This window comes from Marmota monax, unplaced genomic scaffold, assembly GCF_021218885.2.
Source record: "Marmota monax isolate L192 unplaced genomic scaffold, Marmota_monax_Labrador192_F-V1.1 WCK01_AAM20220418_F8-fsc00010, whole genome shotgun sequence".
Classification (NCBI taxonomy): Eukaryota; Metazoa; Chordata; class Mammalia; order Rodentia; family Sciuridae; genus Marmota; species Marmota monax.
The window spans coordinates 18,298,552-18,424,889 of NW_026692321.1; the positions used below are offsets into that span (position 1 = coordinate 18,298,552).

Consider the following 126,338-nt stretch of genomic DNA (forward strand, 5'->3'; position numbering starts at 1 on the left):
CTACCCATTTCTCCAAAACTACTTTGTAGTTTTTCTCTGACTCCTTTGTAGTCAAAGGCAAGAAAGAGTCTTACTCTGCCACTCTCTGGAACCTTGCCAGCATTCCCAGTGTCTACTTTAAGTGTCTACACTTAAAAAAGAGAACTTGAACACAAACCTTACTTTCCAGAAGAGACCCTGCCTTCTCAGACACATAGTTCCTTCTAGCCCCAAAGGGAACCCAACTCAATCACTGAATCCCTTTCACAGGCTTATAAGACACACATCCATACCAAGTGTCATGAGGACTTAGAGACAAAAAGTGCCCACCGGAGGGATACCCTGCTCTCTGGCAGGCCACGGGAAAGATACCTAGGAACCCTGTTTTCATTTCCTGGTGCCCTCGAAAGCCTCCCCTGGTGATGATCCTAGGGATAAGGAGTGCAGGGCATAGCTCCCCATCCACGTTGACCCAGTTCTCCCAGGCCGAGGACTGTGCTGAGACTGCAGGCAAGAGAGGAAGCCCAAGATAGAGGAAGGACAGGGTGTTGGTTCCTTCACTTGTTGAGACCAGGGTTGTGTAGCAAGACGAGTCCCAGCGTGCTCAGCATTTCTCCTTCCTGGCTTGGGTTTCACCTCAGCCCTAGTTCAGTGGCAACCCCGTGGGCTCAGAGGGGTGAGGGATTCAAGAGGAGGAAGCTTGTACAATCCCTCATTCATGAGGGGAAGGCCAGACGTGGGGTGGAGTCTCACAGCAGTCCTCTGACAAAGGCTGAGTCAGTTATATTGCCCCATGTCTGCATATGGCTTCTCCTACCCTATTCACCCTGCCTTCTAATCACACCAAAGTTCTTATCATTCCTGATGTGACAGGCGGGGCTGCTGTGCGCAGCTTCATGGACTGTGCACTGCACCATTCAGGAGGGGCCGTTCCCATAGACGAAGGAGCAAATAGCAACTCCAAGACTCATGCTCAGTTGCACCAGGCTTCCCTGAGCCAAGCCCTTTATGACTTCCTTCCTCCTCTGCCCTTGGTAGCCTTCTCTCCCACCATCTCTTTACTTGGTAGTTAACACTCAGCTTTCAAAACTTCTTCAAATGTAATGTTGGTGAATGTGACAGTTTGGATGTGAAATGTCCCCCAAAGGCTCATGTGTTGAAGAGTTTGGTCCTCAACCTGTGGCACTACTGGGAGATGGTGAAACCTTTAAAAGGTGGAGTCTAAACCCAGTGTGTTGGCACACACTTGTAATCCAGTGGCTTGGGAGGCTGACGCAGGAGGATTGCAAGTTCAAGGTCAGCCTCAGCAACTAAGGGAAGTCCTAAGTAATTTAGTGAGAATTTGTCTTAAAAAAAAAAATTCTTTTAAACCTGGGATGTGGCTCAGTGGTTAAGCACCCTGTGTCCAATCTCTAGTACCAAAAAATAAAAAGGTAGAGTCTAGTGGAATGGAAGGAAGTTAGATCATTGAGGGGGCATGACCTTGAAGGGGATATTTCTCTCTGTGTCTTTGCTTCTCAGCCACCATGAGGTGAATAGGTCTTCAATGCAACTCACTCCTGCCCTGATGTACTGTGCTGCCACAGGTCCAAAATATAGGGTCAAGCAATCACCAACTGAATGCCCTGAAAGTGTAAGCCAAAATAAATATTTACTCCTTATGAGTTGATTATCTCAGGTATTTTGTCACAGTGACAAAAAGCTGTTTAACACTGTGAATACAGACATGACAACTGAATATTTCTGGAAATGTTCAAAGCCATTTAGAAGAAACACAATATACACTGGAGTCTCAAACTTGCATACTGTCAGTTCATTTAGCCTAGTAATTTGATTATGCCTGTGGGTGTTCTAAAAAGCAGTGTAAGTAAAATTCATTAGAAAGGCTAAAATGAAAAAGACAATACCAAGTGCAGACATGGACGTAGAGCAACTGGAACCCTTATACATCATTGGTGGGAGTATAAATTTTGTAAACCTACTTTGGAAACTGTTTGGTAATATCTAAGAAGAGATACCTGGCCTATGATCAGGAAGTTCCTAAAAATACATACATATGTACACAAAAACATGTGCAAAAATGTTCATAGCAGCATTATTCATAATAGTTCCAAATTAGAAACAACTCAAATGCCTACCCATCATAGAACAGATGAGTAATGTTATATATTCATAAAATGGAATGTTTGACAGCAATATAAATGAATTAATTATTCCTTCACACAACACACAAAAACGGACACGAAAGAATACATACCACATGTTCAAAAAACAAGTGCACTATGCCTGTTAGAAATTAGAATGTATTAGAAATTAGAATGATGGTTGCCCTGAAATGATGGGTGGTGATTGCAAAGGAATGTGATATTTCCAGGTGCTGGTAGTGTTCAATTTTTATGAATGTGGAGGTAATCACATAGATGTGTTTTGTGAAAGTTTATTTTGAGCTGTACACTTAGGATCTGTGCACTTCTATGAATGAAAAGAATAGTCCAGACACAGTGGTGGTCACTTGTAGTCCCAGGTACTTAGAAAGCTGAGGCAAGAGGATTGCTTGAGCTCAGGAGTTTGGGGCCAGCCTGTGCAATAAACAGGAGGGAAAAGAAAAAAAAAAAAAAGAACAGAGAGAGACAGTCAGACAGACAGACAGTGATGGGGTTCTAGTCTAGTAGTAGAGCACGCAATCAGTATGTAAAAGGCCCTGGGTTGGATCTCCAGCACCAAAAACAAAAAGAAATAAGGAAAGAGAGGCAGGAAGGCAGGCAATGTCTGCACCACTGGGTTCAATCCCTGCCAGTACTGGGGAAAAAAGAAAAGAAAAAAAAAAAAAGATTTACTTACTCTAAAGCTTCAGTAATCAAGAAAATGTGCAGGAGGAAAAGAGGAAGTATGGAAAATTAAAACGGTGCAAACTATGTTATACTGATTTGTGGATACATCAAAATGAGCCCCACTATTTTGTGTGACTATAATGCATTAATAAAAGGAAAAAAAGGAGTGTGGTATTGATGTTTTTGGGTTTTGTTTTGTTTTTTTGTTTTTTTTTTGAACCAGAGATTGAACTACTCAGGGGCACTCAACCACTGAGTCACATCCCCAACCCAATTTTGAATGTTCTTTAGAAACAGGGTCTCACTGAGTTGCTTAGTTCTTTGCCATTCTGAAGCTGGCTTTGAACTTGTGATCCTCCTGCCTCAACTTCCAGAGCCCAGGGATTAATGAATATATGGATCATAGTTCAGCAAATTTTTTCTTTAAAGGGCCGAATAACATTTTAGGTTTTGTAGCAATAAAATCTCTGTTATAGCTACTTAGTTCTGCCATTATAAAGTGAGAGTAACTACAGATAATACAAAAATGGAGGAGCCTGGTTGTATTCTAATAAAATTTTGTTTACAGAAATAGGTGATATTTGCTGTCTCCTTATATAGGTTAAGGGTACAGAATGGCCTATAGAAATGTATATATTCTGGGTGGGGGGGCGGGCGGGTGCTGGGGTTGTGGCTCAGCTGTAGAACTCTCGCTTAGCACAAGCAAGGTCCTGGGTGCAATCCTCAGTGCCACATAAAAGTAAATAAAGGTATTGTGTCCAACTACAACTAAAAAATAAATATTAAAAAAAGAAATGTATACATTCTCACTCATTCATAAGATTAACAGATTTTGTTTTATTTTATTTGGTATCGGGGTTGAACCTGGGGTACTTATCCACTGAGCCGCATCCATAGTTGTTTTAATATTTAATTTTATTTTTTAAAAGTATTTATTTTTTTTAGTTTTAGGTGGACACAATCTCTTCATTTTTATGTGGTGCTGAGGATCAAACCCAGTGCCTCATGCATGCTACGCAAGCACTCTACCACTAAGCCACAACCCCAGCACTATATATATATATATATATATATATATATATATATACATACACACACACACATATATATATTTAATATTTTTTTAGTTGTAGATGGACATAGATCTTTATTTTATTTATTTATTTTTTTGTATGTGGTGCTGAGGATTTAACCCAGTGCCTCACACATGCGAAGCAAGTGCTCGACTACTGAGCCACAGCCCCAACCCAGCACTTTATATTTTATTTTGAGACACAGTCTCACTAAGTTAGTTGCTTAGGGCCTCAATATGTGTCTGAGGCTGACTTTGAACTTGTGATCCTCCTGAGTCAGTCTGCTTAGTCACTGTGATTACAGGTGTGCACCTCCACAATCAGCTAGATTAACTGATTTTTGAGAAAAGTGCCAGTATAATTTAGTAAAGAAAGAATGGTCTTTTTAATTTATGGTGCTATTAACAGTAGGGCATTTGGATGAAAAGAAAAATGAACCTTGATTCATCTTCACATCATAAGCAAAAGTTAACTAAACAAAGATCATAGGTGTTGGGGATGTAGTTCAGTAGTACATCATCTTTTTATTTTTTTTAATATTTATTTTTTAATTCTAGGTAGACACAGTGTCTTTATTCTACTGTATGTGGTATTGAGGATAGAACTTAGTGCCTCAAGCAAGCTAGGCATACGCTCTACCTCTGAGCCACAACCTCAGCCCTACATCATCTGTTTAGCATGTACAAGGCTCTGGATTTGATCCTCAGTGATGAAAAAAAAAAAAAACAACAACACTAAAACCATTAAACGTTTAGAATATATGGGATGAAATTTTGTAATGGGTTAGACAATAATTAGAACACCAAAACCATAAACTTCAAAAGAAAAAATTTTGATGGATTTTATATAGATTAAAAAACATTTACTCTTCACAAGACATGTTAAATAAAATTAGACAAGCCATGGACTGTGAAAAATATTATAACACATAGACAACCAATGATTCGAATGCAGAATATGTTAAGAAATCTTATAACGCAATTATAAGAAAATAAATAGTGCAAAATAAAATGGGCAAAATATTTGAGCAGATATTTTGCAAAAGAGGATTATGGAGACCAATAAGCCTTCAAAAAGATACTTGACATCATTTGTCATTAGGGAAATATAGATTAAAACCAAAAATCCCAGTGAGGAATGGGGATATAGCTCAGTGGTAGAGAACTTCATGAGTGAGCATGAAGCCTGGGTTCAATTCCCAGTGCCCACTACAACAACAACACTACCTACCTACCAGAAAGATGAAAAGCCAGGCATAGTGGCATATGACATAATCCCAGTGACTCAGCAGGCTGACTCAGGATTGTAAATTCAAAGGCAACCTCAGCAATTTAACCATTGAACCCTTATGACTGAGCTACCCTTTCTCAAAATAAAAAATCAAAAGGGCTGGCAATGTAGCTCAATGGTAGAAATCCTTGAGTTCAAGTCCCAATACCAACAACAAACAAACAATAACAACAAAATCCAAACTCCAGAAACAACCTAAAGTGTCTATCAACTGATGAATGGATCAACAATTTGAGTTAGGTCCATTCAGTAGAATTGTATTCAGCAATGAAATGAAAAGGGACAGATCACTGATACAGGCACAGTATGGAGAAAGCTAAATGCATTATGCTGCCAGGCATGGTGGCAGATGTCTGTAATCCCAGCAACTCAGGAGGCTGAAGCAGGAGGATTGCAAGTTAGAGGCCAACCTTGGTAACTGAGTAAGAATGAGACCCTATCTCAAAAAAAAAAAAAGGTGAGGAGGGCTGAGGATGTAGCTCAGTTATAAGGGTTCAATTGCCAGTTCAGCAACAAATAAAATAAAAAGCATTATGCTAAAAGGAAGAAACCAGAAGGAAAATACTACAGAAGTATGGTTCCACTTACATGAAATTCTGAAAAAGGCGGAGTGGTAGAAAGCAGGTGGGGAGTTGCCAGGTGCTAGAAATTGCAGAGGAATGATTAACCAAGGGCCATGAGGGAACTTTCGGGGTAATGGAAATATTTTATATCATGATTGTGGTGGTGGTTGTATTCCTGTATATATTTGCCAAAAACTTGTTAACTGGGCTGGGGTTGTGGCTCAGAGGTAGAGTGCTTGCCTAGCACACGTGAGGCACTGGGTTCGATTCTCAGCACTACATAAAAATTAAAAAAATAAAGATATTGTGTTCATCTATAACTAAAAAATAAATATTAAAAAAAAACTTGTTAGCTTAAAGTTGATAGTCCCCCCCCTTTTGGTGGTACTGGAGATTAAACCCAGGGACACTATACCACTAAGCTATTTTCTGCCCTTTTTAAAATTTTTTGAGACTGGAACTTGATAAATTGCTAAGGCTGGCCTCATAGTTGTGTCCTCCTGCTTCAGCCTTCCAAGTTGCTGGGACTACAGATACACACTTATACAGTTTATTATATAAAAATATGCCTAAAAATAAGTGACCAAAATTTTTTTTAAAAACTCACTTTACACCTGTAGGTTAACTGCATAGCTCTTTTCTGACTCCAGCAGGCATACATTTATAATCCCTTCTTAGTATTCTATGTTTTATATAGACAAAATATACTCTAAACAAAACATAGTATTTTTTTTGTATAGACAAAACATGTTTTTTTTTTTTTATTCATTGTTTAATGTGTTATACTAGCTGAGACTTGGAAGCATAAGAATTTGCCTTTTAGAACTTCTCTTCTTGGAACCCAAGAGGAAACGGAAGTTGTGTGACTTGTTAAAGTATCAAAAAGAGTGGGAGCTGAGAGTATATATAGCTCAGTGGTGGAGCACATGCCTGGCACGTGCAAGGTCTCAGATTCCATCTTTGCAACAATAACAAAAAAAAAAAAAGAGGGGAGAAGAGTTCAGTCCAGAAGAGGACATGCAGCCCACTGCATCTGTTTGTGGCTCACAGGCAGATCTACTACAGGAACCAAGTATTTCAAAACCACTACAAATACCAGTATGTCATGTTACCCAGAGAACCTCCCAAACAAGTATCTCAAACCCGCCTGATGTCTGAAGAGGAGTGGAGGAGTCTTGGTGTCCAACCGAGTCTAGGCTGAGTTTATTGTATGACTCCCGAGCCAAAAACTTATATTCCTCTCTTTAGACAACCTCTTCCAAAAAGTCAACAAAAATGAAGTATGGCTGGGGATTGTCAACTAAATCTTTTTCAGTTTTAATGTATACATGTATACAGGGTAGTATTGAGTGAATACTTGAAAAATGTACAAGTCATTCATGGACACCTCTGCATAAGCCACATTATAGCAACAAGCCTGTTAATTGAAACTGCAAGTAATTATTGTAAGGTATTTAAAATTTCTCCTAGACATTTTTTAATATCTTTATTTTTTTATGTGGTGCTGAGGATCGAACCCAGTACCTCACACATGAGAGGCAAGCACTCTATTGCTGAGCTATAATCCCAGCCCCTCTCCTAGACATTTTTTTCTCTTAATTTAGTGCCTGTTTGACTTTACCTGTTACTTTTGCTAACATTTATTTATTGCATTTCTAAATAAAAACAGGAGGGCTAGAGGTATAACTCAGTGGTAGCACTTGCCTAGCATATGTGAGTTCCTGGATCTGATCCCCATCGATCTTGGCCTAGAGAGACTGCTGGGTCCTAGCATAAGAAAACCACATTCACACTCTTGCTCTCCCACACATAACCTAGAGGCCACTGTGAGCCCACCACAATGTCACCCTAACCCCAGTCTCCTACTGAATTACATCAGGCTTAGAGATGGGGAGGGATGAGTGTTAGAAGTTGACCTTTGAGCCAGGAGCAGTGGCACACACCTGTAATACCAGCGGTTTGGGAGGTTGAGGCAGCAAGATAGCAAACTCAGAGCCAGTCTCAGCAACTTAGCAAGGTCCTAAGCAACTTAATGACACCCTGTATCACACTGGGGGGGAAAAGGGGGGGAGGGCTGGGGATATGACTCGGTGCAAAGTACCCCTAGGTTCAATTCCTTTTTTTAAAATTTATTATTTATTTCTTACATACATGACAATAGTGGAATGCATTACATTCATAATTATCCATTCACAGCACAATTTTTCGTAACTCTGTATATAAAGTATGTTCATGCCAAATTATGCCATTATACATGAGCTCTCTCTCTCTTTCTTTTTTTTATTCATAGAGGGACACAATACCTTTATTTTACTTATTTACTTTTATATGGTGCGAGGATAGAACCCAGTGCCTCACACATGCCAAGTGAGCACTCTATAACTGAGCTACAACTGCAGTCCTGCCTAGGTTCAATCCTCCCCACCACCCCCCAAACAAAAACAAAAACAAAAACAAAAAACAAACTTCAGTTCAGACATCCTCTTCTCAAGGAAACTTTTCATGACTGCCCCTCTCTTCAATATGACCTAGGGATCTCTCTGATGTACATTCACACAAGCACTCTGCACATACTCTTTTAGCCCATGAAATGAGCACAGAAATGGGTAATGTGTGTTCCTCTTCCAGCCTGTGAATTAGGGGACAAGGTCCATCATATCATTTCTGAATTCCAGGCTCTAAAACAATGCTTGGCTCACATTAGAACTTCAGGAAGTTTCTGTGGAATGAATGAACAGATAAGATTATCGAGTCTTGGATGCAGTCCTGGGAAACAAGATCCAGGTCCAGAGCCTGGCGCCGTGAGGCACACGTCTATAAACCTAGGCACTTGGGAGGCTGAGGCAGGAGGATTGCAAGTTTGCAACTTGGCAAGACTGTCTCAAAATAAAATTTAAGAGAAAGGCTAGGATACATACAGCTCAGCATTACAGTATCCTTGGGTTCAATTCCTAGTACTGCCCATCCCTTGCCAAAAAAAGTCCTGGTCCAGGGTCTAGACAGGCAGTCACAAGGGAGGTGAGTTGTGGGGGGGATCTTAGTTCTGGTTACTGAGGCACACAGCTTCTCAAGGATCAGGACAGACCAGAGTGAAATTCAATGGTGAATCCACAGAGATTGGGCTACAGCTTCTTAAGTCTTCCCAGTTAGGATGAGACCAGGAGGGTCCCACAACCTCACATACAGCTTGAATTCAGTAACCCCAGGTGTAGGCTAACGTGGTTTGAATTTATTTACTGATTTGTTCACTTTTTTACGTGTAACCCCCTGACCAGTGTGTGTACTGTGAGGATAGGGATCTTATCTATGTCATAAGCATTCTGACCAATGCCTGGCGTAGACAGCACTCAGTAAATATTTGTTGAATAAACTCACTCAAACTGAACCCACCAGGGAAAACCCAGATGCAGCATTATTCATTCATTCTGTAAAATATAATTGACAATAGGCCCAAAGAAACGCCAATCAGCACATTCTTTGCTCTGTGGGAAGTCCTACTTCGGAAGACTAACGCAGATTCAAGTGTCGCTTGGTAAATACACAGTCAGGCCAAGGGGATTTGGAAGATCTTAAGAGACTGAGACTGAGCTGTGGCACCCAGATGAGTCATGCTTTCCCATGACGTCCCTTGGCAAACAGGAGCCTGCCTTGTCCAGTGCTGGCATCTCTTCTCTATCACTAGGGGAGAAACACTGATGGTCTGTCCTCTCCCACTTGCCTTCCCCGTGCTCTTATCAGTCACGATGCTTCAGACCTTTTGGTTTGACTTCACATTACAGTGTCCAGTATTGCACAGTGTCCCTCATTGGTTACATTTTCCACCGTGGCTTCTCAATGAGATTTGGGTCAGAATCTCACAAAGCCTGCTAAAGATAACCCATGCTAGACCATAGAGAAAGACCTTCCACTAAGTTGTAAAGTCCCTCAGTTTCCCTGTCTCTAGGAAATGAAATAATAACACCTTTTCCTTCTAACCCACAGGGCCAGGGCTGTTAAGCAAAATAAACCCAAGAAATTGAACATGAATGGCTTAAAAGTTGAGAGCTAGGGGTATGGCTCACTGTTAGAACACATGCTTAGCATGCTTGAAGCAGGCCCTGGGCTCTATCCCACAAAAAAGTTGTGATTTATCTCATAAAGTTCTATGCTAGATTTGCCACTAGTGAACTATGTGACATTAAGTCATTTTGTCAGATATGTGTCATGTTTTTAATAAACACCCAAGAAATATTTACTATTGATATGGTTCAATTGCTATGGGATTGCCGTGGGATGAACTGAGACACCTCTCCACTTTCCCAGGGAGCATGCCTGAGGAAAAATAGTTGATTTTTAGGGAAATATTGTGATTTTTGTTTTATTGAATGCAATATGAAAATGTGGGGGTCATAGCTGAATAGTTTGGCAGCACAGAGTTTCAGAGGTTGTTTAGTGGAAGAGATAAAGAGAGAGGAGATAGCAATGTGGTGACAAAGAGAAAACTGAGAGAGAAAGAACTGGTCTAACAAGTCAAATGGGAAGGATCTAATTAAGTTTTGCTCTGTGGGGTGTAATGTAATCCTCTTTTCCATTTCCCAGAAGACTTGAGTAAAATCTCATTAGTCACAAAAATACTTTTGAATTTGAACTTGAATGTATGAACTTGAGGATGTAAACAAAGTGCTCAGTCTGGCCTGGAGGTGTGTAGGGAATGAGAGCAAAGACCAACCATCTTCTGGTTATATTATCAATTAAAACTGAGGAGGTGAATTAAGTAAGGTTTATGGGCTCTTCCATCCCTAGAGAGAGAGAGAGAGAGAGAGAGAGAGAGAATTTTTTTAATATTTATTTTTTAGTTTTCGGTGGACACAAAATCTTTATTTTTTTATTTTATTTATTTATTTATTTATTTATTTATTTTAATGATTTTTTTTTTTAATATTTGGCGGCACAACATCTTTGTTTGTATGTGGTGCTGAGGATCTAACCCAGCGCCCCGCACATGCCAGGCGAGTGCGATACCTCTTGAGCCACATTCCCAACCCCATCATCATTTTCTATAGCAAGTTTTAATTACCCACAGAAAAATCACCCTTCCTAACTTGCAATGTTAATGACAACAGCAGTTAGGGTATGCTCAGATAATGTAAACTCACATTAATATTATTTTAAGTTAAACATGTTTACAAAAAATAATGTTTTGGGCTGGGCATGATGGTGCACACCTGTAATCCCAGCAACTCAGGAGGTTGAGGCAGGAGGATTGCAAGTTAGAGGCCAGCCCCAGCAATATAGTAAGACACTCAACAACTTAGCAAGACCCTGACCCTGTTTTTTTAAAAAAAGTAATGGGGATATAGCTCAGTGACAAAGTATCCCTGTTTAAACCATGATACTAGAAAAGACAAAAACCAAAGAAAGTAAAAACATGACCCATAGAATAGGATAAAATATTTACAAATCATGGACCGAATAAGAACTTGTATCCAGAATACATAAACAACTCTTATAAATTAAGAAAAACCCCAATCCAATTTAAAAACTGAGCAATAGATTTGAATATATATTTATCCAAAGAAGATGTACAAATGGCCGTAGCTCATGAAAGATGATCAGCATCATTAATCATTCAGAAAATGAAAATTAAAACCATAATGAGGTAGTCAGAGGGTGGTGCCTCATGCCTGTAATCCCAGTGACTTAGGAGACTGAGGCAGGAGGATCACAAGTTTGAGGCCAGCTTCAGTAACTTTGTCAAGCCCTCAACAACTTAGTGAGACCCTGTTTCAAAATAAAAAAAATAAAATGTGCTAGAAATGTGGCTCAGTGGTAAAGCACCCCTGGATTAAATCCCCAATATCAAAACCAAACCAAGGGGCCAGGGTTGTGGCTCAGTGATAGAGTGCTTGCCTAGCATGTGTGAGGCACTGGGTTTGATTCTTAGCACCGCATAAAAATAAATGAATAAAATAAAGGTCCATCAACAATTAAAAAAAAAAAGTAACTGTGAACTGCCTTCAGGACCATTTAAAAAAAACTCACAATGAACTAATTAGAATGAATTTCGGAAATTAAAAAAAAAATGAGATAATATTCCCCACCACCAGGTTCAGGCACTTTGGAAAATGATTTGGTGGTTCCTCAAAAAGTTAAAACATGAAGCTATTATGTGCTCCAGTAATTCCATTCCTGAGTATCTATTCAAGAGAACTGAAACATAGGTCCACTCAAAGACTTGCATATAATGGCCATACATAATCTTTTTTTCTTTTCTTTCTTTCTTTTTTTGCTCTACCACTGAGTTACATCCCAAGTCTTTTATTTATTTATTTATTTATTTAAATTTTGAGACAGGATCTTGTTAATTACCCAGGCTGACCTTGAACTCTCCTGCAAGACCTTAAGTAACTTAGTAAGAAACTGTTTCAAAATAGAAAACAGAAAGAACAGGGGATGTAGCTTAGTGGTACTTCCCCAGTCCTCTGTTCAACCCCCTAGAATTGAAACAAACAAAAAAGCTGTTATAAAAATTTTACAGGGTATGGTGATGCATACCTGTAATTCCAGTTACTTGAGAGGCTGAGGCAGAATGATCACAAGTTTAAAGACAACCTAGACAATTTAGCAAGATTTTGTCTCAAAATAAAATTTAAAGGGCTGGGGGTTTAGTTCAGCAGTAGAATATTTGCCCAGCATGTACAAAGACCTGGGATAAATCCCCAATACCATAAGAAAAAAAACTTGTGTACACAATATGATCCCACAAAATATTCCTACACAAAATAGAACATTTTAGATTCTGCTTTCTATTGCTTAACCAAAAACACACATAGTATTAGGAATTTTTTTTGCAAGTAACAGAAATCCAGATTGAAGTGGTTTAAGCAGAGAATAGAATGTATTGCCTCACATTGCCAAAACTTACAGGGATTGTTGGTTTTAGGTAGAGCTAAATCTAGAGGCTCAAATGATGTAATTTAAGCATGCCTTTCTTCCTGTTCCTCAGACTTGATTTATTCTGTGTCAACTTCATTCTCAGGTCTACTCTCCCCAAGTGGGGGCAAGATGGCCAGCATTGTCTAGCAGGATGTAATCCTGCCAATTTGGAAGCTAAAAACAAAGTCTTTCCCAATAAAAATCCAAGATTAGACTTTGATTCCCTGACCTGAGTCATGTGTCCAGAGGGGTGTGATACTCTTATTGACATTATAGTAGGGTACAAACCATACTGAGTGTTGATGTTATAATGTAAAATTGGGTTATTTAAAACGTGTGAAGCTTGTATGGTGGCACATGCCTATGATGAGGCCAGCCTTGGCATCTTAGTAAGACCCTGCCTCAAAATGAAAACATAAAAAATAAAAAGGGCTGAAGGTATAGCTCAGGATTAGAGCCTTCCTGGATTCAATCCCCAGTACAGGGGGCTGGGAGGAATAAACCAAACCAAACCAAACCAAAAGATAATGTGAGCTTACGGTGTTTTGAAAAAGAAACATGGATACTTGGAACTAATATTGATTCACTTAGAAAAAATAGTTCAAAACTTTCTACTAGGGCTGGGGGTGTAGAATAGTAGTAGAATGCTTGCCTAGCATGTACAAGGCCATGGGTTTGATTCCCAGCACCAAAATTTTAAAAAAAGTAAAATAAAAAAAGTCTTAACTTGCTGGGTGAGGTAGTACACACCTGTAATCCCAGCTCCTTGGAAGACTGAGGCAGGAGGATCTCAGTTTTGAGGACAACCTGGGCAACTTAGTGAGACACTGTGTCAAAACAAAAAATAAAAAGAGCTAGTTTCAGTCCCCAGTAACACACACACACACACACACAAATAGGACCAGGAGTAGAGTATCTCAGAGGTAGACAGCTTCCCTAGCATGAGATCCTAGTTACAATCTTAAGCACTGCCCCAAAACTAATAAATAATAAAATAGATTGCAAAAGTGGCAGAACAGGATAATAATGCTTGGGATTTTTCATTTAATTTTTGCAAGGCACTACACAAGTCTTTCATGACATTCTTGTAAAGATTGAATAATTGAGTTGGGTGGAGTCATAGTTCATTGACCAGCCATTTCCAAGGACTGACTGACAATGGATCAACTTACTAAATGCTGGTGAGCCACAGAGATCTGCTCTTAATCCTGACTTGGTTGACTTGCTTATTAACTACTTAATACAGACAGAGAAACCATGTTTACTAGATTGAGGGAAGGTATGGGACCAAAAACAGGTGATATGTTGCCAAGGGAACAGACCCAAATTAAAATTAAGTAGGGGTTGGGCTGGGGTTGTGGCTCAGCGGTAGAGCGCTCGCCTAGCACATGTGAGGCCCTGGGTTCGATCCTCAGCACCACATAAAAACAAATAAACAAAATAAAAGTATTGTGTACAATTAAAAAATAAATATATTTAAAAAAAAATTAAGTAGGGTCGTATGGTGTGGTCTGTGCCTGTAGATGACCCAAAACCAACTAGACCATGTGGGAATCAATGGGAAAATGATTGCCAAGAATCACAGGAGAGAGGGGTGGTGCTTGGTCTTGGGCCTGAAAGCATGAAGCAAGAGCCCATCCCAAGGCAAGGTGAAGGACACTGCTGTTTATCTTGCACCCACAAAACGCTTCATATACAATACTTTGTTTGACCCTTACGACAATCCTGCAATGTAGGTTTTGTATTCCTATTTTACAAAAGACAAAAATCTGAGGCTCTGAAAGTGAGTTTCCAGTCACACACACCAGGCTAGCCTGGAATAGTGAGGGAGGAAGCAGTGCCAGGAAGGAGGCTGACCTTGGTGACTTAGCAATGAGCTCAGCGCCTGTGTCCTCCAGCCTCAGTGCCAGGCTTGGCCCCACCAGCACTAGGAGAGTGTGCCATGTCAGGACTTACTAGACCCAGGAAAGGGGTGATGTGAGGACCCAGAGAGTTTATCCTCACAGGTGCAGAGCAAGAATTTGGTCTCCATGTTGCTCTAGCCCTGGGTCTTCTGGGATTGGGTGGCATCCTGCTCTACAGGAGTGTTTGCGGGGGGTGTCTTTATATTTAATTCTGTCTTTCTCCTAAAGCAAATCCTAGAGATGTCTGGGCATCTTCTCTGGAGAAGAAAGACTTAGGCAGATAATAGGAGATGCTGGTGCCTGGCTCATCCTTCCCATACAGGGACAGATTCCAGGGCCTGTCCATGTCTGTAAGGGCTTGGCAGTGATATTTTAGCTCCCTTCAGAGATAAAGTTTCGGGCATGAGGTCGCTGCTCTGGATGACAAGTGGGACACAATGGTGAGAGGCAGGGAGCAAGAAACTGTCCACTGAGGAGGATGCTGGGACAGGGCAGGGTGGGGCTAGCCCAACTGGTTTATCCCGGCCAGGAAAGGACAAGCCAGATCTGGCTCCCAGGGAAGGCTAGAAAGGGAGGGGTGTGGTGCTGACTCAGGGCCTGCCTGAGTCAGGTGACAAGGCAAGGACAGCTGTTGCCTGGGTGTTTTTAGAAAAGTTTTGAGTGACAACAGCTCTCATGGGCTGCTTCTGCACCTCCTCAGAAGCAGGCGGGGGGCGGTGGGGGGGGGGGAAGGAGGGAATATTCTTTATGACAAGCTCTGGGTGAGAGGGCTTCCATCTAGTTATGTTGTGTTGATCCTTTGAATGATGAATTTGGAAAACAAAAGCAGAAATTAGTTGAGTCTTACAAATTCCTTTTAAATTCTCTGAAAGTCCCTTATCTTCTTTTGCTTAGATCTTTTTAGGTGCCATGTCAGGAATCTAGTGCAGAAGTGAAGAGAGCAGGCACTCAACTTAGGAGAGCCTGGCCTCAAAACCTAACTTTATCACTTATTACTTATATGATTTTTTTAAGACTTTCAATTATGGAAAAGTTTTAATATATACAAATTATACCTGTTAGTATGGTGAACTTCCATAAATTCAGATGCAGCTTGAATAATTATTAACTTGTGGTTACTCTTGTTTAATCTATACTTGTTTTCCTTCACCCTTATTATTATTATTATTGTTATTATTTTGAGACAGGGTTTTGCTATGTTTCAAAGGCTGGCCTTGAATTTGAGATCCTCCTGCTTCAGCCTCTAGGTGTGTGCCACTATGGCTGGCTTTTCTTTCTTTCATTTTATAAAAATTGGGTCTTGCTATGTTGCCCGTGCTGGCCTCGACCTCCTAGGCTCAAGCAATTTTCTTGCTTTAGGTTCCCAAGTAGCGGGGACCACAGCACCCAGCTTGGCTAGTGCTTCTGATTGACAGAGCTCAGAGGTGGGGTGAGGATGGGGAGTGGTGCTGAGAAGTAATGAGGGAGAAGAGCTCTATATACTGAAAACTCATGGTGGAGAGTTTCCTAGTGAGAGAAAGTGGGTTCGATGCCAAATAGCTAAAGTCCTGACAAATGTCTAATACAGAAGTAAATGAGTGTGAATATGGGTGAGGATGGAGGAATGGCACTGGTAGGAATAAGGCAAAGAAAGGGTGTCCCTATTTGTCCACTGGGCAGGTTTGCCCTGTGGACACCAGTGCCCTAAAAAGTAGGACAAAAAATAGTGGAACCCTGAATGCATAAGTATGGTCAAGGACCTGGCTTCCTCTTGTGGGTATTTAGCACAAGAGAGATGTCTACTTTCAGATATTATTTTGGCAGTGTCTAACTCAATATGTAATATGAGGGCTTTGATACCCTGGGCTTCTACCCTTTCTGACTCCAGGAAAGAGGTGGGGCAGCCTGCAAATAACTGGGTGCTTATTGCAAAGACTTGGAACCAGACAGGGCAGGGCAAGACCTTCCAGCTGCCAGCTGCCAGTCAGTACCAAGCTTTAGGAACAGAAGCCCATAAAGTCTGGCCTACCTTGATTAAATCCGTCACATTAAAAAATTTTCATAGCTATTATTATGCTATGTAGCGATTAAGGGTAAAAAAAAATATGCCTCCATAAATATCCTAAATTCCCTGAAGTGTGCCTCATAGCCCTGTTTTGTGTTGTCCCATCCAGGGGGTTTACTATGCAAAGTTTCATGTTCAAAGAGAACTACTATGTTTATGTATTAATTGGTGTTCTCCATTCTTTGGCATGAACTGAGTAGTTATTACTTTAATAGATAGCCAAATATTAGAAAACATAATTATCCTTTTATTCAGATGATTCTTTTATTTTCCTTTATACATTAAAAAAGAGATTATGGGTTGGAGATGTAGCACAGTGGTAGAGAGCTTGCCTATCATGTGCAAGACCCTAGGTTTGATCCCTACTACTGAAAAAAAATAAGAGTTGAGAAAAAAATATACATTTACATCTACTTACAATGAATATAATGTATATATGTAGTCCCCCGAATCCTTAAGATTCCTACCTGATGCACAATCACTTTTAGAAGAGGCATAAAGTTGCAAAAATGGATTTAGAAGTTCTTTCCTTATAGGATGTTCCCATGGAATAATATAATGTTTTCCATGTCTCAAAACAAGTGATTTTTAACTGGATGCTAAAAATCATGTCGTGGGGGGCTGGGGATGTGGCTCAAGTGGTAGCGCGCTTGCCTGGCATGCTTGAGGCACTGGGTTCGATTCTCAGCACCATGTAAAAAAAAAATAAAGATATTGTGTCCACCTAAAAAACTAAAAAATAAAATCTTAAAAAAAAATCATGTGGTGGGGCTGCAGTTGTGGCTCAGAGGAAGAGTGCTTGCCTAGCCTGCGTGAGGCACTGGGTTGGATCCTCAGCACCACATAAAAATAAAATAAAGATATTGTGTCCACCTTAAATTAAAAAATAAATATTTTTAAAAAATCATGTGGTGCATACCTGTAACCCCAGTGACTCCGGAGGCAGAGGCAGGAGGATTACAAATTCAAGGCTAGCCTAGCAACTTATCAGAGCCCTAGAAAGTTAGTGAGACTCTGTCTCAAAATAAAAAAAACAACAACCTGGGGATGTGGCTCAGGGATTAAATGCCCCTGGGTTCAATCCCTGGTACCGAAACAAAATAAAACAACAACTCCCAAAACAACAGAAAACCAAATGATTTTGAAAAAACTTGTGCTCCTCTAGATTAGCATTTTTCAAACCAATGATCCCCCAATAGATTTTTTTTTTTTTAAAGTTCTTGTGGTGATGATAACAATGTTTCTGAAAATTAACTGAAAGCCAAGCACCATGTCTCATTTAATCCTCACACAACCCTATGGTCATTTCTATTTTGTTCCCACTTCACAGAAAAAAAACACCTTTAGGAGGTTAGGCAATTTATCCAAGGTTTTCTTTCAATAAAATGAAGCGAATGGAACTTAGGTCTGGCAGACTCAAGGCCCATGTTTTTAGCCTTTGTGCTATACCAGTTGCTCCCTCTGACACAGGTGGAAGAGTTGGCATTCCTTGACAGGAGTCCAGGGTGCAGAATTTTTTTATTGTGTGTGTGTGTGTGTGTGTGTGTGTGTGTCTAAAATCTGCTGCTTTCAACCATTGGATTTCTTTCTTTTGTTTTCCTTACTCCTGATGATATTATTAAATATTTGCAACTCAAGTCAGATCTGATTCTTGCTTTTTCCTGTTCTAATTTTTTATTTCTCCCTCCTTTGACTTATTTCTGTACCATGTTTTTCCTCCAAGATGGCTGTTGCTTTGATAATTTATCTGTTCTAAATTTATTTTTAACTTTTCTGCTCTCATTGTCCTTATAATTCATTCTTTCTTAATAGTAATAACTTATATTTGCATAGTGTTTGCTCTATATTAAAGTACATTTACATGTTATCTTATTTAATTTTTAAAACAATCCTGGGAAATACTATTCTTCTGGTATTAGCTTGATGTGAGGAAAATAGTGAGGCTAAATGAATCATCTATTGTTGTGGGCAGTCACTAGCAGAGCTGATTCTTTTTTTTTTGTGGTGCTGGCGATTCCAGGGCCTTGTGCATACGGCAAACACTCTACCAACTGAGCTATATCCCCAGCCCCCAAGCAGAGCCAATTCTTGAAGCTATATTGTCTGACTCCAAGTTTAGTGTATTCTACTGTATCACAGTTGCCCTGTTAGCCTTAACAGTATTTCTCGTTTACAGAAATAAACTCTATAATGGAGCTATATTTACAAGAAATAGAAAGCCCAATGATCCATTTTCAGACTACAGTATTTAGCTTTTAATGTAAAATTACTGAGGATGTAAGAAAAGCAGCTGAAGAGAAAACAGAACAAATGGTTACCAGCAGTTAACACCTGAGTGTGACAGATTCACAGCCCTTCCACAAACAGGAGGTGACAGGAAGTGGGCTGAAGTGGGCTGGCCTGACCATCAAGATAAACTTCATAGTGCCAAAATGCACTCAATCATTGCAGAAAGGACTTCTCATCCCAAGAGAACAAAGGGAGATGGGTACAATTTAAGGTTACCATTTTTTTAAGTAACCCAATAGGAGACAGTAAAACCCAGAGAAGGAGAGATCTGGGAGGAGTGACCAGCCCTGAGGATCTACTCAGACAATGAGGAACCAGGGAAGAAGCCCTGAACACTAGGGAGTAAAATGCTGATTGAAACTGCTCTGGGTGTGCCTTTTCCCCCAGACACCCAATCTTGCAAGACTCAGTAAGAACCTTGCTTTTTGCTATACCTGTGTTTCTTAGTCATTTCTTTGGGTTTGGGCAGGTGAGCTTGTTTCTCACATTTATTTATTTAATAAAATTAATAAGCCAGGCAGGGTACTAAAGTCAACTAAAAAATTATATATATATATATTAGAGAGAGAGAGAGAGAGAGAGAGAGAGAGAGAGAGAGAGAGAGAGAGAGAGAAAGAGAAAGAGAGAGAGAGCGCTCTGGGGAGACAGCCATGGTGAAAGCATTTAAGCTGAAGGCTAAAGGAATGTTAGGTGGCCTGAGGAGAAGGTCCATCTCACAAGCAGAGAACCATGTTAAAGTAACTTGGAATCAGGAAGATATATAGTAACTGTGGGAAAGAAAATATTTTTTTCTGGAGCAGACTGTGTGGAAGGTAAGTAGGGAAGAAAGGTTGACTAGGGCCTGGAGCCCCTTAAATGCCAAGGCCAACATTTTAGAATTGAGACATCCTTGGCAGTGGAACTAGTACACACACAACCACTGAACAGGGGAAGACTTTGGGCAATACTTTTATTTTTGGTACCAGGGATTGAATCCAGAGGTCTTAACCACTGAGCAACACACCCCCGCCAGCTTCTAATTTTGTGACAGGGTCTTCTTAAATTGGCTTAGGACCTCGCTAAATTGCTGAGGCTGACTTTGAACTTGTGATCCTCCTGCCTCAGCCTCCTGAAACACTGGGATTACAGGTGTGTGTGGTGGTACCCTGCTGGGGCAACGCTTTTTTTTTTTTTTTTTTTTTTTTTAAATAGAAGGGGTCTAAATCAAGATATTCAGGCAGCCAGGCATGGGGGCTCAGATTGCGTGGTAGAGCAACCTATAGTTCCAGAAGGCTGGAGGACTGCTTGGGCCCAGGAGTTTGGGACCAGCCTGGATCACATGGCCAGAATCTAGTTTAAAAAAATAATAATAATAAAGCATGGGCTGGGGCTATAGCCCAGTGGCAGAGCACTTGCATAGCATGCATGAGGTGCTGGGTTCGAACCTCAGCACCATATAAAAAAATCAACAAATAAAATAAAGGCATTCTATCCATCTACAACTACAAAAAAAAAAAAAAAAAAAAGTAGGCAGAACAGAATTTTGGCAGGCTCTGGTGATAAGAGTAGACATTAGGCAACTAGTGCTTAGCCTCAGGACAGTCTAACCTTCCTCTTGGAAGTCTGTGGGTGTGAACACAGGAAATAGGCAGCAGTAAATAGACAAAGTCACAGAGACTGGAGAATTTGGTTTTATAGCAAGGCAATGAATGACACAGCAGGGCTTGCCCTTCCAGGGAAGACTCCACACTTAAGAACCAAGAGAGCAAAGGTATGTTGTGGGAGGCAAAAGAACAAGAAATCAGGTACAGAGATTAAGCAATAGTGCAAGAGAATAATGGTAAAGATGTTCCTGAGTCAAAATCTTTTGAGACAGGAATTTCTTATAAGCCATACAGGCAGGTCCTAAAAGCTTAAGCTGAAGGCTGGAACCAGGACTTGTTCAGCCTAGTTTTTTTTTGTTTTGAAAAAAACAATAAACACAATACTTTCACAATGTAGATATATAAATATACTCATTTTCTTTCTTTCTCCCCCTTTTTTTCCCCTTTCCGCACTAGGGATTGAACCCAGGGACTCTTTATCACTGAGCTGTACCCCCAATCCTTATTTTTTATTTTCAGACAGGGTCTCACTAAATTCTAGGGCTGACCTTGAACATCTAATTCTCCTGTCTCAGCTTCTTGACTTGCTGGGCTTATAGGCACGGGTCACTGGGCCCTAGTCTCATTTTCTTTTTGGGCTTTACAAATATTTGGACTAGATTTATTACAAAGAAACTTTGAAAAAGGCATAAATAGTAAACTAGTATTAGTTAGGCATTTTTTTCATTGCTTGTGCTTTTTATCAAATATTACTTTGTGACTCTAGGTTTATCTTTTAGGCCTACATCCTCATTTATTATTGTTTTTATTTTGGTATGGGGGATTGAATTCAGGCGCACTCAACCACTGAGCCATACCCAACCCTGTTTTGTATTTTATTCAGAGTTGCTTACCACCTTGCTTTTGCTGAGGCTGGCTTTGAACTCTTGGTCCTCTGCCTCAGCTTCCCAAACTGCTGGGATTACAGATGTGCACCACTTATTATTATTTTTTGAGGTAAGGTCTCACTAAGTTACTTAGAGTCCTGCTAATTGCTGAAGCTGACCTGGAACTTGAGATTCTCTTGTCTTAGCCTTCTGAGTCTCTGGGATTCCAAGCATTTACCACTGTGCTCTGCTACATTAAAAAATATATATATTTTTATTTTTGGTGACAGGGTCTTTCTAAGAGAACCAAGAGAGCAAGGGTGTGTTGTGGGAGGCAAAAGAGCTTCCCAAGCTAGCTTTGAAGTTGGGATCCTACTGCCTCAGCCTCCAGAGCTGCTGGGCTTACAGCACCACTCCCTGCCATGTATCCTTGTTTTTTTTTTAAACAAAAAAATCTTTAAAAAATTTTTTTTTGTAGTTGTAGATGGACACAGTACTTTTGTTTATTCTTTATGTGGTGCTGAGGATTGAACCCAGTGCCTCACACATGCTAGGCAAGCACTCTGCTGCTCAGCCCCAGCCCCAGCCCTTGTTTTATTCTTTTTCTAGAGTCACAGGTCTCCCTTGTCTAGATCACTTTTGTTGGCTTCAGTGGCAGATATAAATGGATGCTTATGCCTCATACCAGTAAAACTTTTTTTGGGGTGGTGGTGGTGGTACCAGGATTGAACCCAGCCAGAGGCACTTGACCACATTCCTAGCTGGTTTTATATTTTATTTTGACAGAGTCTTGCTAAGTTGCTTGGTGCCTTACTAAGTTGCTGAGACTGGTTTTGAACTTGTGATCCTCTTGTCTCAGCCTCCCATACTGTGAAACTTTTAATTAATTTTACTAAATTAATACTAAGTATCAAATACTAAGTACTGGTGAGCCTTCCAATTCTTACCTTTATGCTGTTATTTGGAGGTTTTTCTTCCCTTTACTTTTTTGGAGATAGTCCTGGTTCCATCACTAATAGTGTAAACTTTCTTCTTCTTAGACTTCCCATGTGTCAATTATGTCCAGGGGTTGAATTACATCAAAGATATGACAGTTCTAAAATTCTATGCTCCTGAATCAATAATAAGTAAAAATTTCTAATAAATATAATTTCTGAAGTTTTAGAACATGGGTTCATTGGGGAAAAAGTTCTGATAAAATTATTGGTTATAACTGGGATATAGAATGAAGTTTAAAGAATTTTGTTTTATTTAGCTGCTCATTATTTCCTAAATTTACATAATAGTATTACTCTCCAAATTAAACTTTCTACATCAAAAAATCATACTTTTGGGATGGGGAGGTAGCTCAGTGGTAGAGCACTTGCCTGGCATATGCATAAGCCCTGGGTTCAATCCCCAGCACCAAAAAACAAAAACAACTTTCAAGATGCTTTACAATATTGGGGGTTGAATTTATCAGATTTATTTTGGAGGGAATAATCAAGCTAACACTGAAAATTTTGAGGTACTCAAGGGTTATAACTCTTGAATTGATGACAAATTTGTGAAGGACTGCTCATAGTTGGCTTTGTGATTTGCATAGCTAGCCTATTTTAGAATTGTTGATTTTATCATAAGACATTCCCAGCTGAATAAGAAATGATTCAGGGGATAAGTAGGTTTAAGAGATAAGACTATGAAAAACAATCAGAGAATCCAATCTAAGAGAGATATATATTAGAGAAGACAAGCATCTTAAGTCATGAAGTTTAGGAGTGTTTGGGAAGGAAAAAGAATGTAAGAAAAGTCTTTATTTTTGTTCTAAGGATGGAACATGTTAAGTGCAAGCTCTGCCACTTAGCTACACCACCAGCCTCCCATGCTATAGTTTTTTTTTTTTTTGCACTGGAGATTGATCTCAGGGGTGCTGTATTAAGAAGCTGCACCCCAGCTCCTTTTTTGAGACAGGGTCTCATTAAACGGCCTGGAACTTGCCATTTTTCTGCCTCAGCCTCCTGAGTAGCTGGGATTACAGGTGTGAGACCACACTCGGCAAGACAAGTCTTTGAAGAATTTGAGACTGAAGCATGATGACTGGAACTTCCCCAAAGACTCATTTTAATTACATATCAAATACACCAACATTCTGGTGACGGTGGGGTTGTGTGTAAAACTGTGGCTTCAAATTCTCTCTGAATCCTTGTTTCTTGCTTTCCAGACGTCCCAGAGTTTAATACTTTTTCAAGCTGAACCAGCTCACCAGGTTCAACCACTTTGAGATCACATCCTAGGCATGCTGTAGTGATGGAGCATACTGAGGTCAGAAGCACGTATTTTCCAACTATGGAAAAAAAGAAAAAAAAGGGGGGAAGGGAAAGTGTAAATAAGATTGTTGGGGAGCTGGGTGAGGTGGCACACACCTGTAATCTCAGTGACTCTAGAAGCTGAGGCAAGAGGATCCCAAGTTCAGAGCCAGCCTCAGTAATTTTGCGAGGCCCTAAATAATTCAGTGGGATCCTGACTCAAAATAAAAAAGGGCTGGGGATGTGGCTCAGTGGTTAAGCTCTCCCGGGTTCAATCTCCAGTACCCGCCCCCGCACCCCTCTCCTCCAAAAAGAGAAACACTGTTGCGGGTAGAAGAAGAAAAAAGGTAAGGCAAATTAAAAGAAAATGCACGGTTCAGGTGGACTTCACCATCTTTGGATTTTCGACAAGGTGGTACTACTTGGCGGCAGGGAGGGGCCCCGCCTCCTGTGCATAGAGTTCTTGGCGTCTCCAGGATTCCCAAGGACCGCAAAGGCCTGGAGCAGGTTCTACGCGCAGAGCACAGCAGCGAACCTTCCATTCGCGGGGAGATTCTCTCTGCGCCCAGGTGCTCCTCAGCCTTCCTTTTCTCGCCCCGGAAGGACGATTACATCATTCCAACCCGAGTAGCTTGGCCAGCTTTTCCATTTCGAACTCCTGCTCTAACGCCAATTTTTCCTGCTTAAAGAAACTGGGATGCAGCAGTAATATTTCTCTTGTCATGGCCGGCCCACTAAAGCGAGCACTCCAGGAGACTTTCAAGTTTTACAAAGAACCTATTAAGTGACACTGGCCTTTACTTTATATATGTCTACGAGCTGTAGCTACACAAGAAAACATGACCACCTACGCCCGTCGCTGCGCCAAGATTCTCAAGCGCTCCACTCCCAACAAACTCCACGCAGAGGTTACCCGGAGTAGTTCGCTGGGAGACCCCAGGAATGCAAGAGGGAAGCAGGGACTAGCCACCGTGCTGCGCCTGCGCAGTCACTAGGCAGCGCCTCTCGCGGGGCGTGCTCGTACCGCCGCGCACCCTATCAGGCGGCCACAGGGTGCGCGCCCGCGGCCTCGCCCTCTCTGGCCCCGCCCCCGGCCCCTCTCGGCCCGGCTTCAGACAGAGATCCTTCACTCCTGTCTTCGCCCCCATGTGCCCGCAACACTCTCTTGCGCGCGTGCGCAGAGGCGGACCGCAGGGCGAGGGCGCGAGGGAAGGGCGGGCGTACGTCCTTGCGTGCGTCTCAGGCAGCGCGCACGCCGGCGTGAGAGGGCACGGGGAAAAGGTGGCTCTGGCTGGGGCGGCTCGCCTTCCTGGGGCTATGTAGCTGGGTTCGTCCGCTCGCGGTCTTCCTTTGCTGTCCTCGCCGCGTCCCATCGCGGAGTTTCTGCCCGGGAGGGGCTGTCCTCCCGTCCGCCGAGCTCCCTCGACGGCAGAGCTCACTCGCTCGCCTGTGGGAGCGTCCCGGCCGAGCAGCCCTGAGGGGGGAGGGGAGGCCATTTTGTCCCGACCGACTCCCCGGAACCGGGCGGAGCGGCTGGGAGAGGCTGCGGAGCTGCGGTCGCCGCCCTCGGAGGCTCGGGACGCCGCCACCGTCGAGGCTTTCTTGAGGAGGCTGTTCCTTGGTCGCCCGCATCCTCTCGAGCCCTCCTTTTTTCCCACGCTTCCCCGGTCCTCCGGCCCAAGAACGCCCGGGTGAGGAGTTGGCCGTGGTGAGAAGGACCGATCCCTTGGGGCCGCAGGCGGCGAGAGCCCGAGCCGCTCCTCCCAATGGCGAAGAAGACGTACGACCTGCTTTTCAAGCTGCTCCTGATCGGGGACTCGGGAGTGGGGAAGACCTGCGTCCTTTTTCGTTTTTCGGATGATGCCTTCAATACCACCTTTATTTCCACCATAGGTAAGACCTGTGGGAGGGTGGCGGACGGCCTCTGTAGCGGCGAGCCGTTTTCCCTTACTCCAGACATCTTGCTTCTCGTAATATACGCCTTTGTTTCAGTGATTCCGATTCCAAACGACAGACCCAAGTTACTGTTTGAATCGGCTTTGAGCTGACTGGGGCGGGGTCTTCCCATGCTTCCCATCCGGTCTTCTGCTTTCAAGGTCTCCCCCTTTGCTCTGTGCCCGCTGACACAAAATATGCAGCAGTTTACAACGTTCCAGAATCCTGCCTTGTTTCTTTAAGTGACTTGACTGGCTTTTTTCATATTTGTGTGGAATTGCTACATGTGTGACATTTTTAAGAGAGAGATTTTAGTGTTTCGGGCTGAAGCAATACTAGCTAGGTGGTAAAGGCCCTAATTTATACTTGGGGGCAAAAAGAAGATTGCATATGGTCACAACTTGGAGTGAACTTGAGGGTTTGTGTGAAGAATAATTAAGGCAAATTAGAGGGGAAAAGTGAGTTGGCCGCGTTGACTAATCCATTGATGTGTCAAACAATCGGAGGCTCTTCGTGCTTGGGGTGGGAATCTATGGCGTGTTTGCCTCATAGTGTTTTTCAAGACATCAACAGAAACAGTAATCTGAGAAACATGATCAGCTTCTGTCCTCAACTTGACAGAATGGAGTTTTCTTTTCTGGTTTACTTGATGCTAGAATTTACAGTAAAGTGTGTTGTTGTTCACAGCCTTAAGGACTCCTAAAACACTTTGACCACATGTTTCAGAATTACTTGTTGTGAAAGTAAGAGCTAAAGGTTGACCTTTTAATCGGTTTCCCGTTTAGGAAAAGAAAAGGGAAGGCTAAGAAAGTCCCTTTTGACTCTGGCACTAACATGACTTGTGTGCTAAAGTAATTGTGCATGAAGTTCACTTTCTACCTCCCACAATCCTTGAAGAACACCTGGTTGTCTGTCATTGGGAGCCCAGCTTCTGCATTGGGTCAGTGGAATAAAACCCTTTTTAAAATGTAACTAATTTTATAATGAGATTATTTAGAGAGGTAACTGCTGTAGTCTTTGAACTCTGGGAGTTGTCAAAATTAAATTGGTTTCAGCCAATTAATAGCATTATAGCTGGTTGGGATTTCTTATGATATTTATCAGCAATTTAACTCATTCTCATAAAACAAGTTATATTGAAATAAAATTGGACAAGTAATTAAATATGTTTTTTATTTAAATCACCTTCTTGGGGAAGGGGGCTTGTCATCATCATTCCCTGGGTACCATACTGTTGAGATATCATGATACTTAGAACTTGTTAGCACTTCTTAGCACAAAGTTTGCTTTTAATATTTTGCTTTTAGCTGTAGCTGGGTGGGTCAATCAGCAAATACCTAATGCTAGGCACTTTCATAGGCACTGTGGAGAAGTGGTGGACGCTGTAGACCCCTTGAGCATTCTGGTGAGGACAGTCAGCAGTGTGGACAGTGCTAGAGTAGTAAGCACAGGGAGGAGGGGACTAGTCTGAATTGTGAAGAGTCTGAGTAGTCTTGCTTGGACATGATGTCTTAAATGTGTTCTGGCCAGGCATGGTGTAGTCCCAGTGACTTGCCAGGCCGAGGCAGGAGAATTGCAAGTTTGAGGCCCATGTAGGCAACTTAGCTAGACCCTGTCTCAAAATAAAAAAATATAGAAAGGGCTGGGAGTGTAGCTGAGGGATAGAGTGCCCCTGGGTTGAATTCCCAGTATTGCAAAAGAAAAAGGAAAGAAAGAAAGAAACAAAAAACAAACAAACAAACAAAAAAAAAAAAACACAATAAAATGAAGTCTGAAGGACAATTAAGAATTGGGCCAGAGGGATGAGATAGTCTTTCTGGAGAGGGGGCATTTAATTCATGTGATAAGTTTTAACCAGCCTTTGAGAAGGATGGCATAGAGAGAAGGCAGCAGAGCAATATCTTCATCTACTCTAGTTTTTTTTTGGAAAACCCAATCCTGTGAGAAAATGGCATAATTTTTGTGTGTAGTCCTTTTACTTGGGAAATGTGTAGTGGTTTTGCATCAGGCCTGCTGGGTAGGAATCCTAGTTCCACAGGTTATAGCTCTGTAACTTTGGCAAGTTACTTAACCTTTCTCTGCTTCAGTTCATTCTTTTGATCATTCCTTCCTTTGGATTGAACCCAGGGGTATTCTACCACTGAGCTAGCACTTTTTTTTTTTTTTTTTTTTTTTTGAGACAGAGTCTCCACCTAGTTCTCCAGGCTGGCCACCAACTTTTGATCCTCCTGCCTCAGCCTCCCAAGTCACTGATACTACAGGCACATTCAACATGCCCAGCTTCTTTAGAAATAACATTAATAATAGTATCTACTACATAGATAGTTGTTAGGATTTTATAAATGAGAGTAAAGTACTTTGGGTGGTGCCAGGCAGTTTTTTGTAGGAGCTTGGGGCACAGTGTACAATAGCTATATATAGAATATGTGAGTCTTCTTCTGTGAGACAGAAAGTTACACAATGTTACTTTATCAATTGAATGTCCCACACTTGGTAGTCCCTCAAATGTTTGTGTTCTTTTTTTTTTTTTAATATTTTTATTAGTTATTGATGGACCTTTATTTATATATATGTGGTGCTGAGAATCGAACCCAGTGCCTCACACATGCTAGGCAAGTGCGCTACCTCTGAGCCACAACCCCAGCCCTTGTTTGTGTACTTTTAAACAATTTCATTTTAGTCTCTGATGTTTATGTATTTTGATAAAAGATATTGACTAGTGTAGGCTGAGTACATCTTCAACATATATGAGCTCTGTGCATAGATTTGGTAGTATACTATTGTCTTAACCAGTGCTGTTCAAAAGAAACGTGAGCTGCATACATGATTTCACTTTCTTTTTTTTTTTTTGGTAGTGTTGAGAATGGAACTCAGGGGTGCTACACTATTAAGCTACACCCCCAGCCCTTTTTATTTTTAATTTTGATACTGGGTCTGGTTAACTTGCCCAGGTTGTCCTCAAACTTTTGATCCTCTTGCTTCAGCCTCTCAAGTGATTGGTACAGGTCTGTACCACTGCTCCTGGCTAAATAATGTTTTAACTCATATCTAAGATGTTATTTTATTGTGTAGTCAATTTTAAACAATTGAGTTATTTTACACTATTCTTCTCCAGTGTAATCTATACTTACAGCTCACCTCAATTTAGATTAGGCATATTTCAAATGCTCAGTAGCCACATATGGCAGTAATTACCAATAGTTCACGTCTAGACAATCCAAAGCCAATTGATTAATGTGCAGATAACTAGAAGTACTCTGAATATATACTACTTTTTAGGACATTTAAAATATTAGTTGAGTGGGTAATTTTACTTATTTATTTATTTGTTTTGAGGTGCTGGGGATTGAACCCAGAACCTTGTGCAACCAGACAGGAACTCTGCCAATGAGCTATAACCCAGCCATTGTTTTTTCACTTACAGCATTCTCTAAGTATAAATGATAGAGATGTTTGTGAGTTATCATTTAATTGTTATTGTTTGTTTATTTGTTTTTGGTGCTGGGAATTGAACTCAGAATCTTGTGCTTGCTAATCATGGGCTGTATAACTGGGCTACACCTCCAAATCCAGCATCTGAGATTTGGTGGTTTTTTTTGGGGGGGGTTACTGGGGATTTGGGGATTGAACCCAGAGGCACTGAGCCATATCCCCAGCTCTTTTTTGTATTTTATTTAGAGACAGGGTCTCATTGAATGGCTTATGTTGGCTTTGAACTTGTGATTCGCCGGTCTTTAGCCTCCCAGCTGCTGGGATTACAGGCATGTGCCACCACATCTGGCTGAGGTTTGTTACAGAAGTAGAAGTAATTATTTACTTGTGTTCAGAAAGCCCAGACTCTCAAAATAAGGTAGGTACTCATTATTTCAGGCACAGTTTTTCTTTCTTTTTGGAACTGGGGATTGAACTCGGGGGCACTCAACCACTGAGTCACATCCCCAGCCCTATTTTGTATTTTATTTAGAGACAGGGTCTCACTGAATTGCTTAGCTTAGTGCCTTACTATTGCTGAGGCTGGCTTTGAATTTGCAATTCTCCTGTCTCAGCCTTCGGAGTCGCCATTGCGCCCAGCTACAGTTGTTTTTCTTTCATTATTTATTTTTTTAAAATATTTTTTTTCTAGTTGTATTTGGATACAATACCTTTATTTTTATTTATTTATTTTTATGTCGTGATGAGGATCAAACCCAGTGCCTCACCCGTGCTAGGCGAGCACTCTACTACTGAGCCACAACCCCAGCCCCTACAGTTGTTTTTCTTAATGAGGATCGGTTCTTTGAAGAAATAATTTTTGTAGATATATAGTGTTTATTGTAGTTACAAAGACTTGAATTTATAAAATTTTCTGTGTTCTTTCAATTCTCACATATTTGTAATTAGAAATTATGTAAGATATTTGTGGTCAGACTTATTTCGGACAGAAATAATTGCAAAAACAAGTTCCTGGTATGTTCTGCACTAAACCAATCTCAAAGCAAATTGAAGACACTGGGATATAAGTTGCACAAGAGCAGAGATCTTGGTATTTGTTTGGCTGATAAGTGTGAAGTACCTAGAAGAATCCCTGTATTTAATGGGTGCATAATAAATAAAGGCAGGCAGATACATACAATCAGGATCCTTTTAATATAGGATTGGAACTAGTTTAATGTTTTTCTTTTCACCTACTTCCTGAATATTAAGTGAAGTAGTTTGGGATCAGATTTTACTTAAGACTATTAGCTAATATAATTTTACCGCAAACTTGGTCTTTGCAATTGAAAGATTGTAAAAGTTGTTTAAGAAAGTTGCTTTTTGTTGGATAACAGATTTCAGTGGCTGATTTGGTTATACTCTTTTGGCAGTATGAGCTCAGGAATGTATTCCCCATTAGTGATTTGAGAGTCACATAAACTTGTCTCAAAAGCACAAATTTTTAGTAAGGTGTTTCCTTTGGATATGCCATCTTTTGATGTTGCTAATCCTCTACCCACCCCAGATTTATGATTACTTTTTCCACAGGCAATATCTTCCATTGGGAAATGGAGCCTCTGGACTCTGTGTGAGTTAAAAAAAATTAAGTTGGTAAAAGATTTTGCCCCCGGGAGAGGTATAATGCATCCTTTTTCTCGTCTGGAGTGTTTTCACTAGCTTTGGAAGAATAAGTTGAGTCTACTAATTTGCATTTAGGAACCAGTTGATTAAATTGAGCCAAGTCCATTTTCTGTAGAGTGGCTGCTCTTTTGGAGAAATGAGCCAAACCTTTGTCATATTAAACGTGTCTGGGCTCTCCTGTGATACTCAGGCAGCAGCTCATGCAATAGGAATGTCACAGTGCCTAAGGAATTTTTCTCAGTTGAACATGTACTTTAGTATTGATTAAAAACTGTTTAGGGCTGGGATTGTAACTCAGAGGTATAGTGCTTGCCTAGCATGTGTGAGGCACTGTGTTTAATCCTCAGCATTACATAAAAATAAATAAAAAAAGGTATTGTGTCTATCAACAACTAAAAAAAAATAATCTAAGTCTGGGGCTGGGGCTTAGTGGAAGAGCGCTCACCTAGCACATTCGGGGCACTGGGTTCAATCCTCAGGACCACATAAAAATAAATAAAGAAAATAAAGATATTGTGTCCAACTACAACTTAAAAAAAAAAAAAAAACTTATCTAGACTTTTCTCCAAAGCACATGTACAAATGGCCAATAAGAACATGAGAATATACTCAACATAACTAATAATTAGTAAAATACAAGTAAAAAAATCATAGTGAGATGTTACTTTATACCCATTAGGATGGCTGATATCAAAAACAGATAACATACAAGTGTTGGTGAAGATATGTAGAAATTGGAGCTCTGGTGCATTGCTTGTAAGAGTATGAAATGGTATACCTATTGTGGGAAACAGTATGGCACTTTTTCTAAAAATTAAGAATATGATCCAGTAATTATGCTTCCAAGTTATAGCCAAAAGAATTAAAAGCAGGGACTTGAACCAGATGTTTGTACACTAGTGTTCATAGGCATATTATTTACAATAGCCAAAAGATAGAAACAAATGTTCATCAGGGAATGGATGATTAATAAACAAAATATGTTATATTTGCACAGTGAACATTATTCAGCCTTAGAAAAATTCTGATAAGAGGTACAATACTTGAAAACATGCTATGAAGTGAAATAAGCCAGACACAAAAGAACAAATATTATGTGAGGTGTCTAGAATATGCAAATACATAGAAATAGGAAAAAAGTGGTTTTTGGGTTGTGGAAGACAATGTTAGAGGGAGTTATTTTTTAATGGGCACAGAATTTTAGTTTGAGAGGATGAAAAAGTTCTGGAGATAGGTCATGGTGATGGTTGTATAACATTAGAATGTGTTTAATGCCACTGAATTGTACTTAAAAATGTACTTAAAACTGGTTAAAATGCACAAAAAAGATAAAAACTGTATAATTTCACTTACATGAGGTATCTAAAGTCAGATTGGTAGAAACAGAAAGTAGAATGATGATTACCCATGGGCCAAAGCCTGAGGGGGAAATAGAAAGTTGTTTAATTGGGTTCAAAACAACTCATTTCAGTTTGACAAGATGAAAAAGTTCTATTGCACAACTATGTTATATATACCCTTCTCCCACTGTGTAGAATTGGAAATGGTTCCAGGCCCCTGTGCCAAAATCTGTGGATCAAGTCACTGTACAAAATAGTATAGTATTTGTGCTGGATGGAATGGTGCACAACTGTAATCCCAGTGATTCGGGAGTCTAAGGCAGGAGAATCACAAGTTCAAGACCAGACTGGGCAATTCAGCAAGAAAGGACCCTATCTTAAAATAAAAAGTAAAAAGGAATCTGGGTATAGCCCAGTGGTGGAACATTCTGGGTTCAAATCCCTAGTGCTCCCTCCCCCAAAAGTATATATAATATAAATTATGCACATCTTCCCATAACTTTATTATTATTTTGCTAGTGTGACATATATTTAATGGGCACAGAATTTTATATATATTTAATGGGCACAGAATTCACTGGGGAGTGAATCCAGGGAGTCTCAACCTCTGAGCCACATCCCCAGCCCTTTTTTGTATTTTATTTAGAGACAGGATCTTACTGAGTTACTTAGGGCCTCAATAAGTTGCTGAGGTTGGCTTTGAACTTGAAATTCTCCTGCCTCAGCCTCCTGAACCTTCAGGGACTATGCACCGCTACACCCAACTACTAGTGTGAGTTAAATTTTTTTTTTAATTCTTTTTAGTAATACATGACAATAGAGTCTATTTTGATGTATTTACACAAATGTTATTCTAATCAGGATCCCAGTCATACATTTTAAGTTATCTTTAAGATTACTTTTTTTTTTTCCATTTTATGGTGCTGGGGATTGAACCCAGGGTCTTGGGCATGCTAGGCAAACCTCTAACACTGAGTTACAAGTATCCCGGCTTTTAGATTGCCTTTAGTACCCAATACTATGTAAATGTTGTGTGAATAGTTATTTTGTATTGTTTAGGGAATAATCTGTACATGTTCAGTGTGGAAGCAATTTTTTCCCCCAAATGTTTATGTGTGTGTGTGTGTGTGTTTAAATATATTTATAATTATTATTATTTTTTTAACTTGTTGATGGGCACAATACCTTTACCTTATTTATTTTTATGTGGTGCTGAGAATCAAACCCTGTGCCTCACACATATGAGGCAAGCTCTCCATCCCAGCCCTTCCCAAATATTTTTATTTGTGGTTGGTTGAACTGAATGATAGGCAGTCTATAATGCAATATCTGCTGATGCTGAACCTAGTGATGTGAGGGTAGATTGTATTTAACACTACTGAATTTTATACTTAAAAAGGGTCAAAATGTAGTTTGGTAGTAGAGTGAGTGCCTAGTATGTGAAGGGCCCTGAGTTCAATCTCCAGCAACCCCCTCACTTCAAATAGTTAAGATGGTAAATTTAATGTTGTGTTTTTTACCACAGTTGATGGTTTAGTGGTAAGTTTCTATTAAGTGTATTTTATACCCCTTAACAAACAAACCACAAAACTATTTAACATTTGATTCGGCTTTCTAAAAGAGCATTTAATCACCAATAGTCCCTTCTGTTCCAGGTGATAGCTACTATTAACCAGTGGTCAGTGAGTCAGGAGGATCCTTTATCATAGTTTCCCATGCTTTAGGATCATTGGTCTATACTTTCAGGTATTGAACACAGGTTTGTAATTTAACCCAAGGATGCTTTACCACTGAGCCTCATCCTCTGCCCTTTTTATTTTTTATTTTGAGACAGGGTCTTGCTGAGTTTCTTAAAGCCTCCCTGAGTTGCTGAGGCCGGCCTTGAGCTTGTGATCCTCCTGTCTTAGCCTCCTGAGTTGCTGAGATTACTGGCATGCTCCACCATTCCGGGTGGTATTGTCTTTTTATTGTGCATAGACCTCCTTGGAATCACAGAATGTTAATGCCAGAGAGAATCCTACATTGAATTTTCAGAGAGGTGGAGCAACTTCCCAAAGGTCATATGGCTAATTAAAGAATCTGACCTTTCTTTTCTGCCCTTCCTACTTGGGATTGAACCGAGACCTACCTCTGAGCTACATTCTAAGCCCTTTTTTACCTTTTGTTTTGTTTTTAAATACTTTTAGTTGTAGATGGACATGATATTTTTATTTTTTATGTGGTGCTGAGAATTGAACCCAGTGCTTCACATGTGCTAGGCAAGCGCTCTACTGCTGAGCCACAACCCCAACAACCCTTTTTTACTTGCTAAATTGCTCAGGCTCATCCCTAACTTGTGATCCTGCTTCAGTGTCTTCAGTAGCTGGGATTACAGTTGTGTACCCCTGTGCTCAGCTTGTGATGGAGGTGTTTTTTTTGTTTTTTTTTTTTTTTAATACCGAGGATTGAACTCAGGGGCATCTGACCACTGAGCCACATCCCCAGCCATATTTTGTATTTTATTTAGAGACAGGGTCTCACTGAGTTGCTTAGCACCTCGCTGTTGCTGAGGCTGGCTTTGAACTTGCTATCCTATTGTCTCAGTCTCCTGAGCCAATGGGATTACAGGTGTGGAGTTTTGATTCCTTTGGGACCATGTTTTCCATTCTGAGAATTTTGTTGGTAATATTAAAATAACAATGATAGGATAATTCTAATCAATTTAATTTTAAAAAGTAGAGTTGCTTTTTTTCTGGTGGGGGAGGTGACACAAGATTGGGAAATGAGAAGCCTCAGTATCAGATATCAAGTATTTTGTTTGGTTTACTTGCCTTTGCAAATTTAGTGCATAATAGGGTACAATTGATAATGTTAGAGACAATTATTTTTTTAAAAAAGATTATCGTTGGGGCTGGGGATGTGGCTCAAGCCGTAGAGCGCTCGCCTGGCATGCGTGTAGCCCGGGTTCAATCCTCAGCACCACATACAAACAAAGATGTTGTGTCCGCCGAAAACTAAATAAATAAATAAATAAAATTCTCTCTCTCTCTCTCTCTCTCTCTCTCTCTCTTAAAAAAAAAAAGGTTATCGTATGTAATGGTGTACAGGGTGTGGCAAAAGAACTACTGATACTCTTGTTTGGTATGTAGAAGGGAATGAATGGTAGGAGAAATACTGGTAATCTGTTTGAACTTGTAATAATACAAGATTATCCCTGTAGTTGCTATGATAGCGACTGTGATAAACAGAAATGGGGGGTGGGGGGTTGTTGAGTGTTGGCTGACAAATAATAGACTATTAAACATAAAATATAAATTGTGTAATTAAAGAAATCTGCATGTGAAAACTGCCTATGGAGATGGTTGTCATAGAGGAGGACTTTGAAGAAGCTACAAAGGATGTTGTGTTGGACCCAAAAGACTGATATAAAATTCTTGTAAAGACACAGAATGAATTCTTTTTTTTTTTTTAAGAGAGAGAGAATTTTTTTTAATATTTATTTTTTAGTTCTCGGCGGACACAACATCCTTGTTTGTATGTGGTGCTGAGGATCGAACCCGGGCCGCACGCATGCCAGGCGAGCGCGCTACCGCTTGAGCCACATCCCCAGCCCCAGAATGAATTCCTTTAAATAGATAAATAATTGATAAGTTATGGAATAATTTCTTTAAATTTTGGTTATAAGGAAAGGAATTTGAAGATGATTAGAATAAAATTCTGGTGAATACACTCATTGTAAAGAGAAACAAAAGTTTTGATCTTTTTATTTTTTGGTTCTGGGAATTGAACCTGGTGTGTTTTACCACTGAGCCACATCCCCATCCCTTTTTATTTTATTTCATTTTTTTTTGAGACAGGATCTCACTTATTTGCTTAGGGCTTCACTAAGTTGCCAAGGCTGATCCTCCTGTCTCAGCCTCCCTAGTTTCTGGGATTACAGGCATGAGCCACTGCATCCTGCAGAAATGATGTTTTTGAAGACAGTGCCATTCATTTTGAGTTGCCATGCATAAACGATTGCTTGATGTTTGTCTTTCTTTCCAGAGATTAAAAAAAAAAATAGTATATTTTTGAGGAAAATAGCAAATGGTAAAGGAATGCTATATTTTCCAGTGTGACTCAGAAAAAGCATCCAAGGTTATAAGACAGAAAATGGAAAAAAAAATATTATTTTGGAGACCCCAAAAATGTACAGTGTATCAAAATCAGAACAGAGGACAGTGTTGATTTGTTTCATATCAATAGCCTTGCTTATGCAGCCCTTATTTAACTGAAATTTTTATTTGTAGATTCACATATAGTTATGAAAGATAATACAGTTATCTGTATAATACAATTATTAAAGATAATAATTGCTTGTATACTTTGGTTTATTTGCTTCATAGTTTCAGTTCATGGTTGCTTGACCCAGTTGCTTTATGCCTTAGTGGGACAGTACGTCTCATGGCAGGAACTGTGGTGTAGGAGGCTTGCTAATTTCATGATGGCCAGAAATGGGGTGGGTGGCCAGTATTCCAATATCACTGTGAAGGGCATATCCATCCCCCGCCCCCAGCTTCTTCCATCTAGGTAGGCCCTACCCTGTAAAAGTTTCTGTTACCTTCCAGTGTGCCTAAGGCTTTCAACACAGGGACTTTTGGGGGGACATTCACGATCCCAAAGAGAGAGAGGGCAGGACAAAAAGGGAAGAAGAGATAATTAAATTCTGTACACTTTTATCACTTGGAGAGCTTCATGTATCCATCCCCACGGTCAAGATGCTGAATTGTTCCAAGGAACATGCATCCTTCATGTTCTTTTATTGGCCCCTTGCCCTGCACATTTCTCCCCTCCAAACCTTGGTAACTGTGAATCTGTCCTTCATATCTAAAATTCTGTCATTTCACAAATGTTATATGAATGAACTTGTATACACAGTGTAACCTTTTGGAATCCATTGGCTCAGCATGAGGACTTGGAGATTCATCCAAGTTTTGTATGTATGTATCACTAGTTCTTTTTTGTTGTTGTTGATTAATAGCATTTCATGGTATGGGTGCACCACAGTTTGGTTAACCATTTTTTCTCTGGCTTGTTTGTTTTTTAAATGGCTTTATATTTTACATATGAACTTATATATAATTTGAGATAATTGAGTTAATTTTTGTTTCTGGGTTGGAGTTTAGGGTTGAGGGTTTTTGTTGGCCTATGAAAGGGATGTCCAGGGACTACAGTATCATTTAATAAGCAGCCCCTATAACATATAGTTAATCTGATGATGCAAATATTCTAAAGGATTCAGATATTCTGTATTGAAAAATGGATTTAGTGATTGACTCATCATAGAATTGCTTATTCTTACCAGTGATACTCATATATGAAATAAATATTACTGAAAGGTATATAGTAATAGGACTGTGGGATATAGCTCAATAATAGAGCGCTTGCCTGGCATGTGCAAGGCCTGTTTCTTTTTTGGGGGGTGAGGTTGGGGGAGGTACCAGGGATTGAACTCAGGGACACTCAACCACTAAGTCACATCCCCAGCCCTATTTTGTATTTTATTTAGATACAGGGTTTCACCAAGTTGTTTAGCACCTCACTGTTGCTGAGGCTGGCTTTGAACCCACGATCCTCCTGCCTCAGCCTTCTGAGCTGTAGGGATTACAGGCGTGCCCCACCATGCCCAGCAAGGCCCTGGTTTTGATCCCAAGCACCTTAAAGTGTGTGTGTGTGTGTGTGTGTGTGTATATAAAAGAGACATCTTTTAGCTCTTTGTTCTGTTGTATGTTTGTATTTTCAAAAGAGGTGCTTGTACAATTATCTCTTCTTTTTTATTTTTTGTACTAGGAATTGAATCCAGGGGCATTCTACCACTAAACTACCCAAACTCTATTTTTTTATTTTGAGACAGGGTCTTGCTAAATTGTGCAGGTTGAACTTGCAATTCTTCTGCCTCAGCCTCCCATGTGGGAGGGATTACAGGCGTGTATCACAGTGCCCAGCTACAGGTATCTCTCTCTCTCTCTCTCTTTTTTTTTTTTTTTAAGAGAGAGAGAGAGAGAGAGTATTTTTTTTAATATTTATTTTTTAGTTTTTGGCGGACACAACATCTTTGTTTGTATGTGGTGCTGAGGATCGAACCTGGGGCCGTACACATGCCAGGCGAGCGCACTACCGCTTGAGCCACATCTCCAGCCCTACAGGTATCTCTTGAGTCATTAACACTGAATGAGAATTTTGAACCTTTTATAATCTCATCTCACTCTGTTCTAGTTCTTCATTAAATTGATATCAATGGTTGCATTAGTATGCCCATGTGAATATTTCCTAGATAGCTAAGTAATCTATATTTTCTAAGTAAAAAAAAGAAATTTATTTATCTGTTTATTTTTGGTGTAATGGGAATCGAATTCAGGGCCTCACACATGCTAGGCCTAAAAATTCTCCCACCCATCCTTAAAAATTCTCTTTATTTGATTAATTTCCTTTTACCCGTGTCTCATCTTCCTAATCCTTTAATAACCTTTCAAAATGAGTTTTTGCACAAACCATCAGAGAGATAATCTTTTGTTTTTCTGGACATCTCTTCTAGACGTTTTCTTCTTGGCTTTAGTAACATCTGGTAATAATTGGGCCTGTTGCATAGATGTTGTCTTGGGAATTCCTAGGTATTATTTTCTGTGTTTAATACTGTTTTTTGTCATATCTTTGTTGACTTACTGCCTTGCAGAATATCATACCCTAGCTTTTTGCAGAAAGGGTGGTGGTAAAGGAAAGTGTTTCATGATTGATTGTCCTTTAAAAAAAATTAACAACATAGGGGCTGGGGATGTAGCTCAGTTGGTAGAATGCTTGCCTCACATGCACAAGACCCTGGATTTGATCAAAGTGAGTGTTCTGTCTCTGAGCTACTTCCCCTACCTCTTGACAGTGTTTTAATTCTTCTCTTTCATTCATTCAGTTTAGTGACAGGGCATAGAATTTTAGGTTGAAAACAATTTTCCCCTTATAATTTTGAAAGCATTACCCATTTTAATTTTTTAAATTTCTAGTAACAAATTTTGTAATAATAACATTATTGGGTGAGTCTTTTTAAATAAATCCACTGTTTTAGTTACTTGGTAGGCCTTTGTAGATCCTTTAATTCTTCAAGTTTTCCTGTGTGTGTGTGTATTCTTGTAATTTTTTTCCCCTTGATTTTCTGTTTTCTTTTTAATTGGATTCCTGGACTGATTATCTTATTTCCTGTTTTCCAGCTTTGTAAATTTGTTGTAACTTCTGGGGGATTTCTGCAACTTTATTCTTTTTTTTTTTTTTTTTGGTACCAGGGTTTGAACCCAGAGGTACTTGACCATTGAGCCATATCTCCAGCCCTTTTTTCATTTTTTATTTTGAGACGGAGGTCTTTGCTTAGTTGCTTAGAGCCTGGCAAAATTGCTGAGTCTGGCTTTGAATTTGCCATACTCCTGCCTCAGCCTCCTGAGCCTCTGGGATTACAGGCATGAGTCACCACGCCCAGCAGATTAATTTCATTTTTTAACCTTTTTGTTTAAGTTTTTATTACAGTTTGTCATTTTTAATTTCTAACAGCTTTTTCATGTCTGTACTTTGAAATTTGTTTCTTAAATACTATTCTTGGGCGGGGTGTGGCTTAGTAGTAGATCACTTCCCTAACATGTGCATAGATGCCCTTGATTCTCTCCCCAACACCTTAAAAAAATTTTCAGTTTGTTTCATGGTCATGGTATCATTTCTTCTTGGGGGATAGTTTGTTTTCTTCTATTTCTTGCTGTCTCTTTCCTTGAGTACTCAGGCTTCATTCTTTTCCCTCTTTTTTTTTAGTCTGTACTGTAGAGACCTTTTTCAAATGATTGGTGATTTCAGGCTGTACATTCATAAATAAGAATGAATCATAAAAAAGATATTTGCAGATGGTGGAATGAGATGGACCTCATTACCCTAAGTATATGTATGAAGACATGAATGGTATACTTTGTGTACAACCAGAGATAAAAAATTATGCTGTATATGTGTAATGTGAATTATAATGCATTCTACTGTAATATATATTAAATTATAATAAAATAAAAAAAGGAAAAGAAAAAAGATATTTGCAAGCTCTGAAATCATGAGTCAGACATTTCACAGGATGGACTCTGTTATAGGATGATGAACAGTGAACCTTAAAAAAAAATGATAGACCATCTAAGCTCTAATATCTGTAGGTCTTGTTTCTGGAGCAGTTCAGTTTCTCTAAAGATAGATCCTTCAGGTAACCTGTCTGGGGCATGGGCCGGAAGGTATAATTTTGGATGCCTGAGTTCTTGAATCTGAGCAGTTAAAGACAGTTGGGTGGCTGGGTATGGGGTTAGCTTTAATTTCATTATATTTAATCTCCTTATTTCTGAGAATAAAAACAAAAACAGAAACTCCCCATTTTTAGTCTTATCCCATACCCCATTAAACCTAGTGTTTCTGAATTCATAGTGTGTCTATTTCAGATACTCTGAAGAATAAACCTTTAGACTCATGCTTGGTCTTGATGGATAGTGAAATGGCTAAGTGAGATGAAAGCTGAGTCTTAGGGTGTCTTTATATAGACCTTTTGTTAGGCCCTCACTTTATGCCTGATATCTGATAATTTCCTATTGCTAAACCTTTCTAGGGTTTTTGTGTTTTTTTTTTGAGACAGTGTCATTAAGTTGTCAGTGCTGGCTTTGAACTTGTGATCCTCTCTGGTCTCAGCCTCCCCAGTAGCTGGGATTACTGGTATGTGCCACTACACCCAGTTGCTTCTGTATATTCTTTGTCTCAGTAAAGTGATTTGTTTTCTTGAAATTACCCATTGTTACCTTTTGAAAACCCAGTAGTATCTTTTTATATTTCTTGGGATAAATGTTCAGCATAATAAACAGGTAAGAGTGTTAAGGAAGGTAAGTATCAGTATATTTGTTCAAACATTAACTGTTTGCTTAAATAAGAGCTTAAATTTTTTTTCCCTTTAAGGGGCTGTGATTGTAGCTCAATGTTAGAATGTTGCCTAGCATTTGTGAAGCACTGGGTTTGATCCTCAGTACCACATAAAATATAAAGGTCTACAAAAGTTATAAAATTTTTTTCCCTTTGAAAATTTTTAAACCTATGGAAAAATTCAGGTACCAGCAATGAATCTCCTGCAATCTTCTATTAGATTAACCAGTTGTCAACATTTTGCTACATTTGCTTTTTTTTTCCCCTCTTTTTTTTTGCTAGGGGGGAGGTTAAACCAGGGATTGAATTCAGAGGCACTTAGCCACATCCTCAGCACTTTTTGTTTTTTATTTTGAGACAGGGTTTCCCAAAGTTGTTGAGATGGACTTGAACTTCTGCCTTAGTCTTGTATTCTTCTGCCTCAGCCTCTTGAGTTGGTAGGTAACAGGTGTGCACCACTATCTTGGCTAATATGTATTAAGAACTAGGATTGCTAGAAGGTTATTCTTTGAAATTTGAGTGAACTAGTTTTGGAGAGAAAGGATTTTATTGAATAATACATTTAAAGGAATAATTTCTCTATTAAATGGATTCCAAAAGAGTCTGCACATTGGGCTGGGGATGTGGCTCAAGCGGTAGCGCGCTCGCCTGGCATGCGTGTGGCCGGGGTTCGATCCTCAGCACCACATACAAACAAGGATGTTGTGTCTGCCGAAAACTAAAAAATAAATATTAAAATTCTAAAAAAAAAAGAGTCTGCACATATGTATCAATTTCAAAGATATAGATAGCACCTTAATGAAACTTGCTTATACCTAACTTTTAAAATGGACTTCCAGGAACTCAGCCATACTCTTACTTAATATGCCTCCCTCAGAAGAGTGGGCTTTTTGTAGTTCTTGTCAGGGCTTAGCAGTTTGTACTTATCTGGTAAGATATTCTAATAAAAATATTAAACAGCATCTTATAAAAGATAATTATAAATTAAGCAACATGTGGACTTTACTTTGTGGGGATATTTATGGCTAAAGGTTAGTGGATGCTTATGAGAATAAAAATAATTTCAATGTTAGTTTATTTGATATTCCAGTGTAACTAAACTGTAGACTGTAATGTCATGACATTCCATTTTTTATTTTTTTCTGCAGCTTTTCTTCGGAATAATTTTCCTTAAGATGTTTTTCTGGGGCTGTTGGTGGGAGATGTTTGTGTGTAGAGTGCTCACCTATACATGCAAGAGGACCTTGGTTTGATCTCCAATGTTATGCAGGTGGCAGGATGGGGGGAAAAAAGAAAAAAGTTCTTCCATGTAAGTGCCACAAATTAACAGATTTTTTTTTGTTTGTTTTAAATAAGTCATATTAAACTTACTTTTTATTCCCTTGATACTGGGGATTTAACCCAGAGCCTTGGCCCATGCTAGGCAAGTGCTTTGAAACTGAGATATCTTCCTAGTTCTTTTATTTTGAGGTCTTGGCTAAATTGTCCAGACTGGCCTCGAACTTGCAATCTCCCTGCCTAACCCTGTTGAGTAGACCGGATTCCAGGCGTATGCCACCACAGCTGACTTAAACTTTCTTTAGCCCCCAACACTTTGTGTAGCTGATTTTGATTTTTCTAGGTTATACTTTTTAGTAGACACCATTTTAAGTCATTGGTGATGAGTGGCCACCCGAGCCACTGGGATTACAGGCATGCCCTATCATGCCTGGTTATACCCATCTGTTTCTTTCAAGCTCTCCAGGTGATTTGATACAAAACTAAAGATTGAGAACTATTAAATGTGTCATATAAATAGTTAGTACTAAGGAAAACTTGATGCCGAACATGTAGTTTCTTGTAAAAATATTCTTTTTCTTTTTTTTGTGGTGTTGGGGATTGAACCCAGGGCCTTGTGCATGTGAGGCAAGCACTCTGCCAACTGAGCTATATCCCCAGCCCCTAAAGATATTCTTATAAATAATGTTGTAATAAACATCACTAGTTAACATTTTAAGTTTAGGGGTTTGAAAAAAACCTAAAAATTGATTCTGTGTCATTGTTTTCCTTGATCCTTGTCACTTTTTTTTTTTTTTGGTCACATTTTTGTTTGTTTTTTGCTATGCAGTGCTGGGGATTGAACCCAGAATATGGAGTCTACCACTGAGCCACATCCCTAGCCATACTGTGTGTGTGTGTGTGTGTGTGTGTGTGTGCGCGTGTATTTTTTTTTTTTTTTTCCCTTTTGCATGGGGATTTAACCCCATGTTAGGCAAGTGCTCTGCCTCCTGAGCTACACACTCAGCCCTCATCACCCCTTTAATTTATTGTCTGGACATAACTTCTGGAATTTTGTTCTCCTGGAGATGTACCTATTGCTCAGTTCCTCTGCTGTTCTGATAGTTTTTCCTCTGACGAGTCATTAGAATCTTCTTGGTACCTTGGCATGATGGAATAAGCCTGTCTTCCTAGTGACTCTGAGGCTGAGGTAGGAGAATTGCTAGTTCATGGCCGGTCTTAATTTAGCAGGACCCTCAGCTATTTAGGGAGACCCTATCTCAAAATAAAAAGATCTGGAGATGTAAGCTTAGTGGTAGAGCACTCCTAGGTTTAATCCCCAGTACAAAACACACACACACACACACACACCATCCTGTTTGTTTTTTGACTGGATAAGTTGGGAAGGGGTTCAAAGGTGAAAAAATTTGAAATTATTCTTCATTACCTTTCTGGAGGCAAAAAGTTACTATTTATGTTCTTCCAAGGGTATCCTGCATGTATGAAAATAAATAGGCATAGTTCTCTTCCCTCTTTCATCATACAAATTGTAGGATATTTTCACACTATTCTATTCCTTGTTTGTTTTCATATAAGTTATTTTGGAGATCATTCTTTATCAGTATTAAATAGTTCTTTCATTTAAAAAACTGCTTTATAGTGTTCCCTTGGATGTATCATAACTAGTATTCAAAACCAGTCCTCTGTGAATCAGCATTTGGATCTGGAGCTGAGTTTAGCATCAGGTGTTTAGAAATTGTGTTCTGTCAACTGAAAGGACCCTGAGTGATCTTTTATTTCATTTTACAGAAGTGCATAGTGAGTTGTAGAATCAGATCTGTGCCATATATATCTGGTACCACCACTCCCTGGTGAATTGGTGCCATTAGCTTAGGGAATAAGTGAGTAGGAACAGATCTCAGAAGTGTGATAATGAACTTTTGGGATTGCAACATGTTCCTGTAGTGCCGCAGTCTGGCTGGGCACAATCAGGAGCCACTTGTCAAAAGAAACTAACTTTATTTTTAGAACCACACACGCCAAACAAAACAGCCTCTCAGGAAAAACCCTCAGAGCCTCAACTGCCACCACCGGCTTTCCACAAGCCTCTCTCTCCCCCACAAGCTTCTCTCCACCTCCCACAATCCTCCTGCTCTTGAGGCCGATTGGCTGGGTCATGTGGGCGGAGCCAAAAAAGTCCCCCAATGAGCAGCTCCGTGGTCTGAAAGGGCAGGGAAACAGCCCAATGAGCATCACTGCAGAGGAGCCAATCAGCTAGATGTTGCTGGGGCCGAGGAGCCAATCAGCTAGATGTTGCTGGGGCCGCTGTGAGCCAATCATCAGCCGGCAGCTGGAAGTTTGCTGGGGCCCCTTGGGCTGTGGCTCTCAACATCTCCCCCTCTCTGTTTAAACAACAAGCATGTGGCTTAGGGACCGTGCCTGCCTTAGGTTGTCCAATAGTACATATGGTCCTTAGGTTGGTACCATTGCAATTGGATCTTACCCGTCACTGACTACCGGTCCAGTATACAGCCACACCTGTGGAGAGGTCTTTGTACCAGCGGGGGGGGGGTGAGGTTCTTTGCCTCACCTCTGTTGGCCCCCAAATTTTAGCTGGACGATCATGACAAGCAGAAGGGAGGAAGATACACCAAGCCAATTGACGGCTCCTTTTGGAAAAATTGTACCACCAATGACATCATCAGCAAAAATACCCCAACACTACCACAAGTCGCTGCACCAACAGATAGTTCACAATGTGTCCAGGCAAGTTCTGCAAGCAGTTCAGTGATGGCTATTGTAGAAGCTGTAGATTGGTTTTATCTTTGACTTCACCAGCACTGGGATGAAGATAGGAATTCTGGCAATAATGGCTAAAGAAAAAATTATGTAACATTACAGAAGGCACTAAAAGAAAACAATTTTCTTAACAATTTACATTGTCTTCACCGGCACTGGGATGAAGATAGGAATTCTGGCAATAATGGCTAAAGAAAAAATTATGTAACATTACAGAAGGCACTAAAAGAAAACAATTTTCTTAACAATTTACATTATCTTTAAGAGAATTATTAAATATAATGAAAAGGAAAGGTGAAAGTAAACAAACAGATCTGTTAACCTTCTTTTTTGTTTACACATTAAAACAATCCTCAACAGTTGTTTACCCAATTTAAATTAAACCATATAAATCACGTGAAAAAAAATATTTGGATCCATTTTATCATGAGCGCTCATCATATATGATATATGGACACACATACATTCAAACATATAACACAAAACACAAGTGTGCACACATAATATAATACATACAACACATAACATTATAGTAAAGGCCTTATAACTTTTTACAGGTGAAATCTCCATTGCAATGTTTAAAAACTCTATAGTCAAAAAATAGAACTGATCAGCAAAACATTAACCTAGGTCTGTATGAGCTCAAAAAACAAAATAGAACTTCATGATATGGCAAAGGGCAATAATAAAATAGATATTGAAAAAAGCATCCTGGTTCTGTTGCAGATGTAAGAATAGCCAAACTGGAGTTTTGGATATCAGTTGTTATGGATTTGAGCCAAATCATCTTCTTTTTGGTCTGTAGAAATCGCTTTAGTTAATCTTTCTGGAATCCAAATCGGCTGCTGTTCTCCCTGTGGAAACACATAAACAGACCCCCGACTCCAGACAATCACTGGGTCAGGACCTTGGTTAATCTCTCTGGAATCCAAATCGGCTGCTGTTCTCCCTGTGGAAACACACAAACAGACCCCTGACTCCAGACAATTACTGGGTCAGGACCTTTCCATTGTCCTGTTAGAATATCCTTCCAAAGTACCTTGGGCTCATGCACATTTTTTGGACACATATGCCTTTCCGCAGCACTAAGTCCTGATGAATCCAAATTTAAAAAGTTTAGAGTAAAAAGGGTTATTTTAAGTTTATCTTTGGGGAATATATACCCCTTCCCAATTCCTTCTTTTTGCTTTAATAAGTACATTTTAATAGTTTGATGAGCTCTTTCAACTATGCCTTGTCCCTGTGGATTGTATGGGATTCCTGTTATATGAGTAATGCCAAATGTTGAGCAAAATTGTTTAAAAGAGGTAGAAGTATAACCAGGGGCATTATCTGTTTTTAACTGTTTTGGAACACCCACAGTGGCAAAATTTTGTAAGCAATGAGCTATAACATCTTTAGTTTTTTCTCCGGCATGAAGGGAGCCCATCAAAAATCCAGAAGAAGTATCAACTGTAACATGCAAATATTTTAATTTTCCAAATTCTGGCAAGTGTGTGACGTCCATCTGCCAAATATGGTTAGGTATCAATCCTCTAGGATTGACTCCAAGATTAACTTGTGGTAAAAAGGTCACACAATTTTGACATTGTTTTATTATTTGTCTAGCTTGTTCCTTAGTTATTTTAAAACGCTTTTGTAAAGTATTAGCATTGACATGGAACTTTTTATGAAAATTTATAGCTTCTTCTAGTGTAGAGAAAATATGTATGTCATGTGTAGTTTTATCTGCTAAATCATTGCCCAAACGAAGGGCTCCAGGCAATCCTGTATGTGCCCTGATATGTCCTATAAAGAATGGATCTTTTCTGTCCCAGATTAGACTTTGTATAGTGGAAAGCAAAGAGAAAACAGTAGAAGAAGGGGAAATCCTACCAGCATCTTCAAGAGCTACTATAGCATTAACTACATACTGACTATCAGAAAATAAATTAAATACAGAATCTTTAAACATCACAAAAGCTTGTAAAACTGCATTAAGCTCTACCTTTTGAGCTGATTGTTTGGGTACTAAAAATGTAAAAGTTTGATCAGGGGTAACTACTGCTGCTGTACCATTATTTGACCCATCAGTGAATATATTTGGAGCATTCATGATAGGTGTTTTTCTTGTCATTTTTGGAAAAATTACAGGATGCAATGACCAAAAAGACAATAAAGGATTATATGGTAAGTGGTTATCAAATGAAACATTAGATTTGCACATGATTATTGCCCAAGTATTTAACTCATTAGCTAACTCATCAATTTGATTCATAGTATATGGAGTAATAATTTTATGGGGAGAAATTCCAAACACTCCCTTTGCTGCTTTTATTCCTTTGAGTATTAATTGTCCTACAGCCTCAGGATACCTAGTAAGAATAGTGTTAGGAGAATAAGATAAATGTATCCATAATAATGGACCTTCTTGCCAAAATACTCCTGTAGGAATATTTTTTGTTGGTAGTACAATAAATAATAAAGGCAAACTTATATCAATTCTATCCAAATGCATATTTTCCATATATGTTTCAATGATTTTTAATGCCTTTCTTGCTTCAGGCGTTAACATTTGGGGTGAATTTGGATCTGATGGACCTTTTAGGATATCAAATAAAGGTCCCAACTCTCCTGTTGGTATACCTAAATAAGGCCTTATCCAATTTATGTCTCCTAATAACTTTTGAAAGTCATTAAGTGATTTGAGTTGATCTACTCGTATTTGAATTTTTGGTGGACGGACCATGGTTGAGGATAATAGAACTCCTAAATAATTAATTGGAAAATTTAATTGTACTTTATCTATTGCTATCTCTAGATTATAATTTTTTAATAAGTTTGTGTGGCATAACATTCTAGCAATGTGTTTTTATCTTTGTGTGCTAATAATACATCATCCATATAGTGAAATATTTGTAGTTCAGGATTTTGATTTCTCAGTGGCTGGATTACTTTGTTAACATAAATTTGACACATAGTTGGGCTGTTAGCCATCCCTTGAGGGAGTACTTTCCATTCATATCTCTGATCAGGACCTTCATGATTCAGTGCAGGGATAGTAAATGCAAAACGTGGACTATCCTCAGGATGAATTGGAATTGAAAAAAAACAATCTTTAATATCTATAACTAAAACATACCAGGTTTTTGGCAAAGCAGACAACTGAGGCATCCCTGATTGAGCAGGTCCCATAATAACCATCTCATTATTAATGGCTCTTAAATCTTGCAATAATCTCCATTTACCAGATTTCTTTTTGATGACAAAAATGGGAGTATTATGGGGAGATACAGAAGGTTGTATATGTCCTTCCGCTAATTGTTGTTTGACCAGGTCATGGGCTGCTTGTATCTTTTCTTTAGTCAGGGGCCACTGAGGAACCCATACTGGTCTTTCTGATTTCCAAGTAATTTTTATTGTCTCAGTGGCCCTTTCTGAAAATCCAACCCATGTCTTTCTGTTCCTTGATCTATTTGTATTGGTGCTGCTATACCTTGTTCTTGTTTTTCTAATCTTTTTCCTTTCCTAAAACCTTGTCTAGTCATAATAGTGGGTGCATTTTGGTTGATGTTATTTGTTAATGTCAAACCTAATTGATCTAGGACATCTCGTCCCCATAAATTTACGGGAAGATGATCCAATACATATGGCTGTATAGTTCCTTCACATCCTTCAGGATCCTTCCAATCTAATACCATTGCACTTCTATGGGGATTAGTCGCCACTCCTAGGCCTCGAAGCGTTTGAGTGGCTTGTTGTAATGGCCAATGTTTTGGCCATTCTTGACGAGAGATGATGCTAAGGTCTGCACCTGTATCCAGTAGCCCATTAAATTCATGTCCTTGAATATTTAGTTTTAGCATGGGGCGAGAATCTAAATTTAAAGAAAGCATAGCCCAATCTACACCTGTGGAGCCTAATCCCTTGGAACCTCTTTCTACAGTACGACTGGAAGATTTATCATGTAGGCTGGGTATTATTAGTAACTGTGCTATTCTATCTCCTGGTGAAATTACTGATATACCCTTTGGAGAACTGGCTATAATTTTTATTTCACCTTCATAATCGGGATCAATTACCCCAGGACTTATCATAAGTCCTTTTAGAGTAGAAGAGCTGCGTCCCAATAATAAGCCTACTGTTCCTTTGGGAAGAGGTCCTTTCACCCCTGTGGGAATGATTTGAACTCCCATCTCTGGAGTTAGTACTGCTCTGGCGGAGGCGCAGATGTCCAACCCTGCGCTCCCTCTGGTTTGTCTGATGAGGGATCTGATGGACAATGTGTCCTGGGCACTACCCTGATGGGGTTGCTGGGTTCCTCCAGTGCTCCGTATATTTGTGGTTTTGGGCCCCGGAGCATTGGGCCCCCCTGTCCATTTTTTGGCAATGGAGCCCGATGCCTTTCTCCACGATATCGTGGATAAACACCTGGTCCTTGTTCGTTTTTTGATAATGGAGTACCCTCTATGGTGGTTTGAGAACGGCATTCATTAGCCCAATGTCTCCCTCTACGGCATCGTGGGCAAATACCTGGTATTCTACTCCTTTGATACCTAGTTTTGTTAAACCCTCCTCCAATGGGGCAATTCCTTTTAAAATGTCCTGTTTGTTCACAATTGTAGCATGTTCTTGGCCTGGCATCTAAAGCCTGTTTTACTGCAGCTGCCACAATTTGCCCTTGTTCATTAATGTCTCTGGCATCTAAAGCCTGTTTTACTGCAGCTGCCACGACTTGCTCTTGTTCATTAATGTCTCTACATAATTTAATATATGTGTTTAAATCTTCATGTTTCCATGGTCTAATGATATCTCTGCACCAACGATTCGCTTGCTCATAAACCAGGTGTTTTAGTAATGGCATTGCTTGTTCTGTATTCCCAAAAACTCTGGTAGCTGTTTGAATAAGCCTATCTACAAATTCAGCATAAGGTTCATTAGCTCCTTGTATTACCTTAGATAATTGACCTTGTAAACCTCCATGTCCTTGTAAAGTCTTCCATGCCTTAATTGCATCTGCAGCAATTTGTGCGTATACGCCAGGATCATATGCAATTTGTTGCTGCTGATCCTCATAAGGTCCCTTTCCTAACAACATATCTAGATTTCTCTGAGGATAACCAGCTGCTGCATTTTGCCTAGCCGTCTCCTTGCAAAATTCCTCATTGGCAACCTTCCATAACAGGTATTGTCCTCCATTTAGCACAGCTTTACACATATTAGCCCAATCTGCTGGCGTCATGTTCAAGTTGTTAATGGATTCGACCATGCTTACAGTGAAGGGTGCTTGAGGACCATAGGTTGTTACAGCCTCTTTTAGCTGCTTCACTGTTTTGAAATTTAAAACTTGGTAAAATCGCTGCCCTCCTGCCTCAAATACAGGGCATGTTAATATTTGAGATCTTGTCTCAGGATCCCAACTATCAACTGCGGGGGTTGGGGACCTCCCAGCATATGGAGGTGGCCTTGTTGGTTGGACACTTACGTCCTCTGGTGATAGAAAGGTGTTAGTAGCAGTCTCCTGTAGAGGTGGTGCTGTTGGTTGGACACTTACACCCTCTGGTGATAGAAAGGTGTTAGTAGCAGTCTCCTGTTGTAACTTTCCCCCTGATGGCTTTTTCTGTTTTACACTTTCTTTCTCTGTCTGACTAGCTTGAGAGGCCTTCTCTTTTACTTGAATCATTATGTCTTCTTCTTCCTCTACCATTGTCTGAACTGAAGGCTTTGGACTAAGCAAACAAGATATGAATGTCCACAATGGCAATGTGCCAACTGGCAGAGTCCCTCGGCTTTTCTTTTCTATTCTTTTTAAATCTTCACCATGATGGTTCCATTGTGATATATTTAACAACTCCTCCTTAAAAAGCCATGGGCTACATTTTTGTATTGTATCAACGTATGCCCTGATTGTTCTTGATTTTACTGAGATGCCTCCTTCCTCTAACAATTTACTTAACACTCTTTCAGTTTGTTTTTTACTAATTTCTGATCCCGTATTTCTACTATAATACAACCCAACAAGATGACGCCAAACAAAACTGAAACTGAGTGAAACAAAATTGGAACAACATAAAATCATTATAATAGCCTCCTGAAATGTCCATCCGTCCTTTCTCCCTATCTGTTCCTCAGATGTGAGCGGTTTTTCTTCCATCTTACATATCTCCAAGGACAGGCAACTTAAAACAAAAGTGAAACAAAATAACAAAAGAAGAATCTTAAAATGGCTACCCATCCTCTCGCCCTGCCCTCAGGGGCGAGCAGTTCACTTACCCTCAGTCGCTCCCCGTGCGAGCCACCAAATGCCGCAGTCTGGCTGGGCACAATCAGGAGCCACTTGTCAAAAGAAACTAACTTTATTTTTAGAACCACACACGCCAAACAAAACAGCCTCTCAGGAAAAACCCTCAGAGCCTCAACTGCCACCACCGGCTTTCCACAAGCCTCTCTCTCCCCCACAAGCTTCTCTCCACCTCCCCCAATCCTCCTGCTCTTGAGGCCGATTGGCTGGGTCATGTGGGCGGAGCCAAAAAAGTCCCCCAATGAGCAGCTCCGTGGTCTGAAAGGGCAGGGAAACAGCCCAATGAGCATCACTGCAGAGGAGCCAATCAGCTAGATGTTGCTGGGGCCGAGGAGCCAATCAGCTATATGTTGCTGGGGCCGCTGTGAGCCAATCATCAGCCGGCAGCTGGAAGTTTGCTGGCAGCTGGAAGTTTGCTGGGGCCCCTTCGGCTGTGGCTCTCAACACTGTAGGATATCTAAGTTAGCACATACAATAGGTGTTAGTATATCATGTCCAAGAGGTAAAGAGTCCTGGGAAACAAAAATAACTTGAGGTCTTAGTTGCTTCAGTGAGTATGGAGTTCTGTCAACTGGAGCATGGAGTGAAATCTCCCAAAGACCAACATTTAAGGTGTAGACAAGTTAGAAATTGAGCAAGGAAATTAAGAAGCAATAGAGTGGTAGGGGAATGATGCAAAGAAAAGAATAGGATTAAATTATTTCATTAAATGGAATAATGTAACAAGTAGTACAGGACCTGGGCCATAGTAGATACTCAGATGTTAAAGACTAAAAACTTGCAGTTATCCTTGATTTTTCTTTCTTTTTTTTTTAAATTTTTTTTAGTTGTCGATGGAACTTTATTGTTTATTTATTTATATGTGGTGCTGAGAATCGAACCTGGTGCCTCACACATGCTAGGCAGGTATTCTACCAATGAACTACAACTCCAGCCCCAATTTTTCTTAATTCATGTCCCATAAAGAGCATATTCTTTTGGCTTTACCTTCAGAATTTTCCTACTTCTCACTTTCTCCCTGCTATCAACCTGGGTCTCTGACACTATTATGTTGTCTGGATTGTTGTAATTTTTTAAGTGGTCTCCCTGCTTCCTTTTTCTTTTTGCTAGACCTTTTAAAAATTCAAAAATAAGCTGCAGATGTTATATGAAACTTGATCCCTAAACATTCCAGCATAATATCACTTCAAAACAAGAACTCTCAGCTGGGTGTGTGTAATCCCAGGGGCTCTGGAGGCTGAGGCAGGAAAATCACAAGTTCAGAGCCAGCCTCAGCAACTTTGTGAGGCCCTATGTAAGGATCTTAATGAGACCTTGTTTCATAATAAAAAGGGCTGAGAATGTAGCTCAGTGGTTAAGCATCCACTTAAGTTAACTTAAGTTATGGTTAAGCATACCAGTTCAATTCCTGGTACCAAAAAACACCATTTTTCTTTTGATGTTTTGGGGAATCGAAATCAGGGCCTTGTGCATGGTAGGCAAGTGCTCTACCATATCATTTTACACTCAATAAATGTAAAATTAGTCAATAATATATGCTTTGTGGGGGCTGGGGTTGTGGCTCAGTGGCATAGCGCTCGCCTAGCATGCACAAGGCACCGAGTTCGATCCTCAGCACCACATAAAATGTAAAATAAAGATATTGTGTCCACCTAAAACTTAAGAATAAATATTTTTAAAAAAATATGCTTCGTGGTCTTTATTCAAACTTCCTCAACTCTTGTGTGTTTAGGATCGTGGTGGTAGTGGTGGGTGTGTCCAGGGTACATCCAGTTCAGAATCATGTACTGGATTTAATTGTCCTCTTTACTTTCTTTAATTTGTAATAAGTCAAATAATGATATTAACATTTTAAGCTGAGTTTAAGTTTTTTAAAATTGGGGGTACTAAGAATTGAACCCAAGGTTCCTCTGGCACTGAGCTATATTCTTATTCCTGGAATTTTTTTTGTGTGTGTGCTGGAGTTCAGTTGAACTTAGGGATGCTTTAACACTGAGCTACATCCCCAGTTATTTTTATTTTTTATTTTGAGACATTAAGTTGCTGAGGCTGGCTTCAAACTTGAGATCCTCCTGCACCAGCCTTTTGAGTTCCTGGTATTATGGGCATGGCCTGGAAACTTTATTTAATGGCTTATTACACTGTTTGAATGGTATATTGAAGAAAGGAAATTGTTGTGTGTAGAAAATGGGTGAGTTATGCTAGTTGAAATCTGAATTATGGTGAAAAATAGACTTTTTCAATCAGTGGCATGTGGGATTTTGATTTTCTCAATAAGTACTTACTGGACGTGTGTAAAGAACATAATAGTTTATATAGAGATGAAAGAAAAAATATGAAACTTTTTTTTTTTAAGGGTTCACAGTTTGGTGTTCCAGTCACTCAAAAAATAACTCTTCAATAAAATGTATGGAGGATATGTGTGTGGGAACCATAAGGGAAGGACTTGTAAATTTTGACTGGAAATATAGACCTCCTGTAAGCAGATTGATCCTTAAAGCATAATGAGTAAGGTTCAGGGGATTGGAGGACATCTTCAGGTAGAGGGAAATGCATAAGAATGGAGTCATTGGTACATGGTGTTTGTGGAGACTGCAGTATTACATAGTGGCTGGAAAGGGCAGTGTTGCAGGAAATAAGATAGGGAGATTGTAGAAAGGCATTAAAGTCCTATTTAAAGAGTTTGGGTTTTCTTAAATGTCAACAGTGACTTCAAATTTAATATGACCTTCTTATCCTGTTTAAAAATTGTAATTATCTATGTTTTTTTTGTGTGTGTTAGAAAAGAACATTAGAGAGATACATACCAAACTATTAACATGGAATTTAATGGAAGCAGACAAATAAGGAAAACACTAGGTAGAAGAGCAGGGGAGGAGAATATATAGAGATATGAATGTTTGCTCTAGAAAGGCAAGAATTAAGAATACTGAAGAAGTAAACTTCATTTAGTATGATTATATGTTGGGAACAAGATTGGTGAAAGCAAGAAATGAGTTAGGTTTCCAACTTGGACAACTAGTAACTGATGATAATCTTTAACTGAAATTGTTGATAGTGGGTGAGAGAGACAGAATGAAGTGGGGATTTTTTTCCCCCTGATGTGTAAATTCATCCATGTGAAGTCTGTATTCATTTGTATGACCCTGTTGAAAAGGTTAAAGGGATGAGCTATTCAGTCAGTTGTCAGATGTATTGATGTCTACTGTGGTCACTCTTTTAGGTCCTGGGAAGACAATGATCAAAACTTAGTATGTCTAATGGCTGGAGTGACCTTGTAGTTTCATTCAAACTAAAATACTATTGAGAGTGAAAGGAGTACTAAAAATAGTTACATAATTTATTGAAATATTTGATTTGTTTTTATCTATTCAGTAACTACTTTGAAGAATAGCTGTATCCCAGAAATAAATGTTTGGGAATGAGAATGTAGCATAGTGGTAAAGTGCTTGTCTGCCATGTGTGAAACCCTGGGTTCAATCCCCAGCAGTGCAACACACACACACACGCACACGCACACACGCCTGTATTCATTAAAGCAAAACTTATTTTAAAAAATGGAAGTTTTTTTTTTAAAAAAATGACCTGTGCAGAATTATTATTATATTTTCTTTACCTTATTCAGGACTGAACCCAGGGCCTTGCGCATATTGGGCAAGCTCTCCATCACTGAGTTACATCTCTATCCCTTATTTTAGCTTTTATTTTTAAGAACTGCATTTTGCTAGACTTCAAAAATTAAGCTTTTTGAAATTTTTGATTCACTGAGTGCTTGATTAAATATTTCTAATTTAAAAAAAAATGCAGCTAGAATTCAGAAAACTCATTTATGAAAAAGTTCAATACCTTTGTAGGACACTTAAGTTGGTTTATGAAATAGTTCTTTAAAGGTACATTTTTAAGTGCTGGGATATAGCTCTGTTGATAGAGTGCTTGCCTAGAATGCACAAGGCCCTGGATTCAATCCCCAGCACCACCAAAAAAACCCGTGTGTGTGTGTACATTTTAAAAATAATTTTTAGCATGTAACACAAATCACATGCTGCCATTCACATATATGTAGATATAATATTTATATGTTATTTATGGTATGTATATGAATCATCAGGTTAATCACAAATTTTATTTACTGAGTATTTCTACAATTTGCCATCCAAAAGTATCTTTCAGTTGGTAGAATTTTGTAGCCTTTTTGCATGTAATTATGAATAATGTGTATTTCACATTCTTTTATTTTAAAATACAGTTTTTGTTGTAGATAGACACTTTATTGATTTTATTTACTTATTGGCTTTATTTATTTATTGATCATATCTATTTATTTAGACTTTATTTGTTTTTATGTGGTGCTGAGGATCGAACCCAGTACCTCATATGTGTGAGGCAAGTGCTTCACCACTGAGCCACAACCTCAGCCCCCAAGTATAATTCTTTTTATCATGAAACCTACTACATCAGAATTTGTATTCTTACTGCTAAAACTAAAGTTTCTATCTTTAGTGTTATACATTTGTTAGAAATTAAGTAGAAGATAAGAGAAAGGGGGGGAGAGGAGAAAGAACATTCAGAAAGGAGGAAATATTTAAACAAAAAGTCAATAAGGAAATTTATGAGACCAGAAAATTGAAAGATAGCGTGTGTTGAAGTGGTGATTGGAATGAGGCAAGCAGAAGCAATAGGTGTTGAAATAGGTGTGGGCCCAGTCGTGCAGAACCTGGTAATTCATGCTAAGGATTTAAATTCCATTTAAAGTTTGAGCAGGGATGTGACGTGGTTAGATTCATTTTTAAAAAGATGATATCCTAGACAGTGTGCAGAATGAATTGGAGTTGGAATTTTCTAGTTAAGATTTATCAAAGATGTGTTTAAATTCTTAATTGTATATTGAATGACTTATACCCTTTAAGGATCATGAAGGAGTTTGTGACCACAGTGACTATGATAGTGAAGCTTTGTTTGTTTTAAATAATCTTTTAGTGCTTAATACATTAGATAGATTGTTGAGCCAGGAGACAGTTTTAATAGTAGTTACTTTGCTTTTGAGCTTGAGCCATTTAACCTTTGAGCCTCTTTTTTTATCTATAAATTGGGCAAGTTCAAGAAACATGTGTTTAACATTAATTGTGTTAATCACTTAACTCTAGTTAACATATGGGCTGAGTCTTGCTGAGTCATTTTCTCAGACTATGTGGGTGAGGCTTAATTAAAAACTAAGCATATTTGACATCTCTTGCCTCTTCTGTAGAAGTCAGAGCAAATAATGGTTTCATATGTTTTATTTATTGTGTTTAATAAAAGTTTTTCGTAGTGTATTATTTTAAGCAGATTCCTTATTCAGAAGAGAGAACATGCTATATATCAGGAACTACTGATGCACTTTCTTGGATTTTACTGCCAGTTTGAATTTAAAACTTTGTGGTCAGGCATGGTAGTGCACACCTATGGTTCCAACTACTGAGGAGGCTGATGGAGGAGAATGGCTTGAATCCAGGAGTTTCAGGCCAGTTTGAACACAGCAAGACCGTGTGTGTGTGTGTGTGTGTGTGATGTTAGGGATTGAATCCAGGGCCTGGCTCATGTGTTTTAAAATTTTCAGTTGATCCTACTTTCTTTTTGGGGGGAGGGGGGTGGTACCAGGGATTGAACTCGGGAGCACTTGACCACTGACCCACATCCCTAGCCCTATTTAGTATTTTATTTAGAGACAGGGTCTCGATGAGTTCCATATTAATGCCTCACTTTTGCTGAGGCTGTCTTTGAACTCATGATCCTCTTGCCTCAGCCTCCTGAGCCATGATCCTATTTAGTGCCTAATAATACAGCCTCTTTGTCCACTAAACAGCATTGAGATGCTTTGGAATTTTTATGCCTAAAAAGTTGGTTGGTTTTAATTTCTGCAATAGAGCCATGGTTGAGACTAGTGTTCTCATTGACAGTAGTAGGTCCCTGACTATTGCATCAGTACAACTGCATCTCTGTCTCTGTAGTTAAGAATTTTTTTTTTTTTAACTGTCCCAGGAATAATGATGGGTAGTGGTGTTCATGGTGATCTTCAGGCTTTATAATTTAATTTTTTTGAGAACTATCTAGAGGATAATAGCACGACATTTAAAAAACTTGAACTGCTTAGATATTTTTGATGATAATAGTCTTTGAGGGTAGTTGTTTATCAGTTTTAGATTTATCTTTGTGTATTATATTGAACTATAATGAGTGTACAAGCTGCATGTATATTGCTAGTGCTCCTGAACTTGAAGGTATGCATCCTTGGCTTTATCATAGGATTTGGCCTTCTCTGCCTCAAGTTTCCCATTCTTACAGTTGGCTTCCTGGATTTTTCAGAGTAGAGGACTTGATTTTTTAAATTCAGAAATTAGATCTTGTAGCTGGGGATATAGCTCAGTTGGTAGAGTGCTTGCCTCACAATCCATAGCACCAAAAAGAAAAGGAAAAAAAAAAAGAAATCAGAGCTTGTTAAAGGATGATAGGCTTAAGAGTGAATAGGAAACAGTGGGAAAATAATAAATTGTATTTTGAGTAAAATAATATTAAATCTGGTTCTATATGTTTTTCACCTGTTTTAAACAGATGTATGTAAAATGTCATAATCACTTAAGTGACTGTTGTTTTGAACCCCAAGGATTATTTCTTCTACTTCAATTGATTTTCATTTCAGAATGCTTAATAACATTTAGGAAAAATTTAGAGTACTTCTCCTTTCCTCCTTATAGATTTTGTACAGTGTGGTAAAGAGAGCAAAGTAGATAACTGTCATTATTTTCAGGTAAGGAAGTGGAGTTTAGTGACCTATCCTTGGTAACATGACAGATATATCAATCAGGTCTTAAATATAATGATGGAAATCTTTGGGATTAGAAACATTGGGTTTACTCTGTGCTTTCTTCTGTTTAAGAAATGTTTTTAAGATTATTGTAAGGATCAAATTAAATTCATAATGAAAGCATCCAGTGTAAATTCATGCTTTTAAAATTAGTATGACATGTGAATTCTCAAACATTAGTATATCTTGGTGGGTTTTTTTAATTTTCTTTTTTTTTAAATTAATTTATTTTAATTAGATGTACCTAACAGCAGAATGAATTTTGATTCATTGTATATAATTGCAGCACAACTTCATTTCTCTGATTGTGCATGATGAAGTGTCAAATCATATGTGCAGTCACACCTGTATCTAGGGTGATGATTTCCATCTCATTCTATCATCTTTCCTGCCCTCATGTCTTGGTGGTTTTTTTAATAGATGGATCCTCACAGGTTCCCACCTGAGGCTCTTTTTGATCAGGAGGCCAAAACGTTTCATAATCCAAGATATTATTGCTTTTTTTCACCATGTGTTGGCACTTGAACCGGGTGCAGAAGAAGTAGTTTGTAGATTGCTGGTGTTAACATGAATCAAGATAATGGCACTAAGCTGGACTAGTGGGTAATATTCGCCATCATGAATTCACAGGAAAAAACTAATTTTATTCAAGAGTGTCCTTGATTGAAGGGATTTGGTTTTCGGTGATAGAGTACTTACCTAGCATAATCAAGGCCCTGGGTTCAATCCCTATCACTGCAAATTAGAGAAAATGTTCTCCCTGAAGCATAATTAATTTTTATTAAATTCTGACTCTTGAGCACATTATATGTCTTTTGTTTCATGACAAAATAAGAAGTAGATATGAAACATATCTGCCTCATTATGAGACAGTAATGGTTGTCTCAAGGAAAAGCACTTGTGAAATTATTTGATTTGGCCTCATTTTTCATGGAACACCATTTATTCTTGAAAGAACAACTGGCAAACTATGATTATTCATACTTAAATACTTGGCGTGTACTTTTTCAAATGAATGAAGTGATAGTGTTTGTTGCCAGTGATAAAATTCATGGCTTTTAAAATTTGAATTTTGGCAAACCTATGTCTGCCTCCATGAACGTGACAGCTTTCCAGTACTTAAGAGTTTTTCCTGATGAGGTTCATGGTGATTAAAAAATACAACTCTTTTCATGTTGTATAATGAAGTGTGTCAACATTTGGAAGAACCATGTAACTCAGTGAACCAGTAATTCCAGCTGACCAATACACGATGTTATAAAATCCTGCATAGGCCAAGCACAGTGGGACATGCCTGTAATTCCAGCAGCTTGGGAGGCTGAGGCAGGAGGATTAAAAGTTTTGAGGCAAGGGGTTGTAGCTCAGTGGTGAGTGCTTTCCTGGCATGCATGAAGCACTGGGTTCTATCCTCAACACCACATAAAATTGTCCATGTGCAATTAAAAAAAAATACTTAAAAAAAAAAAAAAAGTTTGAGGCCAGCCTAAACAATTTAGCCAGACTCTCAGTAACTTAGACTCTTGTCTCAAAAAGTAAAAGGTGATATAAATAAAAGAATATAGCTCAGTGATAAAGTGCCCCTGGGCTCAAATCTAGTACCACCAAAAAAATAAAATAAAAATACATGTCTATAATAAGATCCATTCATGGTGCAAATAATTGATGAGTATTAATAGAATAAATCGTGAAAAGTTCATTGATAGGGTTTTAGGTTTCATATTGCATCTAATCTTTAAGAAGTAATCACTGAATTTTGAAGTATCAAATAATATTTAGTATTATTCAAATACTCTTAAAATAGTCCTCACTTTTCCAGCTACATACCTGTATGCAAGTAGATTTTCTTCATTAACACTATATTCTTTGTGTTTCAGCCAAAAGAGCATATTGCATTGAACTGAAAGCAAAAGGGCATATAAGCCAAGTTTCATCCATTAAGCTAAACATGCTATTCTCCTAAGTTTATTTCTGTTTTGGAAAATACATGGGTTTTTTTAAATAAAATCTTTATGTTAACATGCAGATTTCTTTATTTATTTTCTTTCTTATTTGAAGTACTGGAGATCAAACCCAGAGCTTCACACATATTAGGTAAGCATTATACCACTGAGGAACATTCCTAGCCCCCCCCCAATACCTTTATTTTACTTATTTATTTATGTTTATGTGGTGCTGAGGATTGAACTGAGCTATAACCTTAGCCCTGCCAGCCCTTTTAATTTTATTTTGAGACAGGGTCTTGCTGATGCCAGTCTTGAATTTGGCAGTCCTGTATCTAGCCTCCCAAGTAGCAGGGATTACAGGTATGTACTACCATGTTCATCCTTGAATTTACTTTTTTTAAAAAATATTTTGTCTTAGTTGTAGTTGGACACAATACCATTATTTTATTTTTCTGTGGTGCTGAGGATTGAACCTAGCACTCCGCCTGTGCTAGGCAAGCAATCTACTTACTAATCTACTGCTGAGCCACAACCCCAGCCCCTGAATTTACTATTTTTAAGTATGTTAACAAATATTTAATTTTTTTCTTGTTGTAATTTCTAATATGGTAAAACATAAATTGACATAACCCACACAAACAAAAGCTTATTTGGATCCTCAATAATTTTGAAAGTACATGAACAAAACAAAAAGTTTGAAAATCAAAGGTATATACATCTTTTGTTTCTAAATAATAGGTTTGGTGACATGGTTTAGTCACGAGATAAGCCTGAGAGAAGAAGATTGAGTGTATTGTTAGTATCCTTTTAGAAAAACAGAAAGCACTCTAGGTTTGATTTAGCAATAAGTTGTTTATTTTTATTTAGTTTTGGTACCAGGGATTGGACCCAGAGGCACTTAACCACTGAGTCACATTCCCAGCCCTTTTTATTTTTTATTTTGACACATGGTCTTGCTGTGTTTCTAAGGGCCTCACTAAGTTGCCAAATTTGATTTCAAACCTTGTGGGCACTTAACCACTGAGCCATCTCTCCAGCTCTTTTTATTTTGAGATGGTCTCACTAAGTTACTTAGATCCTCATTAAGTTGCTGAGGCTGGCTTTGAACTTGTGATTCTCCTGCCTCATCCTCCCAATTTGCTGGGATTATAGGTGTGCGCCACCAAGCTGAATTTTCAGTGGGGAAATTAATAGAATACTATACTCTGAGAGTACTGAGAAGTCAGGTTGAATATGCAGATGAGGAGAGTGCTGTGAAGAACTGGCAAAGAAATTTGGGCCTTGTTTAGTAGAAGTTTAAACAAGATTATACATTATACACTATTAGGATGTTCAGCATGGTGAGAATGCAGGATGAAACAGGAGGAGAAGTATCAGGAAGACTGCTTTGGAGGTCATTGGTAATCTGAGCATGAAATATGATGGCATGCAGTGGAGAAGACTTGTTATATGGTTTATTTTGAATGAAGATTTGAGGACTGATTAGATCATGAATGGTGGAATGGAAGGCAAATCAGAGATGATTTAGAACTTTAAACTTGCTCATCTCTTACCAAATTATGTAGACAAATTATGAAAGCAAATGATTGTGAAATTGAAAGCAAGAAGTAAACTTTTAAAGTATAAGATGGAAAACTTAATGACAGGCTTAAAATCATTTTGTTCATGGTTATATATACTTTTAGGAGAAGGTGACAAATAGACACTGGTACCTATTAACTCAGTTTATAATCCAACAGGAAAGACCAACACAAAATGAAAAGGTAATATATGAAATGATGGTACCAAAAAAAGTCACTGAAAGGGAATACATTGAAATAGTAAATAAATTTTTCTAGCAAATTAATGGAAAATAAAAGTTGAGAATAAATTAATACTTATAAAAAACATTTATTATAGTTAAAAAATTTAGGTTAAAATCCTAATTCTTGTTATTATTTAGCACTAAGAAAGAACTCGTTGGAAAGTGGATGTTTTTGTCAGTTTTTTTGTCGATGTGACTAAAATATTGTTATAATTCTGTTTTATTAGGAATCAAGCTAACTTAAAATTTTTTTTATAAATAGTTTTGTTTTTAAAAGCTGTTTAAGACCCCTATCATGTGAAAAAACAATTCCCTATTCTAGGTTTGTAAAGTAAGATTACTGGAGGGAAGTTGATATAAGTCAGTGAGTTGGAAAAGGGCCTGGACTTGTCCGATTTGTCTTTCATCATCATCCTGTTAGCACAAAGAGTAGAAAAGAGACAGCAGGTTTGTGGTGAAAGTTATGGGATAAAGAGATTAAGGGTGTAGTGACTGAACCATTAGTTTTAAAAACCAATCTCAGAAGATATAAATTGGAATGTATTCTATTCTGTAGTGATTTTACACACACACACACACACACACGGTAATGGGGATTGAACCCAGGGGCACTCTACCACTGAGTTACATCCCAGCCCTTTAAAAAAATATTTTATTTTGAGATAATAATCTCCCTAAATTGCCTAGTCTGGTCTTGAACTTGTGACCCTCCTACTTCAGTCTTCCAGGTTGCTGGGATTACAGGAGTGTGTCATTGTATCTGGCTCTGTAGCAACCTTTTGATAGTGTAAATGCTAGACAGAACCTTGGATTAGAGAAAGAAAACTATGTTTGTTAATAGTAATTTTTCTTTCCTCTCAATAGGCTAATGTAGTTGCTGTATCATCACAATTTAAGAGATGGTTTATAAATTTTGTGTATGGAGAAATGATGTGTACCAGCAGTAAGGTCTTTGGGATGAGGGAAGAGAGCCTTTCTTTCCGTTACGAGATTTGGAAGAAAAGTTGACTTCAGAAATGATGTTTTCTAACTTGGGCGTTTTAGAAGGACTAGTAAAGTGAAAGGGTGTGGTAGCACTGGTAATGATAGATTGGATCCTCATGACTCTCCAGCCCCTTTTCTTTCCTTCCTATCTTCCTGCCTACCCATCTACCTTTTAATGTATGTGGTACTATGGATTGAACACAGTGCCTCACACATGCTATGCTAGGCAAATGCTGTATCACTGAGTTACATTCATAGCCTTCCTACCTTTAAAAAAAAATTTGAGACAGGGTTTTGCTAAATTGCTCAGGCTAGCCTCAAATTTGTGATCCTTGCTTCAGTCTCCTTATAACCGGGATTACAGGAGTGTGCCAACTCACCTACTTCCAGCTCTTTCCTTTAAATCTTTTGACGTTCTCATTTTATCTTCTATAAAACAATTTAGGATTTGTCTTGTAAAGAAAGGAAAACTTTTCTCTAAATTGTTTTATGAACATTCTTTAAGCTACAGACTTGTTTTAATATTAAAAGAAGGGAGAAGCAGCATTTGTAATTATGAACATGGGCTTTGGAGTCAGCTTATGGAGTTAAAATGCAAGTCCTATTAGCTGTGTATCCTCAGGTAAGTTATTAACCAAAGGACTTAGTCTCATCCATAAAAGAGCTTCTATTTATTTGCCTTAGCCTTGTGCCTTAGTGTCATCCATAGAACTCTTAAGGAGTACTATGAGGATGAAGTGAGTTAATGTTTGTAAAATCTTGGGAACATATCTAATGTACAATATGCATTATATAAATGTTCATTAATAAAACAGTAACAAAAGTCGGGGACCTCTGGGAGAGATAAGAAGTTGGGAAAAACTACACTCATATATTGCTGATGGTATTGCAAATTGGTGTAAGCACTCTGGAAAGCAGTATGGAGATTCCTTGGAATCTTTCCTTGAAAACTTGAAATGGACCCATCATCTCATTCAGTTATCCCACTTCTTAGCATATACCCAAAGAAGTTAAAATCAGCATACTATAGTGACACAGACACATTGATGTTTATAGCAGCTCAGTTCACAATAGCTAAGCTGTGGAGTCAATTTAGGTACGCTTCAACAGATGAATGGATAAAGAAAATGTGGGCAATATAAACAATGAAATACTACTCAGCCATAAAGAAGAATGAAATTATGGCATTTGCCAGTATATGGATGTAACTGGAGACTATCATGCTAAGTGAAATAAGCCAGTTGCAACAAACCAAAGGTCCAGTGTTCTCTCTGACATGTGGATGCTAACACACAGTAAAGGCGGGGGTTGGGGACAGAACAGAAGTTCATTGGATTAGTCAAAGGGGAATGAAGGGAAGGGAGGGGAGATGGGAATAGGAAAGATAGAATGAATCTGATATAACTTTCCTATGTTCATATATGAATGAATACACAACCAGTGTAACTCCATCATATACATCCACAAGAATGGGCAGTTATATTCCATGTATATATAATTTGTAAAAATACATTCTACTGTCATATCTAAAAAGAACAAATAAAAGAAAAAGAAAGTTGGGAAAAAGAGATTCTTTTCCCATGTATAATGGGAGTGAGTATACACTAATATTAATTTGCAACTCTTCGAGAGGCAGGGCTGGCTGTAAATTTTGGAGCTTCTAGATGTAGTTGTATGAGAACACAGGTCCTGGAAAGCTGAAGGATAAAGACAGTAAAACGGTATCAATTGAAGGTCAAATATTGGTAAGGAATTAGAGAAAATCGTTCAGTTTTTGCTATTACCTTTTCTGTCTCCTTTCCCCCACATTTGATATTTCTTTAGTAAACCATTTCCTCCAAATTCTTTAGTGCCAAAAATAGAGGGTGAAAAGTCCTTATCTCTTTTTAAGTCATTTATTGTCTGATGCCACTTGAAAATCCTTCTTATTTACCCTCTTTCACTGTGTTGCAATGAAATGATTTTGTGCTCTTATTGGTGTTCTGAATGGATAAGAATAGGCTTCACTTATTTAAAGCAGATGTTTGTCTCTCTGACAAGCTTAAGAATAGGTTGCTTGAAAGGTTTAAAAAGTTTTGTAAAAGGGGTGCTTGCTTTGACAGCTCATATGCTAAAATTGGAATGATACAGAGAAGATTAGCATGGCCCCTGTATAAGGATGACACACAAATTCATGGAAGCATTCCATATTAAACATTATAACGGGAAAACAACAAAATCTGAGCTAAAAAGCTAGAAAGGAGGAGGAAGAGGTAAAAGTTTGGGGGAAGTCAAGTAAAGTAGCAGAAATTTAAAATGGCTGTAAATTTTATAAATAAAATAATAATACAAGGTATTAGTTTGATACAGAAGTATAGTGATAATAACAAATTGTCATGACATTTGGGAAGTAAGCATTAAACACTTAATAAAGCTGAAACAGTTAATCAACAAGTTATGTATTATGAAGATTTAGTAGCCTTTAGAGATAGAACCTGAACTCAGAAATTTTTTTAAAAAATTATTTCTGCAGTGCTGGGATCTAAACAAGGGCCTCGTGAATGCTAGGCAAGTGCTCTGCCACTGCAGAGCCACTACACCACAGCCTCATTTTTTTTTTTTAAATGTCTTTATTTTTTTTTATGTGGTGCTGAGGATTGAACTTGGGTCCCGCCCGTGCTAGGTGAGCACTCTACCGCTGAGCCACAATCCCAGCCCCCCCTTTTTAAAAAATATTTTTTTAGTTGTTGGTGGACCCTTTTATTTTCTTTATTCATTTATATGCGGTGCTGAGAATTGAACCCAGTGCCTCACACATGCTAGGCAAGTGCTCTACTACTGAGCCACAACTGCAGCCCTCACAGCCTCATTTTTTAATGATGTAGAAAATGTGAAAAGTTCCGAATGTCCTTAAAATGTGGAGGGGTGAAGGCAAGCAAATTGTTAGAAGAAAAAGATAAGCAAGTTCTGAGTAAATTGAGGACAAACATGGAGACCTTAGAATCTTATTGCTACCTAGGATGAAGTTTGGGCTAGATCTAAGGAGATGATAAGGGCAAGCCAAAAAGTAGGCAGACATTTTTGAATCACTAATGGTAAAGGTCTGGGTGAAGGCTGAAATTGAGTAGCTAACTGGGTAGCACCTATAACCAAGAGAATTTTAGTTACAAAGCTCAAATAATAGCTTAATTGAGGGCTTGTAATATACCAAACACTGTCCTAGGCTTTCTACACATGATTTAGTTTTTACAACTTGAAGGTAAAGGTATAATACTCACTGTAGGTAGGGGAAACAGAGGCATGGAGAGGTTAAAATTTCACCTAATGCCACACAGCCAGAATGTGGCAAAGCCAAAGCTTATATTTGCCTGTATCTTCTAAATCACTAAGCTTTATATTACCTAATTCTAACATGAATTTACTATCAACGTTATACTTGTAGTATTTGTTGATGTGTAGTTAGAACAAACTGATGTGTAGTGAGAACATAACGGATCATCAACATTTAATTGGAGTAGGACAAGGGTTGTAGCTCAATGGTAGAGCGCTTGCCTAGCACATATGAAGCACTGGGTTCAATCCTCTGTACCACATGTAAATAAATAAAATAAAGGTATTGTGTCCATCTACAACTAAAAGCATTTTTAAAAAATCTAATTGGAGTAGCTTTGTCAAAGAATCGAGATAATAGTTACTTAAGGCAGGGTTACTCTTTTTTTTTTTTTTTTGGGTGAGGGGTACCAGGGATTAAACTTGGGGGCACTCAGCCACTGAGCCGCATCTCCAGCCCTGTTTTGTATTTTATGTAGACAGGATCTCACTGAGTTACTTAGTGCCTAGCATTTGTTAAGACTGGCTTTGAACTGGTGATCATCTTGCCTCAGCCTCCTGAGCCGCTGGGATTACAGGCATGCACCTGCATCAAGGTTTACTCTTGATGCTGAGCTACCAAATAAGGACATAAAATACTGCCATGTTCTGGAAAATGCTTGGTTCTTGAAGCTGTTCTCAAAGTTTTCCTTTTTTTTCCTTTTTGGGGGTCCTGGTTATTGAGTCCATGGCTTTTTTGTGTACATGTACCAACTCTTGAGCATACCCCCAACTGTTCAGGTTTTGCATAGTGAAAATGACAGCAAAAGTCAGCACAGTGTTGTTTTACAACAGAATCTGCTTCATCAGATCTTTTACACTAAAATGTTTCTCCTTTTTAGTTGGATGCTGTGCACACATAAAATCAGCTAATCAGGAGGCTGGAACAGAATTGCAAGTAGTTTTTTTTTTTTTTTTTTTTTTTTAATACTTTTTAGTTGTAGATGAACACAGGATCTTTATTTTTATGTGGAGCTGAGGACCAAACCCAGTGTCTCACATATTCGAAGCAAGCGCTTTACCACTGAGCTCCAGCCCCAGCCCCAGGAGGTTTGCAAGTTTTGAAGCCACTTCAAACCTCAGCAACTTACGGAGAAAGAGTGGCACAGTATCTTATGGTTCAGTGGAAATGGAGAAAATTCATGAGTAATTCAAGGAATTAACTATGCATGCCAAATTTAAAACTACCACTGGAAACATAAGAAACTGGAGGTCTTAAGACTTTTGTGAAGTAAAGCTGCATTGGTGTCTATTACGCTAATTTTGAATTCAGGGTAATTCAGACATAGTGTGATGTGTTTTACTTTTTCAGAGCTTTTGGGGTTTCAGAATTCTTGTGAAATAGTTGTTAAATTGGTTACTTTTTCCATTTGTTTCAAATTGGGTAGATGGCAAATGCCAAATATTTAAAATGCTACTTGTTTAAAAATATAGGTATAAAGGAGATTTAAATTTTCAGATAGGAAAATTTCTTATTCAGGCATGGGGAGAAAGGCATCACATCTTTTGTATCTAAAACATGTTAATTTTCTGTTCTTATAATGTTGCTTCTCTTGCCTTTTCCATTATTGTCTATTAACTGATACTGTGGAATTAATCAGATTTCCCAAATCATTTCCCAGCTGTCTTCTATAACTCTATTACTTCTGAAAATCTTAGCAACTTTATTAATATTACATTTACATATGCGTTCATTCCCATCATCACACAGTCTTGGTATCTATAGCTGTGTAATTGAATAGTCTTGATTACTTTCAAAAACTGTTTAGCTCTTCTAGCTTCTTTGCTTTTATTTGTAAATTTTAGAATAATTTATATTTTCTTATAGGAATTTTTATATAATAAACTTGTATATCAATTTGAGGAACATTAGCATCTTTATTGAATCTTCTAATCCATTATCGTGGTATACCTACCAGCTTGATATATTTCATCAGCATTGTATAATATGAACATGTAAGTCCTATACATGTTTCGATAGATTCACATGTAATTACTGTACCTCATTTTTAGAGTTTATGTAAATGGCATTGCATTTTTAATTTCAGCATCCATGTGTTCATTGTTAGTATATAAAAAAAATAGTGTATAACGAGTAATTTCCTCATCCCCATTCTGGAGGCCAAACCCAGGTCTTCACAATGCTAGGCAAGTGCTCAACTACTGAACTACATTCCTAGTCCAAAACTTTTCTTGATTCTAGCTTATATCTGAATTTAGCAGTTCTAGGGTATGAAGACTGGGTAGGGAGACACTATTATATTGGGGATTGAACTCAGGAATGTTCTCTCTTATGTACATCCCCAGCTCTCCCTCCCCTTGATCCTTTTGCCTCATTCTCTAGAATAGCGGGGATTATAGGTGTGTGCCAGTGTACCTGGCTAAGTCTTTATATTAATATGTAATATCAGCTTCTTTTCTTCTACTGGGATGATTTTTTTTTTTTGGTACTGGTATTGAACCCAGGGGCACTCAACCACTGAGTTGCATCCCCATCCCTATTTTATATTTTGTTTAGAGACAGGGTCTCAGTTGCTTAGCGCCTTGCTGTTGCTGAGGCTGGCTTTGAACTTGTGATCCTCCTGTCTCAGCCTCCCAAGAGGCTGGGATTACAGGCGTGTAATTTTTTATTAGAATTGACTTTTCTTGTAATTTGTGGTATAATACAACAGAATGGGTAACATTTAGAAAAATATTTCAGAATAGTTTGATTTTTAAAAATTTGTACATGGATTATAAGAACAATATTCAAATGTCAATTGTGATTCTGTACACTAGCAACAAATTGTTCAATTATGTAACAGTTTCATTTACAGTAATATCAAAAGAATCCATACTTAAGAATATATTTAACAAAAGAAATATGACTTGCATCATAAAAATTTAAGGATTGTTGAAAGAAATTTTAAAATATCTAAGTAAATAGATACCCTATGTTCATGGATCTGAAGACAATATTGTCGAGATGGCAGTACTACTCAAATTGACTTACAGTTTGATTCCTAACAAAATCCTAGCAGCTTGTTTGCAGAAATTGACAGTAGAAGTGCGGAGAACCAGAACAACAAAAAAACCATGAAAAATAAGTACAAAGTTGGAATACTCACATTTCCTTATTTCAAAATGTGGAACAAAATTACAGTAATCAAGAGAGTGTGATATTGGCATAAAGATAGATACATAGATAACTGGAATAGAACTGAGAATTGTGAATCCAAAAATAAACCCTTATATTTCTGTTCAGTTTTTGTTCATTAAATATGAAGTACCCTAAAGTGCTGTTCTTTCCTACTTAACCCTGTCTCTTCTCTTTCAATTTGATTTAAATTGACTGTTGATTAGTACACAAAGCACTAGGGTGATTTCTGTGGTGATATTTGTTCACATGCGAGTGGTTTGTCAGAACTGGTTTATCCTCTAAGGATTAGTAACCTAGGAAAGGGTGCAAGTTTTTAATAGCAGTTGGAGAGATAGGGAAAAAAACACAAAAACATTTAGTATATATATATATTCTTAATTTTTTTTTTTTTTTTAGTATTAGGGATTAAACCAAGGGGTGTTCTACTACAAAACTATATTGATAAGCCCATTTGATTTTCTATTTTGGAACAGGGTACTAGCCCAAGTTGCCCAGGCTGACCTCAAACTTGCAGTCCTCCTTCCTTGGACTTCTGAGTCCCAGGGATTACAGGCATGTGCCATTGTACCCAGGTTTATACAACTTTTTCTTCTCTTTCCTTTTCTCCTCCTCCTCCTTCCCCAGGGTCATACTTTTTTTCTTTTTCGTCGTCATCATCCTCCTCCTCCCCCTCCTCCTCCTCCTCATCATCATCATCACCATCATCACCATAGTAATAGGATGTCTGATCAAAAAGTAAAAAAGGGACTGTGACTGTAGCTCAGTGGTAGAGCATTTGCCTAGCATGTGTGAGGAAGTGGGTTCAGTTCTAAGCACCACATGCAAAAATAAAATAAAGGTCATAAAAAAAAGGAAAAAAAATTCCTTGGCTCAAGTACTTTCATTTCAGCCTTAACAAGTGTCAGTAAATAAAAATTGACCCTAAAATCTTCATGATAGTAGAATATACTAGTACTATACTGTGGCCTCTAGAACATTAGTGGGCATGGGAGCTATAGCAGAGGCTATGAATTCCCTGAATTTCTTTTCTAAATTTGTTTGTGTACACATTTGGTAGAAGGAAGTGGGCAAAAGATCCATAGTCTTTATTACATTCTCAAATGAAAACATTCCAGAAAAGAGTAAGGCCTACTTAACTTTAAAAGATAACAAAGCTTTTTTATTTTATTTATTATTATTTTTTTTGCTGTGCTGGGGAAGGGAGCCAAGGCACTCATGCTAGGCAAGTGCTCTACAACTGAGCCACACCTCCAGACTGAAGACAGAGCTTTGGAGGTTTCCATTTCTGACCATTACAAATTAACTAGAACTAGACTAGCCCTCTGGCCATGAACAGCTAGGAAGCTGAAGGAAACATGAGGTAATTGTCTTCAGATAGTTGGTAATGGTCTGGAAAGAGAAGGAAAACAAATACATTAAGCCCTGTACCTCCTTGGATTTCTGTCTGAAACCAAGTGCAGGATCCAAGCAGAGAAAGGCAGTCAAGTTACTGGATCAAGGGACAGAAATTGGAGGACAAGCAGGATTGAAGGGGATGGGGGCGGTGACTGGAATTTTCAGGGTTGACTACCATAAAAAATGGAATTAACACAGAGGGACTCTGAAATATGAAGAAGGGTCCCTTTTATCTTTGGCTGATAACTTAGCGGGTGAGGCTTCATGGGGCAGGCAGATAACTGTCAAGCTGGTACAAGTAACTCATAGTGGGTTGGGAGATTGTCTAGTTCTGACCATGTAGAGTGGAGAGACCTGCTAAAATACTCGGTCATTTGGAAGAGACCGTAGGAAGGACAATCCTTAGCAATAGGTCTGCAGTAATAGAGAAAATACTATTTTTAACCCTATCCTCAAAAGTATGTGTGTGTTGGAGGAGAGGGGAGGGGATGAAAAACAAATCTCAAAAAATGAAGGCAGCTATATGTAATTGTCAAAGTACACTCTGTTGTTAGGTTTATCTAAAAACAAAAAATAAAATAGTCATTTTCTTAAAGGTAGGAGCCAGGTGTGTCCACACCTGTAATACCAGCTATGCAGGAGGGTAAGGCAGAAGGATGGAAAGTTTGAGGCCAGTTTGAGCAATTTAGAGAGGCCCTGTCTCAAAGAATAAAAATGACTGGGGATGTAGCTCATTGGTAGAGTGCCTTTGGATCCAATCCCCATTACCACCAAAAGAATAAAGAAAGAAAAGAAAAATTAAGTCAGGGCAGGGGAATGTAGCACAGAGGTAGAGCACTAGCCTACTTCATGGGAGGCCCTGGGTTTGATCCCCAATACTACCAAAAAAGAAGAAAAAGTAAAAGATTAAGCCAGATCTCAGTCTCTCTATCCGGACAAAAGTTAACATTTAAAATAGCCATATATTCATCAACATATATAGAATATTAAGCATCCAGTCCAGTATATAAAATATTATATAAAATATTGCCATCCAGTCCAGAATTATTGGACCTATAAAGAGAAGGGGAAATGTAATCTTTAACCAGGAGAAAAGTTAATTCATAGACCTAGAAATCCACAGATGATGGATTTAAAAGACAGGAAAGCATTGAAGTATTGAAAGGAAAATGTAATCATAGGAGACTAAGTAAGATTTAAAAAGCCAATAAATAAAAACGAAAACTCAGCAGAACTTTTGGAAATGAAAAATAGAGAATCTGAGGTGAATTTTTTAGCCAGCAGGCTTAATAGCAGATCATTACATCTAATATTACAGAACAAAAGATTAGTGATGGGGCCTGGGGTTGTAGCTCAGAGGTAGAGCGCTCGCTTAGTATGCGTGAGGCACTGGGTTCGATCCTAAGCACCACATAAAAATAAAATATTGTGCCCACCTGCAATTAAAAAATAAATATTAAAAAAAAAAGATTAGTGATAGGGACTTGGATTGTTGCTCACTGGTAGAGCACTTGCCTAGCAGGTGAGGCACTGGGTTTGATCCTCAGGACCACATAAAAACAAACAAATAAAATAAAGATATTGTGTCCATCTACATCTAAAAACAAACAAAGAGATTAGTGTCAGCTGGGCATGGTGGCACACGCAGCTCTGGAGGCTGAGGCAGGAGAATGGTTCAAAGCCAGCCTCAGCAACAGCAAGGCGCTAAGCAACTCAGTGAAGGTGAGACCTTGTCTCTAAATAAAATACAAAATAGTGCTGGAGATGTGACTCAGTGGTTGAGTGTCCCTGAGTTCAATCCCTAGTTCTCCCATCCCCCTGCCAAAAAAAAAAAAAGAAAAAAGATTAGTGTTAGGGTAATAGAAACTATCCAAACTGAAGACCAGGGGAGGAAAAATGCTGAAAAACATTTGAACCTCAGTGGTACATGGGACAGTATCATGTAATCTAACATATTTAATTGGAGTCTTAGAAAAGAAGTATTTACAGAAAAAAGATAATGGCTGATAAGTTTACAAATGTGAAGAAAACCGTAATGTAAGCCCATAGACCCAGTGAACCTAGGTAGGATAGCAAAGAAAATCGCATCCTAATCGAATGACTGAAAGCCCGAGACAAATAGGAATGGTGTTATATTCAGAGGGACAAATATAGAACACTGTTGACTTTATCAGAAACGGTGTAAGCCAGTAAAATATCCAAATTGTATTACAAATAAATAACATAACCACATGGAAGGAGAAGAAAAGAGTTCTCTAGAGGAATAGAACCAATAGAATATACATATAATTATAAAAGCAGATTTATTGGATTGATTTATATGATCAGGGAATGGATAGATCATGATGGCCATTTATGAACTGCTGAGCTGGGGAAACCATTAGCCACTCAGTCCAAGAAAGCTTGATGCCTCAGAACAAGAGGGACTTATCTATGATGCAGTACCATTCTGAGGCTGAAAATCTAGAAGCTCCCTGGAAATTCACTGGAGTAAGTTCATGTTTTGGCATCTGAACCTGTGGCAGCAGCAAAAACATGCCCCATCTTCTTCAACCTTTTGTTCCATCTGGTCCTCCAACCTATTAGATGGTGCTGCCTGCATTCAGGGCAAGTCTTCCCTCTCAGTTGCTGATCCACATTGCCACTTGTGTTGATCAGTTTCTCTTTTGGAAAAAGAGAAGTTTAAGTTTAAAACCAAAATAAACCATCACAAAAGCCAGGCTTGGTGGTGCACACCTGTAATCCCAGGTACTCTAGAACCTGAGGTAGGAGAATCACAAGTTCGGGGTCTGCCTGGAAACATAGTGAGAACCTATTTCAAAAAAGTAAAATAAAAAATATAAAAACCCCAAACCGTTACAAAAGTAATCAAAGTGCTTTTAGAAAACAGGATCATGAGTTCGAGGTCTGCCTGGAAACAGTGAGACCCTATCTCAAAAAGTAAAATAAAAAATACAAGAACCCAAAACAGTTACAAACTTTAGAAAACAGATATCATAAGTCTAAAGATAAGAAGAAAAACAAACTGTAAACAAGTACTTTAGTCAGTAAAGCTACTTTCTTATAGGGTATGAATTACCAAGTCTGAAACTATATATATGTGTGTATGTATATGTACATACATGCTAGGATTAAACATGTATATAAATGTTTTAGATAATGAGAGCCACTTTATTGTTAAAGTTTCTAAAAAAGTACAGTAGGAATGCAAGAGTGAACTCTGGTGTTTGTTTGGAATTGAAAGTATCATTATGAGTTCATGGTTGTATATAGTTAATGCAGAACAGATAGTTATGGAAGTGTAGATGTCATGTGCATTGATTAGTATACATAAACATATTTTCTAGCTCTGTCCATAGAGAAGGCATAAAAGCAATGACACTCCTATAGCATGTGCTAATTTAGTGCCCAGATTTTGGAGTCTAAATAAAACTCTTTAATAAAAGGAACCAGGGCTCTCTGAAGAACTTGATTACAGAACTGGGGTAGGAGAAATAAAAGATGGTTCTGGAATAAATTGTGATGCTGGAAAAGAAGTGGTTAGACAAGGGTATACATGGACTGGGGTTGTGACTCAGCGGTAGAGTGCTCGCCTAGCATGTTCAAGGTGCTGGGTTTGATCCTCAGCATCACATAAAAATAAACAAATAAAATAAAGGTATTGTACCCAACTATAACTTAAAAAAAATTTAGGACATGGCAGCCAACCTGATTGAGCTTCTAATGGCTAAGCCACAATGAAATTAACTTATGGTACTATTTGGATTATATATTCAAGATAGTAAAAAAATTCTTGAGTCCATACTGGTGAAAATGAATAACTGAATGTATAAAAAAGTGAATAGAGTAGAAGGGACAGTCTATATTTTCTGAACCAGGGTCTTGCTGTATCACCCATGCTTGCCTTGAATTTGCATTCCTCCTGCCTCAGCCTCGTGATTAGCTGGAATTAGTTGAGGCTGGCTTTGAATTTGTGTTGTGATCTTCCTTACTCAGCCTCCTGAGCCACTGAATGGATTGCCTGGCTTGCATTTTGCTTTATAAGGGACAATCTCAAAAGAATTTAATTATTAATGTAAAATGAATGAGAAATATAGTACACTGATAACTTTTGCAGGCAATATCTAGTGCACTGAGAAAGGCAAAGCATAACATTTGTGAGGAGCCCCTCTGACACACTGCATCAAAAGCTTAATCTGATTATGAGAAGGCATCAGATAGAACCCAAACTGAGGAAAATTAAACAAAATGCTGGACTGGTATTCTTCATTTTAAAAAATGTTATTTTTTAGTTATAGGTGGACTCAGTATCTTTATTTTACATTTATGTGGTGCTGAAGATCAAACCCAGTGCCCCATGCATGCTAGGTGAGCCTTCTACCTCTGAGCCACAACCCCAGTCCCTGGACCAGTATTCTTCATATGTATCAAGGTTATACAAGGAAAGAATAAGGGACTGTCTTAGATTTAGATTGGAGGAGACTCAGGAGATTTGATAACTAAAAGGACAGTGGGAACCTAAATTGGATGGGGGCGGGGGTGGGAAAGCTGGTGAATTAACGTGATTTTTAGTTTAGTTGCACTGAACCAATGTTATTTTTCTGTTTATGAGTTAACATTAGAAGTTGAACAAAAGGTGTATCTGAACTCTGTTCTGTTTTTACAACTTTTCTGTAAAATTACTGCAAAAAAGAAACTGTCTTTAATCTATTCTCAGAAAGAATAAAAGAGGACTGGGGTTGTAGTTCAGTGGTAGAGTATTTGCCTAGCACATATGAGGTACTGGGTTCAATCCTCAGTTTATCATAAAAATAAGTAAACAAAATAAAGGTGGTGTGTCCATCTACAACAAAAACAAAACAACAAACAAACAATATATATATATATAGCCCAGTTGGTAGAATACTTGTGTCGCATGCACAAGGCCCTGAGTTCAATCCCCAGCACCCCCCACAAAAAAAAGAAAAAAACAATGCAATCGAGAAGACAATGGAACAACATTTTATCTTCTGAAAGGAAAAAAAAAATCCTAAAATGTCTTACCTAAATAAATAAATACATTTTCTAGACAAAACAAATGCTGAGGTAAGTTTTTTTTTTTTTTTAATCTGTGTTCTTGATAAATGTTAAAGGAAGTTTTTCAGCCTGTAGAAAATTCTTTCAGATGGAAACAGACCTACACAAAGGAATTAAAGGATTGAAAGTGGTGACTATATGGGGAACTATATACTTTTCCCCCAGTTTTTAGTTTGTTTAAAACTAACTAAATAGGGCTGGGGTTGTGGCTCAAGCGGTAGCGCGCTCGCCTGGCATTCGTGCGGCCCGGGTTCGATCCTCAGCACCACATACAAACAAGGATGTTGTGTCTGCCGAAAACTGAAAAATAAAATATTAAAATTCAAAAAAAAAACTAAAAAAAAACTAAATAAATAAATAAAAATTAGTGTTTGATAGGATTTATAGCATTTAACAGTAAAATGTAGATGTATTACCTGTAGGAGAAAAATAGGTTGATGACTAGAGGAAGAAAATGGATGTATACTCTTATGATTTTTTCTTACGTTATACAAGAATTAGTATAATACCACTTGATGGTGGACAGCTAGTTAAAGATATATGTCATAAACTTTCAAGCAACCTCTAATGCAAATTAGGTATATCTAAATGTACTAATAAATAAATGAGGGTGGTTGGTTATATTAATGTTAGATCATGTGGAGGTATAATTCATTGGTAGAGCATGTGTACAAGGCTCTAGGTTCAATCCCCAGCATCATAAAACAAAAACCTAAAATATATTAAAACAAAGTAGGTTTCAGAACAAGGTGTATGTTTCCAGAAATAAAGAGGGTCTTTTCAAAACGAATAATCAATTTGTCATATTTACATGTCTAGTAACAGAATTTCAAAAACTTAAACCAGAAACTGACAGAACTGGAAGGAGAAATAGATAGTCCACAATTATACAGTTGGATATTTCAACTTTTCTCTTTTAGTAATAATAAGTAGACATACATTATGTAAATTGAGTCAATTAGAAACCTTTGTGAAAGAAACTTTAAGGTCCAGGTGGCTTCACTGGTGAATTCTAAAAAATGTTTAAGGAAGAAATAATACCAATCTTAAACACTTTCAGTAAATACAGAAGGGTACTCTGCAAGTCTTTTTATGGGACCAGTCTTATTTTGGATACTATAATCAGACAAAGGTGTGACATCCCTAGAGAACATAGAGATATGAAAATGTACGTAAGAATCCTTGACTAAATAACTTCAATTATATCCAGGAACTTATTTAAAAAATAATATATATCATGACCAGGTGCAAGGTTAATTCCACATTTAACATCAATGTAATTGACTATTTTTAAGGAAATAAGGAAGAAAAATCAGATGATAATCTTGGTAGGTGTAGTAAAAAACATAAATACAACTCATGATAATTGGAGAAACTAGAAACCAAAGGACATTTTCTAGCCTGCTAAATGTTGTATAGTCAATATGGTAGTTATAAAACTTCCAGATTAACACTAAGATCAAACAGAAAATAACATTAGGGGTTGTAGCTAGTAAATAAGAAAGAAATTCACAAGGACTGGAGTTGTGGCTCAGTGGCAGAGCACTTGCCTAGTATGTGTGAGGCACTGGGTTCTATCCTTAGTATCACATAAAAATAAATAAAATAAAGGTATGCTATCAATTTAAAAACATACTAAAAACCATTCAATTGTATACTTTAAATTCTTGAAGCTGTGGCATGTAAATAATATTTCAATAAAATTATTTTTTAAAAATAGAATGCCACAAAAGTTCAAAAGGAGGGTAAAAAAAGTATGTTTATAGGCTATGTGATTATATATGTAGAAAATCCTAAGAAATCTCTCTCCCTGCTTAAAAGGGTCAATTAGAATAAATCAGTGACTATAGAAAGGTTTCAGGATACATGGTCAGTATACAAAAATCAATTGCATTTTTATATTCAGCAACTATAAAATGAAACTTCAAAAAGAAAATCCTTTAGAACTGCATCCAAAAAATGAAAATATAATAGGGCTAAAGTTAACAAAACACATGCAAGACCTAGATTCTAAAAATTACAAAATATTGCTGAGAGAATGAAACATGACTCAAATAAAGCTATATCAGGTTCATGGAGTAGAATGCATACATCACTCTGCTTAAAATCTTCATGTTTGTGTTCTCCCCCACCCCTCATAGTGGAGATTAACCTTAGGCCTTCTTGCATGGTAAGCAATCACTCTACTAATGAGCTACATCCCTGGCCCCCTTGTGAATGTCTTGACTGTGCTAAGCATATGTTTGCCTCAGGCTCTTATACTTGATGTTTTCTCTGCCTGGAATACTTTTCCCCAAATACCTATACATCTTAAATTCCTTACCTCCTATTTTTCTTATATAAAACAAGCTCTCCCTTCAGTTCTGTTGATAGCATTTGTCACCACTGATATTGACATTTTATTTTCTGGGGAGGGGCCTTCACTTGAGTGTACGTTCCCTCAACAGAAGAATTTTGTCTACTATTTGATGTGTATAGTAAGTGTGGTATATTCTGCTGAAATACATTAATGTGAATTAGCTTCCAGCCACTTGTTATTATAAGAGAATGATTATCAGAATAATGGAGAAGCCATTTATTGGGTCATATGTGCTTCCCTTTAGCACATTATGTTAAGTACACTGACCCAGCTAAGTACAGTGTACTCCACAGGAATATAGAAGTGTGCAGAATCTAATCTCACTCTTCATTCTTGCCCTTGGCAGTTTGGCCAAAGAAAGCTTGAGAAGTTCTAAAATATATTATCTTTGTACATTTTACCCCTCCTTTCATAATTCTGCAGTTTCAGACCTTCCTTATATCCCTTTCATGAATGTACCTTCACTTTTCTTAAGCATAAAATTTGACACTTTACTGTGATTGTTTCTTTATTAAGAAATGAACATGACTTTTTAATAGTGCTAGTATTTTTTAATGTCCTGAACAAAATTACTTGAGTGGTGTACCTCAACCCTAATTTTTCTCATAAGCTTTTTAAAAAATATTTATTTTTTAGTTGTAGTTGGACACAACACCTTTATTTCACTTGTTTATTTTTGTATGTGGTGCTGAGGATGGAACCCAGCGTCTCACATGTGTGAGGCGAGGGCCCCCAGCTTTGTTATTTTTAATGTGTGAATTTTACAAAACAAAAGAGTTGTTTAGGGCTGGGGTGGTGGCCCAGTGTTAAGAGCACTTGCTTAGCTTGTGTGAGGCACCGAGTTCGATTTTCAGCACTGCATATATATAAATAAGAGTATTGTGTCCATCTACAACTAAAAAAAATTTTTTAAAGTTGTTTAGAACATATTATATTGTACTAGAAATGCCTGTATTATCCCTCTATTACATATCTTAGTTGTAGTTGGCAAAATTTAAATTTAGCTTTGGTTCTATTGTTAGGAATTTGTCAATATCCAAGAACTTCTTCCACCACAGGCATTTAAAAAATGAAAATCATTGGAGTTTTGGCATATAGCAAAAGGAAGGATAACTAATTGGACTTTGTCAAAATTAAAAAAAAAAACAAAAAACTTTTGTGCTTCATAAGACATTATCAAGAGAGTAAAAAGACAGCCTATAGAATGGAAGAAAATATTTGCAAATAACATAGCTAATAAGGGGTACCAAGTGTCTTAAGTATACAAAGAACTCTAATGATTTAACAAGACAACCTGACTAAGAAATGGATAAAGGATTTGAATAAACTTTTATTAGAGAATATATACATATGGTCTATAAACACATAAAGAGTGCTGAACATCATTAGACAGGAAATTAAAAGAAAACTGTGTTGATATAATTTCATACCCACTAGTATGACTATTTAAAACAAACAAACAAACAAACACTGCCAGGTATGGTGGTGCATGTTTGTAATCCTAGTCATGTGGAGATCATGATGCAAGAGGATCACAAAAGTCCTTCCTTGGCAACTTTGTGAAACCCTGTCTAAAAGTAAAAAGTGTTGGGATGTCACTCCATGGCAGAGTGTCCCTAGGTTCAATCCCAGTATTGCCATGGAGGGGTGGGAAAAAAAAAAGTCCAAATGTCCATAGTAGATGAGTGAATAGTCAAATTATTGTATATACATACAGTGTATTATTACTCAGTCATAAAGGAGAATGTTTTATGACTATGTGAAATGCAAGAAATGCTTAGCATACTAATTATTGAGTAAATGTTAATCTTCTGTATGTGTATATGAGGGCTACTGTTGATTAACCGAGGGCCTTGCTTGGTAAAAATCATAGATACTAATTATTTCATTATAAATTGTTAACCTTTGGTTGTCTTGAGTATTTCATATAGTTTGTTTTGCCTGCATTAATTATTAGGTTATTCATGTGTTACTCAGGAGTCAAACTACTTTGTCAAACACCTGTTTATAGGATAGAGGTTGCAGTTAACTCCTCTTGCCACTGGATGGTGCTTGTGCAACATTAAGTCAGATACATTGCCTGATACAGTTTAGTGAGTAATTGAAAATTGATAAATGATTTGGCTGTGGTAATTGAAATAATCTTGAGCTTTGAATCCCAGAAATCTGTCAAAAGTGGGAATTTATCTAGTGTGTTTTTACACAAGCAAAACCTTGAAAAAAATCACGTTGGATCAAATCCTGTGATTGTGTGCAGTAACTTAACAAATGGTACTGTTGCTGAATAACCTGATTATGCCATCACAGTCTTAAGATTTTCCTGGCTTCTCTGAGCAGCTGAGTTTTTAATTTTGCTCTGACCTTTTTTTTTTTTTTTAACTAGGGATTGAACCCAGAGATGCTTAACCATTGAGTTACATCCCCAGTTCTTTATTTTTTCTGGGACAAGGCCTCACTAAGTTGCTGAGGCTAGGTTTTTTTTTTTTTTTTTTGAGGCTTGGGGGCAGGTACTAGGAATTGAACCCAGGGCCTTATGCATGGGAGGGAAGTACTTTATTAACTGAGCTATGTCCCCAGCCTGAGGCTGGTTTCGAACTTGTAGTTTTTCTGCCTCCGCTTCATGAGTGGCTGGGATTATAGTCATGTATGACCACACTCAGCTGATCCCCCTAAATTTTATCATAAGCTTTTCTACTTTGTCTTTTTTTTTTTTAAGAGAGAAAGAATTTTTAATATTTTTTTTTTTAGTTTTCGGCGGACACAACATCTTTGTATGTGGTGCTGAGGATCGAACCCAGGCCGCACGCATGCCAGGCGAACGCGCTACCGCTTGAGCCACATCCCCAGCCCTCTACTTTGTCTTTAACTAAAAAATTTCCATATGTAGCTGTGGGGGGGTAAGGCAAGTGCATGTTGATATAAAAAAAAGCTGTTTACTTATTTAAAAAGTTAGAGCTGTAAAAGCTGTGTTTGTGGCTCCAGAAGGAAAACTGGGAATGATTCTGGAGAGGAAACCTGGGGCCATGAGGTATCTAAGTAGCGGAGAAAATCAATTTGTAAACATATTTCCTTCTCTGTTAGCCTGATTTTTAGTTCTATTAGTTTAACAGGTAACATTTTTTGAGGTCAGGTAGTACTTCAAGGCTGTGACTACAGCAACACCAGCTGCAACAGTGAGTCCTTGTCCCATGCCCATCTGTGATTACCTTTCCTGTTTTTTTTTCCCTTCTGTTATTCAATTCTGTATTCCCTACTTTTTTGCTTATAAAATAAAACAAAAACCCTTATGAAATATTCTCTTGTTATAGAAAATAAGAATTTAGTTTTTTTTACACCAGCAAACGTTCCTGGCACCTCTCCCTTCATCTTCTCAAATAGTAATGATAGTTGTTTTGGTAATTGCTGAGCCAAACAGTGTACTATAATTACATTTCCTTTCTTGGACCACCATTTGTTTTGACTGTATTTTACAGTTTCTTCACTGTTACATTTGCCTTTTTAAAAAAAAAAAGTTTTTATTGGTTATTGATGGACCTTTGTTTATTTATTTGTTTATATATGGTGCTGAGAATCGAACCCAGTGCTTCTCACATGCTAGGCAAGCGCTCTACTACTGAGCCACAATGCCAGCCCACATTTAGCTATCTTGTTTATCTCAGAATCATCAGACACTTCTGTTTTTCATACAAATTCTGTTAATACTATTTCCTCTTCCCCAATCCACCTCTAGTCCCAGGAGACATACGTCTAGGAACTAACAACCACCCCCCCTGCCCCCCATACTAGGGATTGAACCCAAGGTGCTTAACCGCTGAACCATATCCATAGCCCTTTTGTTTTGAGACATGGTCTTACTCAACTTAGGTTGCTTATAGCTCCAGCCCCCCAAGTCACTGGGATTACAGGCATGCACCTGGCTTGGAATTTAACTTCTTATCATTCTCCAGGATAGATTGCTCTATACATCACTCTGTTTGATATGTTTCATATCTTTCTCTTTCTTGGTTTGGAAAAGCAATCTCCTAGTAGGTATGTTAGAAAGGATACATGTGTACAAAAGTTGGCCCTTTGCCCCCGAAGTTTCAGTACTTGAGTCTGCTGAAGCAAACTGACAGTAGACTAACAGGAAAAAGGCATACAGATTCAAGGGTAAGTGGTTTAAGTTTAAATACCCTCTTCACCAGGGGGAAGGACATGGAGGAGGGAATATAAGCAATTTTAGAGGTACGGTAAATGCTTTTTAGGATAAAGAATGTGCCTGGAAAAACAGACAATAGCTTGGTATAAGGTACCTCTCTGGCGAGGGTAGGTGTGTGGGGGTGAGGTGGGGGGGGTGAAATTGAGAGGCAGAACTGTGCCACAAAGGTTGTCTTGTTATGCAAATAAAATCTCTCAGGTCATACTTTGGAAACCACCCTCAGAAGAATAGATAAGTCTGTCTGGGTAGAGACCTTACTCTCCTTTTCCTTGTCAGTCTTTCCTGGTTGTTCCATGCCATTCCTATGGGAAGAGGGGCTGAAGGCTGTTGCATTTCTTTTGGCAGAGCTGCTTTTAGTTCCCTCAGGTAACTTCAAAGAGAGCCCTTTCCTGCATATGGGCAGAGAAACAGGAAAGATTCTGAGACTTGATCTGTCTCAGCATGTTAAGGTGCCACCTTTTGGGGTATTGTTTTCTGAGCCCCAACACATGGGAGATATATTTGAGATTTTAATTTCTGAAAATGCCTTTCATTTGGTACTGGCTGGATATAGATTGAAAGCATTTTTTGTCTTTGGATTTTATTGGTGATATTAAGATGATGTTGTCATTCTTGATTGTTTAATATGACTTAGTTTGTTTCTCTGAAAGCTTTTATACCTTTTCTTGGTGTTCTGAAATTTCACTCTGTGTCTTGGTATAGGCTTTATTTTATTCATTATACTAGGTGCTTAGTGGGTCTTTTAGTTCAAAAACAGATTGGATTTATTAAGTTTTTGTGCATAACAACTTTGATTACTTTCTATGTGTCATTTTTTTCTGTTTCTCAGTTTTTGTGTTTGATGTCAGACCTCCTGGTTTAATCTTCTAATATGTTACATCTCACAAATATTCTGTTCCTTGTCACTTTATCATATTTTCTTCGAGAGCTAATTTTTTTCTTGTAACCTTTCTGTTGACTTAAGATATCTCTGCCATTTAAAAAAATATTTAGGAGTTTTCTGGTTCAGCTTTTTTTTTTCCTTTTTGTCACCCCCCCCTCCATTAAAAAATACCATCTTATTCTGAAAAGATGAGAAATAGTATACTTTATTGACCCTGTTTCTTGTTTTGCTTTTCTGTATTTTGGTATCTCATTGGAGTCTCTGGCCCAAGGCTCTAAAAAACTGATTGGAAGCAAAGTGGATGAGGGCGCTTATCAAATGGTGAGTTTCACTTATTGGTGAAATTCCATGTTTTTTTTTTTTTTCAGGGATCCTTTCACTTTCATTAGAAAAGATTTTATTTATTCACCCCATCCCCCGCTCCCTGCCCTTTTTGTGGTACTGGACAGCATATGTTTCCAGCCCTTTGTATTTTTAATTTTGAGACAGGATACCTCTAAACTGTGCAGGCTGACCTGGATCCTCTTGCCTCAGGCTCCAGAGTTGCTGGGGTTATAAATAAGCACCACTGAGCATGGCTCAACAGATATTCTTTTGAATACATGTTATATGTCAGACATAGCTCTGGGGCTGGGAATTTGAATGACTTAAATAGATTTAAAAAGAAAAAAGAAAACCCCTAATCTTGTGGGTCTTAAACTTTGTCAAGAGAGAATGGTTTCATAAATAAGGAAATGTGGGCTGGAGTTGTAGCTCAGTGGTAGAGCAGTTGCCTAGCATGTGTGTGGCACTGGATTCAATCCTCAGTACCACATAAAAATAAATAAATAAAATAAAGGTATTGTGTCCCTCTGTATCTAAAAAAAGAGAAGATGTTTGAAAAGAAATGAGGAAATGTTAAAACTTAAAGAGCAGGGACAGGGAGTGTTAATGGACAATAAGCAGAGAACATGGAGAAATGTTGCAATTTAGGATCCTGTAACTAGGGGGAAAGAGCCATAATATAAAAGAAGAATATTCCACGCCATGAATAGTATGTGCAAAGGTCCTGAGATGGCAGGCTGCCCAAAGTGGAACAATAAGAAGGAAGCCAGTATAGTTAACTGGATCAGAATAAGAATGTTGAGGACAGTGTAGAAAGTGGGAAAAGAGAAGAATGTGTTAGTACCTTCTGGGCCTTTTAAAAAATATTTTTGCTTTTAGTCTTTGTGAGAGATGGGATGTGGATATATAAGTACTTGAGTGTCTTGAGTTTGGAGTTTAGGGGAGAGATCTGGGCTATGAGAGAGATGTAGAATTAAAATCTATATGGGCTGGGATTGTGGCTCAGAGGTAGAGCGCTCGCCTAGCATGGGCGGGACCTGGGTTCAATCCTCAGCACCACATAAAAATAAAGGCATTGTGTTGTGTCCATTTACACGTAAAAAATAAAAAACTCTATGAAAGTAGAGAAAACCACTACCAGGGAGACTAGGGAAGTGAAGATAGGACAGAGAAGTTCATTTCCAATTTTTAGGGATCAGAGATGAAGGGAAATCAGCAGTTAATATTGAAGAATGAATGGCAGGAAAACCAGAAGAGTGTTAAAAAAGGAATGAAGAACAGCTTCAGTTACTGCTAATTATGTTGACTCAGATGAGGTCTTAAAAATTACTACAGTGCCAACTACAAGAGAGCGAGAGAAAAAAAAGAGGGGGTTAGAATTATAGTTCAGTGGTAAAGCACCCCTTTCAATCTCAAGTACCTCAAAACCAAACGACAATAAAAATGATCATTGGTGTCTTGGGATGTAGCTTAGTGGTGGAGTGCATGCTTAAGCAGCATTCATTTGGCCCTGGATTCAATCCCCGGCACTCCCCCTTCTGCCTCAATGAAAGTGTCTCTTAGATTTAGGAACATGGAGATTGTTGACAGCAACAAAACCTGGTTATAGTTATTCAAGAGATGGGAGGAGAAGAGCCTAAAAGCAACATGTATATTAAATTTTCAAGGATTTCTACTATAAAGGGAGAGGGGACGAGACTGGTAGTCTCCAGAATAAGCTTAAGAGTTTTATTAGGAATGTAACTGACAAAAAGTATGGTTCTGATGCTGCTTGATAAAGCCAATGATTTGAAACAGAGTGACAAGAGAAAAATAAAGAAAAAGTTTTTGTTCAGTGGCCAAAGAATTGAGAAGCAGGAACTTTGCTCACAAATGAGCTTTTTTACTCCATGAAGTTGAGGAGTTACAGAGAGAGGATAGGAATAAGGAGGGAGAGAAACTGATAAAAGGGAGGAAGATGAATGTCTTTTCTGGGGACTAGGTAGTTTGTTGTTGCTGTTTTTGGTGCTGGGGTTTGAACCCAAGGGTGTTTTACCACTGAACTACATCCATAGACCTTTTTATTTTTTTGAAACAGGGTCTCCCTAAGCTGCCCAGACTGGCTTGAACCAAAAAGAAGTAGCCGGTGTTATTTTGTTGAGTGTTGGTTTTAGGTATTTCTTGGTGAGAAATTATTTATTGAAAATGAGATACAGAGGGATTGGGGATGTGACCCAGTGGTAGAGAGTACTTGCCTGGCGTGTGTGAGGCACTGGATTTGATTCTCGGCATCACTTAAAAATAAATACATAAAATAAAGGTCCTTTGACAATTAAGATGTGTGTGTGTGTGTGTGTGTGTGTGTGTGTGTGTGTGTAAAAGACGTTCAGAAATAGGTAGGAGCCATGTGATTTGGGCTTGGAAGGTATGGGTAGAAAAACCATTTCTTCCTTTTCCATGGTGTACATTTTCCACCACAGAATCCCTTCAAGTCATTTTCCTTTCCCTTTCCTTCCCAGGTTCCCAAAATATTTGGAGGGGAAAAAAATTCCTTCCCTGAAAAAAGCTGTGAATTCTTTAAATGTTTAAAGCTTTTATTAATGGAGCATACTATCACCCATCTGCTTTTCATGGAAAAATGATATTAGCACTACAGATCAAACTAGTATTCACTGGAATCTTATAACAGTTTTGTATGTTAGTCTCCACTTCCCCGATCCCCACCTTGTGTTGTGGGATCAGACCTAGGGCTTTGTGCATGTTAGGCAAGCCCTTTACCACTGAGCTATATTTTCAACCCCTTATCTAACTATTCAAGAGATGGGAGGAAAAAAAACCTAGAGGCAACATATATAGTAAATTTTCAAGGAGTTTTACTGTAAAGGAAGAGAAGGGGAGGAATAAGATTGTAGCACATGTTTTCTTCTGAAGCTTGGTATCCTTTACATCTCTTTATATGCTTTATACAATTTTTTTGCATTAAATTTTCACTATCAATCAAGGCTCAAATAGAAAATTTCTTTTGTATTTGGTCCATAGGAATGAAACTAAGGCTTGAAAGATTAATGGAGATTTACTAGGAAAAGAAAATTGGTATCAGAAGAGGTTTTAAGTAAATAGCATATGTTAAGTCAGAGATATGAAAAATGATGTGCAGTGGTATGTCATGTACACTAGAGACTTTTATCCTGAAAGCATTGAGAAAGTAAATCTGCTTTTCACTTTAGAAAAAAAATCATTGTTATTTAAAAAAATTTTTTTTAGTTGCAGATGGACACAATACCTTTATTTTATTTATTTTTATGTGGTGCTGAGGATTGAACCCAGTGCCTCACACATGCCAGGCAAGTGCTCTACCACTGAGCCACAATCCCAGCCCTGTGACTGAAATCTTTTTTTTTTTTTTTTAAGCACTAAAGCTTTTTTTTTTTCAGTTGTAGTTGGCCACAATATCTTTTATTTTATTTATTTATATGTGGTGCTGAGGATCAAACCCAGGGCCTCACATGTGCTAGGTGAGTGCTCTACCGCTGAGCTGCAACCCCAGCCCCTGTAATAAAAGGATAAATTTTTAAGTCAGGCTTAAAATTTGCAACCTTGCTTTGTTTTTCTCACCCTTTTACTGGTAAAAATGTTATCTCAGACTTTTGATCCTTGATTTATGGTAACTGTACTTTTTCTTGTTTAAAAAAACAAAACAGAGGTGCACAGTGGCACACGTCTGTAATCCCAGCGGTTTGGGAGGCTGAGGCAGGAGGATGGTTCAAAGCCAGCCTCATGGGCTGGGGTTATGGCTCAGTTGTAGAACACTTGCCTAGTATGTGTGAAGCACTGGGTTCAATGCTCAGCACCACATAAAAATAAATAAAATAAAGGTATTGTGTCCATCTGCAATTTAAAAAAAAAAAAAACAAACAAGTACCCCCTCAGCAAAAAGTGAGATGCTAAGCAACTCAGTGAGACCCTGTCTTTAAATAAAATACAAAATAGGGCTGGGGATGTGCCTCAGTGGCTGAGTGCCCCTGAGTTCAACCCTCGTTCCCCACTCCCCCCACCACACCAAAAAACTTGAGTAATTTAAATCCTGTCAGATAATTATATTGTATTCTGAAAATTTGTAAATTCAACTTGGCTTTGTGTCTGTTAACTCTTATTTAAGGTGGATAATTTTCATGTTATTTAATGTTCCTTTTTAAAAAATATTTATTTTTTAGTTGTAGGTTGGACACGATACCTTATTTATTTATTTTTATGTGGTGCTGAGGATTGAACTCAGGGCTTTGCACCTGCTAGTCAACACTACCTCAGAGCCACTACTCCTGCCCTAATGTGTCTTCTTTAGGGGTGAGGGTGGGGGGAGTGGGGTCTGAACCCGGGGGCACTCAACCACTGAGCCACATCCCCAGCCTTTTTTATATTTTATTTAGAGGCAGGGTCTCACTAAGTTGCTTAGAGCCTTGCTCAATTGCTCAGGCTGGCTTTGAGCTTGAGATCCTTCTACCTCAGCCTCCTGAGCTGCGGGGATTTACAGACATGCACCACTGCATCCACTATTTGGTCTTTATTTAGAATTACTAATATTCAGTAGGGCTTTTGTGGGCATTCTTAAGGTCTGGTGAAGGATTTTATACCTTCAGTTATTACATTTGTTGTTAGTAACCCATGAACACTTTTTTTTTTTTGAGAATTTTAATATTTATTTATTTATTTTAGTCTTTGCGGATACAACATCTTTGTTTGTGGTGCTGAGGATCAAACCTGGGCCGCACGCATACCAGGCGAGCACGCATACCAGGCCAGCGCTACCGCTTGAGCCACATCCCCAGCCCCCATGACCACTTTTTATGTAAATAGAGATAGATCCTCAAAGCCAAATGAGCACAAGACAAGCTGTGAGAAGCTTCCTTAGGATTACTTTTTGCCAATGAGCATATTCTGTTTCCTAGGTGATTCTCGTTAAGACTTTAGTCCTTTCTAGGTTTCAGGCAAAGGTCTTAGTTCCAGCATTCTGTTTCTCAAAGAATTTCTCTTGTTTTTTGAAAATGTGCTTGATAATATGAAGAATTTGCAGATGTTTTGTAGTGGAATAAATTTCAGCTTATTAACTCTGTTCTGTTGTCAGGATTGGATGACTTGATCTTTACAAATTTACTTACTTTGTATTTTCTCAATGGAGATATTAGCCCTTCTTTCCACTTTACTTTTTTCTAGCTGTTTATTATTTAGTTTATCACCTGCAGGATACATGGGCTGTTTTACTGTCATTGGCCGGATGACATATTCAATGGAGCAGCTTCAGAATTTTCATATAGAAAGGATAAATATGTGTGCCATAATTTTAATATTATTTTTGTGTCTTTAATCTTATGATAATGTTTAATTTGTAGCTCACACTTTTATCTTCTTTAGTAATTTTTTTCACTCTGCAAAGTAAAGCCTGGATGGTTGTACTTTTAGAAATTTGGTAGTTCTGATCTTTGGCGTATATTTTAGGAGTTAAATGACTATTCCTTTGGTATTCTTCTGAAGAAATGCTCATTATAGTTTTATTTCCTGATGTAAACCTTTTATGATAAGATCTTAATTTACTTTATTTTCAATTCTTGAATCAGGCAACACTTCATTGCATAAAACAGAATAAGTGTTCCCTCTTAGCATAAACTTTTAATGCTGTAAATTTCTCCATAAACCCTACTTTGAGCTGCATCTCACCACCCCCCCCAACCCCCAGCCTGTCTTTCAGTTTTAGTACAGGGTCTCCCTCAGTTGCTGAGGCTGGCTTTGAACTTGATATCATCCTGCCTCATACTCCAGAGTAGTTGAAATTATAGGTGTGTGCTGCTGTGCCTGACTGTATCCTACAGATTTTGATGTTATGTTTCCATTATAGTTTCTACAGAGTTTTTCTAATTTTCATTGTGATTTCTTTTTTGACCTGTGAATTTCCAAATATTTGGAAAATTTTCCAGATTTATTTTTGTTAATGATTTCCAGTTTAATTTGTCATGATCAGAAAACATTGTATGATTCTAGTACTTTTAAATATAGTGAAACTTCTTTTATGGCCCTTATGTTTTAAAGAGTGTGGGATTGGAGATGTAGCTTAGTGGTAGAACACTTGCCTATTGTGTGTGTGTGTGTGTGTGTGTGTGTGTGTGTGTGTATATATATATATATATATATATATATATTTAAGATGTTCATTCTCCAACATCTTAAAAGTGTATGTTCTAGTGTTGGATATAGGTTTTTTTTATGTCAATTAAGTAAAACTGGTTGGTAAAGTATGAACCAGTTCTTATTACTGAATTTCTGCCCACATTTTAAAAATCAGTTACTAAGAAAGGGGGTGTTAAAACCTCAAACTATTATATTCGATATTTTCAATTCTACTTATTCCTAATTTATAAAAAGCCAAAATTTCAGTATAGTTTATTTATATTGTTATCCTGGATTTTATATTACTTGGGCTTAAAATAGTGGACCCCATTTGCTAAGATTTGCATAATCTGTATATCTAGAAGCACACAAACAAGCTTAAAAAATATAAGCTTTTTTTTTTTTTTTCTTCTTTGAGTGGTCTGGTGATCAGACACAGGATCTTGCACATATTAAGCAGTCTACCTCTGAGCTTACATCTCTAGCCAAGTGTAAACTTTTACTTCAGTGAATTTTATTGTAGCAAACACAAAGCCACAATTACGACTTATGCTTTTTTCCTCCTATGTTATAGGAATAGACTTTAAGATCAAAACAGTTGAATTACAAGGAAAGAAGATCAAGCTACAGATATGGTAAGTGATGCTAATTTACTCACTTTATATAGCAGAATAACAAGTTCCTTAAAGTTTGGTGGTGAAATTCTTACTTGTTTAGATTCTTTTAGACTTCCCTTTCTAAAACAGACAATCAGTGTAGTAGAAAGATTATTACCAAGGACTTTGTTGTCTGTGAGATCTGGCTGTGTAATTTTTTCCACTTGTATGAACTTGCAAGTTACATAGTCACCATTAAGGCTTTTCTCAAAGGATCATTATAAGGGTCACATGAAATAATTTATGAAGAGGCTTCAGCACTATGCTTTGCTCACAGACATCTAATATGAAAAGTTATTATTATAATTCTTTTGTTGCTTTGAGAATTTTAAACTAAATTATTCATTTTTCTCAATGTGTTTTAAGCTGGGTGCAGCGCTAATACATGTAATCCAATTGGCTCCTGAAGCAGGAGGATCTCAAATTCAAAGCTAGCCTCAGCAACTTAGCAAGACCCTGTCTCAAAATTTAAAAAAGGGAAATGGGGCTTGGGGATGTGGTTCAGTGGTTAAGCACCCCTGGGTTCAGTCCCTGGTACCCAAAAAAAAGGAGTTGGGGGGTTGGGAACTTAGCTCAGGGGTATAGTTCTTGCTTCGCATATGTGCTCTGGGTTTGATCCCCAGCACCACAAAAAGAAAAGGAAATTATAGGCATTATTATTTTTTTAAATATTTTTTTTAGATGTTGATGGATTTTATTTTATTCATTTATTTAAATGCAGTGCTGAGAATCGAACCCAGGGCCTCACATATGCTAGGCAAGTGCTTTGTATGTTAGGCAAGCACTGAGCTGTATCCCTAACCTTTATTTTATTCTTTTTTTTTTTTTAAACTGGAAATTTAATTGGCATTTTACCACTGAGATATGTCCCCAGCTGCTCTCCCCGAATTTTTTTTTTTTTTTTTTTAAGACAGGGTCTCACTAAGTTACTTCGGGCCTCCCTAAATTGCTGAGGCTGGCCTTGAATTGTGGTCCTAAGGTTTCAGCTTCCTGAGCCACTGGGATTACAGGTGTGTTCCACTATGCCCAACTATTTTATTTTATTTTTTAATGGGCTTTGAACCCAGAGCTTTGTTCATGCTATGTAAGTGCTCTGCCACTGGGCTACACCCCTAGTGGTCTCCCCTCCCCTTTTTTTAACAATTTGAGGTGGGGGTGGGGGCTGGGGTTGTGTCTCAGTGGTAGAGCGTTTGCCTAGCATGTGCGAGGCCCTGGATTCAATCTTCAGCACACATAAAAATAAATAAAATAAAGGTATTGTGTCCAACTAAAACTAAAAAATAAATATTTTAAAATAACTTGAGACAGAATCTCTCTAAATAGTTCAGGCTGGCCTTAAACTTGCCATCCTCCTGCTTCAGCCTTCTAAGTAATTTTGGATTGCAGGCAAGGGCCACCACTCCTGGACTCATGGGCTAAATTTAGCAGTATTTTTTAGTGAATATTATTTGTATTCAGGTTATTAAACTATTAAATACTCATGTGCCTTGGTATAAATGTACTTATGTATACAACTGAAATGAAAGTTCACAGAGCAATTTTTTCATACATATTTTGCTTTGTAGAATATGTAAAACTTTTGTCGTAACTCTGTCCTCATTTTCCCCCATCCGCTTACCTTCTATAGACTTTCTCTTCTGTTCCTTGACCTTGTAGATTTATATTTCTCCCCCTTTATCTTTTTAGTTTTTATGTAACTTTTGCAAGTAAACAGTAACAAACAGCTAGCCCTTCTTTTAAAAAAGAAGTCTCTTCCTTTAAAGGTGGTCTTTAGTCCTCCAGTATGGCCTTCAAGATTAATATATAAAAGATTTCTACTGTACTGCTTAATATGCAAGCACAGCATATTAAGTATAATATTTCTAATTTAAAGCTTTAGACTTTTTTGTTTCATGGTGCTAGGAATTGAACCTAGAGCCTCAAACATGTTAAATAGGTGCTCTATCACTGAGCTACATCCCCCACCCTTTCTGTTTTCCTTCCTTCCTTCCTTCCTTCCTTCCTTCCTTCCTTCCTTCCTTCCTTCCTTCCTTCCTTCCTTCCTTCCTTCCTTCCTCCCTCCCTCCCTCCCTCCCTCCCTCCCTCCCTCCGTCCCTCCCTCCCACCAGGGATTGAACCCAGAGGTGCCCAACCACATCCCCTGCCCTTTTTTCTTTTTAACTTTTTTTAGTAGTAGATCCTCCTTGGGCTGGGGCTGTAGCTCAATGGTAGAGTGCTTGCCTCACATGTGTGAGGTACTGGGTTCAATCCTCAGCACCACATAAAAATAAATAAGTAAATAAAAATATTGTGTTCATCTACAACTAAAAAAAAATATTTCAAACAAATCTTGAGATCCTCCTGCCTCAGCCTCCCAGTTCACTGGGATTACAGGTTAGAAAACTCTTTTTTTCCCCCACAATACCTTTATTTTATTTATTTTTTATGGGGTGCTGAGGATCGAACCCACGGCCTTGCACATGCTAGGCAAGTGCTCTACCACTGGGCTACAACCCCAGCCCCATTAGAGAACTCTTAATGCAATAAAACATGTGCAGAGGTAACTGACCTAGAATATTATTAGGACATCTTTAAAACAGAATTAAATTTTGAGTCTCATATAATGGCATTATTGCCTCTTTGTCTATTTTTATGGAAAATATCTTTCCGAATCTAAGGATAAACTTGAACTCATGTTCTGCTTGTATCTTTACATAATGCTTATCACATAGACACACTGAATATTTGAGTTGATGAGTAAAATTGATAAATGAAATGCATTAAGTCCATTTAAAATGTGAAAGATGGGCAGGAGCCCGTCATGTATAGGCAGTGAGAACAGCTTGTGCAGAAAGCTGAGGGTATAGCTCAGTTGTTGAGCAAAATGCAAGACCCTGGGTTCAGTTACCAGCACCAAGGGGGGGGAATAAAGGCAAAAATACAAGCTTATGTATTTAGGGAAAAAATGTAGCTCTTATGGTTGGGGTAAAGGATGCCCAAAATAAAGGGAGCTGAAGAAAGGTATAGATTCTATATGGATTTATAAACCCTGGAGTGAGGAGTTTGTAATTGATTCTACTTATAATGTGTTGCCGTGTTGTCATTAGAAGTTTTTTTTTTTTTTAAGAGATTGAGAGAGAATTTTTTTAATATTTATTTTTTAATTTTGGTGGACACAACATCTTTATTTTATTTTTATGTGGTGCTGAGGACGAATCCAACGCTCCGTGCATGCCAGGCGAGCGTGCTACCGCTTGAGCCACATCCCCAGCTCAAGTTTTTTGTTTTTAAGCCTGTTATATTTTTAGTTTGTTGGCTTTGTAATGGATTTATTAAGACATACTTCACATGCACATAATTTACCCATTTACAATGTATAATTCAGTGGGTTTCGGTTTATTTGTAAGGTTACGCAACCATCATAACAATTTTATCACCCCAGAAAAGAAACCTTATACCTTTCACACTCAGTTCTCCCAATCTCTTTGTCAGGGTACCTATTGGTCTACTTTTTGTCTGTATAGATTTTCCTATTTAGGTCATCTTTTACACATGAAAACATAGTGTATGATTTTTTGTGACTGACTACTATCACTTAGCATAATGTTGTCAAGGTTAGTCCATATTGCCTTTGTATCAGTACTTAATTTTATTTTTTAATTTTTTTTGATGCTGTGGGTCACATACAGGGCCTTGTACATGCTCATTTATCAGTTGACATACATGGGTTGTTTCCTATATTTTGTTAGAAATTATGTTGCTGTGAGTATACATGTCTAAGTTTTTGTGTGAACATGGTTTTATTTCTCATTATACTTAGAACCAAAAATTTCTGAATTGTATGGTAGCTTCGTTTATGTTTTGAGTAAATGCCAGACTTCCATGATGACTGCATCATTCTACATTGTCACCAGTAATACATAAGGGTACTAAGTTCTGTCCATCCTTACTAATGTGTTACTGTTGTTTGTAGCCATCTTAGACTAACTGAAGTGGTATTTCATTGTAGTTTTGGTTTGCTTTTAACTTAAGACTAATGATGTTGAACATCTTATATGTTTACTGGACATTCATATATCTTTTTTTGGAGAAATGTCTATTCTTTCTTTCCTTTTTTTTTTCCTTTCTTATTGGGGATTGAACCCTGGGCCTTTCACATTCTAGGCAAGCACTCTACCTCTGATCCTTTTTATTATTAGGACAGGGTCCTTCTAAATTTCTGGCCTCCAATTTGTGGCCCCCCTCAGTTTCTTGATTACCTGGGATTACAGGGGTGTGCCACTGTGCCTGGCTTCCTTTGCCTTTTTTTGGGGGGGATGTACCTGGGATCGAACCCAGAGGCACTTAACCACTGGGCTATAGCCCTTTTAATATTTTATTTAGAGACAGTATCTTGCTGAATTTCTTACGGCTTCTTTAAATTGCTGAGGCTGGCTTTGAACTTGCGATCCTCCTGCCTCAGCCTCCCCACTCACTGGGTTATAGGCATGTGCCACCACACCTGGTTTCCTTTACTCATTTTTAACTTTTCTCATTTGTTCTTTTGTTGAACTGTAAAAATTTTCTGCGTATCTGCATATATGTCCCTTATCAAATATTGTAAACATTTTCTTCTATTTTATGAGTTGTCTTTATTTTCTTGGTAATAGTGTCCAATGAAGTACAGATTTTTAATTTGCTGAAGCTCAGTTTATCTGTTTTTTGTTTTTTGTTACTTTGACATATCTAAGAAACAGTTGTTAGATTCAAAATCATGAATAAATATTCTCCCTTTGTTTTCTTCTAAGAGTTTTAATAGCTTTAGCTTTTGCATTTAGATGTTAAATTATGTCGGGGTTTTTTTTGGGGGGTGGGTGGGTATTGAAGATTGAACCCAGGGATGCTTTACCCTTCTTTAATTTTGAGATAGGGTCTCACTAAGTTGCCAAGACAGGTCTCAAGCTTGTGATCTTCCTCCTAAATTGCTGGGATTATAAGCATGTGCCACCATGCCCAGCTTAGAATATGTTTTAAGTTGATTTTTCTATGTGGTAAGAGGTAGAGATCCAACTTCACTTTTTGTATCGGTATGTTAATTTGTTCCAGCATCATTGTTGAAAAAGGTATATTCTTTTCCCCATTTAAACTATTTGAAGTTTTTAAGCAGAAAAATTATATGATCAGACATGTTTAAAGAAAATTATTCATCTACTATGTGAGCCTTACATCTCAGAATCTTAGAATGCCAGCCAAAATTCTGAAAAGGAGCAGCCAGTAACAGAACAGAGAACAAAAATGTGTATCTCAAAAGTCATGAGTATAAAGTGTTTTGAGAAGAAAAAAAAAAGAGGTCAACTATGTGGAATCATACCTAGTAACTCTTGGATTTGTCAAGCAGAAAGATATTGGAGACTTTTTGAAGAGCAGTCTTGGTGTAGGGTATTTAGTAAGAGGAGTTTGTTTAAAGTTGATTGAGGGGGCCTGGGGATACAGCTCTCAGTGCACAGAGCATGTGCTTAGCCAAGGGCAAAGCCCTGAGTTCAGTCCTCAGCACCAAAAAGAAGAATTGGTTGAGGAATGAGTATGGGGGAAGCAGCAGCTACAAGTATTCTAGAAGGTTGCTGGAGAACTGAGGGTATAACTGAGTGATGACATTTGCCTAGCATGCAAAAGGCCCTGGGTTCAATAATCAACACTGTGAAGCTTTTATTGTAAATGATGACAAGCTTATCTTAAAATTTGTATGGAAAGAGTAGCATAGGCTAAAACAATTTTGACAAAGTAAAATGAGTGAGGAAAATCATTCATCTGGCTTTAAAACATTTTATTTAGCTACAGAAAACCAAAACATGGTAAGGGGGGAAGGCATGGACACAGTAGGCATTGTAACAGAATAAAGAACCCAAAATTAGACTAAACTAGGACTCTAGATTTTTGGCAAAGGTGCAGAAGTATGGTGTGAAACCACTTTGTATTGAAGTTAAATCAAAATATGTGCTCTGTTTAATAAACCTTAGACTTTTAGATACAAATGTAAGAAATCTTTTGGAAATAAGACTAAGAGAGGTCTGGGGTTGTGTCTCAGTGGTAGAGCACTTGCCTAGCACATGTGAGGCACTAGGTTTGATTCTCAGCACCATTATAAATAAATAAATAAATAAAATAAAGGTCCATTGACAACTAGAAAATATTTTTAACAAAGATTAGATGAAGAAAGAGTTCTTAGGCATGACATTAAAAACTTGATTCATTTTTAAAAATCAGTAAATCGAGCATCAACAAAATACTTGTTCAGAAGAATAAAAAGACTAGTTACAGACCTGGAGAAACTATTTGCAAACTACATCTGACAAATGGCTTATATATGAAAAGAACTTTGAAAAGTCACCAGTAAAAAGGCAAACAAGCAGCCACTCTGGGCTGAGGCAGGAGGATTGCAAGTTCAAGGCCAGCCTGGGCAATCTAACCATACTCTGTATTTAAAATTTTAAAAAGGATGGGAGTGTAGCTCAGTGGTGGAGTACTTGCCTAACACGTGCAAGGCCCTAGATTTGACTCCCATCACCACAGAAATAACAACAACAACAAAAAAAAAAAACCCATCTTTCAGAAAATGGGCAAAAGATAAGAAACAGAGGATATATGAATGACAAGTAATTAAGCACATGAAAAAATATTCAACGTCTTAGCCATAAAGAAATAACAAATAAAATAATGATGAGTTATCGTCGTTTGCATGTACCTGATGAAAACAACTAAGTAACAAAAGCAAAAACTAATGCCAACATCAAATGCTCCTGAGGATATAGAGAAACTATATCTCATACTTCGCTAGTGAAGGTAGTACATAGCAGCTACTCTGGAAAAATTTAATGATTATATACACTTAAGATGTGACTCAGGGCTGGAGATGTGGCTCAGTGGTAGAGCATTTGCCTAGCTTGTGTGAGGCACTGGGTTCGATTCTCAGCACCGCATATAAATAAATAAATAAAATAAAGGTCCATCAACAGCTAATAAAAATATTTTTTTAAAAAAGATGTGGCTCAAAAATAACATTCCTGGATATTTATCTCAGAGAAATGAAAACATGTCCAACCAGAAATCTGTACATGAATGTTCATAGAACTTTATCTGTAATTGCCAAGAACTGGAAACAACTCAAGTGTCTTTACATTGGGAAATAATTAAATGAATTGTGGCATATCTACACCACAGAATACTGCTCAGCAATTAAATGTGACAGACTCATATTACATGAACAACTTGGATAGGATCTCTAGGATATTATGCTGAAAAAATGATAAATGCCAATTTCAAAAGGTAGTGTATTGTGTCATTTCTATTTATATAACCTTCTGAAGAATGATAAAATTTTAGACAAGAAAAACTGGTAATTGGCCCTAGTTCAGGGACTGTGGGAGTGGTGATGATTTGCAGTTCTCTGCTTGTTGGTGGTGATTATGAAAATCTCTTAAGTGATAAAATTGCAGAGAACTATGTATGCACACATATACAAGTAAGTTCATAGTGAAAAAAAAGTCTGAATAATTCTGTAGATTGTACTAGTGTTAATTTCCTGGTTTTGCTATTCTGCTAGGATTTTATAAGATATTATCATTGGGGTGAATATACTATGTATACAACCAGAGGTACAAAAAATTGTGCTCTATATGTGTAATAAGAATTGTAATGCATTCTGCTGTCATATATTTAAAATATTATTTTATATATATATATATATGTGTGTGTGTGTGTGTGTGTATATATATATATATATATATATATATATATATATATATATATAAAAAACCATTGGGAAAAGCTGGGTAAGATGCTCAGGACTTTTCTCTACTGCTTTTATAACTTCCTCTAAGGCTATGATTATATTTTAAAATTACAGTTAAAAAAATGTTAGTTGGAAAGAACAGAGAAATTGTTAGTGGGAGAGATGTGGAGTTGTGGGTAGAGTTTATTTTTGCTTTTAAAAAAAAGACTTCTGGGCATTCTGATGCATACCTGTAATCCCAGCCACTCAGCAGGCTGAGGCAGGAGGATCACAAGTTTGAGGCCATCCTCAGCAATTTAAAAATTCCATGTCTCAAATAAAAAGGACTGGAGAGGTGGCTCAGTGATGAAGAGCGATTGGTGGTAAGAATGATGATCCATAGAAGAGAAAGAATTTGGTAATGAAAATGAGAGGGCATCATAACTGGAGCAAAACATATATTAAACCTTTGACATGAAGGCATTATATAATAATGAAAATGCTATTTACCTATATCTTTCACTATTTATAAATGAAGTTATCTTTACAACTTTTTGTAAATGATCCTAAATGTCATGTTGTTGTCCTTAAATGTTCCTAAAATTCCACATGCTTTTATGTTACATTATAAAATTAAATGGTTAAATAAGATGGAATTCCAAGAATTTTTATGGTGCTTGCTGGTATATATTAAATAACTTCCAGAGTTTTATTTATCTCTTTCTACTGTTTTCCCTTCTAGATTTTCATTCACTATGGTTAACTCGTTAACTTCCTTCAACTAAAAGGTGTTTATATATATATATGTATATATATGAGAAAAACCATATTGTTTGACAATTAAGACTTAAATGAGTGTTTGTTCTGTTTTGGCTTTGTGGTAGATCATGGATTTTCAGGTTTTTTTTTTTTTTTTTTTTTTTTTTTTTTTTTTTGCTTGCTTGCTTGTTTTTTTTTTTTTGTGTGTGTGTGTATGTTCATTTTGAGCAGGGGTTTCCCTGTGCCCAGGCTGCTCTCTCAGACTTCTGGACTCCAGCCATCTTCCTGCCTCCCGGACTCCAGAGTAGCTAGGACTACAAGCACATTCAGTTGTGCCTGACTACATAGAGTATTTTAATCTCTATTTTACCAAACTATTCTACTGTTTGTCCTTTATCTGTAATGTAGTAATATCAAATGCTTAATAAAATTATTGACGTTTATTTCAGGGATACAGCAGGCCAGGAGCGATTTCACACCATCACAACCTCCTACTACAGAGGAGCAATGGGTATCATGCTAGTATATGACATCACCAATGGTAAAAGTTTTGAAAACATCAGCAAATGGCTTAGAAACATAGATGAGGTAAGACCTAGAAATCGTATAAATGCTTCCATCTTAAACTTTTGGCCATTCTATCTAAAGCCCCATCCAAGGCAAAATTACTAGTTTATCCAGAAACTGTATGGCTATCTTATAAGATGGCCCCAAATAGAAACAGCCAGTGCTGTTCTACAATGCTTGTCTCTGAATGAAAATTTTTCCAGTGATCCCCCCCCCCCCCCCCCGCCACTTCTCAGAACTGGGGACATTAAACCCAGGGGCACTTTAGCACTTTTTTTTGTTTGTTTGTTTTTAAACCTTTTAATACTATCTTGCTAAGTTGCCCATCTAGTGTCAAACTTGCATCCTCCAGCCTCATCTTTCTGAGCAGCTGGAATTACAAGCATGTGCCACCATACCTGGCTTCAATTTTTTTTTTTTTTGTAATAGTGGGGATCAATCCCAGGCTTCATGTATGCCAGGCAAAGTTCTCTGCCACTGAACTAGATTCCCAGCCCTAGCAATTTTAAAAATTATTTTTAAGTTGTGGAAATGTTATATTGTTTCTAGGCATTTAAAAATACACAGAGGGGCTGGGGATGTGGCTCAAGCGGTAGCGCTCTCGCCTGCCATGCGTGCGGCCCGGGTTCGATCCTCAGCACCACATACAAAGATGTTATGTCCGCCAATAACTAAAAAATAAATATTAAAAATTCTCTCTCTCTCTCCTCTCTCTTAAAAAAAATAAATAAAAAAAAATAAAAATACACAGAGTACTAATACTGTAAAAATCTTAACAGAAAATAATGCCATTTCATTGCATGTGAAGATACCTATTTTTTATAAAGTAAATTTATAAAAGCATATCTGTTCATTCTACAGCTTAGATGGCTTCTTTTTGGAATTATTGCTGCCTCCTAGCATTTGAATTTCACTATAACTAACTCTTTAAAGCACACTTGGACTGAATTCTCAATTACCTTAACTACTTTGGCTATAGAGATGTTCACAAAGAGGTGCTTTGGGCTAAAGGCCTCAGCTTTAGACAACTCCTTAGGAAACTTAGTTTCATGTTTTAGCTCCAATTTTTATAACATATGCTTTAAAAAATTTTTTTGACAGTCTTATTACTATTTGCATATTAAAACAACTTTGATGTTTATATTTGTAAACATACCTTGGTTTTTTTAATGTTTTCATGGTTAATTACTGAATTTAAATATCCTTTGAAGTTACTTGGCACCTCTAATTTATTTAATAGCGATGGACAGTGTTTTCTATTCAAACTAGGGGCAGTTTTACCTTTAAGAGAACACTTGATGATATGTGGAAATATTTTTGGCTGCCACAACTGGGGCACAAGAAGAATGTTACTTGAATCAAATAGGTAGAAGCCAGGGATGCTGCTAAACATCCTACAACGGACAGAACAAACCTCTTGAATTATCTGGCCCAGAATGTCAGTTGTACTGAAGTTGAGAGACCCCCTGATATCTAAACTCATCTCTTTGTATTATTATCTTAGGAAATAAGTTGATTTTTAAGCTAGTTATAATCTGGTTGTGTAATATATATGAATAGACATGTTTGTGCTCCTCATAAACATGTCTCTGTGGGTGTGTCTATGTGGTGCATCTACCAATTTGTCTTTGTGTGGTTTTGCCTGATATGATTGTATAGGTTTTGTGCATTTCAATGAAAAATATTTAAATGCTTATTGGCATAAGAAACGTATGAAAAAAGTCCTGTATAGTCGGAATGATATGGTTCCCAGTTTTTTTTTTTTTTTTTTTTTTTTAAAGAGAGAGAGATATAGACAGAGAGAGAGAGGGAGAGAATTTTAGTATTTATTTTTTAGTTTTCGGCATACACAACATCTTTGTTTGTATGTGGTGCTGAGGATCGAACCTGGGCTTGCACGCATGCCAGATGAGCGCGCTACTGCTTGAGCCACATCCCCAACCCCTGGTTCCCAGTTTGGCAGTGAAGCCTACATTAACCTCATGGTGCTTGATGCATTAGTATTGCTGTAATCTTAGCTGTAAAGGTTTGTTCAATGCTGTTTTGAACTTTTAAGTTCTTGTGTTTGTTATTTAGAGAAGAATATTCCATCTGTTTTTTAGGTTTTTTCTTTTTTTAATTTTTTTTTTTTTTAGGTGTAGATGGACACAGCACAATGCCTTTAATTTTATGTGGTGCTGAGGATCAAACCCAGGTCCCACCCGTGCTAGATGGGCGCTCCAACGCTGAGCCACAATCCCAGTCCCTTAGGTTTTTTCTTAGCCTCACTTCAGATCTCTTTTTTCACTATGTAAAAGGAACAATAATTAGGGGAAAAAATGTGAGCCAAGAAAATACTTAGTTTCCTAGACTAGTAGGAATGTGTTATTATTTAATGAACTTAAAAATATATCTTTCTTGGATAATGTTAATAGTTTTTCATTTCTGAATTTGAAAACATAACCTTTTTTAAAAAGATGGGGAAGGGCATGCTGGCACACACCCATGATCCCAGTGACATAGGAGACTAAGGCAATAGGATGGCAAGTTCAAGGTCAGCCCCTTAGTGAAACCCTTTCTCAAGCTAAAAATAAGTAAATAAAAAAGCCTGGGGATGTGGCTCAGTGATAAAGTGCCCCTGGGTTCAACCCCCGGTACCAAAAAAAAGTAGTTAAGGAGCCAAGAACTAATAAGTAAGTTCTGTTACTAAAATATAATACTTTAGTAACACTTTGGGTTTTTTTTTAATATAATACTTTGAAAAGAATTTCTGATAATTACAACATCTAGCTAAGTCATAACATGTTATATAAAATTCAGTGCCTTGCTTATATAGGTTGCTAGTCATACTAAGAATAAACACCATTAATGCAACAGAAGCTTTTTAACTTCCTAGTGAAATTTTTAACAATAAGTATTGGGGGGACTGGGGTTGTGGCTCAGCGATAGAACACTTGTTTTGCACGCGCAGGACCCTGGGTTTGATCCTCAGCACCATGTAAAAAATAAATGAGTGAAATAAAGGTATTGTGAATAAAAAAAAAAAAAAAATAAGTACAAATGAGTCAATATAAATGCAATTCCAAATTTCCTGTCTGTGTGTGTGTGTGTGGGGGGGGAAGCATATGCACCAATTCTAAAGAGAAAGGAATGGTTTAGAAGTCTTCCAGATCATTGCTAATGGTTTTAATGACAACTGAATTGGACCTAATTTGAACTTTCCCCCCATGCCCTCTTTGGGTAAGAGGTTCCTAACCCCATCAGGAAGCAAGGCTAATAAATAAGTGGTTGAAAAGGAACTTGTACAGCAAGTCTGGGCACAGGCTAGTCCATTTTAATTTCCGCTAGAACCTGAAGGAAACTCACCCTGATCCCAGGATGTGATCACCACTGTCTTTTATGGAATGGTGTTGCTCTGGGACTGACGTTGACAGTTTAGGGCTCTAAGGTCTAATTTTTTTCAGGTTTACTTTCAAATATGTTTTTAAGCTCCTAAACATTTACACTGTAGAATTTTACCATTTCCTCATTATCCTTAGAATAGTAACGTATATGGTTATGGGGATATGTTATGCTATAAATTGGTGGTCAAGTTACCAAAGCTTTGTTATTTTTTTTAAACCAGGCTCAAAATACCTTAACTCTTCTGTTTACATTTAATGGAATTTTACCCTTTTTGATCTTTATTGATCATTTATTGCCTTCCTTCCATTGGCTTACTTATGCCTTAACTTAAGAGTGTCCTTAGTAGAATAGCCTTTAAAGCTATACGTAATCAAACTGTCTTCTGTTTTAGTGGAAGTTCACATTAATGTCTTGGAAACTCGACTCTTTGAAGTGATCAGTTATTGATTATTTCAGGTGATGTGTTTATTTAGAATTCTTGAAGCCCCTGAAGTACATCCACAGATTCCAAATGAAGAGTGCCTCTTAACAATTTTAGCACGTTGCACTTGGTGTATTGTTGGTTGTTAGTGGACATTTGCCAAAGTTGCCTTTGTTTTAGCAGTAACATGAATTAGGAGATACTGAGTTAAGATAAGACCATAGAATCCCTAAATCGTTTCTTTATAATATTTTATATTATTAATTTCTTTCTAACCTTAGATATGCTGTCTTACGTTATGAAGTAACTGAACTGCAGTCATTTGGTGTTTTTTTGTTTTTAAACACTTTTTTTAGGCCTGGGAACGGAGCTCAGCGGTAGACCACATGCTTACATGTACAAGGCCCTACCTTCAATCCTCAGAACCATAAAAACAACCAATCACACAACCTACTTTTATTGTGGTTGATATATATAATCATTTTTTGATAACAAGTTCATTGGTATTAACAATAGATTTTACTGTTGTTCAGCTATCGACATCTTCTCTAGAATTTTTTCATCTTCCTAAACTAATATCTATTAAACAATAACTCCCCTTTTTCCCAGCCCCTGTCATTTTCTTCTCTGCCTCAACTATTACAGGTACCTCATATAAGTGGAGTCCTACAGCATTTATTCTTTTGTAACCAGTTAATTTCATTTACCATAAAGCCTTGAAGGTTCATCTGTATTGTGATATGTGTCAGAATTCAATATTCCATTGAATGTGTGTGTGTGTCACATTTTGTTTATTCGTTCATCTTTGGATGCTTGGATCATTTCTACTCTTTCACTTTTGTGAATAATGCTACTATGAACATTGGTGTACACATCTCTGCTTTGGTCCCTGCTTTAAATTCTTTTGGTTATATACCTAGAAGTGGAATTGCTGGATCATTTGGTGATTCTTCGTTTAACTTTTTGAGGAACTGCCAAACTGTTTCCCACAGTGGTAGTAGCATTTTATATTCCCCATCAAGAATGAATATAGATTTTAGGGGATGGGTTGTGGCTCAGAGGTAGAGCACTTGCCTAGCATGTGTGAGGCACTGGGTTTGATTTCTTAGCACCACATATAAATAAATGAATTTTTTAAAAAAGTACATCAACATCTAAGAATATATTTTTAAAAAAGAATAAATATAGATTTTAATTTCTCCACATCCCTGTCACCACTTGTTTTCTTTTCTTTGTTTCTTTTTTTTTTTTTTTAATTATTAACACTTCATTTCTGTTGTTCTTTTTAAATACTGTACTAAATGGCATCTCATTGTGGTTTTGGTTTGCGTTTGCCTAATGATTATTGATATTAAGCCTCTTTTCATGTGCTTATTGTTCATTTTTTTTCTTTTTGTTTTAGACATTGATGGACCTTTATTTTATTGATTTATTTATATGTGGTACTGAGAATTGAACCCAGTGCCTCACACATGCTAGGCAAGTGCTTTACCACTGAGCCACAACCTCAGCCTTATCCCCCCCTGCCCCCCTGTACTTGGGATTAAACCCAGAAGTGCTTTACCACTGAGCCACATCCAGAGCCTTTTAAAAAAAAAATTTTTAGGTGTAGATGGACACAACACAATGCCTTTTTATTTTTATGTGGTGCTGAGGATTGAACCCAGGTCCCGCCCGTGCTAGGGGAGAGCTCTACAGCTGAGCCACAATCCCAGCCCCTCCAGAGCCCTTTTTATGTTTTATTTTGAGACAGGGTCTCACTAAGTTGAGCAGGGGCTTACTAAATTTCTGAGGCTGGCCTTTAACTTGCAGTCCTCCTTTCCTAGGCCTCCCAAGTCTCTGGGATTACAGACATATACCACCGCTTCCAGCTGTTTATCTTTTTTTAAGAAATGTCTGTGCAGGTTTTTTGCTTATTTTGTTTTGTTTTATTTTATTGTATTTGCTACTGCGGAATGAACCTAGGGGCACTTAACTACTGAGCCACATTCTCAGCTGTTTTTTGTATTTTATTTAGTGACAGGATATTGCAAAGTTGCTTAGTGCCTCACTAAGTTGCTAAGGCTGACTTTGAACTCGCAGTCCTCCTGCCTCAGACTACCAAACTGCAGGGATTGCAGGTGTTGCCACTGTGCCCAGCTTTGCTTATTTTTTTAATTGGGTTGGTTTTTGTTGTTGAATTTTTTAGATACTAATCTCTTATCAAATGTATGATTTGCAAATATTTTCTCCTTTTACTGGTTGTCTTTTCACTGCCTTGATGGATACTTTGTTGTGCCGAAGCTATTAGTGTGTATGTTTGCCTTTATGCCAATACCACACAGTCTTGAAATCGGGGATTTAGTGAGAGAGAGAGAGAGAGAGTGTGTGTATGTGTGTGTGTGTGTGTGTGTGTGTGTGTTGGGGATTGAACCCAGTGCCTCACTGAGCACATGCTCTGCCACTGAGCTTCATTGCAGCCCTATATATATGTATTTTTTTAAAGTTAAAAAATTTGGCTCTTTAAATTACCCTGACAATTATTACAGTTTTAAAATAATGGGTTTCATTGTAGCATATTTACAGTATTTTAATTTATACATGTATATATATATTTTTTCTCATTGTGGGCTATTTGAAGCCCTTTTAGATTCCATATGAATTTTAGGATGGATCTTTCTATTTTGCAGGGGAAATAGCGTTGTGATTTCAGTGGGGGTGACCTTTTGTTTTTAATTGATTTTACTGTGTGGGAGCTTCTTGTAATCCACTTTAAGGATTCCATAAAATTTTAAATTAGAACTTTTATAAGGTAGTATGTATTATAAAATCTAATATCATGATCCAGCTTGGGTTTAGATTATGTATAGGATTTCCAGTAACACAGTTTTGCCTGTGTCACCTTTTTTGTTGAGACTATATCTAGAAAGTAGACAGCCTCCTCTAGGGGGAAATAACATTTGGCATGGATATTTCTTAGGAATTGTATCTCTTTTGCTAGGTAATTTTAAGAGTTTGTGTAGGCTTTTAACAAATTTTAGGGTAATTTCTTTAAAACTTTTATATTATGAAAATGATACTAATTGAGAAAAATAAAGTCATGTTTGGAAAATATCAAGTCATGATTCATGTAGTGTGTAAAAGTAGAATTTCATTTCATTTTAGCACGCCAATGAAGATGTGGAAAGAATGTTACTAGGAAACAAATGTGATATGGACGATAAAAGAGTTGTACCTAAAGGCAAAGGAGAACAGGTAAGAGTCTTTTATTGAAATTGACGTATTCTTCTTTTCTTTTTTTTGCAATACTGTGGATTGAGCCCAGGTGTAATCTACCACTGAGCTACACCCAGCACTTTATTTACTTGTTTGTTTTGTGTTTTCCTTTTTGGAACCGGGGATTAACTCAGGACTTTGTGCATGGAAGGCAAGTTACATCCCAGCCCTTTTATTTTATTTTGAGATAGGGTCTCTGTAAGTTGGCTAGGCTGGCCTCAAACTTGTGATCCTCTTGCTTCAGCCTCCTGAGTCATTAGGATTACAGGCATGCGCCACCATGCTTAGCAATGCTGACCTTTCATTGTGGAGATAATTCTGTATTTGATTGTCTTGATTCTGGTGGTGATGGAGTACACTAAGCTAGTCACATAGTTTTTAAAATGCTTGTTGAAAACAGTAGCTTATCTTTTGAGTGAATATTTTTCAGTACATATCCAACATATATAGGATAATCAGATCTGTGGCTATCGCATTTTTAACTTTGTTTAAGCTATAGAAGGAAAAATACAAATCAAGAATTCTTAGTTTTTCATCTTAGCACTTTAAAGAAATGTATTAATTAGTGTGATTCCAAAGTTTGAAAATCAAAAGCCTATATGTGTGGGGGAAGTAGGGAAAGTAGTTTAAGTCACACAGACTTTCTAATTTAAGTTTGCTCCTAGAGTGAAATATATGATTTAGAATATCTGAAATAAATTCTTGGGGTAAGAAGAGGGTTATTTTGATTACTTCTATTTTGTTTGTTTTTTGAAAGAGTTTGACTCATTAAAATAATCTGCTTTATATGCTCTATCTGAGACTCTTGTCTTCAGAATAAAATTAGTATTTTCTAAGATGTTACATCAGTTGATGTTGTAACCACTTGACAACCCATATGTGATAATTTTACAATGCTATTTTGCTTCTATTTTAGATTGCAAGGGAGCATGGTATTAGATTTTTTGAGACTAGTGCAAAAGCAAATATAAACATTGAAAAGGCGTTCCTCACATTAGCTGAAGATATCCTTCGAAAGGTAAGTTCTATTTATTTATTTATTTATTTTTAGTTGTTGATGGTCCTTTATTTTATTATTTATATGTGGTGCTGGGAATCGAATGCAGTGCCTCACATGTACAAGGCAAACACTCTACCTCTGAGCTACAATTCCAGCCCCTAAGTTCCTATTTTTACTTTGCTGGGTGTCTCAATGGAATATTTTTTAAATAAGATTATTTAATTTTATTTATTTATTTATTTTTAAGTGGTGCTGAGGATCAAACCCAGTGCCTCATGCATTCGAGGCAAGCACTCTACCACTGAGCTACAACCCAGCCCCTCTTATCTTTTCAAAAATACTGATTTATGTGCAAAATTTGGGTTTGGGTGGTATTTTTTCCTGTACCCATTATCCTCTGAAGGGAAGTAAGGAATTTCTAGCTAGATTGCTAAAAGCCATTAGCAATCTGACAGATCTAGTCAGAACCAACAGTTGCTATCTGAGCTCTCATAGCTACTCTCCTATCCCCGGGTTCATATTTCCAGCTTTGTGTGTGTGCGCACATGCATGTGCACTGGAAACCAAACCCAGGGTTTGCTAGGCAAGCACTACTACTGAACAACACCCCCAGCCTAGCCCCTTGATTCAACTTTTTCACTCTTGAACTTGTTTCTTTCTTTTATGTGCACCCTCTTTCTCTTTCTCACCCTCCCCCAGTACTAGGGATTGAACCCAGGAATTTTTAGCACACAGCTATATTTCCAGCCCTTTTTATTTTCTATTTTGAGACAGGGTCTCACTAAATTGCCCAGGCTGGCCTCAAACTTGCATCCTACTAACCCAGCTGGAATACAAGCATGGGAGCTATCTATGCCCAAGTGGATTTGTTTCTCTTAATGGATCCTTTGTATTGCTATTGATAATTCAAGATAAGAAGTGAATCTAAAGTGATACATACACAACAGCTCAGGAGGCTGAGGGGAGGATTGAAAGTTTGAGGCCAGTCTGAGCAAAGTAGTAAGACCTGTCTCAAAACAAAAATTTTATAAAGGACTGGGGATTAGTTCAGTGATGGAACACCCCTGTGTCCAATTTTTTTCACCAAACAATCTAAAAAAAAAATTATTTAACAAGTAGGTAAAGATAAAACCTGTTAGAATTCCTTGAAGGTGTAAATTAAATTTGAAAAAGTAGAGTAGAAAAATACTACGTTGGCTAGGGAAAACAGATATTTAAAATAAAGACAATAAAAGCAGCAGAAAAATGTTTTTTCTTAATCAGTGGAAGATAACTTGGTATTTCAGAGATTGATGGGTAAGGATGAAAAATTACAGTCCAGGCTAGATAGGCAGAATATGACTGAAAGGAGTCATCACACAAGTTACTGGAATACCCTTGTTTCTGGGCATTTTGGTCTTCCTAATTTCTTCCTGTCTGTACTATGAAATTTGATCTTCTTGGCATTTCTTTGAATAGTATTATATTATCATTATATAATTTGTGTTCTGTTGAGGAAGAGCTTCCTTATTATCATATAAAAGTTAAGGTATAGATAGAGGCATAAAGATCTCAGACTAGCCATGCACAGTAGCAGACACACCTGTATAATCCTAGAGACTTGGGAGGCTAAGGCAGGAGGATCCCAAGCTTAAAACCAACCTCAGCAACTTAGTGAAGCCCTAGGTAACTTAGCAAGACCCTCTCTCAAAAAGGGTTGGGGATGTGGCTCAGTGGTTAAGCACTGCTAAATTCAGTCCCCAGTTGGGGATGGGGGATCAGGTAGCTTTTTGTTCTCTTCTCTTCTCTTCTCTTCTCTTCTCTTCTCTTCTCTTCTCTTCTCTTCTCTTCTCTTCTCTTTCTTTCTTTTATTTTTTAAATACATGACAGAGGAATGCATCACAGTTCTTATTACACATATAGAAACACAATTTTTCATATCTATGTATATGAAGTATGTTCACACCAATTTATGTCTTTATACATGTACTTTGGATAATGATGACTATCACATTCCACCATCATTGCCAACCCCCTGCACCTTCCCTTCCCCTCCCACCCCTCTGCCCTATCTAGAGTTCGTCTGTTCTTCCCATGCTCCCTCTCCTTGCCCACTATGAGTCAGTCACCTTATATCAGAGAAAATATTCGCCATTTGTTTTTTTGGGGGGATTGGCTAACTTCACTTAGCATTATCTTCTCCAGCTACATCCATTTACCTGCAAATGCCATGATTTTATTCTCTTTTATTGCTGAGTAATATTCCATTGTGTATATATGCCACATTTTTTAATCCATTCATCTACTGAAGAGCATCTAGGTTGTTTCCATAGTTTAGCTATTGTGAATTGTGCTGCTGTAAACATTGATGTGGCTGTGTCTCTGTAGTATGCTGTTTTTAAGTCCTTTGGGTATAAACCAAAGAGAGGGATAGCTGGGTCAAATGGTGGTTCCATTCCTAGTTTTCCAAGGAATCCATACTGCTTTCCATATTGGCTGCACCAATTTGCAGTCCCACCAGCAATGTATGAGTGTGCCTTTTCCCCCACATCCTTGCCAACGCTTATTATTGTTTGTCTTCATAATAGCTGCCATTCTGAATGGAGTGAGATGGTATCTTAGAGTAGTTTTGATTTGCATTTCTCTAATTGCTGTTTTTGTTCATACATATTCTTTGCAATAAAGTTATGTGTTAAAACATCAAATGTAATTTTGCTTCACATTAGAATTAAGTTTAGATTGAAAGCAATTTAAAGTATTTTAACCTTGTGGTGTGCGATGGCACATGCCTGTAATCTCTGCAATTTGGGAGGCTGAGACAGAAGGATCACTGGTTCAGAGCCAGCCTCAGCAATGTCAAGGAGCTAAATAACTCAGTGAGTCCCTGTCTCTAAGTAAAATACGTACGAAATAGGGCTGGGGGTGAGGCTGAGTGGCTGAGTGCCCCCCAGTTCAATCCCTAGTACCCCCCCCCCCCAATTTAAACTTGGGACCTGGGTTGTGGCTCAGTGGTAGAGCTCTCACCTAGCATATGTGAAGCACTGGATTTGATCCCCAGTACCACATAAAAAAACTAAGGTATTATGTCCATCTATAACTAAAAATATTTTTAAAAAATATATATTTTAAACTATTTGAATAGGTAATTCATTTCCAAGGTTCAAACATTTAAAATAATAAGTAAAAAGTGGTGGTATATAACTTTAATCCCAAAACTCATAGGTTCACAAGTTCAAGACCCCCACCTGAGCGATTTATCAAGATCCTATCGTAAAATAAAAAGGGCTGGGGGTATAGTTCAGTTGTTGAGCTCCCCTGGGTTCAATCCCCAGTAATGCACTGTGTGTTGGGGGGGGTAATATTTAGATATTGGGAAAATACAGGATGATACAGAAAAGAAAGAAAATCACCCAGGAATCTACCACGTATGAATTTTACTGGTAACATTTTGGTGTATGTCCTTTGAATTTTTTTCTGTATCCATTTCCCACCTGAATCACGTAACTTTGCATTTTGCTCCTTCACTTTTAATATTAGCTGAGATTGCCTTTTTAAAACAATGAAACAGTACTATAGGCTGCAGCCTAAAAAAGGCAGAGATAATAATAGGAGCTGGGGATATATATAGCTCAGTCAGTAGAGTGCTTGCCTCACATACACAAGACCATGGGTTCAATCCCCAGTGCCACCAGGAAAAAAAAGGCAAATAATAATTAAACAGAAAAGAGTCATTTCATATCTCTAAAGTTAGATGTGATCCAACATTGTTTTATACAGTTTGCTTTATAATTTTGTTTGTTTGTTTGGTTTGTGAATGTGTGTTTTTCGGGTACCTGGGAATGAACCCAAGGGCACTTAACTACTGAGCCACGCCACAGCCCTTTTTTAGTTTCTATTTTGAGATGGGGTCTCACTGAGTTGTGTAGGGCCTAGCTTGCTGAGATTGGCTTTGAATTTACAATCCTCCTGCCTCAGCCTTCTGAGCCACTGGGATTGCAGGTGTGTGCCATTGCACCAAGCTTTTTTTTTTTTTTTTTTTTTTTTTGAGAGAGAGAGAGAGGCTCTAAATTTACTAAATGTACTGAGGTAGGGCTAGGAGATAACAAAATTTATTGAAAAGAGGGCAGAGATGATTTCAGAAACTATAGTAAAAGTTGCCAGGAAATATCTGTAAGATTTTATAGCTTGGAGGAAGCAGACTAAATAAAGACCAAAACCATGGCCTCCAATCTTGACTTTGCATAGGGGAAGAAACATTTCATGTTAGTATAATTGCCTTTTGTTGCATGAATTGACATTAAATCTTGATTTCTCCATGGCAATATTTATTCATGGTTACTTTTCTTGTGTGTTTGTTCCAGACCCCGGTAAAAGAGCCCAACAGTGAAAATGTAGATATCAGCAGTGGAGGAGGTGTGACAGGCTGGAAGAGCAAATGTTGCTGAGCGTTCTCCTGTTCTACCCGTTGCCATCCACCACCCGTTTCTCTTCTTGCTGCAAAATAAACCACTCTGTCCATTTTTAACTCTGTTAAACAGATATTTTTGTTCTCATCATTATAACTATCCAAACCACCTATTTTATTTGTTCTTTCATCTGTGACTGCTTGCTGACTTTATTATAATTTTCTTTAAACAAAAAAATGTATAGAAAAATCATGTCTGTGACTTCATTTTTAAATGTACTTGCTCAGCTCACCACTGCATTTCAGTTGTATTATAGTCCAGTTCTTATCAACATTAAAACCTATAGCAATCATTTCAACTCTATTCTACAAATTGTATAAGAATAAAAGTTAGAATTAACAATTTTATTTTGTACAACAGTGGAATTTTCTGTCATGGATAATGTGCTTGAGTCCCTATAATCTATAGACATGTGATAGCAAAAGAAACAAAAGCCAGGAAAACACTCATTTTCACCTTGAATATGTAAATGGGGTTAATTTTGTCCTGTGCCTTATGTGGAAAGGAACTTATTTGGGTTTTCCTTTTTTTGTTTTGGTGGAAGCATGTGCAGGAGACATATCATCCAAATATAAACCATTAAGATGTTTGTGGTTTGCTTGGCTATAATTTTCACAGTAGTTAATTGAGGACAAAGGGTAATGCAGAAGTGATAGCTTTGGTTTGCTGAGTCTCATTTTCAGTGGCCTTGTTATTTAAAACTTTTCCTGCTGCCAATTCTTCTCCTTGGCCACTTTTTTTCCTTGTGTCTCATCTTCCTGCATGCTGCTTTATTTGCTTTTCCTCCCCTACCACCTCATGGTATGAGTTATTTAAAAATGAAAGGGGCAAACTAGTAGGTTTGTCAAGTTTTACATAAAGCACTGATGTAACTTGCTAAGTAAACTGAAAGATAAATTCTAACTGCCTACTATCAAAGATCACTTAATTGCTGTCTTCCTCTCATATACTCTTCCCTAAAACCTCTGTCCCAGATTTCTTCATTGGCTGTTTTACTTCTATGTACCTCTTCTTCCATTGTTCTCTTCCTGTCTGTCCATTGAGTTTATGAAATGGAAGAGTTAATTGCATGCACTAGTGTTTGGAGGGTGTTGTGGTTTGTCTAATTAGGTGTATATCCTATTCACTTTCCTAGAATAACTCTCTTAATCTAAATTTGAGAAGTCTCCATGTTTGGCAACTCCTCTGGCAGTTTGGTAGCCCAGTAAAGATTTAAAAAAAAGGAAAGAGGAGTGGATTTTATTAACATGTTTGCCAAATGTGTTGAGATTTGGCCTCTGAAGAACACTTTTTCAGTGTTAAGTTGTCTTTACCTTAAGATTTAGACATACTTTAGAATATTATTAATTTGAGTCTTATGGTCACATCCTCTTAGAAAACTTGTATTACCATGGGTTTAGAAAAAGGACAACAAAAGGCTTCTCGTGTAAAGATAAGATCTCTAGCTGTTTCTAACCCTGTCCTTTCTTCACTTCATCTTTTCTAGTTTGGCTTCATTGCTTATCATTAGGATAGGGTAGGTTAAGTTTGCTATGCTGCTAGCATCCTAAGATGATACCTTTGTTGGAATAATTGTGAATAGCATGATTCATTTCGAGCAGAGGCTGAGTTTAGGACAGCAGCTTCCATTGAAAGTCTTTCTGTGTCATGACACGCATTTTAATGACCTCTTGGCTCACATAAACAACAACATAGGGACTTATCTGCAATGAAAATCCATGAATTTTTCAGATAGTGCCCTAAAAACAATTTTATATGCCTCATTCGTTGGTTGTTGTTGTTAGGTTTTTTCCCTCACTTGACTTTATCATTGTTTACTAGTAAAAAGCAGCATTGCCAAATAATCCCTAATTTTTCACTTAAAAATGATGAAATGATGTTACAGCTTTTTTGAAAAGTTTTAGGTTAAACCTATTGTTGTTAGGTTAATGTATTGGTTGCTTCCCTTTATCTGGAATGTGGCAGTAGCTTTTTTACTTTTAACCCTCTTTAATCTTTATTCAATTCAGTGACTTAAGGTTTGAGAGCTAAACACTGGGATTTTTGGGTAACAGACTGACAGTTTATTGTTTGCATAATTATATTTGGCATTGTACATAGAAAGGATATGGCTACCTTTTGTTAAATCTGCACTTTCTAAATATCAAAAAAAAAGGGAAATGGAGTATAAATCAATTTTTGTATAATCTGTTTGAAACATGAGTTTATTTGCTCAATATTAGGGCTTTGCCCCTTTTCTGTAAGTCTCTTGGGATCCTATGTAGAAGCTGTTCTCATTAAACACCAAACAGTTAAGTCCATTCTCTGGTACTAGCTACAAATTCGGTTTCATATTCTACTTAACAATTTAAATAAACTGAAATATTTCTAGATGGCCTACTTCTGTTCATATAAAAACAAAACTTGATTTCCAACTGTGTGATTTGGTTTTCATTTATTTATGGAGGTGGAGATGGAAGATTTCTTCTGAAAACAATGCAGAATACCGAACTAAATATTGAGGGACAAAAATAGAAGGGAAATTTTTGCAGTGTATGGAAAATGGGAAGGTAATTTCAAGAATGTCTTTGTGAAGAACTATGTTAAAAAACAGAAGGATCACTAGGACAGTAAAGCCCAATATCTGGTATAAAGTAGCAGATGCTGTGTAGTCCTAAGCACCTCCAATTAAGTCTAGTTGAATGTGCCAAAGGCCAGCTGCAGAAGTCAGTTGGTAGATAACCCAGGACACCAAGGTTAGTTCACCATACTAGAGAGAGATTGCATCCTTATTTTAGCAGAGACTGTCCTCTTATCTGAAAATGGGAAGTTTTTCATACTTTGTGATCCAAAGCAACAGCTTTGACTGTATATATTGGCAAAAGAAATATTTAATTCTATATTAAGGCCCTCTCAGTTGATATTTGTTAAATCATCTCTGCTGGAAGGATGACACTTAGATGTTTTCTTAAACAGTATTTATTTTGGTGATACTGGAGGATTTAACCCAGGGGTACTTTACCATTGAGTTACACTCACAACCCTTTTTGTCATTTGAGACAGGCTTCGCTAGGTTTTCCAGGCCTCAAATTTGAAGTCCTTTTGCCTCAGCTTCCTGAGTAGCTGAAATTATAAGTGCACCACCATGTCTGGCTTAAACTTTATAAGAATCACCTAGATCTGGGAGTGATGGCTTACACCTGTTATCCCAGCAACTTGAGAGGCCAAGTCTGGAGGATCACACGTTCAAGTTCAGCCTGAGCGATTTGGCAAGCTCCTGTGTCAAAATAGAAAATAAAAAGGGATGGGGATGTAACTCGGTGGTAAAGTGCTCCTGGGTTCAATTCCCCGACTTCCCGCCCAAACAAAACCTAGAATGTTTTTCATGGTGTCTTGTACCTACCCCCCACGTGTTTGTTGTGTGTCTAGGGTGAGGCATATAATCCTGCCTTTGGTATAGGAAAAATAGGATATGGTCTTTGCCTTCAGATATATGATCTGGCTTAGAAAGCAAAAGTAAGTAATTAGGTAAGCATATGTAAGAGCCAAATAGTTGTGATCTGATTTTAAATGTGTTATTAGTAAGTTCAGTTCGGGAGAACAGCTGAAATTTTTTTGAAAAAGGGAAGAAGTAAATGAATTGGTGCCTACATGCCAAGACTGCCTAGGCAGAGATAGACAGGAGGCATGGTCTTGGGCTGCAGCCCACGCATAATCCCAGGAACTCAGGAGGCTGGGCTGGGGCAGGACGATTGCAAATACCAGACTCTTCTGGGCAACTTTGTGAAACCCATCCCCAAAAATAAGGGCTAGAGATACAGTTCAGTGGTAAAATGACACTGGGTTCAAGCCCCAGTATCTTTCTCCCACATCACACACACCGGCTTGGCTTTTGGCAATTTATTTTCTAATCGAAACCATCCCTTGACCAAAAGTAATAAGCCTGGGGTTTTTCACAAATCTCTCAATTGGCTTTAAAAAAAAAAAACGTAGATGGACACATCTTTATTTTTATGTGGTGCCGGGGATGGAACCCACTGCCTCACCTGTGCTTGGGCAAGTGCTCTACCACTGAGCCACAACCCCAGTTCTCAATGGGCTTTTGAAACTATCCTTTGAGAGGGAACTTCATTTTTAGGTAATGGCTAGAACAGTGACTACTAATGATAAAATAGAGGTCAGGGAAAGAGGGCAGTTGAATATGTTTATGACAGCTTCCTACATAGACTTGAGGTGATCTGTAATAGAAGACTAGTATGACCTGAAATAAGATCAAGGAGCCTGTAGGAAGGAGTGGGGTGCAAGCAAAGGAGCACTTGCCAGGATGCTGAATTTAGATGTCAGACTTGCAGCACCAAGATGAAGAGAGAGCCCTTGTCTTACCATCACATGATTAACCTAAAAGTTAAGATTATGATTATGATATAGAAGCTAAGAAAAAATTGGCACAAAACTCTTTGAACTACAAAGTGAACTGTATCCAATGAGATTTACCAAACATGTTTGCTTGTATCCCTTTGTAATTTATTGAATGCCAGTGAAATGCAGAAGTAGATTGTAAATCAGCAGTGTTTGTACCGGTGGAAGAGAACTTATTGCTTAAAATGTTATATTACATTGAAATGCAGGGCTTTTTAAAAAATATTTTTAGTTGTAGATGGACACAATATCTTTATTTTTATGTGGTGCTGAGGACCGAACCCAGGGCCTTGCACGTGCTAGGCGAGCTCTCTACCATGAGCCACAACCCCAGTCTGAAATGCAGGGTTTTTACGTTAAATGAAAAAGATCCCTTTGCTTAGACACCAGACATACAGGAAGCAAAACTGATGTTACTTTGACAACAGCAAGACTTGGAGAGGCCTTTCCACCTGTGCTTCTTGGGAAGGCCCTGTAGTAGATTCCATTTGATTAAGTGTTGCATAGTCAATCACATAAACGTCCTGGGCCTGGAAATGTTGAAGGCTGACTTGCCGCAAAACACTAGACCGTGAATATGCTGCATGGTGAGCGCCCTCTGTAGGTGAGCTGACTGGCATGTCAGGGACAAAGCTGAAGTAACCCCAAAGCCTGGCTATTGTGTCCCCACATTTACACTGGAGCAAGGACTCTCCCCTGAACACAGACTGAACTTCACTTTTTCTCTCAACAGACTACTGAAATATTACCTGGGAAATAAATATTTGGTAAGAATTGTTTAAGGAATAAGTTCCTGGGATAGGGATTACTTTCTCAGTTCAAACTCTAGATTGCACACGTGGGAACTTAAATTTTCTTTTCTCTCCTTTGTTTTTCTTGTTTTCTGATTACCCAGCCTTGAAGTTGCCACTGCTGATGAGTCTTCCCACCTCGTTCACCTGGCCCCGAATGCTCATAGCTCAGGTTTGGTAATTGTCCTCTCTCCTGGACCACCAGTAATTTTCTGATTACCCACCACACTCCGAGTCCATCTTGCACAGATCAGAAGGGTGATCTTCCTGATCCGACTTTCCTCATGAATCCACAATGGCCCCATGGCCTCTAGCAAGAATCTGTCTTAGTTAGTCACTGTGCATTTCCAGGGAAATAGCAGTGAATTGATCCAGCAGGTGGGTCCTTCTTGAGGTCCCAACACATAACAGCCTTAACTTTGATCAAAGTGCTATATATCCACTCGGCAACTTATAGGTCTTTTTTTTAATATTTATTTTTCAGTTTTGGTGGACCCAACATCTTTATTTCATTTTTTATGTGGTGCTGATGATCGAACCCAGTGCCCTGCACACACCAGGCGAGCCTGTTACCGCTTGAGCCACATCCCCAGCCCCAATTTATCGGTCTTAAAACAGATCACACAACAAAATCTTTTCTTCCACCACCTATTAGCTTAACTTAAGATCTGTCAGTATCATTTTTTTTTCACAGCTGCCAACAGTAAAAACCAATTTTAGCTAATGTAGGCAGTGGAGGACATTTCTTAAAAGGATAGTAAGGTGCGATTTCAGTAAAAAGTTGGCAACAATGGCATAATGTTCCATTTTCCTCAAGTCCTTGCATAAAAACACAGCAACTAGGATAACATGGGCAGTGTGCAGCAAAAGTAGTGAGTGACAAGGTATTCCCACAAAGCCCCAAATACAAGCAGGGCCAAAACCTGAACACAAACAAAGGCTGCTCAGCGTCAGCATGTACACAGGGAAAAGCAAAGGGAAACCTCCGTGGGGCATCCGCAACAGCCTGCTGCTGCTCCACACTCTGCAGGCCAACTGAGCAGGTGCTGGAACTGGGCAAGGTTTGCAACCCCATGTAAGTGAGTGCAAGGCAACTGCAATAAACTATGAAGGATGTAGCACTCTGAGCAATAGGAAATTCCTTTTCCCACTATAAGAATCCGGAGCTGCTTGAAATGGCAGATTCCAAGTTTGTGATAGGAAATGTGTAAGCTGGGCCCAAAATAACTTGTCACATCAGACAACAAAGAAACTCAGAATGTAAGGACATAAAAATAGGGCTTGGGAACTACCTTGAAGATGCCCACTCTGGCCAAAGACAGACAGTTAGACCATATTAAATGTGTTTAAATCACCGGGTGTGTGCCAGCAATTTTATGAGACCATGTCTCGAAAAATATAAGGGCTGTGGATATAGCTCAGTGGTCCTGGGTTCAATTCCAGAATTGCTATAAAATTTTTTTTTAGACCCACAAATTAATGAGTCCTCCCACATACACACATATAATTGGTCACTATCACAGGATGTCAGAGAAATGTTCTCCCCACATACCCTCCCCTGTGAGTAAAGAATCAAGAATTTATCTTGCCCTCCTTATATGAACTATACTAGGTAACTAAATAGTAAACTAGATGAAATTTCTATATAAAGAAGTATTCCAACAAAGAAAGAAGAGATGATAGAATCTTATTATTTTGTAACCTCTAATGAATTAATGGATTTAGTCAAAGTCAATAGCTATTAACATCACAAAAAGAGAAATCTAACAAAATATACATGGAAATACCAGGAACACAATACTTCTTATAATGAGGCCATGCAAAAAAAGAAAAAAAAAAGGAATCAAATCTGTAGTCTGAATCCAAGTGCCAATTTATAAAAAACCCAAGGACAGAGAAACATATTTAACTACATCAATCAACAAAATCCAGACTTGTAGAATTCATGGGACAATTGATCCAGCCTTTTCAACAGTTAAATTTCAATGGGAGAAACAGAGAAAAGCAAACAAAACTATAGTGTGTTTAGGAAGGTACAGAGGTCATATATTATTATTTTTATTATTATTTTTTTAATTAAGGAAATGTTTGCCCTAAAAGTAGGAGGATCTTCTTTCTAGAGAGGGAGCATTATAATTGGAAGGGTCATAAGGAGGGTCCCCAGGATGCCAAATCCTATATTCTGGTACTGGTATTGGTTATAAGGGTATTTGACGAATAACAATTCATTGATCTATATGCTTATTTTTGAGTTTTTCGTCATTGTTATTTTATGTTACTGGGGATTGAACCCAGAGGCACTTACCTCTGAGCTAAATCCACAGCACTTTTTATTTATTTATTTAGAGTTAGGGTTCTCACTAAATTGCCCAGGCTGGCCTCAAACTTTTGATCCCCCACCCTCAGCCTCCTGAGTCGCTGGGATTTCAGGCATGTGCCATCACACCCAGCTTATGTGAGTTTTAAATTTTCTATTATGAATGTAACCAAAGGGCCATGAGCATGTGTCCACAATTATATCAAGTAACTTCCAATCTCCAGAACCACAGAACCAGTCTTTTGTTTTTGTTTTTTAGTACTGGGGATTGAACCCAGGGGTGCTTTACCACTGAGTTACATTCCCAGAGTTTTTACTTTTTTATTTTGAGAGAGGGCCTCACTAAGTTGCCGAGGCTGGCCTTGAACTCTGATTCTCCTTGCTCAGCTTTCCCAATCACTGGGATTACAGACATGCGCCACTGCAAGGGGCTCAGCACCAGTCTTAAAAGCTGTGCAGCTAGGACCAATGCTCAGAGGTCAGAAGCCAGTCACTGCAGATGGGCACAGACAACAGGCTCTGGGAACTGACTCTACTGTCCCTGAAAGCCATGTGGCTGCCACCAGTGCCAGAACTCTGTGAAAGTGCACACAGTGTGTCCTCCACTTCTTTATTTCAGTGACTTCTGGTTTTGTTGATTGGTGAAGCCCAAACTGCATGCTGCTGTGCCCAGGGGAGTGGAGAAAGGGAGACTCTGGACTTTCCTGTCAATAGTGGGAGGTGGGCTCTTGCCTAAGATGGCAGGATTTAGGTGTTGAGTGGACAAAAAGAGTGATAAGTGTCCCCAAAGCCAGTTGTGCTCAAATTTTACTGCACGTTAGAGTCAACTGGAGAGTGCTTTTAAAAACAATGCCAAAGTTACACCTCATTGTAACCAAAACAGAGTTTCTGATGAGATTCCAGTGTTGTTTTTAACATACTATGTGATTCTCATGCGCAGCCACATTAGTGAACTAGGGCCTACACCCTTCCTGCTCAATGTGGGTTCCCCAGATCACCTGCATTGGGATCACCTGGGAAATTGTTAGAACTGCAGAATCTCAGCACAATTATAATCTGCATTTAAACAGGAACCCAGGTGAATCCTACTCATATTACAGTTTGAGTAGGGCTGGCCTACACTTTTTTTCTTTCCCCTGTATGCGGGATTAACCCAGGGGTGCTTTACCACTGAGCTACATCCCCTAATCCCATCCCTTTTTATGTTTGAGACAGGGTCTCTGTAGATTAGGGAGGCTGGCCTTGAACTTTCCATTATCCAGTCTCAACCTCCAGTGTTTCTGGGATTGCAAGTGTAAACCACTGTGCTAGGTTGATTCTTTGTTTCAATAAAGTGAACTAGAGAGGGGCTGGAGAGAGCTCAGTTGTTGAGTACTTGCCTTGCATGCACATGGTCCTGGATTCAATTCCCAGCTTCACACACAGATACCAAAAAAAGCAGACTAGAAAGCCCTTGAAGACTCAGTCCAATGGAAATATTCTCCAATTCAGTGGTTCCCCTTACTGGATTAACCAGGATGCAAACTTCAGCCCTTAAATATAGGGCCAATCTGCCTCCTTGTGGCCTTTACTAGGGACTACATTTTTCAATATTCGGAGAGAGACTTGCTGTAAACCTATTAAGAATTTATGATAAACAGCCACACGAAATTGAATACTCTCCCCCAACCACCACTAAAACTGCAGTAGAGGGCGTTTTTTGTTCAGTACTTGGAATTGAATCCAGGGCCTCACATGCTAGGCAAGCACTATATCACTGAGCTACATCTCCAGCCCTAAATAAGTATAAGCCTACAAAGAAAAAAAGAACAAGAAGAAAGAGAAGGAGGAGGAGGGCAGAGACATCTGCAGGTGATAATTAGAATTTTTATAATTTTTAATAATTTTTATATTTTTCTATTTATGGAAAAATGGAAGCCAGGCATGGTGGCACACACCTATAATCCCAGCAACACAGGAGGCTGAGGCAGGAGGATCACAAGTTTCAGGCCAGCCTCAGCAACTTAGCAAGTCCTTGACCCTATCTCAAAAGAAAAGAAAAGGTTGGGGGGAGGCCAGAAGTGTAGCTCAGTGGTAAAGCATCCCTGGGTTTAATCTCTGGTACAAAAAAAAAAAAAAAGCCCTGAAGGATCCCATAAGTTTGAGTATTTATAGGTCCTGGTGATGTGAAAAATCCAGGCATGTGGGGCACGTGGAAATAAGCTAAAAATTGGAAAGCGGAAGGAAAGTGCTGCCACCTTAACATGTCCCCGAAATTTATGTATAGGAACCTGGTCACTGAAATGATGTTATTAAGAGGTGGCCTTTTTTTTTTTTTTTTTTTTCAGAACTGGAGATTGAACCCAGAGCCTGATGCATGCTAAACAAGCACTAGAGTGGAGCTCAGGTTTAAGAGGGGCTCAGGTCATGAGACAGCAACCTACATGGGTGGGATTAGGCATTTTATGAAAGGGCTCAAGTTGGAAGGAGAGGTCTCTCTTGCTCTCTCTCTTACCCTTCTGCCATGTTGATGTTCCTCCCCAGTTGATGCTGTAGCCGGAAAGCCTTCATCATGAACTTGGAAGTCCCAACCTCCAGAAGTGTGAGGAAATAGACTTATGTTCTTCATAAGTTACCCAGGCTATGGTATTCTGTGATAGCAATACAAAACAGACTAATATAGAAAATAATTATCAGGAAGCTGAGGCACCAGGAGGATCACAAGTTCCAGGCCAGTCTGGGCAACTTAGCAAGACCTTGTCTCAAAAGAAAAAAAAATAAAAAGGGCTAGGGGTATAGCTCACTGGTAAAGTGCCCCTGGGTTCAAGCCTCAGTACCAAAACCTGAAAACATTTAGATTATGTAACAGTTCTGGGGGACACACTGAAATCTATCTCAATGAAATCTGAAGTCCTAAACTGCTCCTGTCCCCTCCTTTGCTATTCTGACTCCAACCAAACACGCTCTGCTGCAGAACCTCTGCCCTCGTGGTCCTTCTGTCTGCAATGCTAACCCTCCTTATAATAGACTGCTCATCCTCACTTCCTGCTGGGTCTCACCCAAATGGCCCCTTAGTGTCAAGGCCTTCCCTGGCCACTCCAAATAGAATAGGAGTGACACTCCCCAGCTCTGGATTCCCTGTCATTTCCACCTGGCTCTCTTTCCCCCCTCCATAGCTCTTACCACCAGCTAACATTAAAAATTACTTGTTCGGGGCGGGGATGAAGCCCAGTGGTAGGTGCTTGCCTAGCACGCACAAGGCCCATTCCAGAACTGCAAAATAACACAACAGCAACAACAATTTGTTCCCTTGTTTACTGCCTGCCTTCCTACTAGGATAGAGGTTCCGTGCGGGCAGGAGCTCTGTCTTGTTTACTGCTGTCTCCAGCACCCAGAACGATACCTGGGGTTTGGAAGGCATTCCTTAAGTACTTGTTGAATGAATGAACCTGATCTCTCTTGCCCTTCCCTACCTCCTTACTGGGAAATCCACAAGGAGGAAAGGGGAGTACAAAGAAGACATTTTCTTTCTTTCTTTCTTTCTCTCTCTCTTTTTTTGTGGGGGAGGATTAAACCTAGGGGTGCTTCACCACTAAGCTACATCTCCAGCCCTTTCTTTCTTTCTTTTATTTTTTTATTTGCTTGAGAAGGGTCTTACCACATTGGTGAGACTGGCCTCAAATTTTCAGTCCTCCTGCTTCAGCCTCCCAAATTGCTGGGATTAAAGTGTGCCACCATGCCCAGCTTTTACAGCATTTTCTCAGGGTGATGGAAGGCTTCCTAGTGTTCCCAGAGATGTTTGCCTGAACCTTCAAATTGAAGAGCCCAGACAACACTTTATAATCAGACTTCAGCTAATCCTGATTTAGCATATATACCCCAGGAGGTATGTATTAGTGTCCTCATTTTGCAAATGAATAAATAGCAGCTTAGCAAAAGTATATTACTTGCCAGGATCATACGACTAGCTGGAAGGAAAAAACAGATTTAACCCCAGATGGCCCGAGTCCAGGCCTGGGCATTCACCTATCCTTAGGAAGGGCTGCTCTCACTCCTTGACATTGGTTATTTTGTTTTGTGGGGGTACTGGGAATTGAACCTGTGGAAAACACAGCTCATCTGTACAAACCCAAAGGATGGACTAGGAGACACACGCAGAGCAAAAAGGGAGGCTTCACTGATAGTCTTGCAAGATCAGGTGTCTAGGGGAGCAGGCACCCCCCGCCTGTTAAAATCAAAATTTTATCCCTAGAGCGCAAGGTCCCGCCCTTGTTCCTCATTGGCTGAGTACTGAGATTGTTGGGTGCACAATCTTCTTGAAGAATGTCGCCTAGGTTTCATTGTCTCCATTGGGTTATTTACATAAATATACCTTTAGTTGTTCCCACCTCCTTTTGTTCTCTGGTGGTGGGATTGAGTGCATTTTGCAGTTTATCTTGTTGGTCAGGCTGGCCCCCTCCCCTGACCCACTGTTTGTCAAGGGGCTGTGAATCTGTCACATTCAGATGTTAACTTCTGGTAACCATTTGTTCTGTTTCCTCTTCAGCAGATTTTTCTTACATCCTCAGTAATTTTACATTTAAGACTAAATACTGTATCCTGTAAATGGATCACAGGACTTTCTGTTTTTTTTTTTTTCTAAGAGAGAGAAAGGGAATTTTTTAATATTTATTTTTTAGTTTTTGGCAGACACAACATCTTTGTTTGTATGTGATGCTGAGGATCGAACTCAGGCCGCACACATGCCAGATGAGCGTGCTACCGCTTGAGCCACATCCCCAGCCCAGGACTTTCTAATTTTCACAAACCCAGGGACACTTACTTTACCACTGAGTTACCTCCTTGGTCCATTTTATTTTAAGACAAAGTCTCACTAAGTTTCCCAGACTGTCCTCAAACCTGTGATCCTCCTGCTTCATCCTCCCTGGGATAACATGCCTGGGATAATAGGCATGTGCCACTGCACCTGGCAACATTTGTAATAAGTATAAAGCAATACTTTAGAATATAAGAAGTATGTGTACTTTGGGAGGCTGAGGCAGGAGGCTCATGAGTTCAAAGCCAGCCTCAGCAGCTTAGTGAGGCCCTAACCAACTCAGTGAGAACCTGTCTCTAAATAAAATACAAAAAAATGGCTGGGGATGTGGCTCAGTGGTTAAACACCCCCGAGTTCAATCCTCTGTACAAAAAAAAAAAGTGTGTGTACTATGATAGTTTCACTTACTATGGGAGTTTAAAAAAAGACTATTGTCATTTATAAAATAGCTTTCTATAAAACAAGTTTCATTAAGTTTTTTGTTTGTTTGTTTGTTTTTGGTACGGGGGATTGAACGTTTTACCACTGAGCTACATCCCCATCCCTTTTTTTTTTTTTTTAAATTTTGAGACAGAGTTTCACCAAGTTGCTCAGGGCCTCACTAAGTTACTGAGGCCAGCTTAAACTTGCAATCCTCCTATCTCCGCCTCCCAAATCACTGGGATTACAGTCTTGTGTAACACCATGCCCAACTCAATAAGTTTTAAAATACTGAAAACATATAAAGTATCTCCTCTGGGGCTGGGGTTGTAGCTCAGTGGTAGAGCATGTGCCTAGCATGTTCAAGGCCATGGGTTCAATCCTCAGCACCAGGAAAAATAGAGTATCTTTTTGAACATAATAGAATGAAACTACAAAACAATAACAGAAGGAAAACTGAAAATTTTACAAGTACATGGAAATTAGACACATACTCCTAAATGATTCATGAATCAAAGACAAAAAAATCACAGGAACATTAGACTTTTCTTGAGGTAAATGAAAACTATAATATACTTCACACAGGCCCCAATACCCCCACCAAGTCCCATAGGTGGATGAAGACTGAAATAACTAGAATCAGAAATAAAAGAAAATCTTACAATGGATGCCTCAGAAATAAAAATAAAAAGGATTGTAAGAGACTATTGAAGTTATACACCAACAGACTGGGTAACCTAGAAGAAATGGCTAACTTCCTGGAAACATAGAAAAGATGAATAGAACTTCAACTAGAAAGGAGATTGAATCAGTAATCGAAAACCTCCCCAAAGAGAAAGCCTAGGACCAGTTGGCCTCACTGGAGAATCCTACAAAACGTTTGTAAAAAGAATTAACCACGATCCTAAATTCTTTCCAAAAATTGAAAGGAGAGGGAAAACCTTCAAACTCATTCCAGGAGGCCAGCATTACCCTGAACTAAAGCCAGACAAAGATACCACAATAAAAGAAAACTACAGACATATCCCTGAAGAATATCAAAGCCAAAACCCTCTGCAAAATAAGTATATCAAAGGATTGTCCACCACTGGGCTTGGTGCTGCACACCTGTAATCCCAGTTATATTCCAGAGGCCAAAGCAGGAAGATGGAAAGTTGGAGCCTGGGCAATTCAGTAAGACCCTATCTCAAAACAAAACAAAAAACAAAAACAGACTAGAGATACCTCAGTGATAGAGCATCCCTTGGTTCAATCCTCAGTACCTTAAGAAGAAAAGGGATCATATACCATGACCAGGTGGGATTTATCCCTGGGAATGCTTTCGCATACTAAAATCAATAAATAAATACACCACATGAACAAAACAAAGGACAAAAATCACACAATCATCACAGAGGATGCAGAAGAAAAGCACTTGACAATATTTGAATCATTTTATGATAAAAATACTCAGCAAATTAGAAATATAAGGAAATTATCTCCAGATAGTAAAGGTCATATATGAAAATCCCACAGCCAACATCCTACTTATTGGTGAAAAACAGAGTTTTCCCTCTAAGATCTTTTCAACATAGCACTAGAAATTTCTAGCCAGAACCATTAGGCAAGAAAAATAAATAAAAATCATCCAAAGTGGAAAGGAAGAAGTAAGATTACTTTTAATCACAGATGACAGTCTCATATGAAGTTAACCCTAAAGATCACGGAGTAACTG

At 38.2% G+C, this 126,338-nt stretch overlaps 1 protein-coding gene, 1 long non-coding RNA gene and 1 other non-coding gene across 3 annotated transcripts; 2 read left to right on the plus strand and 1 right to left on the minus strand.

The window, feature by feature from the left end:
• Positions 1–23,039: 23,039 nt before the first annotated feature.
• LOC124090682 (uncharacterized) lies at positions 23,040–24,805 on the minus strand. The gene is made up of 2 exons (XR_006851201.2): positions 24,474–24,805; positions 23,040–23,660 (listed from the first exon to the last, which is right to left on the minus strand). It is a non-coding gene; the product is annotated as an uncharacterized LOC124090682 (long non-coding RNA).
• Positions 24,806–25,382: 577 nt separating this feature from the next.
• Positions 25,383–114,317, plus strand: Rab10 (RAB10, member RAS oncogene family). Its single transcript, XM_046441413.2, has 6 exons — positions 25,383–25,515; positions 90,265–90,325; positions 99,281–99,419; positions 106,348–106,437; positions 107,375–107,476; positions 111,799–114,317. Exons 1-6 carry the CDS (start codon positions 25,389–25,391, stop codon positions 111,880–111,882), a joined length of 603 nt encoding a protein of 200 aa, XP_046297369.1. The 5' UTR covers positions 25,383–25,388; the 3' UTR covers positions 111,883–114,317.
• Positions 64,917–65,024, plus strand: LOC124090870 (U6 spliceosomal RNA). The gene has a single exon (XR_006851256.1). It is a non-coding gene; the product is annotated as a U6 spliceosomal RNA (small nuclear RNA).
• Positions 114,318–126,338: the final 12,021 nt, after the last annotated feature.

What these genes read in the sequence shown, in the direction of transcription:
- Rab10 (XM_046441413.2), top strand. Translation starts at nt 25,389, where the DNA reads ATGGCGAAGAAGACGTACGACCTGCTTTTCAAGCTGCTCCTGATCGGG. An exon ending in GGCTTAGAAACATAGATGAG is followed by an intron (nt 99,420 to 106,347) that starts GTAAGACCTAGA and finishes ATTTCATTTTAG; the next exon opens with CACGCCAATGAAGATGTGGA. An exon ending in CTAAAGGCAAAGGAGAACAG is followed by an intron (nt 106,438 to 107,374) that starts GTAAGAGTCTTT and finishes CTTCTATTTTAG; the next exon opens with ATTGCAAGGGAGCATGGTAT.